At 41.9% G+C, this 144,179-nt stretch overlaps 4 protein-coding genes across 7 annotated transcripts; 3 read left to right on the top strand and 1 right to left on the bottom strand.

Moving 5' to 3' along the window:
* Positions 1-83,310: 83,310 nt before the first annotated feature.
* LOC137025113 (uncharacterized) lies at positions 83,311-84,495 on the bottom strand. The gene has a single exon (XM_067393145.1). The coding sequence runs from the start codon at positions 84,175-84,177 to the stop codon at positions 83,311-83,313; it is 867 nt and encodes a 288-aa protein (XP_067249246.1). The 5' UTR covers positions 84,178-84,495.
* Positions 84,496-85,927: 1,432 nt separating this feature from the next.
* LOC137024668 (mycocerosic acid synthase-like polyketide synthase) lies at positions 85,928-120,747 on the top strand. 4 transcript variants are annotated; one of them, XM_067392468.1, is made up of 8 exons: positions 85,928-86,349; positions 86,434-86,485; positions 86,612-86,710; positions 86,806-86,959; positions 113,384-113,544; positions 113,982-114,188; positions 114,276-114,457; positions 114,561-120,747. In XM_067392468.1, the coding sequence occupies exons 3-8, from the start codon at positions 86,653-86,655 to the stop codon at positions 120,117-120,119; spliced, it is 6,321 nt and encodes a 2,106-aa protein (XP_067248569.1). In that variant the 5' UTR covers positions 85,928-86,349; positions 86,434-86,485; positions 86,612-86,652; the 3' UTR covers positions 120,120-120,747. The 4 variants fall into 4 exon arrangements, with proteins under 4 accessions (XP_067248569.1, XP_067248568.1, XP_067248567.1 ...); XM_067392466.1 differs by having other exon boundaries at positions 85,930-86,349; positions 86,643-86,710; XM_067392467.1 differs by lacking the exon at positions 86,434-86,485 and having other exon boundaries at positions 86,643-86,710.
* An 18,504-nt stretch (positions 120,748-139,251) lies between these two features.
* LOC137025112 (uncharacterized protein F54H12.2-like) lies at positions 139,252-140,460 on the top strand. Its single transcript, XM_067393144.1, has one exon. The coding sequence runs from the start codon at positions 139,252-139,254 to the stop codon at positions 140,458-140,460; it is 1,209 nt and encodes a 402-aa protein (XP_067249245.1).
* A 1,567-nt stretch (positions 140,461-142,027) lies between these two features.
* On the top strand, positions 142,028-143,236 carry LOC137025111 (uncharacterized protein F54H12.2-like). The gene has a single exon (XM_067393143.1). It carries the CDS (start codon positions 142,028-142,030, stop codon positions 143,234-143,236), a length of 1,209 nt encoding a protein of 402 aa, XP_067249244.1.
* Positions 143,237-144,179: the final 943 nt, after the last annotated feature.

Genomic DNA, 144,179 nt, shown 5'->3' with positions numbered 1-144,179 from the left:
CTAGTAAACACTGCACATTCGGTTCCGGTTGTAGAAGCCACGCAGCAGGCTAACTGGGTGACTGTGAGGCGGCATAATGGCAAGAACAAACACCACTCTTCCGTTCCGATTAGAACATCAAACAGGTTCTCCCCACTCAGTGACGCACCCACTGAGAATCCTGTTGAAAGTGCCCTAGTTATTGACGATTACATTACTTTAAATGAATCTAGTCCTCAAGGTTATGACTATCGACACAATCCTCGACAGAAAGGCAAAGGGGGAGGTGTTGCTGTAATTTATAGTAATATATTCAGAATCATTCAAAAGAATTTCAAATATAATTCCTTTGAAGTGATGGTGCTTTATGTAACATTATGTAAGTTGGCATTTGTGCTGGCTACTGTATACAGGCCACCAGGGCACCATACTGACTTTATCAAAGAATTTGCTGATTTTCTATCAGAGTTAGTACTGGCTGCGGATAAAGTCCTTGTTGTTGGTGATTTTAATATCCATGTAGATAATAATAAAGACGCATTTGGATTGGCATTTGCAGACATTTTAAACACTATTGGAGTTAGACAACACGTGTCAGGACCCACTCATTGTCGTAATCATACCTTAGATCTAATACTGTCGCATGGAATTGATATTGATGCTGTTGAAATTCTACAGCAGAGCAATGATATATCAGATCATTATCTAGTCTCGTGTATAATACAATTAGCCAAGGCTACAAAACCACCACCCAGCCATAAATATTGTAAAACCATCACTTCTACCACTAAAGATTGCTTTATAAATAATCTCCCTGAGCAGTTTCATCGCCTTAGTATACCTGACAACTTAGAAGAACTTGATGCTGCAACAGAAACTATTGGCTCTCTCTTTTCCAGCACATTAGATGCAGTCGCTCCTTTACGTCTAAAGAAGATTAAGGAAACTAATCAAACGCCGTGGTATGATGAGCACACTCGGGCTCTAAAACGAGCTGTTAGAAAAGCTGAACGTAGTTGGAAGAAAACAAAACTAGAAGTTTTTCGCCTTTCGTGGAAAGAAAAAAAATGATTGAGTACAGAACGGCTATAAGAAATGCTAGATCTACTTATTTTTCAAATCTCTTAATAGAAAACAAACATAATCCTAGGTATTTATTTGACACAGTGGCTAAATTAACTAGAAACAGAGATTCAACTGCTGACGTTTCCATAGAGCACAGCAGTAATGACTTTATGAACTTCTTTACTTGCAAGATTGATAATATTAGAGAGAAAATTAAAAACATGCAACCGTCTACAGTTTCGCTTCAGACAGTGCACTGTAGTGTCCCTGAGGTAAAACTAGAATCATTTGCCAAGGAAGAATTATCTAAACTTATCAAATCATCAAAATCAACGACATGTATGTTAGACCCAATGCCGACTAAACTACTGAAAGAAATGCTTCCAGAGGTCGTAGGTCCACTTCTTGATATAATTAATTCATCTTTAACACTAGGATACGTGCCAAAAATCTTTAAGCAGGCTATTATTAAACCTCTTGGTTCAAATCGTACTTATCTGACCGTTATCAGTCTGTAGTAGTTAATGAAGAGATGTCGTATCGATCACAGGTTCAATATGGAGTACCACAAGGCTCAGTACTAGGACCGTTGCTTTTCACTCTGTACATGCTGCCCTTAGGACAGATAATTAGGAAGCATGGCGTTAGTTTTCACTGCTACGCTGACGATACTCAGCTCTATATTTCCCCGCGTCCTGACGAAACGTACAAATTCACAAAACTAACAGAATGCATAGCTGACATTAAAAACTGGATGACAAGAAATTTCTTATTATTAAATTCAGAAAAAAACTGATATCCTAATCTTTGGACCAAAAACTTCCTCGCGAAAAAACCTTGAATACTCTCTAACACTTGACGGGTGCTCCATTAACACTCTGAGGTCTAAAAACGCGCCGGCGCGTTTTGCAGTTTTTTTTTCACATTGCAGCAAAACAGACTTAAAATACTCCGTCATTTTTTGTCATAGAGACATAAGTAATATATCAATTGAAACTATAGAATGTCTTCTTTTTTGTGTGTACACTCACAATCAAAATAAAACTTTGTGCTTTTTAAAAATAAATAAAATATACAGGGTGTGCTGTCCTGCCGTCTCCGTCTCTGCAAACATTGTTCTAAAACGTCACTAAAAGTAACTAAAATAGATGGCTTATACATGCTACATGGACATGAGAGATATGTCTTTGGAAAGCTTTAAGTGTCTACTTTTAAACAAAACAAATAAATTCTAAAACAAATATTCTCCATTTATGTAATCAGTATAAAAGAGAGGTACTGTTTCTCCTGTCTGACCTAATTATCTTTAATGTGTGCCCGCCCACGCGCAGAGCGCTCTATTCATAAGATAATGTGCTGAGGCGATCTATGCGAACTGTAAACGCCCCTAACAGCGTCTTAAAAAGCATCAAGTTTCATCAGATTCATTCGCTTTCCTTCGCGTTTGGAAGATGGCACACTACACAGGTGAGCAGGCTCTTCAGATGGTCCTGGAGAGTGAGGAAGTTCACTCTTTCCTCGGAAGAAGAACACGACTCTGACGATGAACGTCTGCATTTTGAAGAGCGACTTGATCCAGCTGAAGATACAGTTTCTGATGAGTAAGTGATTTAGTTTTACTTAAATTATTTGACGTGTTTTTTTCTATATAAGCGTACATATATATTTGCCTTATATTTACATCTATCTATATAACTATATATATAACGTTATCTCATAAAAACGCTTATAAATAGAATGCTTTTCTGTTGATATAGGGCCTACTTAAATTATTTATATAAGCGTACATCTATATTTGCCTTATATTTACATCTATCTATCTATATCTATCTATCTATCATCTATCTATATATATATATATATATATATAACTTTATCTCATAAAAATGCTTATAAATAGAATGCTTTTCTGTTGATATACTTAAATTATTTGACGTGTTTTTTTTTTTTTTTTATATATAAGCGTACATCTATATTTGCCTTATATTTACATCTATCTATAAATATATATATAGCGTATCTAAGTACCGTATATGATAGGCGTGAATGTGCTAAAATATGCTTGGTTGTGAAATGCGCGAACATGTTGCTATTTGCTAAATGTGCTAACTGATATAGCAGACTGAAAACGTTTACACATTCGCACACTTTGTCCGGTAATGGCCAATTGACAGACATATACAGCATGCTTGTATACCTGTTACTTTCCTGTCAGTTATGCATAGCTAATGGTATGAGAGTATTATATTATATGCTAATAATAACAATTTTTTTTTTTTAGGAATGTGGATCCATCACTCTCACATTCACCTGCAATTCCCACTAGGAGGGCACGCAGCAACACAGGCGGAAATGAGAAAAAGTAAGTACACTTTTACCCACTATATGGTAGGCCTATATTGAAATCTGTAAGATTTTTCATGTTTTTAAAATAAGTTTCGTCTGCTCACCAAGGCTGCATTTATTCAATTAAAAATACAGTAAAAACAGTAATATTGTGAAATATTATTACAATTTAAAATAACTGTTTTCTATTTGAATATATTTCACAAAGTCGTTTATTCTTGTGATGTCCAGCATCATTACTCCAGTCTTCAGTGTCGCATGATCCTTCAGAAATCATTCTAATATGATGATTTGCAGCTCAAGAAACATTTATTGTTTACAATTGTTCAGAAATGTTTCATAAGTAGCAAATCATCATATTTGATGATAATATTTGATGATAATATTCATAAGATTCATATTTGATGATAATATATTTGCAGAGCTCTGTGGTGTGTCGTCACAGAAAGCAGCTCCAAAACAGACCAAAAGTGACCATGTACCGGTTCCAGGAGCAGAGCTGACATCAGATGCAAGGAATAATGCCACCGCTGGTCATCGGAACTGCATGCTTTGCAAAGTACAGCTTGGTAAAAAGCAAGACACACCTTGGAAATGCCAGGCATGTGACATTTACTTGTGTCTTCAGTTGAACTGTTTTCAAAAATGGCACACAGATGTGTGACTGTTCAGATTCTCTGTTCACCACCTCTCACTGACCATTGGGCTGCAAAGATTATCTATATGTGATCAAGCAGGTTATGTATAGGGTGTAAAAGTGGGCTTTTTTATAAACCTTACCTTTATTTGCCTGTACACAAAAAATGTGCCTTTGACCCTAGTTTATATGTGGATTATATTGTTAACTTTATTTTAAATAAAAAAGAAAAAAAACAATGATATGTCTTGTCTTTGCATTTTCTTAGTTGACTCAGTCACATTCCTGACTGAATGGCTCATTATGCGGCTCATTAGGGGCAGGGTCTTAATCTCCCCAGGTGTAAATCACTTCATTATTCATGAAGAGTCACACCTCTTCGCATATGGCCTACCTAAACAAAAAGTGTCTTAGAAATTTAAAATCAATACAATGTTTTATGTGTCAGAGTAGGGAGGATCATTTCCACATAATTTTGAAGCAAAAACTCTACACTAAAATATACAATTCTCAAAAGTCTTGTGAAAAAACATTTAGTATGCATTTTGAGGTATTGTTTCAGTTACTTTTTTTTTGTTTTTTTCAATAACCACGCATAAACATTATTCCTTTAAAAACACAAACATGTACATACATGTTCCTCACATATTATTGTAGCCTAGTTTGTGCTGAATACAGTGTAATGACACTTTTGTCATTAATATGTTTATAACCAACTGATAAAAGCACAAATGTCAGGGCATGTCAAAACTTCTCCAGGGCCCAAAATCAGCCTCAGACTCCAGAGGGTTAACACTCTGAGGTCTAAAAACGCGCCGGCGCGTTTTGCAGTTTTTTTTTCACATTGCAGCAAAACAGACTTAAAATACTCCGTCATTTTTTGTCATAGAGACATAAGTAATATATCAATTGAAACTATAGAATGTCTTCTTTTTTTTGTGTACACTCACAATCAAAATAAAACTTTGTGCTTTTTAAAAATAAATAAAATATACAGGGTGTGCTGTCCTGCCGTCTCCGTCTCTGCAAACATTGTTCTAAAACATCACTAAAAGTAACTAAAATAGATGGCTTATACATGCTACATGGACATGAGAGATATGTCTTTGGAAAGCTTTAAGTGTCTACTTTTAAACAAAACAAATAAATTCTAAAACAAATATTCTCCCTTTATGTAATCAGTATAAAAGTAAAGAGAGGTACTGTTTCTCCTGTCTGACCTAATTATCTTTAATGTGTGCCCGCCCACGCGCAGAGCGCTCTATTCATAAGATAATGTGCTGAGGCGATTTATGCAAACTGTAAACGCCCCTAACAGCGTCTTAAAAAGCATCAAGTTTCATCAGATTCATTCGCTTTCCTTCGCGTTTGGAAGATGGCACACTACACAGGTGAGCAGGCTCTTCAGATGGTCCTGGACAGTGAGGAAGTTCACTCTTTCCTCGGAAGAAGAACACGACTCTGACGATGAACGTCTGCATTTTGAAGAGCGACTTGATCCAGCTGAAGATACAGTTTCTGATGAGTAAGTGATTTAGTTTTACTTAAATTATTTGACATGTTTTTTTTTCTATATAAGCGTACATATATATTTGCCTTATATTTACATCTATCTATATAACTATATATATATAACGTTATCTCATAAAAACGCTTATAAATAGAATGCTTTTCTGTTGATATAGGGCCTACTTAAATTATTTATATAAGCGTACATCTATATTTGCCTTATATTTACATCTATCTATCTATCTATATATATATATATATATATATATATATATATATATATATATATATATATATAACTTTATCTCATAAAAATGCTTATAAATAGAATGCTTTTCTGTTGATATACTTAAATTATTTGACGTGTTTTTTTTTTAATATATAAGCGTACATCTATATTTGCCTTATATTTACATCTATCTATAAATATATATATAGCGTATCTAAGTACCGTATATGATAGGCGTGAATGTGCTAAAATATGCTTGGTTGTGAAATGCGCGAACATGTTGCTATTTGCTAAATGTGCTAACTGATATAGTAGACTGAAAACGTTTACACATTCGCACACTTTGTCCGGTAATGGCCAATTGACAGACATATACAGCATGCTTGTATACCTGTTACTTTCCTGTCAGTTATGCATAGCTAATGGTATGAGAGTATTATCTTATATGCTAATAATAACAGTTTTTTTTTTTTGACATTTTTTTTTAGGAATGTGGATCCATCACTCTCACATTCACCTGCAATTCCCACTAGGAGGGCACGCAGCAACACAGGCGGAAATGAGAAAGATCAGTACACGTTTACCCACTATATGTGCAAACTGATATAGCAGACTGTAAACGTTTACACATTTGCACACTTTGTCCGGTAATGGCCAATTGACAGACATATACAGCATGCTTGTATACCTGTTACTTTCCTGTCAGTTATGCATAGCTAATGGTATGAGAGTATTATATTATATGCTAATAATAACAATTTTTTTTTTTTAGGAATGTGGATCCATCACTCTCACATTCACCTGCAATTCCCACTAGGAGGGCACGCAGCAACACAGGCGGAAATGAGAAAAAGTAAGTACACTTTTACCCACTATATGGTAGGCCTATATTGAAATCTGTAAGATTTTTCATGTTTTTAAAATAAGTTTCGTCTGCTCACCAAGGCTGCATTTATTCAATTAAAAATACAGTAAAAACAGTAATATTGTGAAATATTATTACAATTTAAAATAACTGTTTTCTATTTGAATATATTTCACAAAGTCGTTTATTCTTGTGATGTCCAGCATCATTACTCCAGTCTTCAGTGTCGCATGATCCTTCAGAAATCATTCTAATATGATGATTTGCAGCTCAAGAAACATTTATTGTTTACAATTGTTCAGAAATGTTTCATAAGTAGCAAATCATCATATTTGATGATAATATTTGATGATAATATTCATAAGATTCATATTTGATGATAATATATTTGCAGAGCTCTGTGGTGTGTCGTCACAGAAAGCAGCTCCAAAACAGACCAAAAGTGACCATGTACCGGTTCCAGGAGCAGAGCTGACATCAGATGCAAGGAATAATGCCACCGCTGGTCATCGGAACTGCATGCTTTGCAAAGTACAGCTTGGTAAAAGGCAAGACACACCTTGGAAATGCCAGGCATGTGATGGCACACAGATGTGTGACTGTTCAGATTCTCTGTTCACCACCTCTCACTGACCATTGGGCTGCAAAGATTATCTATATGTGATCAAGCAGGTTATGTATAGGGTGTAAAAGTGGGCTTTTTTTTTATAAACCTTACCTTTATTTGCCTGTACACAAAAAATGTGCCTTTGACCCTAGTTTATATGTGGATTATATTGTTAACTTTATTTTAAATAAAAAAGAAAAAAAACAATATGTCTTGTCTTTGCATTTTCTTAGTTGACTCAGTCACATTCCTGACTGAATGGCTCATTATGCGGCTCATTAGGGGCAGGGTCTTAATCTCCCCAGGTGTAAATCACTTCATTATTCATGAAGAGTCACACCTCTTCGCATATGGCCTACCTAAACAAAAAGTGTCTTAGAAATTTAAAATCAATACAATGTTTTATGTGTCAGAGTAGGGAGGATCATTTCCACATAATTTTGAAGCAAAAACTCTACACTAAAATATACAATTCTCAAAAGTCTTGTGAAAAAACATTTAGTATGCATTTTGAGGTATTGTTTCAGTTACTTTTTTTTTTTGTTTTTTCAATAACCACGCATAAACATTATTCCTTTAAAAACACAAACATGTACATACATGTTCCTCACATATTATGGTAGCCTAGTTTGTGCTGAATACAGTGTAATGACACTTGTGTCATTAATATGTTTATAACCAACTGATAAAAGCACAAATGTCAGGGCATGTCAAAACTTCTCCATGGCCCAAAATCAGCCTCAGACTCCAGAGGGTTAAGATGACATTCTGCACTCATTTGAAATTGACTTATGACATTCTATGACATGAAAGTCATCTCAATTTAAACGATCTCATGGATGTGGCTGTTGTGGTTTGTGATCATAGAAGCATCAGCCGCTGCAGTAAATGTGGTGTGAATTTGACATAGTCCTTTTATGTTTAACCATTTTAAATGGCCATTGCCTGCGGTGCACAGTTGACCTGAATCCACCGGGGTGGCGGTGCCTCCGGGCTTTGGCCGGTCATCGCTGCTTGCAGCTATATTTATGAATTACATTTATTATGATAGTTACTGTGACGAGCAGGGCGGGCGAGAGCCGTGAGGGAACGGCGCGAGGCCGGTGACGCGAGTGATAATGAGCATCACCTGCGAGGCGTGCCGGCCTCGAGTCTCTCACGGAGGAGCTCCGGAGGCATAAAAGGAGGAGCGACTACAGTGAAGGACGAGAGAGGACCAGGCCTGGACTTTATTTTATGTTTTATTATGTTTGTGTGGCCGGCAGACGTCCGCGAGGGTCTGCCGGCATTACTTTCGCTTTGTTTGTTTATTTTGAGATTAAAGTTTTGTTGAACGTTCGCCGGTTCCCGCCTCCTCCTTCCCACATCTACTAACCTCGTTACAGTTACCTACAACATTTCTTCGCAATTATTAAAGCAAGCAAATAAATAACTACATAAATAAATAAATAAATATGTACACAAAATCCCTTTCAGAGTCCACCAACAGTAACTTGATGGTCCATGGGCACTTTGGGAAAAGCTGTACTATTGTATGACAGTCTACATAAACAGTTATGTAACAGTATAAAAAATATCTGTGAAAAACAGCAGTATATAGTGTAACAGTAAAACAATAACAGTATGTGTACTGTATACTAAGTAACAATATCCATTTTGTATAGACTTACAAACATGAACAACAAATCAGTTTGAGTATAGACTCACAAAAATGAACAATAGATCAGTTCAGATACTGTACTGATTAAAACTGATTAAACATATTGAAAGATACTATGCCCAAGGCCATTGGAGTGACTTACTGCAAACACTTCTGTATGTAGTGGTAAAAGAAAAAATGATCTGCTCTGTCTCTGATGGTGTGCATTACATCAAGATCTTTATAGATTTGCTCGACTAACATGTCTTCCTGAGCACAAACAACAAAATCACACCACTCTAGCCCTGTCAAGAGCATCTGACCTTGAACTTGCCAGTAGTACTTGTGCTGCCTCCTGAGTTTCAAAGCACCACCGGACATTTTTAGATAGAGGCAGTCCACATAGCTCTAGATATTGGGGCATTTGACCTCAAGGAGACCAAATGGTGGGTTCTCAGAGGGATCAAAGGTAAATCCATCAGGAGAGCTACCTAGCCATGGAGCATCAGGATGTACGATGAACTCGCAGGGTGAGCAGTTCACGTTTTTAAGAGTGCAATACTCTTTAACAGCGAGTGGCTCCATATCAATACCTCTCCTCATGTCCATCGTCTGTCAAGTCCCCCTGAGAATTCTCTCAGCCAGATTCTCTGCAGATGTGTGTCCAACATGGCATACCTCATGGAAGTGAGTAGATATCACTCTCATCTTTCTCAAACGATGCCACTCCTGGCATGAACTCTGTCCTTGTGTTGCAGCTTCTATCCTGTGGGCCATGTTGAATGACACCTGTGTGCTTTAACACCATCTAGGGAGAAATAGAAGCTTAGATGAGATATTGTTTGACAGATAAAGCATTCATAAAAAAAATAATGCTGTATTCTGAGGCTCACAGACAAAATTTGTAACAATTTCTAAACAATTTGCTTGGATAATGTTACTTTTATTAAGCTGACAGGCAATTTATTAGCTTGCCTAACCATTACCCTAACAATAACCTGAGCGTAAAAGAGAGCCATGTTTGCCGGTTGTCGGTCTGTCTGACGGTCAAGTGAGTTAGAATTTCGCGGTCAGTGTAACCAGAAGTGTGTCAGCCGGTATAAGCCAATCCGGAACTTTGACGTGCATTGAGCGCATTATGAGTTGATCAGTGATGATCAGTGCAGATAGAATGGCTGTCAGTAATCTAGATAAAGCTGAACTTCTAGTAAAAACATTTAAGAAAGTTCATAGTTCAGATAATCTTTCAGTAGAAGCCAGGCAGTGTTGGAGTAGCACATTAATGGATTACCCTAATTTATTAAAGAAAGATGAGATGTCAGATAGTTTACTTAACCTGCCTCTAAACATGTTTGATTTAAGAAGAGCAATCAGAAATGCTACTGCTGGAAGAGATGGAGTATGTTATAAAATGTTGGCATACAAGACAGATAACACACTGGAAATAGTTCTAAAATTATTTAATCTAATTTGGGATACTGGTCGACTCCCTGCAGTTTGGAAACAAGCAACAATAGTACTTATTCTTAAACCTGGGAAAAAACCAATCAGATCCTACTAGTTACAGGCCTATTGCCTTAACATCCCATCTATGTAAAGTAATGGAAAGAATAATCACAGAAAGAATAACATACTTCCTAGAGAGTAAATATATCTTGTCTCCTTATCAAAATGGTTTCTGTAGGGGTCGGAATACAATGGACTATATTATGTCTAGAGTCAGACATCAGAAAAGCACAGATCAACAAAAAACTAGTAGTAGCTGTCTTTTTTTGATGTGGAAAAAGCATATGATATGCTCTGGAAAGAAGGATTATTAATAGTTAAAGTTATTATCTTTGGGAATTGGTGGTAGAATATATAACTTGGTTCAAGACTTTTTATTAGACAGGAAAATACAAGTGTGTATACAGTGGAGAATGGAACACCACAAGGTAGTGAATGTAGTTATTATTTAATATATATTGATTAATGACATTTTCTCTCAAGTTGAACATAATATTGGAAAATCTTTATATGCAGATGATGGGGCTTTGTGGGTTAGAGGTCGTAATATATCATATATTAATAAAAAAATGCAAGGTGCAATAGTTGAAGTTGAAAAGTGGGCTAATAAATGATCTGTATCAAAACCACTGGTCATTTGTTTTTCAAGGCAGCATAAAGTCACACCCCTCTCTTTAAAAGTGTGTGGGAATCCTCTGGAACAAGTAAAATCCATAAGGATTAAACATCCAAGGTAAAAAAAAAATGCATATAAATGTTTGTGTGTGTGTGTGTGTGTGTGTGTGTGTGTATGTGTGCGTGTGTCTGAAAAGTCTTTAAAGTCCAGCGCGTAAAAAGTTTATTTAGGAGCAGTCTCACCGGGGAAATAACCAGTCCGAGAGCAGGATCCTACAGGTACAGTCCAACTGTTTAAAATCCTCTGGGGCGAGTAATCCGTGGGAAAAAAAATCAATATACTCCACAAGAGACGGCGAAAAATCAGCACAGCAAAAAACAGTCAGAAAAACAAAGCAGGAAAAAAGATTTGTATATATATATATATATATATATATATATATATATATATATATATATATGAATGAAAAAGATGCGCTGCCAAAGGCCGACATGCCGGGTCCTTATATGGGAAAAAAACACTGTAAACGTCCTGCTGAGATGATCTAACGTCACGTGACGATGGAGCGCAAGGAAAATCTCGCGGGAGCGGAATCTCGTGGGAATATAAATCAGGGTCAAACACAGACAAGACATAAGGGAGAAAACAGTATACAGGGGAAAGCTATTCACACATAATAGTCTTATATAGTCTGTATTATTATTGGCAATTGATACTATAATTAGGCTTCCCCTTATGTGGCAACGCTACATAAATCCCTCCCTCCAGCCTGCGGCGTCGGAGGAGAGCGTCCATAGCAGCGCTTCAGGTTAACCACATTTAAATTTTCAGTTTTAAGTGGGTCTCCCCAACGAACTGTGTAATTTATTGGCCCTATTTTTAGACATAAGTCTAATTTTTTTGTGATTAGTATTCACTAAGTTACAGTTCATTTTCTGAGAACTATCAGATTGGACTTCGGAGGGAGACGAGAGATCACGCATCATGTTAGTTTTCTTTATTTTACAAAAAGCACAACATTTTGTTGTTACTCTGAGTGTACACAAATAAACGATTAAAATGGTGTATAACTCTTAATTGTGTGTGCAACATTGACAGAGTATTTTAAGTCTCTTTCACACTGGTTAGACAAAAACCGTGGTGATCACGCCGGCGTGACCGCTGACCCGAGGGAGTTAACTGGGCATCTTTCCTTAGGGTATTATAGTATCTAGCTTGTCTGGCTTGTTGCACTTTCATTCTAGACTTTACCTCCTCTGCCATGATGTTCTGTCTCTCCAGCAGATGATATGAGGCTTGATCTGGTGCAGGTGGTCTGAAGATCAACCTCTCTAATGGCCCATGAAGCTGCCTGCCCAGCATTAACCCTGCTGGAGTTTTGCCAGTGGTCTCCTGGTATGCTGTATTAATGGCAAAATGAAATTCAGATAACCACTGGTCCCATGTTTGATGGTTCTGTCCGACATATTACGCAATCATAGTTTTTAATGTCCTGTTAATTCTTTCGGTCAGGTTTGTTTGAGGATGATAACTGGTAGTGAGTTTTTGGGTAGTGCCCCAGGTCTTGCAGAGCTTGGCCAGAACATTGGAGGTAAATTGTGCTTCACGGTAAGATATGATGTATTTTGGTACCCCCCAGCAGGTGAAGATCTCATCCTTGAGGATTCTGACAATTTTCAGTGTCTTGCCATCTCTAAGAGGGAACATTTCCAGCCATTTTGTGTAGTAATCAATTACCACAAGGAGGTAAGCATTTTGTTTTTTACTAAGAAGAAATGGACCCATCAAATCCTTTCCCAAAGTGTGCCCTGGTTCCGTCACCTGTGTATTTTGTAGATTTGTTTTCTAGGTTTTATGTTGTCATGCTTATATTTTTGACAGGTGTCGTAGCCCTTGACGTACTGCCAGACGTCTTTATGGACACTTGGCCACCATTTAACTTCCAAAAGCCTCAGCAGTGTTTTTAACCGGCCAAGATGTTCCCCCAGAGGGTTATCATGAAAGTAATGGAGGAAAGTTGGTATTAATGCCTGAGGTACGACCACTTGAAACTTGTCTCCATTATTTCTTACAGGTACTCGGCGATACAATACCCCCTGGTGGTCCTTGAAGGTAATGTGCTGGCCTTGAACTTTCCTGATTTTTTTATTTCATTGCAGGTGAGATATGGTAGTGTCATTCTTCTGGGCTTGAGATATTTCATCCAGTGTATTTGGAATGACACTCTTTTTCAGAAGTAGAGTAGTTTAGCTCAGCTCCACGTAAGGTTCTTGAACCATAGGCGATCACCCTTTCCCCCTCAGGTGTTTGCTGCGTCAGAATAACTCCCAACCCAACCTCACTAGCATCCGTATGCACCTGAAAACTTTGGCTGAGGTCAGGTTGCATCAACACAGGTGGGTTTTGTAATGCTTGTATGACGGTATCAAAGCTGACCTGGCACTCAGAGGTCCACTCCCATTTCACTCCCTTCTTTTTCAGGTGATTTAAGGGTGCTGTGAGGTTCTGCAAAATGGGGTATAAAATTATGGTACCATCCTGCCAATTGCGTTGGAGTGCTTTAAGGTCTTTGGGAGGTGGATACTGGGTAACAGCCTGAGTTTTCTCTGGGTCAACCTCAACTCCTCTTGCTGAGACGATGTGTCCAAGGAACTTCAGCTGCTGTTCAAAGAAGTGACACTTTTTCACATTTAGAGTAAGATTTGCCTGGGTGAGTCTTTGTAGTATGATGTTCAGATGTTGTATGTAGAGTTGGGGTACTCGAACTTGGACTCGGACTCGAGTCCGGACTCAAGTCCAATTTTGAATGAACTCGGACATTTTTTACGCACTCGGGTGAATTTGTACTCGGACTTGACACGGACTTGAACATTTTGGACATTTGGACAAATATTCTGAGTACAGTTGAGTCCGCGTCATGTGTAACAATAAAACCAGCATAAAATTGAGATGAGATATTAATTAATGTCTCCCCGTCTGTCATTTTACTGTACCACACCGGCAGGCAGCGGTAGCATATCATCTTATGCTTGCAGACGAAACACACATATCACTCACTGGATATCAATGTGTGGCTAGGACGATGTCTTCAAAGTCAGCAATAATTTGTTTTGCTTACGAAAATTATAAAGAATTTATTTGCAAGAAATTCGGTAAAAAGAAGCACTCTGCCGATTGCAAATATTGCAAAACAACTCTTACTGATGTTTCTGGCAATTTCTACCGACATGTTCAGAGAAAACATAAAGAAAGGTAAGCTGCTTATTATAACTTTTATACCAATTTAAATCCAAATAACATTGTTAGGGCTGGGCGATATGACGCTAAATATTGGGTCACACGCACAAACTTAAATCATGCAGACAGAAATGAGGCCGCCTCAATGTGCATCATCAGTGATGATATCTAATGGTTTTACACTTGCACGGTCAAATAAAACAGGTTCATTTGTATTTTCATGCACTTGTAATACAATAAAAGTTCTACATATACCCTTCTTTTCTTTGAAACCTTTTTTGATAGGAAACTAGTTCTGTTGACAAAATAAAAATGTTCAATGGCAATGACAAGATGTAATAGTGGTATTTTTTATTAGATTTTTACATTGCCATTGGTTTAATGGGTTGAAAGGTTAAAATATTAATAGAATGTAAAAATTTACAATACCAATTTATAATCTTTTTTAATTTAATTACTTTCTGGACTCGGGCGGACTCGACTCGGACTCGGCCTTTAAGAACTCGGACTTGAGTCCAACTCGGCCCCTTTTGGACTCAGTCTCGGACTTGGACTTGATGTTTAAGGACTTGGTCTTGACTCGTACTCGACAAAGGTGGACTCGGACCTAACTCTAGTTGTATGTGTTCATCTAATGATCGTGAATAGATGATGATATCGTCAATGTATACGAAGCAAAATTCTCCCCTTAACTCTGCCAGGACTTTTTCCATAAGCCTCTGGAATGTAGCAGTGGCATTCCTGAGTCCATACGGCATGGAGCAGAATTGGTATAGCCCTTTAGTAGTGGAGAAAGCAGTCTTCTCCTTGCTACCTTCCTCCATTTCCACCTGCCAATATCCTGACTGTAAGTCTAATGTGCTGAACCAGGTGGCGCCATCCATGGATTCCAAGATGTCAAGTCAAGTCAAGTCAAATTTATTTATATAGCGCTTTTACAATTGGTAATTGTTTCAAAGCAGCTTTACATATTAGAAGCACAGAAAAAAGGGAAGTGGTTAAAAATAAGCTGTACAAACAAGCGTGGTAATATGTAACATATACAAGATGGTGCTACATTAAGCCAATGTCGGCTGACTCCCAGGGGTGGAAAAAACCCCCTAGGAGAAAAACCCAGCGTGCTAACACTGGGAAAAAAGTCCTAGGAGGGAAAAAACCCCTTGGAAGATATATATAATATATGTAAATGGATATGGAGATCAAAATCTAAATTATACATTTTATTATAGAGATTAAAAATAGATTATATATAAATATATGTAAGCGGATACGGGGATTAAAAATCAGAATTATAGATGCAGCCAGAACTGGATCTGTAGGCCCATTGTCTCCTGGGCTACATTGTAGGCAGGTCCAGACACAGGTTCTCCATCTGATCTGGATACGGCCTGGATCCAGCACCCGGCAAACCTCAGGATAAGCAGAGAGACAGATATTAGCGTAGATGCCATTCTTATTCTGATGTACAGGTATATCTAGTGTTATAGGAAATGTTCTCAGTTCCGGCCGACCTAATTATTGCAGCGTAACAATCCTTTAACGGATTTGAAAAATGTTAATGTATTGATAATGTGTTATGTGTATGCAAGAGCAAAGAGATGTGTTTTTAGTCTAGATTTAAACTGACAGAGTGTGTCTGCTTCCCGAACAATGCTAGGAAGATTGTTCCAGAGTTTAGGTGCTAAATAGGAAAAGGATCTGCCGCCTTCAGTTGATTTTGATATTCTGGGTATTATCAACTGGCCTGAATTCTGAGATCGCAATAAACGTGAAGGACTATAATGCATTAAGAGCTCACTTAGGTACTGGGGAGCTAAACCATTTAGAGCTTTATAAGTAAGTAGCAAGATTTTAAAATCTATACGATGTTTAATAGGGAGCCAATGTAATGTTGACAGAACTGGGCTAATATGGTCATACTTTCTGGTTCTAGTAAGAACTCTAGCTGCCGCATTTTGGACCAACTGTAGTCTGTTTAAAAGCCGAGCAGAACAACCACCCAGTAGAGCGTTACAATAATCTAGTCTTGAGGTCATGAATGCATGAACCAACTGTTCCGCATTTGTCATTGAGAGCATATGTCGTAATTTAGATATATATTTTTAGATGGAAGAATGCGGTTTTACAGATACTAGAAACATGACTTTCAAATGAAAGATTGGTATCAAAGAGCACACCCAGGTTCCTAACTGAGGACGAAGGTTTAATGGAGCACCCGTCAAGTGTTAGAGAGTATTCAAGGTTTTTTCGTGAGGAAGTTTTTGGTCCAAAGATTAGGATATCAGTTTTTTCTGAATTTAATAATAAGAAATTTCTTGTCATCCAGTTTTTAATGTCAGCTATGCATTCTGTTAGTTTTGTGAATTTGTAGGTTTCGTCAGGGCGCGAGGAAATATAGAGCTGAGTATCGTCAGCGTAGCAGTGAAAACTAACACCATGCTTCCTAATTATCTGTCCTAAGGGTAGCATGTACAGAGTGAAAAGCAACGGTCCTAGTACTGAGCCTTGTGGTACTCCATATTGAACCTGTGATCGATACGACATCTCTTCATTTACTACTACAGACTGATAACGGTCAGATAAGTACGATTTGAACCATGCCAAAGCAGTTCCACTAATGCCAATATAGTTTTCAAGTCTTTTTAAAAGAATGTTGTGATCGATAGTGTCAAAAGCAGCACTGAGATCTAATAACACTAATAGAGAAATACAGCCACGATCGGATGATAGGAGTAGATCGTTTGTAACTCTAACGAGAGCAGTCTCAGTACTATGGTATGGTCTAAATCCTGACTGGAAATCCTCACAGATTCCATTTCTTTCTAAAAAGGAGCACAGTTGTGTTGAAACTGCCTTTTCTAGTATCTTTGACAGAAAAGGTAGATTCGAGATTGGCCTGTAATTTACTAAATCTCTCGGATCTAGTTGAGGTTTTTTAATAAGAGGTTTAATAATAGCCTGCTTAAAGGTTTTTGGCACGTATCCTAGTGTTAACAATGAATTAATTATATCAAGAAGTGGACCTACGACCTCTGGAAGCATTTCTTTCAGTAGTTTAGTCGGAATTGGGTCGAACATACATGTCGTTGATTTTGATGATTTGATAAGTTTAGATAATTCTTCCTCTCCTATAGCGGCGAATGATTCTAGTTTTACCTCAGGGACACTACAATGCACTGTCTGAAGCGAAACTGTAGACGGTTGCATGTTTATAATTTTCTCTCTAATATTATCAATCTTGCAAGTAAAGAAGTTCATAAAGTCATTACTGCTGTGCTCTATGGAAACGTCAGCAGTTGAATCTCTGTTTCTAGTTAATTTAGCCACTGTGTCAAATAAATACCTAGGATTATGTTTGTTTTCTATTAAGAGATTTGAAAAATAAGTAGATCTAGCATTTCTTATAGCCGTTCTGTACTCAATCATTTTTTCTTTCCACGAAAGGCGAAAAACTTCTAGTTTTGTTTTCTTCCAACTACGTTGGAAGAAATGTCATGTATTGGAAGATGTCATGTATTAACGGCATTGGGTAAGCGTCAGGTATGGTCTTACTATTCAGCCTTCTATAGTCCACACAAAACCTGTAACTGCCATCAGGTTTGGGGACTAGCACCACCGGAGATGACCAGGGAGAAAAGGAGGGTTCAATGAGGTGGTCTCGGAGCATTTGATCTACCTGGTCTTCAGTGATCTTCCTTTTGAAGGGTGAGACTCTGTATGCTCTGGACTTAATTGGTACCTCATCAGACAAAATGAATTTATGTTGTTCTATCGATGTCTTCCCCAGGACATCTGAGGTGGTGCGCGCCCAGGTAGCCATCAGCTTCCGCAACTCCTCCTGATTGTCAGAGTCCCAGCACGGAACAACCTCCAAGTTCAGGGTAGTGAGTGGTGGTTGCCAGGTTGGAGGTAAGGCAGTAGAGAGTCACAGCAACAGGGTGGAGAGTGTTTTCAACAGTCATTGACCAAGAAAGAGTAGTATGTATAGCCTTTCTCTGATTTTAGACCATATCTTCCTTTGCCCACATCCAGAAGGGCTTCAGCAGCTCTCAGGAAGTCCAAGCCAGCAATCAGGGGAAATGTGGGGTGGGCTCCCTTCATTATATAAGTGTCCACACTGCAGACTTTATCATGCCACTGGTAACTGATTAAGCTTTGGTTAATAGCCTGGGGAACCTTCCCATCAGCCATGATGGATCTTTGTGGGGATTTTGGATTGAGTGATGAAGTGGCGCCACCCAACTGTCTCCACAGGTTTTCCTGCATGAGGGTGTAGGTGCTTCCTGTGTCCACTATGGCCTTAACTTCTTTGCCTTTTACTATTACAGGAACCAAGAGGAGTGATGTCAGTGTGTGAGGTTGTGTGATAGATATTCCAGCCAGGTTTTTGGAGGTACTGCGTTCCATAGATTTTTTTTTTTTTTTTGGCCTTTTCTTTGCTCTTTTGACCACCAACGTTCTTCCAATAAATTTTTGCCCTCATACAGTCTTTTTCCACCATAGATCCAACTTTCACCAGCTGTTCCACCGTCTTCACTGTCCCCCTCAAACAGCCCGCGACCCTGGGGTTAATGTTGTTGAGGATGCGGCTCACCATCTTGTCCTCCACCATATCAGGCTTCCATTTGAGTCAGAGGGCCCGGTAATCATAGGCAAAATCTCTCAAGCGTTGACGCGGCTGCTTGACCAAGGACCTCAGCTTATCCTCCACCTCCGTGAGGTAGTCATCTGGAAGAAAAGCTGCCATAAATGCCTTTTTGAAAGACTGCCAATCTGTTACCTTATTCTTCTCTGCTTTCCACCAGCTGAGAGCAGGCCCTCTTAGAACCGTGCTCAGGGTTCCATAGAGCTCCCCACTGGGGAGGGGCCTGATGTCCAAGTAGTTCTCACATTGTTCGATGAAGCTGCGCACATCTGATGTCTCGCAGGAGTCACCAAAGTTGGGAACCTCCAACCGAATAGGCGGCTGAGTGCAGAAAGACGATGTACTTGGAACAGCTGGAGGATTAAGCACATTGGTTAGTGGTGTAGACACAGGGGTGACCTCATATGTTGTATTTGCAGATTTTGGTAGTGTTACTTTAACTCTAGGGGCTGGCACTGGGGTTATGGGAGCATGAACAGAGGAAATAGAATGAGCTGGAGTATAAGAGCATAATCTGGAGAGAGAAGGGGTACTAGTTAGTTGTAACTTCTTCATTTGACTTTCCCATTTTGCATCTCTCCTCAGCAAACAGTCCGTCACAGCCCTCTCCAACTTCTCCAAGCAGTTACGGAAGTAGTCCTATAAGTCTGCCAAGCTAGCGTCCACAGCATCCGTGAAACTGGACTCCTGATTAAGGGTGCTTTCTACAGACTGTTTAAATTCATGTTCAAATGTTTGTACTTTAGTATTAACCCTCTGGAGTCTGAGGCTGATTTGAGAAGTTTTGACATGCCCTGACATTTGTGCTTTTTTCAGTTGTTCATAAACATATTAATGGAAAAAGTTTCATTACACTGTATTCAGCACAAACTAGGCTACAGTAATATGTGAGGAACATGTATGTACATGTTTGTGTTTTTGAAGGAATAAAATTTATGCGTAGTTATTGAAAAAACAAAAAACTTAAGTCACTGAAATAAGGCCAAAAAAAGTACAGTAAATCTGTGTTTACAATACTTTAGGGTATTGGAGGTTGTAGACTAGAGTTTTTGCTTTAAAATTATGTAAAAATTATGCTGCCTATTCCTTCATATAAAACAATATATTGATTTAGTTTTTGTTAGACACTTTTTGCCAAGAAACACAGTATGCGAGGAGGCGTGAATCACCACTGAAAATGGGCCATTCTCACCTGAGAAGACAAAAGAATTGGATAGTAATGAGCTGAAATGACTTGCATATTAATGAGGCATTTCAGTCAGGTAGGCTGTGAAAAAAACCTTCTGTGATGTCTCAAGCTCATCATGATATATGAAACATACAGAAAAATATTATTACAATATAAAGTAATGGTTTTATATTATACTTTAAAATATAATGTATTTCTGTGATGCAAAGAGTCTGAATATAGGCTTTTAGTTTAAAAGCATGCACATTTGGAGAAATATTGGATTCTCATATGCTTATGTAAATTTTCTATACAGAGGAGTTATTTTTATTTAATATTCACTGTCATTACTATGAGCGCTGGTGTTTTCAATTCATCCTTGAAGTCGGAGGGCGCTCTCTGTGCATTTTTAGTCCACAAATTCATCTAAAAGAAGAAGAGGCTATTCCACGAATGGAGTTTCCAATTCATACTGCAGCCGGAGGGCGCTAAAGAAACAAAAACTCATCTAAACTTCATCTATAGAAGAAAAGAAAACAGGAACTAACCGCATGTCTTCTAGAGCTTGCTAACCATGACTTTTACATCCAGATAAACACTTTTCAAGACAATAAATACACGATTGAGATGATGTATGCATGTATTGCCTCTGAATTTGCCTCTGAATAGCGCTGGCTCCGTGGGTGTGGCCGCATTAGCGGGTAATGAGCTGAATCACGGACTTCTGACATGGCTCTCTTTTCATACAGATTACATAAACAGATTACATAAACAGAGAAGGTTTGTTTTCGATTTGACTTACATGATTTAAAACCTGACATCTTAACGTTTTTTTAGACATAAGTTTAATTTTTCTGTGATTAGTATTCATTAAGTTACAGTTAATTTTCTGAGAACTATCAGATTGGACTTCGTTCAGAGGGAGAGGAGAAATCAAGCATTATGTTAGTTTTCTTTATTTTACAAAAAGCACAACATTTTGTTTTTACTCTGAGTGTACACAAATTAAAGAAGATATTCTATAGTTTCAATTGATATATTACTTATGTCTCTATGACAAAAAAATGACGGAGTATTTTAAGTCTGTTTTGCTGCAATGTGAAAAAAAACCTGCAAAACGCGCCGGCGCGTTTTCAGACCTCAGAGTGTTAAGGGCCAATAAATCCACCTTGACTTGAGCTATGTCTGTTTGCATTGTTTGTACCACATTCACATTCAATACACAGCTTTCACCATTAGCATCATCATCTGAAATATACAGTGAGCTTAGCATAGATGTTATTTCAGCAGTTGGATTACGTCTGGTAACAAACGGGCCTGCAGTGAAATCTGCATTGGGTGTTTCAGGACTAATCCTAGCTTCAGTTACATTATCATTGTTATCAGTATCCCCAATTGCATGTTGTTCTTGGGCATTTACATTTGTGTTCTCCATATTTCTTAAAAATATGTAAAACAAAATTACACACAAAAAAGAACGTCCCTGTATGAGCCACCAATATGTAACACTCCAGTTAGTATGCCAGGAGGATACACTAAATAAGGGGAACGTTTGTGTCACTTAACACTCTGAGGTCTGAGGTATCGCCGGCGATACCACCGCGTTTTTTTTCTTACCAGTGTGAAAGAGACTCAAAATACTCTGTCAATGTTGCACATACAATTAAGAGTTATACACCATTTTAATCGATGGAATATCTTCTTTCATTTGTGTACACTCAGAGTAAAAACAAAATGTTGTACTTTTTGTAAAATAAAGAAAACTAACATGATGCGTGATCTCTTGTCTCCCTCTGAACGAAGTCCAATCTGGTAGTTCTCAGAAAATGAACTGTAACTTAGTGAATACTAATCACAAAAAAATTACACTTATGTCTAAAAAAATGTTGAAATGTCAGGTTTTAAATCGTGTAAGTCAAATCGAAAAAATCTGTATGAAAAGAGACACATGTCAGAAGTCTGTGATTCAGCTCATTATCTGCTAATGCGGCCACGCCCACGGAGTCAGCGCTATTCAGAGGCAAATTCTGAGGCAATACATGCATACATAATCTCAATTATGTATTTATTGTCTTGAAAACGGTTTTGAATAGCCATAGTTAGCGATCTCTGGCCTCTGTTAGTTCAGTTAGTTCCTGGATTGCCTATTCTTTAGCAGGCATTTGTGGACTAAATGTGCACAGAGCGCCCTCCGGCTGCAAGTATGAATTGAAAACACAGTATCCAGCACTCATAGTAATGACAATAAATTCTGAATAAATTGACAATCATATGAGAATCCATCAATATTTCTCCAAATGTGCATGCTTTTAAGCTAAAAGCCTATATTCAGACACTTTGCATCACACAAATACATTATATTTTAAAGAATATAATAGAATACCATTATTTTAAATTGAGCTGAGACATGATTACAGAGGGTTTTTTCACAGCCAACCTGACTGAAAGGCCTCATTAATTTGAAAGTAATTTCAGGTCATTATTATGTGATTCTTTTGTCTTCTCAGGTGTAAATGACCCATTATTCATGATGATTCACGCCTCCACGCATACTGTGTTTCTTGACAAAAAGTGTGTTACAAAAACTAAATCAATATATTGTTTTATATGAAGGAGTAGGCAGCATAATTTTTACATAATTCTGAAGCAAAAACTCTAGTCTACAACCTCCAATACCCAGAAGTCTTGTGAACACAGATTTAATATACTTTTTTTGGCCTTATTTCAGTGACTTAAGTTTTTTGTTTTTTCAATAACCACGCATAAACGTTATTCCTTCAAAAACACAAACATGTACATACATGTGTAACGAGGCAGACTCGGGGTGATCCATTTGCAGCTTTATTCAGGGTAAGTGGTTGTACAGGCAGGGGTCAGAGAACAGCAAGGACAGTGTCAGAGGCAGAGCAAACTCAGAGTCAATAACAGGCAAACGATCAGGGCAGACGGCAGGCAAGGCAGGGAAATCAGTAGACAGGCAGAGAAATCACATGGCAGGTAGCTGGCAGTAAACAGGGTACAAGGCAGTCCAAGGTCAAACACAGGAGATCAATACACAAGAAATAATGCTCAGAAATGTAGCCGTAGCAAACAAGACTTCGCAAAGCATGGTGGGGCATGAAGGTCTTTTATAGTCCGGGAAATGAGGATCAGGTGAGAGTGCAATCAGTCCAGATACGGGGTATGGGAAATGTAGTCCAGGAACAGTTAATACTCAGGTGAGGGTGCCCTCAGGTGGTGATCGGAGGGAGCCACTGAGGCCAAGTTTGTGACAGAGCCCCCTCCCTGCGAGCGGCTCCTGAAGCGAGGAGGCGGACGACGCCGGGGTCTTTCACGAGGACGAGGGGCCGGACGCTTCGGATGGGTCCTATGGAACTCGTTGATGAGACCTGGGTCCAGGATGTCATTGACCCACGACCGTTCCTCCAGGCCAAACCCCTCCCAGTCAACCAGATATTGCAGGAGTCTGCCCCGGCGTCGGGAGTCCAATAGCTCATGAACTTGATAGGCCTCCTCGCCTTCCACGATGATGGGAGGAGGTCTCTGGTCACCAGCCCCCTCTAGGTTCTCCTCTCCTCTCGGACTACCTGCGGGCTTAAGCAGAGAGACATGGAAAGTGGGTGAGATACGGTATTCTGGGGGTAATGCAAGTCGATAAGAGACAGGGGTTATTTGAGGGATGGTACTAAATGGACCCATATACCTGGGACTGAGCTTTTTGCTGGGAAGACGAAGACGGAGGTCCCTGGTTGATAACCAGACCCAATCACCCGGGCTGTATTCTGGAGGGGCCCGGTGTCTGCGATCAGCCTGTTCCTTCTGACTCCTTACCGCCCTCTGAAGGTGAACATGGGCACTGTTCCACACCTCTTCGCTTCTTCACAGCCAGTCGAGAAGATCAGTGGGTTCTCCGGACCAGGGGAATAGAGGTGGCTGATAACCCAGGATGCATTTTAAGGGCGTGAGTCCAGTGGATGGCTTAAGCAGCGAGTTCTGGGCGTATTCGGCCCAGAACAAATACTGACTCCAGTCGGACTGGTTCTGATGGCAGTAGGAGCGGAGGTGGTGTATGAGCTCTTGATTCATCCTCTCAGCCTGGCCATTGGCCTCTGGGTGGTATCCGGAAGTCAGACTGACGGTTATGTTGAGCCTCTGGAAGAAGGCAGACCACAAACGTGAGGTAAACTGGGGGCCTCTGTTGGAGACAATGTCTTCGGGTAGACCATAGAAGCGAAACACGTAGTTACAGAGGTGTTCCGCTGATAACATTTGATGTTGATCTGGTTAAATCTCTATGAGGAGTTAATCACAGTGTAAGACATGTCATTTCCTGTTGCCCCTAGGTGGCGCTATGACTGTAACTGAATATTTTCATGAAGATGTCTTCAGGCCAGGACTCTAATAAAACATGTGAAGTCTAGGGCAGATCGGACATTGTTTGTCTGAGTTACAACAACTTCCTGTTTCATGACGAAAACATCAAACTTTGTCAGGCCACCACGGACACACCCTTCAGCGAAAACTCTACATCGTCGCAATTTAACGTCTCAAAGGCCTTTAGATTAGACTGACCAAATATGACATTGATCTGATAAAAGCTCTAGGAGGAGTTCGTTAAAGATTCATTTTGGAGAAGAAGAATAATTGGCTGAGCAATTCCAATAGGGTCCTCACACCATCGGTGCTCGGGCCCTAATAATAATAATAAACAGAACAATTCCAATAGGGTCCTCACACCATCGGTGCTCGGGCCCTAATTAAAGCTGCAAGCAGCGATGTAGCGTATGTACACGTATCAGGATAATCAATAAACTTTGGAATGTTCAGAACGCTTTTAGCATGCTGGACTGGGTTGTAAAACCCCCCCAGAGACTGACCAGATCCACATTCCAACACCCCACACACACAGGGACACACAAAAACACACACACAGACAGACACAGAAACACACAATCATACATTTTGAACTGTATTTGTAAACTACCACTATGCTGAAATATATATTCCATATATTTTTAGGGCCTATGCATGTTTCCTAGTGTTTAAATGAGTGTATTTGTGCTAGTGTGCATTTTAACGATATAATTTTGTCTGTAAACCATAACTTCTCTCCTATGCCTTTCTGACCTATCGAGTTTGGTCTCTCCGTAAAGCTCCGGACACGAGCTATTCACTGAGATATGTCACACCGCTGATAAATGCATTTTTCTATGTGTTTAATGATACTGTGAAGAACGCACTCCATTTGGAGATCTGATCTGAGAGTCATAAATCATGCAGATTAAGTCGTGAGGCCAAACAAAGGAAAAGCTTTCCCGCCAACTTTGCACCCATGTTATTGGCTACCCCACCTCAAGGAGGTGTGTCGGCTTATCTGTCATAAAAGCAAAGACGCACAATTTCTGTGTTCTCTCCCGATTGTCTCACGAGCATCTCGTGCACGTTTTTCCCGGACCCCTCCGGTGACCACGCGCCGTCATCGCGCTCAGCTTCGGGATCGCCATCTTCCAGCGAAACTCACTCTCGTCCTCAGTTCAAACCTTCCCGCTGAACGGAGGAAGCCAACGAACTGCACCAGCGCTAACCTGAAATTCGACACACGCAACCAATGCAAGTATACTGCCGTTTCTCAATCTTAGATGATGAAACTGATTTCCGTGCTGGCTTAGGACTGGTTGTGAGTTTGCTACTTGCCTTCTCTCTCTTTCCTTCTCTACTTCTATTCTTGTACATAGGTGTGTATTTCCTTGTATATATATTTAGATGTATAACCTCTGTATTCGTAGTTTGCATATATTAAAACGTTATTCATGCTCGATTGTTCTGTTTGTTCTTTCAGCGGAAAACCCAAGTCACTTTAACGTTTTTTCGATCGCTTTATGCTTTAGTTATTTTCATGGCCAGAGAATAACTCCGTTTATAATATTCTGTGAGGGACTTAGTTTGCTGGACAAACGAGCAGTTTCTCTAAATAATTATTAAACCAGAACTAATCATATATGTAATTGATTATAATTCGTTGTAATTGATTCACAATATATGTTTAATTCCCCATTGGGTCGATATATGAATCATAATTTATTCATAACCTTATGAATTATTATATTCATATTTCATCCATAAATTGATTAATAACCGCTACATTTCGTTACATATATTATTTGGTGGAGAATGCGGGCAACGTTTTAAACTTGGTTTTCGGTAAAAGAGCAATGTAGAATAATTTTGTATGATTTAACTTACATGCGCGCTTTATTCAGTGAGAAGACGCACGAGTCCTCTCTACGCACCGTTAACAAGCTGCTGTTTGTGTCTAAAAACACTGCAGGCCTAGCCTTGGTTGACCGTGAAATACACTGCAGTCTATTGATATTTCAAGCTCGTATCTGTGAAGGACGACAATCTTTGCAGTAAGTTACAGTTTTGAATATTAATTTCCGCTTGAATTAACGAATTGAATCGTATTCAACGCGTTTTGAAAGGAGTATAGTGGCGAATATTCCCACTAAATCTCTTTTAAAGGCCTTTATATTTACCCGCTATTAAATCTGAATTTCTTGTGTCGTCCAAAAATTCACAATAGCCGGTTTGCTCCTGGGTTACGTCGTTTGGACTAGCTACCCAAAACCACGTGATCCCCGTTACAGATCTAATCGGAAAAGCAGTCCGTCTGGTTTATCGATTGATGTGTAATAATTTGGAGCTCGTATCAGCATTCTGATCCAATGTTGATTAGTAACAGCGGCGAAGCAATCCCGCAAAAGTTACATATTCGCGTGCATTAAAGTTTGCACCAAAGGGACTGATTCCCAGAGTTGTGTACCCGTGAGTAAAACGGTACACATATATTTATGAAAGAATCCGCTGAGGTTCTATAGTTGTAATCGTGACCGTGCAGTTAAAACAGCGTAAGGGTCAGAAACCCACAAGCGCGCTCGTTTTTGTATCACGAATTAAGGAAGGGGGATGCAGTAACTCTGACCAGACGCCAGAGGGCAGTCTACTCAGGTGTGGCACCCCTCCCTACTTATTGGTTGTGTGGACTCATTGACGCCACCGCGTGGACGTTATGAGTCAAAGCCGCTCCATGCTTTGAACTGAAATTATCTCCAAATTATCTTTTGCTTCTCTATACTGCGGGGAGTTGTAAAAGTAATTTGCTTTTGGTGGCTATGCTTTCCAATCGTTGTTGGAATGTGGTTTACTGATTTAAATTTAATTTAAACACGTTTAAATCTTTAATTTAGATTAAGTTTCCCTTCCAACAAGGGAATTCACTTTCTGAGAGTGCGCCCCCTGGTGGATACTGCCAGATAAGTCAATTCTCTTTTCCTTGTATCCTTTCCCTGTGTTCACCGGTCTACTCTTATTTTATGTTATTTTATTTTATTTTATTTTACTTTGTTTTATTTCATCCATTCCCTTTTTGTCTTTTCTCTCTCTCAAGTTATTTCTTTAGTTTTACTTTGGAAATTCATTCCCTTTTTTTTTTTTTTTTACTTAATGTTTTATTTTATTCACTCTTAGTTCTGGGTCCTGTGTGTTATTGGCTGGCAATAATATTCACGCACACCCAAGCCTCCCTTATTTCATACACTTATTTTGAATTTAATTAAATAACATTTAATTCAATTTTAAAATTAAGTAGTGGCAATCAGTTGGCATTTTGCTATCAACAAGCAATTCTCTTTAGGAAAAATCTGCAAATAGGGAAGGCTTTCTCTTTTCTTTCTCCCATTCTGTTATTCTATGCACTCATTTAAATTTAATTGAACAAGTTTAATTCAAATTTGAATCAAGTGCCTCTGAATTATCCTCTTCTCGCTTTTTCCCATCCTGTTATTCTATGCACTCATTTAAATTTAATTGAACAGAGTTTAATTCAAATTTGAATCAAGTGCATCTGATTTGTTTTTGTTTTATGTTATTTTTACTTTTGTTCTGCTTCTAGCTAGTTCCTTTTATACCCCTACTCTTTTATCCTACACACTTAATTTAGTTAAATTCTATTTAAACAAGATTTAAATTGAGTTTAAATTTACAATTAAGTCGTGTTTACCTGACTGTTTGTGCACTTGCAGATAAGGCCCTTTAGCGCCCTGGGGTGAGCTGACGGTTGCTCCAGTGAGTTCCAGTGAGTGGAGCTACCTGGCCTGGCGCTTCTTACACTAACCGTGTGTGAATCGTGGACATTCTGACCTCGTATCACGGGCAACACGCAAGGACATCAGCGAGTTGTGTATCAGGTATAGGGAGGCAACGAGACCCGGGGTGACAACAAGCGGCAATTTTGTTTAATTTCCCTGCTCAGGCTTCTGCATGACAGAACCGCCCGTTTGGAGTAACTGCCCGTAAAGGGGACAGACTCTGAGTTCAGGGAAAACTCAATCTTGACTGGTCACTCGGGCCGTTGGCGCAAATACCTTGCCAAAGTGCGCAATTGTGCTGGTGTTCCCTGTTTGAGTGGTTGCACCGTGGTACAAAGGGGACAGGTGGCCACGGACACCGCAGTAGAGTGTTTGATCGTCGAGGAAAGGTGGCCTGCCATTGAGTTCTTATCTGAGCACCCACGATTCACCCAGGCCTACGACATACAGTCACTTCACCTAATTGAAAGCCACAGAATATTACATATTCTTCAATTACTCAGGTGCGGGCCAACCCTTAGGCTCTCGATCCATACCATCCCTCTAGGTTTTATGATGCAACCGTGCACTCGCCTGACACCGTCATAAACCCAGCTGGAATAGGAAGTTTAAGTTTCACTTCTCCCCTCTAGCCCTTCTGTTTTAGTTTATTGCGATTCTATTTTGATTCCTTTCTATTTGTTTACTGCTCTATTTCTCATTTAATTGCATCCTCCCTGTTCTGTTTTGCTTCTCTACTGTGTTTGTTTCTTTCAGTTCATGTAAAAGCAGAGCCTGTGAGAGCCATCACGGAAAACTGAGTAATAGATAGACGACCGAGCAGCGAGAGTCATCAAAGGACTCTTAGGGCTACCGCCTGTCAAAATCTTTATTCAAATCCGGCACTCACCCACACAAATTGACCCGCGTGGTCCTTTTGGCTATCGACAATTAAGTGTCTAGCCTACATTCCACTAACTGTCTGCACCAGTTAACTGGAACCAAACCAAAGAATTATATAATCATGCATTATTATAAGTCGTTAGCCCTGCGCGTGCTTGCATTGGTTCTGTTTGTGCTGTCTTTCTCTCGCCAACAGCAAGCTAACGTGTTCAGAGCAGCCAGCCCCAGCACCCATGGGGACGGACTCAAGACCGGGTTGGGCTCCCTGACCAGCACAATCCTGCCCAACGACGCTGTGGATCCCCAGCACCTAAGCAACGAGCAGCTGGACGACAACCTGAATCGACTAATGGCCCACGATCCAATGCCGAGCTACAAAGAGTGGGCGAGAGTCATCCGAGCCATCGCCCACAACCTCAAGCTCCAGGCGGAGGACGCCCGGAGTAATCAGGCCCAGATTCATCGTCACCACGATCAGCGACTCGTCGAGACCCAGGACCAGCGTTGGACAGCGGACGAATCCAAACCCGAGCTGCAGGAGGAGCTGCAAAGACTTCAAAAAGCCCTTGCAGAGCTCCACCTGGAGGTGGAGCGTAGAAAACTGACCGGAAAACTCCAACACAGCGAAGCTCCCCTAGCCAAAGCAGAGACTACACTGAAAGACAGACACACTAAAGCCCTGACCTGTGAAAATCATCTCAAACAGGCCCAGAAAGGAGTTATGGCTCCGAAACAACAAAGAGACTATGTGAATGAACTTGACACTGGTTACAGAGTACTGAAAAGTGGCATGGGAGGGGAAACACACATCACCGAGTTTCCCCTAACCAGTCAAGAAGCCCTAATTCCAAATGGGGTTAAAAGTCCACTGCCCAAAACGTCCAACGGCCAAGAACCTTCGCCAGCAGCTGTCACATCCAACTGCCAGCACCTGCGACAGGTTCTGATCCAAAAGCTTTCTGACCCTGCATCAGATCAAGGGCTCCCTGCTGCCATGGACCTAAAACGGGGCAGACTGAATAACCCATACACTTTCTACAGCCGAATGCAAAGAGGGTACTACGGAGCACGTAACCAGCCAGCAACGGAGGAAGATTTCATCTTCAACCCTCTGCTTCTCCGAGAGCTGCACCCTGCGGTGAGTGATCATCTGGCAGCCTTGGCCTGCTCAAGCAGCATGTCTATTCAGCAGCCGCGAGACTTGGTTGACGAAGCTCAAGCCAAGCAGAGAACTGCGTCTAAAAAGACTGTAGAAATTCCAACCAGTTACCCAGATTCCGATCACTGTCCAGAAACCTGTCCTTACCTTTTTGAAAGACTGAGAAATGAAGCTGAAAGACAAACTCAGACTCTCAAGTCACAAAGATGTGAGCTGAATGTGCAGTCGCACAGTCCAAATGAGGTCCACCTTGAACACACAGCTCCCACACACCACACCACTGGTCGAGTGAGCCTGGTACCTCCTGTGTGCGTAGCGCAAATGGACACGTTTCTCTGTTCCACTCACAAAGACCTGCTAGACTGTTTTGAGCCCTTATTGAACGCCAGACCACTGAAAATCTGGGCTCAAGTGTGTGAACTTCTGCCTTCCCAGTCACCCAGGCCACCTGAGCCAGACGGTCAGGTCACAGAGGTCTAACCGCGGGAACCCGGTCTTAGAGCACAGTTCAAGTTCGCTACCCGGCACACTTCAACCCACCATAGACTGTAGCTCCCTCTGCTCCAAGGTCATGACAGACTCACAGCTGAATGATGTAACTACAACAGACATTATTCTCACACTGTGGGCAGACAACTCAGCCTTCAGCCACACGCTGTTAAGTGCCCTCATTGAAGGAACACCGGACCTCCCATTTGTCAACATGCAAATACGCTTCCCATTGGACTTTCGTCTGTCAACCATGATGACCGTCAAGGACATCTGCGTTGTGAACTTCAAATGGAACAACCGGCATTTAACCCATCACTTCCTGGTCCTTCCAGACATCCTGATGCACTCTAGTGCTCATACGGACAGTGCAAATGAGTTGTTGTGGGCCCCAATGACTGTACAGCTTCCTGTTGTTCCTGTCAACACTGCCAACTTCCTGTCAGGCCAGACTATCCAACAGGTCTGCATCCTGATCAACATACAGGAACCTGTAGTACCACCTTACACCAAAGGGGGTGCTGTTTGGATCAACATACAGGAAATTGTAGTACCACCTTACACCAAAGGGGGTGCTGTTTGGCTCAACAGGCAATGTGGTCAAACCCTAAGCCACATGCTGGGCTCCTTCACACTGTCACCTGAAGGCGTGGAACTTGGACTTGCTCTAAAAGCCACACCGCTAACTGAAGTGTCACCCTACGTAGTTCACAGCTGGCTCAACGAATGCATGGTCACAGACATCAGCATTCCCAAAGCCCACCATCTAGAATGGATAATGGACCACGGCCCCTATGACTTTGAACGCAAGTTAACAGTCATTAACTTAATACCAGCTGCCATGGTCCCAGAAGGAAGCTTAAGCAACACAAGTTTCACAGCATCCTTCAAGAGCATCTCCATCACTTCCATCAAACTGGTACCCACAGAACAGGTGCACAGAACGGAGCTGATGGAGGACAAACACCTTGCAGTACCCACAGTCGCTAACCAGCCTGCCTGTGAAACTCAGGAAAGCGCTGCACCTCGGACAGCCAACCTGACAGCTTACACTACAACAGAGGAGCCCTTCCCAAGGTTTGAGCCTAAAGGCCAACAGATCCAGAAAGATGCAAGTGCGCTAAAGAATGATGCAGACTGTCGAAGACTCAGAAACGTCTTGCACAAATTCAAAGTGACATTTGACAAAGACCTTTTATGCTGTGGTCTCACTAAACTTCACACAGTGCATAGTGCAACACACCCAAATGCTCCTCCCACCTTAATCAGGCAGTACGAAGGTCACATCGCCCCACATGAACCAGTACAGGAGGTTGTTCATTCAACAGAAGGAAAAGGTGTTATCTGCCCATGCAACAGCACCTATTCAGTCCCTACCTGGTCCATTGTCAAACCAGACAGCAAGTGGCGACCCACCAGCGACTTCAGGAGGCTGAACCAGCAGGTGCCACTGCCACAACGTGCCAGAAAGCACAAGTCTGCACGGAGCGGAGATTCAGCTGCCTATCAAAACTGCTATAACAGCACACCAGCGTTGACACTTGAGATACTGGTACCCCAACAACAGCGACCAGCCTGTCACAGATACCTCAAAGAGAATGCGTGCCAAGGAATGCCCACGGCCTACGTCGATGCACGTTCCTACAACCATGAGGGCATCCCACAGGCAAATGCAGGGGTACGATGGTTAAGAAACCAACCCTGCCAACCACAGAACAGCAGGTGGGGTCCCCAGTCATGTCAGTATGGTGAAGCAGCAGCTACCCTCAAAACCCTTCACGTCTCCTCAGCTCATAACATCAGGGAACTCATGTGCACAGACTCACACTTTGCCAGACCTTGTTTCACATGCCATCTTCTGGGCTGGAAACAAACTGGTTTCAAGACTGAATGCAACAAGCAGGTGAAACATCAACACATGTTCCAGACACGTGATCACCTCACCCAAGCACACGACATGATCGTTTACTGGGAAAAGGTGAAAAGATGCTTGAAGCAACCAGGGCGTGACAAAGGTGTGAACGACCAAACTAATGCCCTTGCCAAGACTGGCACACTGCATAACAAGCTATGGTCACACCCACCCCATTCACCCACCCTTAGTGTGGCAACAACAACCCGCAGCCAGCGGACTGTTCCTGCAACATTTCCCACCTTACTGCCACTGCCACTGACAACCAAACTTTCCAACATTTCCATTCAACATGTTTTGTACCACCACTCAGACCCCTCCAACCTCCCGTTCCCGGCATCTGGTCCCACGGCGGCCCCTAGCAACAAACGACTGCACGAGACCGACCACATGCTGCGTGTGGGAATAAACTTTCTAAAGTATGTCCCTGATGTCCTCACAGCGCCAAAGCTTGTACTGCCACAGGGCCAAAAGGGGGTGAACTGATATACACCCACGACACACCATGTGCCAAACACCATGGCACCAGAACTACGGACGAGACATTAAAACAAGTGGCGCACTGGCCCAGCATGCAGCAAGATGTGGCAGAGCACGCCAGAGGATGTCAAGTTTACCGTCATGTCCAGACTGCAAACGCAAAGCACCGAGCTTCACTGCAAAACCGAGGAATCACATTTCCACGGTCAGTCGACCAGAAAGACTGGACGGTAAAACCTCCTCTGATGCTCATGGCCATCACAGACACCGTACAGGAGTCAACTCAGGTGTTCCCCACAGAACTACTGATGGCACGGCAGGTGCCACTGCCGTTGCATCTGTACCAACCAGGAGACTTGAGTCTCATCACAGCCTGCTCCCCTCATCAGCAGCACAACAAGCTCCGCCTACAACTGAGAAAGCAACTCGCAACACAGAGCCAAACCCTGCAAACCACCTGCAAATCCTGGAAAGGTATTGCGGTGGTTCTCCGCACTCACAGTTTCCTGCTGATCCAAACTGCGAACTCAAGGAAGCAACTGTTTACAGTCCTCCAGAATGACTTTGCCCAAAATCAGCTGGTTATAGCTCTGTTGACAGACCTGCTGCGAGAAATTAGCTTCTCTATGGACAGAGTGGCTATGAATAGGAGTCCTCAGTATCCTACACAAACTGTGCTGGACTTTGCTACTGGCAGACCCAAAGACATGGTCAATGTCAGGTGGCGGCAACGTAACACCCATGCCAAGAAACACACCTCAGTTGCGGTAGCCTACCACAACAGCAACCCATGGCTGTGCCCGGCTCCCCACTTTAGCAGGTGTAGTTTCACCAAAGACTTTCAGTACTTCTGCCCAAACCAGCTCTTCCTCAGAAACCACACTGAGGGAATGGGCCGGTTGCAGCCCATGACCCGCGACACACGATGCCCGGCCAAGCCTCGCACCCCAGTCATCGGAACACAAGCCGAGATTGTGGGTGATCAACTGCTCATCCACACCTCCACTCATGCTGCCACCCTAACCTACAATCAGCACAGCACCGCCACTCATGTCAACCTGCCCAATCCAAGTAAGTGGATCCAGGTACCCCTGGGTTCCACCCTTCATCGTCTCTCAAGCAAAGAGGACCAGTCAGAACTGGAAATCCCATCCTCCTCCAGGAATCACCATCACACCTTAGATCCAGGACTGGAACTGAGGATTGACAAAGGGAGGTCCCAGCTAAGTGACAGTACTCCCATCGATGCAGCCCTCCAAGCACTGCCTGTCCTGACCAGCTCACCTAAAGCCCAAGCTTGGACTGCTGCCAACACAGTCCGTCGCTTCTCCATGGCAATCAAGTACACACTCGCCCTGGGCCTGGCCTTCATCCTATCCCAAGGGATCAAAGGGATGCAAGAGTCCATGAACAAGGACTTATCTGCCCTCCCTCAAGGACCAGTAGGAACCACCTGCTGCGTGGCCATCCGGATCCATGTGCCATCGAACTTGGTTACCGTCCAACGAAGTCCGCACAGGAACTTCGTTGGCCGAAAGGGGGAATCTGTAGCGTATGTACACGTATCAGGATAATCAATAAACTTTGGAATGTTCAGAACGCTTTTAGCATGCTGGACTGGGTTGTAAAACCCCCCCAGAGACTGACCAGATCCACATTCCAACACCCCACACACACAGGGACACACAAAAACACACACACAGACAGACACAGAAACACACAATCATACATTTTGAACTGTATTTGTAAACTACCACTATGCTGAAATATATATTCCATATATTTTTAGGGCCTATGCATGTTTCCTAGTGTTTAAATGAGTGTATTTGTGCTAGTGTGCATTTTAACGATATAATTTTGTCTGTAAACCATAACTTCTCTCCTATGCCTTTCTGACCTATCGAGTTTGGTCTCTCCGTAAAGCTCCGGACACGAGCTATTCACTGAGATATGTCACACCGCTGATAAATGCATTTTTCTATGTGTTTAATGATACTGTGAAGAACGCACTCCATTTGGAGATCTGATCTGAGAGTCATAAATCATGCAGATTAAGTCGTGAGGCCAAACAAAGGAAAAGCTTTCCCGCCAACTTTGCACCCATGTTATTGGCTACCCCACCTCAAGGAGGTGTGTCGGCTTATCTGTCATAAAAGCAAAGACGCACAATTTCTGTGTTCTCTCCCGATTGTCTCACGAGCATCTCGTGCACGTTTTTCCCGGACCCCTCCGGTGACCACGCGCCGTCATCGCGCTCAGCTTCGGGATCGCCATCTTCCAGCGAAACTCACTCTCGTCCTCAGTTCAAACCTTCCCGCTGAACGGAGGAAGCCAACGAACTGCACCAGCGCTAACCTGAAATTCGACACACGCAACCAATGCAAGTATACTGCCGTTTCTCAATCTTAGATGATGAAACTGATTTCCGTGCTGGCTTAGGACTGGTTGTGAGTTTGCTACTTGCCTTCTCTCTCTTTCCTTCTCTACTTCTATTCTTGTACATAGGTGTGTATTTCCTTGTATATATATTTAGATGTATAACCTCTGTATTCGTAGTTTGCATATATTAAAACGTTATTCATGCTCGATTGTTCTGTTTGTTCTTTCAGCGGAAAACCCAAGTCACTTTAACGTTTTTTCGATCGCTTTATGCTTTAGTTATTTTCATGGCCAGAGAATAACTCCGTTTATAATATTCTGTGAGGGACTTAGTTTGCTGGACAAACGAGCAGTTTCTCTAAATAATTATTAAACCAGAACTAATCATATATGTAATTGATTATAATTCGTTGTAATTGATTCACAATATATGTTTAATTCCCCATTGGGTCGATATATGAATCATAATTTATTCATAACCTTATGAATTATTATATTCATATTTCATCCATAAATTGATTAATAACCGCTACATTTCGTTACACGATGAAAGGGCCCTCGCACCCGGGCTCACCACCACCCGTTGGCCTCGGGAAAACAGCGAACAGTGGGCGACAAGCATGTAAGCGAGTTAATAGAGGAGAATTATGCCAAAGTCATTTTGAAATGCCACACTTCCTGTGGCCAACAGATGGCGTTTTGATCATCACTGAATATCGCCATATTGATGTCTTCAGGCAAGGACTATCATCGAACGTGAAGTTTGAAGCAGATCGGACATTGTATGCCTGAGTTAGAACAACTTCCTGTTTCTTTCGTGGCGTTATGCGCATACATTAGAACTCAGCCAAGTGTTGCATGATTTAACGTGTTTCTAGTATGTTTGGTACATCGTGGCATAATGAAATGTGAATCTGGTAGTGAATTACAGTGTAAAGCATGCCATTTCCTGTTACCAGCAGTTGGCGCTATGGCTAACTGAATATTGTCATATAGATGTCTTTGATTTAATTTGCCTTACTGAAACATGGCTTAAACCAAATGATTATTTCGGTCTTAATGAGTCTTGTCCACCTGGCTACTGTTATAAAAATAAATGCTGTCTGATTGGCCGCGGTGGTGGTGTAGCAACACTCTATAGAGATAATCTTAATGTTACTCAGAGAACAAACTATAGGTTTAAATTATTTGAAATTCTTATGCTAAATATTACACTCTCAGATATAAGTAAAAAGTCGCTACTATCTCTTGCTTTGGCTACCATTTATAGACCTCCAGGGCCTTATGCTGATTTCCTAAAAGAGTTTGCAGACCTATTAACCTATTGGTCAGCGTCGATAAAGCGCTGATTGTTGGAGATTTTAACATTCATGTTGACAATACAAATGATGCGTTAGGGGCTGCGTTTACTGATTTACTAAACTCATTTGTGGTCAATCAAAATGTCACTGGACCCACTCACTGTTTTAATCATACACTAGATTTAATTATATCACATGGAATCAATCCAACCGATATAGAAATTCTACCGCAAAGTGATGATGTCTCTGATCACTACCTTGTAACATACATACTGCATACTGATGATATTTGTCAAATTGCTCCGCGATATCGACTAGGCAGAACAATTTTCCTGACAACTATAGATAAATTCACAAATAACCTGCCTGATCTGTCTCAGCTGCTCATCGTACCTAAACACACAAATGATCTCGAGAAAATGACTAGCAGCATGTGCACCATTTTCACTAGTACATTAGATACTGTTGCACCGATGAGATTAAAAAAGGTTAGAGAGAAAAATACTGTACCTTGGTACAACAGTTTTACTCGCGCTATCAAAAAAGAAACTCGCAATCTAGAACGTAAATGGAGACAAACTCGTTTAGAGGTCTTCAGAATCGCGTGAAAAGAAAGTTTGTCCCGTTATAGAAAGACTCTAAAAGCAGCCAGAGCTGAGCATCTCCGCAAACTCATAGAGAATAACCAAAACAATCCACGGTTCTTGTTTAATACAGTGGCTAGATTAACAAATAAACAGACATCACCAGAACAAAACATTTTATTACAATTTAGTAGTGATGACTTGATGAATTTCTTTACTGAGAAAATTGAAAGTATCAGAAATACAATTGTAAATGTACAACCTTTAACAGAGTTTTGTGATTCAGCCTCAATTATCGCCCCTCAAGAACAGCTGCAGTGCTTTACAACTATAGGACAGGAAGAGCTAAATAAACTTATCACTGGGTCTAAAACAACAACATGTTTATTAGATCCAATACCCACTAAACTACTGAAAGAATTGTTACCTGTAGCAGAAGAGCCTCTTCTTAATATTATCAACTCGTCTTTATCTCTAGGTCAGGTCCCCCGACCGTTCAAGCTAGCAGTTATTAAGCCTCTCATTAAGAAACCACAATTAGATCCAAATGTATTAGCAAATTACAGACCCATCTCAAATCTTCCATTTATGTCTAAAATACTAGAAAAAGTAGTGTCGGCCCAATTGTGCTCCTTCTTGCAAAAAAACGCTATCTATGATAAATTTCAGTCAGGATTCAGATCTCATCATAGCACAGAAACTGCGCTGGTTAAAATTACAAACGACTTACTTCTAGCTTCTGACCAGGGCTGTGTCTCAATACTAGTGTTACTTGATCTCAGTGCTGCGTTTGACACTATAGATCATAAAATACTCCTAGATCGACTACAAAATTACACTGGTATTCAGGGACAGGCATTACGGTGGTTTAGGTCGTACCTATCAGATCGTCACAATTTTGTTTATATAAACAGGGAAAAATCTAAGATCACGATAGTAAACTATGGAGTGCCGCAAGGATCAGTGTTAGGCCCTCTGCTATTTTCAATCTACATGCTGCCACTCGGCAATATTATAAGAAAACATGGAATTAGTTTCCACTGCTATGCCGATGATACTCAGTTATATATTTCAACACAACCAGATGAAATCTTTAAATTATCCAATCTGACAGAATGTATTAAAGAAGTAAAACATTGGATGACTAGTAATTTTCTTCTATTAAATTCAGATAAGACTGAAATATTACTTATTGGGCCAAAAACCTGTACACAGAATCTCTCAGACTACAATCTGCATTTAGAAGGATGTACTGTTAGTCCATCCTCGACAGTTAAAGACCTGGGTGTTATATTAGACAGCAACTTGTCCTTTGAAAATCATATTTCATATGTTACAAAAACAGCCTTCTTCCACCTCAGAAACACTGCTAAGATACGGAATATGTTATCTGTTTCTGATGCAGAAAAGTTAGTTCATGCTTTCATGACATCTCGACTAGATTACTGTAATGCATTATTAGCTGATTGTCCTGCTTCCTCAATAAATAAGCTACAATTAGTACAAAATGCAGCTGCTAGAGTTCTTACCAGGTCAAGAAAATATGATCATATAACACCAATTTTATCATCTCTACACTGGTTACCCATTAAGTTCTGTATTGATTCTAAAGTATTGCTAATGACCTATAAGGCTCTAAATGGTTTAGCTCCTGTGTACTTAACCAATCTTCTATCACCCTACAATCCTTCACGCTCTTTAAGATCACAAAACTCTGGACTTCTGGTTGTACCTAGGATAGCTAAGTCCGCTAAAGGAGGGAGAGCGTTTGCACATTTGTCTCCTAAACTCTGGAATAGCCTTCCTGATAATGTTCGGGGCTCAGACTCGCTCACCCAGTTTAAATCTAGATTAAAGGCGCATCTCTTTAGCCAAGCATTCACATAATGCATCTCATACCAGATCAACTGCACATGACTATCTTTGCTTAAAGTTATGAACAGCAGCTACGCTAATTATTATCATTTGCTTTTCTGTTTTGCCTCGGGACACCCGTCCCGAGGTGACTAGAGAGGACTTCAGCTTCAGTTTGGATCCAGCCTCTTAAGAAGACCTCAGATGACCAACACCTGTGAAGAGACGGCGCCAACTCCTGCGAGGACTTCAGAAGACGCAATCATCTGGATCAACATGCACATTGCACAATTTCTATATCCTAATTATTGTTAATGTAATTCATTTTTCAGGAGCTCATTGCTTCTACGTTCAGTTAAACTGCTAACAGTGATTGTAAATTAATTGCCTAAATTATTACATTATTTGCTAACTGCATTCTTTAAATTGTAATGTTGACATGCATTCTCTGTAAAGCTGCTTTGAAATGATATGTATTGTGAAAAGCGCTATACAAATAAATGTGAATTGAAATGTGAATTGAATGTCTTCAGGCCAGGACTCTTATCACACATGTGAAGTTTGGAGCAGATCAGACATAGTATGCCTGAGTTACAACAGCTTCCTCTTTTATGGCGAAACGTCAGACTTTGTCAGTCCGCCACAGACACGCCCTTCAATGAAAACTCAAGATCTTTGACATTTATCATCGCTAAGGTCTTAAGATTAGACTGACATGTTTTCGGACCCCATTCAAGGGGGTGCTGTCGAGCCCCCCTGCCACGCCCGGGTACCAGCTTCTGCCCGGCCCTGATGGCCGCGGATTCCAATGTGTGTGCAAATTTTCAAGAGTTTTCGAGCATGGTAAGGGCCCCAAAAATGCCAGAATAGTCGGAAAAAAAATAAAATAAAATATAGCTGCGAGCAGCGATGACGGGCCAAAGCCCGGTGGCACCGCCACCCCTGTGGCTTCAGGGCAACTGTGCATAGCGGGCAATGGGCATTTAAAACAGTTAAGCATAAAAGGACTGTCAAATTCACTCCACATTTACTGCACTACAAGGTAGCGCTATAGAGCCCCTCCTCCCTGCCCGTTTCTAAGGCTTTGCCCATGTCTACTGGCTAACAATCCTGATGTGTGTGTGGAGTTTTAAACAATTTGAAGCATGCTAAGAGTCTCAAAAGCATTCAAAACCAATATAAAAGTTTGATGCGTTGCCAAGGCAACTGTGTTTGAGATATCACAATTCTTTTCAAAGGCCTACATCTGACATGTTTTGACATTATTTAAATGAAGTTTGAAGCAAATAGGGTAAACATAAGATGGTGATCTCAAAGCATGCTGAAAGTAACACATTTCCTGCTGCCAGTTGGTGGCGCTATAACTTTGACTCACAATAGTCACATCTATGTGATCAGCCTTGTAGAACGAAGACACAGCCGAAGATTCATCAAAATTAATTAATGTATGCAGAAGTTATAACACTTTGTTTCCCTTTTCTTGCTATTAATTCGTTGCCTCGCCACGGCCAAACCATTTGAGATATCCAAAATCTGTTTGCAATTAAACAACTTCAATGTGTTAGCAACAAGTTAAAAAAAGCTTGGTGTAAATTGGATAAACCCTGTAGGAGTAGTAGTATAAAATTCATAGCCTGTTTTTTCAAAAAATTAACATTCAAACAAAAATAGCCGACTTCCTGTTGGTTGGAGCTAATGAATGTAAATTAGAAAATTGTCCGGCTTGATGAGAACAATATGTGTACCGAGTTTGGTGACTGTAGGAAAAACTAACCCCCCCACTTTTGTCAAAAGGTGGCGCTACTGAGCCCCTCCACCACGCCCATTTCTATGGCTTTGTCCATGTCTACTGGTTGACAATATTGATGTGTGTGTCGAGTTTCATGTAATTTGAAGCATGTTAAGAGCCTCAAAAACACTCAAGAATATTATTACAGTTTGACCTGTTGTCATGGCAACAATATTTCAAATATCAAAAATCCTGTCATAGGTCTACATCTGCTGTGTATTGACTTTACACTGATGAAGTTTGAAGCAAATCAGGTAAAAATAAGAGGGTGATCTCAAAGCATTTCAAAAAGTGATACACTTCCTGCTGCCAGTTGGTGGCGCTATAACTTTGACTCAAAATAGTCACATCCATGTGATCAGACTACTACAACCAACACACTCGTGAAGTTTCATAAAGATCAATATATGTATGCAGACGTTATAACACATTTCCTGTTTCCTTTTCTCGCCATAAATTCGTTGCCTCGCCACGGCCAAACCGTTCGAGATATCAAAAATCCGCTGGCAATTTTTAATCATCAATGTCTTGTCTTCATGCTGACTGAGTTTGGTGGCGATCGGATTAATCGTCTAGGAGGAGTATATCAAATTCCAGAGCATGCGTTTTTCAAACAACCCGTAATAACTGACTTCCTGTTGGCGTGGCGTTTAACTTAGAGTACGAAAGTTGTTCAGCCCGATGAGGTCTATATGTGTACCAAGTTTTATACTTGTATGTGCAAGCGTGTTTGATATATAGACCAAAATTTCGGACCCCATTCAAGGGGGCGCTGTCGAGCCCCCCTGCCACGCCCGGGTACCAGCTTCTGTCCGGCTGTAATGGCCGCGGGTTCTGACTCGTGTGCAAAATTTCAAGAGTTTTTGAGCATGTCAAGGGCCCCAAAAACCCCAAAAACATAGAAAAAAAATAATAATAATGATAATAATTCTAAAGAAAACAAAAGGGCCTTCAGCCCCTTACAGGGCTTTGGCCCTAATAATAATAATAATAATCCTAAAGAAAACAATAGGGCCTTCAGCCGTTAGCTTTGGCCCTAAATAAATATAGCTGCGAGCAGCAATTACGGGGCCAAGCACAAAAACGGCACAAGAAGCAAGCCAAAACGACTGGGAGCATCAGGCTAACTGCAGCAGTGAGCAATTAAAGACCTATTAAGATCATTTTAGGTAAAAGAGCTGAAAAATGATCAAAAATGAGGATTTACTGGTTCATCACTTTCGACCAATAGGTGGCGCTGGGTCCAAATTGTTGTGGTATGGTCAGAATGAGGTGACAATGACACTTGCAAAAGTTTGGTGTCAATATGTCAAAGCACTGAAGAGATACAGCTTCAAGAGTCGTTTTTGCATCATTCCTCAAATTCTTTGCTCTGGTATACGAAAACGGTTTGACATATCGACTTGAAGTCCATAACTTTTTGTCGGCATGGTCTGAAGATGACACGGTTCAATTTTGGTGAAAATCGGAGCAACGGTCTAGGAGGAGTTCGAAAAAGTAGGTTTTTAAAGAAAAACAATATGGCGGACAGGAAGTTTAGCTGACTATGGCAAATTTGATATCTATGTTCTCAGCATGACCCAAGGAATCTACTGAGATACAATTGGTGAATACAGTCAAAAGTTATTAACATTTTTGTACATTCTGTTATATTTTTTGACCACAAGGTGGCGGTGGTCCGAAACTTCTCAGGCTCCTTCAGGGCATTGTGCTGATGACCCATACCGAGTTTCGTAATGATATGCTAATGAGTTCGTAAAATACAGCATTTTAGCACAAAATTCAAAATGGCCGAAGTGGGAAAATGTATGATTTTTGGACAAACCCATCAGAAGTTATAAGCAAAAATAGCCATTTTTCATATCTCCGCACCAGTAGGTGGCGCTGCGCCGAAACACTGCATGGTGCCTCAGGTCATGCTTGTGATGACATGTACCAAGTTTGATCTGAATATGATAAAGTGTTGCAGAGATACAGCCTCACTTCTATTTTTGCAAGTGCTACGTACAATTCGTTCGTGTGTTTTTTGAAAATGATTTGAGCAATTGACTTGAATTCCATAACTTTTTGTCAGCATGGTCTGAAGATGATGTAACGAAATGTAGCGGTTATTAACCAATTTATGGATGAAATATGAATATAATAATTCATAAGATTATGAATAAATTATGATTCATATATCGACCCAACGGGGAATTAAACATATATTGTGAATCAATTACAACGAATTATAATCAATTACATATATGATTAGTTCTGGTATAATAATTATTTAGAGAAACTGTTCGTTTGTCCAGCAAACTAAGTCCCTCACAGAATATTATAAACAGAGTTATTATCTGGCCATGAAAATAACTTGCTATTATAACATCAAAGCATAAAGTGATCGAAAAACGTTAAAGTGACTTGGTTTTCAGCTGAAAGAACAAACAGAACGATCGAGCGTGAATAACGTTTTAATATATGCAAACTACGAATACAGAGGTTATACATCTAAATATATATACAAGAAAATACACACCTATGTACAAGAGTGGAAGTAAAGAAGGAAAGAGAGAAGGCAAGTAGCAAACTCACAACCAGTCCTAAGCCAGCACGGAAATCAGTTTCATCATCTAAGATTGAGAAACGGCAGTATACTTGCATTGGTTGCGTGTGTCGAATTTCAGGTTAGTGCTGGTGCAGTTCGTTGGCTTCCTCCGTTCAGCGGGAAGGTTTAAACTGAGGATTTGAGAGTGAGTTTCGCTGGAAGATGGCGGTCCCGGAGCTGAGCGCGATGGCAGCGCGTGGTCACCGGAGATGTCCGGGAAAAACATGCACGAGATGCTCGTGAGACAATAGGGGAAGAACACACAAGAAATTGTGCGTCTTTGCTTTTATGACAGATAAGCCGACACACCTCCTTGAGGTGGGGTAGCCAATAACATGGGTGCAAAATTGGCGGGAAAGCTTTCCCTTTGTTTGGCCTCACGACTTAATCCAATGATTTATGACTATCAGATCAGATCTCCAAACGGAGTGTGTTCTTCACAGTATCATTAAACACATAGAAAAATGCATTTGTCTGCTGTGTGACATATCTCAGTGAATAGCTTGTGTCCGGAGCTTTACGGAGAGACCAAACTCGATAGGTCAGAAAGGCATAGGAGAGAAGTTATGGTTTACAGACAAAATTATATCGTTAAAATGCACACTAGCACAAATACACTCATTTAAACACTAGGAAACATGCATAGGCCCTAAAATATATGAAATATATATTTCAGCATAGTGGTAGTTTATATATATACAGTTAAAAATGTATGTTTGTGTGTTTCTGTATGTGTGTCTGTGTGTGTGTTTTTGTGTGTGCCAGTGTGTGTGGGTGCTGGAATGTGGATCTGGCCCGTAGTCCACAAGAGGGGCCCCTTTGATGTCCTAAGAGCAAGGAAATTGGGCCTCCTGTGTTACCTCGGAGGGCAACAAAGGTGTCAAGTGGGCTCATCTTTAGTAGACTGTTCGGAGCCGATTTAGTGATTAAGAAACAAAGTTCATCAGGTTAAAAGCGTTCTGAAAACTCCAAAGTTTATTGACTCTGAACGGATCCATCCAGACGTTACAGTCCCCCTTTCGGCCAACGAAGTTCCTGTGCGGACTTCGTTGGACGTTAACCAAGTTTGATGGCACATGGATCCGGATGGTCACGGAGCAGGTGGTTCCTACTGGTCCTTGAGGAAGGGCAGGTAGGCACTTGTCCGTGGATTCTTGCATCCCTTTGGTCCCTTTGGATAGGATGAAGGCCAGGCCCAGGGCGAGTGCGTACTTGATTGCCATGGAGAGGCAACGGATTGTGTTGGCAGCAGTCCAAGCTCGGGCTCTAGGTGAGCTGGTCGGGACGGGCAGTCGTGAGAGTGCTTGGAGGGCTGCATCGGTGGGGGTACTGTCACTTAGCTGGGACCCCCTTTTGTCAATCCTCAGTTCCAGTCCTGGATCTAAGGCGTGATGGTGATTCCTGGAGGAGGATGGGATTTCCAGTTCTGACTGGTCCTCTTTGCTTGAGAGACAGTGCACTGCCAGATGGCTGTGATAAAGGATGGAACTCAGGGGTACCTGGATCCTCTTACTTGGATTGGGCAGGCTGACACGAGTGGCGGTGTTGTGCTGATTGTAGATTAGGATGGCAGCATGAGTGGGGGTGTGGATGAGCAGTCGATCACCCACAGTCTCGGCTTGTGTTCCGATAACTGGGGTGCGAGGCTTGGCCGGGCAGCGTGTGTCGCTGGTCATGGGCTGCAACCGGCCCATTCCTTCAGTGTGGTTTCTGAGGAAGAGCTGGTTTGGGCAGAAGTACTGAAAGTCTTTGGTGAAACTACACCTGCGAAAGTGGGGAGCCGGGCACAGCCGTGGGTTGCTGTTGTGGTAGGCTACCGCAACTGAGGTGTGTTTCTTGGCATGGGTGTTACGTTGCCGCCACCTGACATTGACCGTGTCTTTGGGTCTGCCAGTAGCAAAGTCCAGCACAGTTTGTGTAGGATACTGAGGAATCCTATTCATAGCCACTCTGTCCATAGAGAAGCCAATTTCTCGCAGCAGGTCTGTCAACAGAGCTATAACCAGCTGATTTTGGGCAAAGTCATTCTGGAGGACTGTAAACAGTTGCTTCCTTGAGTTCGCCGTTTGGATCAGCAGGAAACTGTGAGTGCGGAGAACCACCGCAATACCTTTCCAGGATTTGCAGGTGGTTTGCAGGGTTTGGCTCTGTGTTGCGAGTTGCTTTCTCAGTTGTAGGCGGAGCTTGTTGTGATGCTGATGAGGGGAGCAGGCTGTGATGAGACTCAAGTCTCCTGGTTGGTACAGGTGCAACGGCAGTGGCACCTGCCGTGCCATCAGTAGTTCCGTGGGGAACACCTGAGTTGACTCCTGTATGGTGTCTGTGATGGCCATGAGCATCAGAGGAGGTTTTGCAGTCCAGTCTTTCTGGTCGACTGACCGTGGAAATGTGACTTCTCTGTTTTGCAGTGGAGCTCGATGATTTGCGTTTGCAGTCTGGACGTGATGGCAAACTTGACATCCTCTGGCATCCTCTGCCGCATCTTGCTGCAAGCTGGCCCAGTGCACCACTTGTTTTAATGTCTCATGCGTGATTCTGGTGCCATGGTGTTTGGCACATGGTGTGTTGTGGGTGTATATCCGTTCACCCCCCTTTTGGCCCTGTGGCAGTTCAAGCTTTGGCGCTGTGAGGACATCAGGGACATATTGTAGAAAGTTCACTCCCACACGCAGCATGTGGTAGGTCTCATGTAGTTGTTTGTGGCCAGGGACCGTCATGGGACCAGATGCCATGAACGGGAGGTTGGAGGGGTCTGAGTGGTGGTACAAAACATTTCGCATGGAAGTGTTGGCAAGTTTGGTTGTCAGTGGCAGTGGCAGTAAGGCGGGAAATGTTGCAGGAACAGTCCGCTGGCTGCGGGTTGTTGTTGTCACACTAAGGGTGGGTGAATGGGGTGGGTGAATGGGGTGGGCGTGACCATTGCTTGTTATGCAGGGTGCCAGTCTTGGCAAGGGCATTAGTTTGGTCGTTCACGCCTTTGTCACGCCCTGGTTGCTTTAAGCGTCTTTTCACCTTTTCCGCATAAGTGATCGTGTTGTGTGCTTGGGTGAGGTGATCACGTGTCTGGAACAGGTGTTGATGTTTCACCTGCTTGTTGCATGAAGTCTTGAAACCAGTTTGTTTCCAGCCCAGAAGATGGCATGTGAAACAAGGTCTGGCATAGTGTGAGTCTGTGCACCTGAGTTCTCTGATGTTATGAGCTGAGGAGACGTGAAGGGTTTTAAGGGTAGCTGCTGCTTCACCATACTGACATGACTGGGGACCCCACCTGTTGTTCTGTGGTTGGCAGGGTTGGTTTCTTAACCGTCGTACCCCTGCATTTGCCTGTGGGATGCCCTTATGGATGTAGAAACGTCCATCACCGTAGGCCGTGGGCATTCCTTGGCACGCATTCTCTTTGAGGTACCTGTGACAGGTTGGTTGCTGTTGTTGGGGTACCTTTACCTTAAGTGTCAATGCTGGTGTGCTGTTATAGCAGTTTTGACAGGCAGCTGAATCTCCACTCCGTGCAGACTTGTGCTTTCTGGCACGTTGTGGCAGTGGCACCTGCTGGTTCAGCCTCCTGAAGTCGCTGGTGGGTCGCCACTTGCTGTCTGGTTTGACAACGGACCAGATAGGGACTGAATAGGTGCTGTTGCATGGGCAGATAGCACCTTTTTCTTCTGTTGAATGAACAAACTCCTGCACTGGTTCATGTGGGGCGATGTGACCTTCGTACTGCCTGATGGAGGTGGGAGGAGCATTTGGGTGTGTTGCACTATGCACTGTGTGAAGTTTAGTGAGACCACAGCATAAAAAGTCTTTGTCAAATGTCACTTTGAATTTGTGCAAGACGTTTCTGAGTCTTTGACAGTCTGCGTCATTCTTTAGGGCACTTGCATCTTTCTGGATCTGTTGGACTTTAGGCTCAAACCTTGGGAACGGCTCCTCTGTTGTGGTGTTAGCTGTCAGGTTGGCTGTCAGAGGTGCAGCGCTTTCCTGAGTTTCACAGGCAGGCTGGTTAGCGACTGTGGGTACAGCGAGGTGTTGGTCCTCCATCAGCTCCATTCTGCTAACCTGTTTGGTGGGTACCAGTTTGATGGGAGTGATGGAGATGCTCTTGAAGGATGCCGTGAAACTTGTGTTGCTTAAGCTTCCTTCTGGGACCATGGCAGCTGGTATTAAGTTAATGACTGTTAACCTGAGTTTAAAGTCATAGGGGCCGTGGTCCACTATCCATTCTAGATGGTAGGCTTTGGGAATGCTGATGTCTGCGACCATGCATTCGTTGAGCCAACTGTGAACGGCATAGGGTGGCACTTCAGTTAGGGGTGTGGCTTTTAGAGTGAGTCCAAGTTCCACGCCTTCAGGTGAAAGTGTGAAGGGGCCCAGCATGTGGCTTAGGGTTTGACCACATTGCTTGTTGAGCCAAACAGCACCCCCTTTGGTGTAAGGTGGTACTACCGTTTCCTGTGTGTTGATCCAAACAGCACCCCCTTTGGTGTAAGGTGGTACTACAGGTTCCTGTATGTTGATCAGGATGCAGACCTGTTGGATAGTCTGGCCTGACAGGAAGTTGGCAGTGTTGACAGGAACAACAGGAAGCTGTACAGTCATAGGGGCCCACAACAACTCACTTGCACTGTCCGTATGAGCATTAGAGTGCATCAGGAGGTCTGGAAGGACCAGGAAGTGATGGGTTAAATGCCGGTTGTTCCATTTGAAGTTCAAAACGCAGATGTCCTTGACAGTCATCATGGTTGACAGACGAAAGTCTAGTGCAGAGGTCACTAAATGGCGGACCGCGGTCCGGGTCCGGACCCAAAAGCCGCCCCGTACGGACCCGAACCTACAGCCAGAACAGAAGGTTATGATTTAAAACCTGACGGGACGCTTCTATTTTGACCGACGCAGCTTTTGTAGTCTTTACGGTAGTGGTAGAAACGCACGGACCAATTGCATGCGAGTTAAACTATTCCACGTGATACCACTCAGCCAATCAAGTCCGCGCATCTCAGGCGGTAATCTTTGACTCTATAGTGCAGACAGATGCGAGAGTTACAGGCAAGTTACACATTGAAAAGACGGTAGAAAGAAAAAGAAAGATAGCGATACATGTAGAAAACAAATGGGGAGAATCAGACGAGTGACAGAGACGGAGAAAAGGAGAGAAACAGGCGAGTGAGACGGAGAAAGGGAGAGAAACGAGAAACAGGCGAGTGAGACGGAGAAAGGGAGAGTAAAGTTGGCCGCATTTTCACAGATTCAAATTTTCCGGATAAATAACTCGTGAGATAAACGTAGATAAACTCGTGAGATTAACTTTTTAACGTAGGCAAGCAGCTACAACTTAATTTTCCTTAAAACAAGCTTTCCTCCGCAGTGGACAAAATGCACGTCTATGTGCGCGGACGGCTGAGAGACTGATCCGAAGGGACCGACTGCAAAGTGCAAAACCTGAAAAGCGTTACTACAAAAACAGTCAATATCTTCAATGTTACACACTGCATTGTCATCAAATTCAGTTCACCCATCACTGCTGGTTATACTACAACTCTTTTAGGAAAAATATATTTTTTAATAATTTATAATTTTTCTTATAATGAAAAATATTCAATAACTTCACTAAGAAATTATGAACTTCATTTTGAAAAATACATGTAATAACTTCACTGTAACACACTGTACTGTCACCAAATTCAGTTCACACATCACTGATGTCTTGATAGTAGATACTACTACACTTATTATGGAAAAATGTCAATAGTGCAGTGTATTACGTTATAAGTTATTCATTATTTTTTTTATAATAAAAAATACAAAAAAGTGAATGCAAAAATACATTTTTCCAAAATAAGTGTTATAGTAGAACCAGCAGTGGAGTGTGAAATAATTCAAAAGAGGTGTTATGTAATTTGGCTCACGAGTTATTGATTCGAACCTGTGAATATGTGGCCAACTTTACTTAAGTCAGAACATGCACAATTTTTTTTGTTTATTTTCTCTTATTTTGAAATGTAGCTCTATTTTATTTAGCCAATGAGAGAACATTATATCTACAGTCATACATATTTGTTCAGTTCTATTTTACATGTCAATAAATATTGTCAAAACATTTTTGAATTATACTGAATTAGTTTGATTTGACAGTCAGGAATCAATTACCTGCAGATAGTGATACAACTACTAGGCTACTTAAAATGTATATAATATATATCACACTAACTAGTTAGACATTATGATCTTCCGGACCTTTGCTTTAAGAAATTTTCTCTAACTGGACCTCTTAAAATTTTAGTTGAATACCCCTGGTCTAGTGGAAAGTGTGTTTGCTTGTTGACAAATGGGAGGTCCGGTGTTCCTTCACTGAGAGCATTTAACAGCGTGTGGCTGAAGGCTGAGTTGTCTGCCCACAGTGTGAGAATAATGTCTGTTGTAGTTACATCATTCAGCTGTGAGTCTGTCGTGACCTTGGAGCAGAGAGAGTTACAGTCTACGGTGAGTTGAAGTACGCCGGGTGGCGACCTTGAACTGTGCTCTGAGCCGGGGTTCCCGCGGTTAGCTGGGAGATTTCCCGCAACCTCTGTGACCTGACCGTCTGGCTCAGTTGGTCTGGGTGACTGGGACGGCAGAAGTTCACACACTTGAGCCCAGATTTTCAGCGGTCTGGCATTAAATAAGGGCTCAAAACAGTCTAGCAGGTCTTTGTGGATGAAACAGGGAAACGTGTCCATTTGCGCTACACACACCGGAGGTGCCAGGCTCACTCGACCAATGGTGTGGTGCAGGGGAGCTGTGTGTTCAAGGTGGACCTCATTTGGACTGTGCGACTGCACATTCAGCTCACATCTTTGTGACTTGAGAGTCTGATTTTGTCTTTCAGCTTCATTTCTCAATCTTTCAAAAAGGTAAGGACAGGTTTCTGGGCAGTGGTCGGAGACTGTGTAACTGGTTTGATTTTCTACAGTCTTTTCAGGAGCAGTGTTCTGCTTGGAGTGAGCTTCGTCAACCAAGTTTTGCAGCTGCTGAGTAGACATACTGCGTGAGCAGGCCAAGGCTGCCAGGTGATCACTCACCGCAGGGTGCAGCTCTCGGAGAAGCAGAGTGTTGAAGATGAAATCTTCCTCCATCGCTGGCTGACCACATGCTCTGAAGTAGGCCATTTGCAGTCGGCTGTAGCAAGTGTATGGGTTTTTCAGTCTGCCCCGTTTTAGGTCCATGGCAGCAGGGAGCCCTTGATCTGATGCAGGGTCAGAAAGCTTTTGGATCAGAACCTGTCGCAGGTGCTGGCAGTTGGATGTGACAGCTGCTGGCAAAGGTTCTTGGCCGCTGGACATTTTGGGCAGTGGACTTTTAACCCCATTTGGAATTAGGGCTTCTTGACTGGTTAGGGGAAACTCGGTGATGTGTGTTTCCCCTCTCATGCCACTTTTCAGTACTCTGTAACCAGTGTCAAGTTCATTCACATAGTCTCTTTGTTGTTTCGGAGCCATAACTCCTTTCTGGGCCTGTTTGAGATGATTTTCACAGGTCAGAGCTTTAGTGTGTCTGTCTTTCAGCTTAGTCTCTGCTTTGGCTAGGGGAGCTTCGCTGTGTTGGAGTTTTCCGGTCAGTTTTCTACGCTCCACCTCCAGGTGGAGCTCTGCAAGGGCTTTTTGAAGTCTTTGCAGCTCCTCCTGCAGCTCGGGTTTGGATTCGTCCGCTGTCCAACGCTGGTCCTGGGTCTCGACGAGTCGCTGATCGTGGTGACGATGAATCTGGGCCTGATTCCTCCGGGCATCCTCCGCCTGGAGCTTGAGGTTGTGGGCGATGGTTCGGATGACTTTCGCCCATTCTTTGTAGCTCGGCGTTGGATCGTGGGCCATTAGTCGATTCAGGTTGTCGTCCAGCTGCTCGTTGCTTTGGTGCTGGGGATCCACAGCGTCGTTGGGCAGGATCGTGCTGGTCAGGGAGCCCAACCCGGTCTTGAGTCCGTCCCCATGGGTGCTGGGGCTGGCTGCTCTGAACACGTTAGCTTGCTGTTGGCGAGAGAAAGACAGCACAAACAGAACCAATGCAAGCACGCGCAGGGCTAACGACTTATAATAATGCATGATTATATAATTCTTTGGTTTGGTTCCAGTTAACTGGTGCAGACAGTTGGTGGAATGTAGGCTAGACACTTAATTGTCGATAGCCAAAACGACCACGTGGGTCAATTTGTGTGGGTGAGTGCCGGATTTGAATAAAGATTTTGACAGGCGGTAGCCCTAAGAGTCCTTTGATGACTCTCGCTGCTCGGTCGTCTATCTATTACTCAGTTTTCCGTGATGGCTCTCACAGGCTCTGCTTTTACATGAACTGAAAGAAACAAACACAGTAGAGAAGCAAAACAGAACAGGGTGGATGCAATTAAATGAGAAATAGAGCAGTAAACAAATAGAAAGGAATAAAAATAGAATAGCAATAAACTAAAACAGAAGGGCTAGAGGGGAGAAGTGAAACTTAAACTTCCTATTCCAGCTGGGTTTATGACGGTGTCAGGCGAGTGCACTGTTGTGTCATAAAACCTAGAGGGATGGTATGGATCGAGAGCCTAAGGGTTGGCCCGCACCTGAATAATTGAAGAATATGTAATATTCTGTGGCTTTCAATTAGGTGAAATGACTGTATGTCACTAATTTAGGCCTGGGTGAATCGTGGGTGCTCAGATAAGAACTCAGTGGCAGGCCACCTTTCCTCGACGTTCAAACACTCTACTGTGGTGTCCGTGGCCACCTGTCCCCTTTGTACCACGGTGCAACCTCTCAAACAGGGAACACCAGCACAATTGCACACTTTGGCAAGGTATTTGCGCCAACGGCCCGAGTGACCGGTCAAAATTGAGTTTTCCCTAAACTCAGAGTCTGTCCCCTTTACGGGTAGTTACTCCAAACGGGCGGTTCTGTCGTGCAGAAGCCTGAGCAGGGAAATTAAACAAAATTGCCGTTTGTTGTCAATCTGGCTCGTTGCCTCCCTGTACCTGATACACAACTCGCTGATGTCCTTGCGTGTTGCCCGTGATACAAGGTCAGAGTGTCTCCGATTCACACACGGTTAGTGTAAGAAGCGCCAGGCCAGGTAGCTCCACTCACTGGAACTCACTGGAGCAACCGTCAGCTCACCCCAGGGCGCTAAAGGGCCTTATCTGCAAGTGCACAAACAGTCAGGTAAACACAACTTAATTGTAAATTTAAATCTCAATTTAAATCTTGTTTAAATAGAATTTAAATAATTAAGTGAGTAGGATAAAAGAGTAGGGGTCTAAAATGAACTAGCTAGAAGCAGAACAAAAGTAAAAATAAAATAAAACAAAAACAAATCAGATGCACTTGATTCAAATTTGAATTAAACTCTGTTCAATTAAATTTAAATGAGTGCATAGAATAACAGAATGGGAGAAAGAAAAGAGAAAGCCTTCCCTATTTGCAGATTTTTCCTAAAGAGAATTGCTTGTTGATAGCAAAATGCCAACTGATTGACACTACTTAATTTTAAAGTTGAATTAAATGTTATTTAATTAAATTCAAAATAAGTGTATGAAATAAGGGAGGCTTGGGTGTGCGTGAATATTATTGTCAGCCAATAACCAACAGGACCCAGAACTAAGAGTGAATAAAATAAAACATTAAGTAATAAAAGGGAATGAATTTCCAAAGTAAAACTAAAGAAATAACTTGAGAGAAAGAGAGAGAAAAGACAAAAAGGGAATGGATGAAATAACACAAAGTAGAATAAAAATAAAATAAATAAACTGAAATAAAATAAAATAGAGTAGATCTGTGAATACAGGAAAAAGAATACAAGGGAAAAGAGAATTGACTTATCTGGCAGTGTCCACCAGGGGGTGCACTCTCAGAAAGTGAATTCTCTTGTTGGAAAGGAAACTTAATTTAAATTAAAAATTTAAACGTGTTTAAATTAAATTTAAATCAGTAAAACACATTCCAACACGATTGGAAAGCATAACCACCAAAAGCAAATTATTTTTACAACTCCCCGCAGTATAGAGAAGCAAAAGATAATTTCAGTTCAAAGTATGGAGCGGCTTTAACTCAGAACGTCCACGCGGTGGCATCCATGAGTCCACACAACCAATAAGTAGGGAGGGGTGGCACACCTGAGCAGACTGCCCTCTGGCGTCGGGTCAGAGTTACTGCATCCCCTTTCTTTAATTCGTGATATAAAAACCAACGCGCTTGTGGGGTTCTGGCCCTTACGCTGTTTTAACTGCACGGTCACGATTACAACTATAGAACCTCAGCGGATTCTTTCATAAATATATGTGTACCGTTTTACTCACGGGTACACAACTCTGGGAATCAGTCCCTTTGGTGCAAACTTTAATGCACGCGAATATGTAACGCTTGCGGGATTGCTTCGCCGCGGGTTACAAATCAACATTGGATCAGGATGCTGATATGAGCTCCAAATTATTACACACCAATCGATAAATCAGACGGACTGCTTTTCCGATTAGATCTGTAACGGGGATCACGTGGTTTAGGTAGCTAGGCCAGACGACGTAACCCAGGAGCAAACCAGCTATGGTGAATTTTTTTTTGGACGACACAAATAATTCACATAGCGGTAAAATTTAGGCCTTTCGAGAGATTTAGTGGGAATATCGCCACTATACTCGTTTCAAAACGCGTTGAATACGATTCAATTCGTTAATTCAAGCGGAAATTAATATTAAACTGTATTTGCAAAAGACTGTCGCCCTTTTGCATACAAGTCTGAATATTAATGAACTGCAGTTATTTCACGGTCAACCAAGACTAGGCCTGCAGTGTTTTTAGACACAAACAGCAGCTTGTTAACGGTGCGTAGAGTGAGGACCCGTGCGTCTTCTCACTGAATAAAGCGCGCATGTACATTAAATCACACACAAATTATTCTACATTGCTCTTTTACCAAAAACCAAGTTTAAAACGTTGCTCGCGAATCCTCCACCAAATATTATGTAACGAAATGTAGCGGTTATTAACCAATTTATGGATGAAATATGAATATAATAATTCATAATATTATGAATAAATTATGATTCATATATCGACCCAACAGGGAATTAAACATATATTGTGAATCAATTACAACGAATTATAATCAATTACATATATGATTAGTTCTGGTATAATAATTATTTAGAGAAACTGTTCGTTTGTCCAGCAAACTAAGTCCCTCACAGAATATTATAAACAGAGTTATTATCTGGCCATGAAAATAACTTGCTATTATAACATCAAAGCATAAAGCGATCGAAAAACGTTAAAGTGACTTGGTTTTCAGCTGAAAGAACAAACAGAACGATCGAGCGTGAATAACGTTTTAATATATGCAAACTACGAATACAGAGGTTATACATCTAAATATATATACAAGAAAATACACACCTATGTACAAGAGTGGAAGTAGAGAAGGAAAGAGAGAAGGCAAGTAGCAAACTCACAACCAGTCCTAAGCCAGCACGGAAATCAGTTTCATCATCTAAGATTGAGAAACGGCAGTATACTTGCATTGGTTGTGTGTGTCGAATTTCAGGTTAGCGCTGGTGCAGTTCGTTGGCTTCCTCCGCTCAGCGGGAAGGTTTGAACTGAGGACGAGAGTGAGTTTCGCTGGAAGATGGCGATCCCGAAGCTGAGCGCGATGGCAGCGCGTGGTCACCGGAGATGTCCGGGAAAAACGTGCACGAGATGCTCGTGAGACAATAGGGGAAGAACACACAAGAAATTGTGCGTCTTTGCTTTTATGACAGATAAGCCGACACACCTCCTTGAGGTGGGGTAGCCAATAACATGGGTGCAAAGTTGGCGGGAAAGCTTTCCCTTTGTTTGGCCTCACGACTTAATCCAATGATTTATGACTATCAGATCAGATCTCCAAATGGAGTGTGTTCTTCACAGTATCATTAAACACATAGAAAAATGCATTTGTCAGCTGTGTGACATATCTCAGTGAATAGCTCGTGTCCGGAGCTTTACGGAGAGACCAAACTCGATAGGTCAGAAAGGCATAGGAGAGAAGTTATGGTTTACAGACAAAATTATATTGTTAAAATGCACACTAGCACAAATACACTCATTTAAACACTAGGAAACATGCATAGGCCCTAAAATATATGAAATATATATTTCAGCATAGTGGTAGTTTATATATATATATACAGTTAAAAATGTATGTTTATGTGTGTCTGTGTGTGTGTTTTTGTGTGTGCCAGTGTGTGTGGGTGCTGGAATATGGATCTGGCCTGTAGTCCACAAGAGGGGCCCCTTTGATGTCCTAAGAGCAAGGAAATTGGGCCTCCTGTGTTACCTCGGAGGGCAACAAAGGTGTCAAGTGGGCTCATCTTTAGTAGACTGTTCGGAGCCGATTTAGTGATTAAGAAACAAAGTTCATCAGGTTAAAAGCGTTCTGAAAACTCCAAAGTTTATTGACTCTGAACGGATCCATCCAGACGTTACAATGATCTGGTTCAATTTTCGTGAAAATCAGAGTAACGGCCTAGGAGGAGTTCGAAAAAGTAGGTTTTTCAGAAAATTCAAAATGGCGGAAAAATTTGCATGACCGAAAATGACGTCATAGGGTGCAATCGATCTGACTTGAGCCAATGAATCAGAGGAAAAAAGAATTTTGATTCTAGCCCTAATAATCCTTAGAAGAACAAGAGGGCCCTTCACCATTTTATTGGCTTGGGCCCCAACAAAAGCCACAGCAGAACTACAACACGTCTGTTTCGTGAACAATTCTGCAGCTTTCAAGCAAATAGAGAAACGCGCTGCAAATAGGCCTGCTCATAATGCACATATCAGGATGTTAAGATAAACAAAACTCACCTTTCTGATGCACACCACTGAAGAGTAAACACTGAACAATAAGCGGCCCCAGACAGGTTCGTCACTTGTTGGTGTTCCCTGTGCCAGTCCCGGCGCCAGGATGAACGATTTGGGGGGTATTATTTTGCGTAAAAAAAAATATTATTAATAAATTATTAATAATAAATCATGTATTTTTTTAATAATTTACTTGATTGTTTGTCTCAAATCCCAGTCAATTATTCACTACAGAAAGTAAAAAACTCACCAATGAGAGCTCTACTTCACCATGTTCTGATAACACTATTTAACCTTAATTTATCACTTAATATTTCTCTTGTGACCCAAACGTAGTGAAAAAAAAATGAGAAGTAATGTGTTAAACAAGCTGTTTTTGTTTTTTTTTTAAACGAGGAGTAAGCTAATCTTATTACAGCACGTTGATTATGCGTGATGCACTATAAAATAATTTAAAATATTAATTTAATTCTAAAAGTAGCCTAATAGTTTTTAACTTTTTAGAAGCAGATCTCCTAGAAGTGGTAAATGCCTCACTTCTCTCTGGGACTTTTCCAAAATCCCTGAAAACTGCAGTTGTTAAGCCTCTCCTGAAAAAGAGCAATGTGGATAACACCATATTAAAGCGGAACTCAGTAAGATTTGCAAAGCTCCCCCTACAGTTTCCTTCAGTGAATCACACCAAGCGCAGCTCTGGACTACAACGACTACAACACTCACCAGCGCAGTAGTTTTGCAAATACAGTACAAGAAAGAGGAGGTGGGTAATTTGCAAATACAGTACACTCGATGGAGGTGGTTAATTTTCGAAATTGTCTTTTAAATTCATAATATATACATTGTTTTTAAATTACCGTAAAGCATTTTGTCACTCTCTCGTGAACGTGAACATGAGGCGAGATTGTTTCGGGTCGGTGCAGCTCAAATTGCAAGTGCTGTTTTCTGGTGTAGACGTGCCAAAGGGGGTTAGTGCACGCCTAAAACACACCACTACAAGTCAATTAACCATCGTAAGAACTTAGAAAACTTTTAATGAAGGTAAAAAAAGTTAATTAGTTCTGCTTTAAGCAACTACAGACTAATCTCAAATCTTCCTTTCATAGGCAAGATCATTGAAAAAGTTGTTTTCAATCAGCTGAACAAGTTCTTAAGCTTTAACCCTCTGGAGTCTGAGGCTGATTTGGGGCCTGGAGAAGTTTTGACATGCCCTGACATTTGTGCTTTTTTCAGTTGTTCATAAACATATTAATGGAAAAAGTGTCATTACACTGTATTCAGCACAAACTAGGCTACCATAATATGTGAGGAACATGTATGTACATGTTTGTGTTTTTGAAGGAATAATGTTTATGCGTGGTTATTGAAAAAACAAAAAACTTAAGTCACTGAAATAAGGCCAACAAAATAATATTATATATGTGTTCATAAGACTTCTGGGTATTGGAGATTGTAGACTAGAGTTTTTGCTTCAAAATTATGTACAAATTATCATTCCTACTCCTTCATATAAAACAATAGAGAGATTTAAATTTTCTAAAACATCTTTGGTCAAGAAACACAATATGCGTGGAGGCGTGAATCATCATGAATAATGAAGACAAAAGAATCGCATAAAGAGCTCTAATGACCTGCATAAATAATGAGCTCTTTCAGACAGGTAGGCTGTGAAAAAACCCTCTGTGATCATATCTCAAAGCTTATCATGGTGTAAATCAAACATACAGAAAAAACAGCAATACTGTGAAATATTATTACAATTTAAAATAATGGTATTCTATTATATACTTTAAAATATATTGTATTTCTGTGACGCAAAGTGTCTGAAAGTTATGTTACCTCTATGGCATTTCATATAGGCTTTTAGCTTAAAAGCATGCACATTTGGAGAAATATTGATTCTCATATGTTTGTCAATTTTCTATACAGAGGAGTAATATTTATTCAGGATTTATTGTCATTACTATGAGCGCTGGATACCGTGTTTTCAATTCATACTTGCAGCCAGAGGGCGCTCTGTACACCTTTAGTCCACAAATGCCTGCTAAAGAAGAATAGGCAATCCAAGTCAAAGTCAAGTCAAATTTATTTATATAGCGCTTTTTACAATTGGTAATTGTTTCAAAGCAGCTTTACATATTAGAAGCACAGAAAAAAAAGAAGTGGTTAAAAATAAGCTGTACAAGCAAGCGTGGTAATATGTAACATATACAAGATGGTGCTACATTAAGCCAATGTCGGCTGACTTCCAGGGGTGGAAAAAACCCCCTAGGAGAAAAACCCAGCGTGCTAACACTGGGAAAAAAGTCCTAGGAGGGAAAAAACCTCTTGGAAGATATATATAATATATGTCAATGGATATGGAGATCAAAATCTGAATTATACATTTTTATTATAGAGATTAAAAATAGATTATATATAAATATATGTAAGCGGATACGGAGATTAAAAATCTGAATTATAGATGCAGCCAGAACTGGGTCTGTAGGCCCATTGTCTCCTGGGCTACGTTGTAGTCAGGTCCAGACACAGGTTCTCCATCTGATCTGGATACGGCCTGGATCCAGCACCCGGCAAACCTCAGGATAAGCAGAGAGACAGATATTAGCGTAGATGCCATTCTTATTCTGATGTACAGGTATATCTAGTGTTATATGAAATGTTCTCGGTTCCGGCCGACCTAATTATTGCAGCGTAACAATCCTTTAACGGATTTGAAAAATGTCAATGTATTGATAATGTGTTATGTGTATGCAAGAGCAAAGAGATGTGTTTTTAGTCTAGATTTAAACTGACAGAGTGTGTCTGCTTCCCGAACAATGCTAGGAAGATTGTTCCAGAGTTTAGGTGCTAAATAGGAAAAGGATCTGCCACCTTCAGTTGATTTTGATATTCTGGGTATTATCAACTGGCCTGAATTCTGAGATCGCAATAGACGTGAAGGACTATAATGCACCAAGAGCTCGCTTAGATATTAGGGAGCTAAACCATTTAGAGCTTTATAAGTAAGTAACAAGATTTTAAAATCTATACGATGTTTAATAGGGAGCCAATGTAATGTTGACAGAACTGGGCTAATATGGTCATACTTTCTGGTTCTAGTAAGAACTCTAGCTGCCGCATTTTGGACCAACTGTAGTCTGTTTAAAAGCCGAGCAGAACAACCACCCAGTAGAGCGTTACAATAATCTAGTCTTGAGGTCATGAATGCATGAACCAACTGTTCCGCATTTGTCATTGAGAGCATATGTCGTAATTTAGATATATTTTTTAGATGGAAGAAGGCGGTTTTACAGATACTAGAAACATGAATTTCAAATGAAAGATTGGTATCAAAGAGCACACCCAGGTTCCTAACTGAGGATGACACAAGTCTAATTTTTTTGTGATTAGTATTCACTAAGTTACAGTTCATTTTCTGAGAACTATCAGATTGGACTTAGTTCAGAGGGAGACAAGAGATCACGCATCATGTTAGTTTTCTTTATTTTACAAAAAGCACAACATTTTGTTTTTACTCTGAGTGTACACAATAAAAGAAGATATTCCACAGATTAAAATGGTGTATAACTCTTAATTGTATGTGCAAAATTGACGGAGTATTTTGAGTCTCTTTCACACTGGTAAGAAAAAAACTGCGGTGGTATCGCCGGCGATACCTCAGACTTCAGAGTGTTAATGGATATTTTGACAAATTTCAGTCTGGTTTCCGACCGCATCACAGCACAGAGACAGCGCTCATAAAGATAATAAATGATATTCGCCTAAACACAGATTCAGGTAAATTATTAGTGCTGGTTCTACTCGACCTCAGTGCTGCGTTTGACACTGTCGATCACAACATCCTTCTTGACATGCTCGAAAACTGGGTTGGGCTTTCTGGGATGGTCCTTAAATGGTTCAGGTCATACTTAGAAGGGAGAGGTTATTATGTGAGTATCGGTGACCATAAGTCAGAGTGGACATCCATGACATGCAGAGTCCCTCAAGGTTCAATACTTGCACCCCTCCTGTTCAACCTATATATGCTGCCACTGAGCCAAATAATGAGAAAGAACCAAATTCCATTCCATTTTTATTCTTATGTATTTGTTTTCTTTTCACATAAAGCACTTTGAATTACCATTGTGTATGAAATGTGCTATATAAATAAACTTGCCTTGCCTCTGTAGTATAACCAATAAATCACCAAGACCATTAAAACTTTTTCATGACATTTAATTCATAAAGAGACTTTGATTCCCGAACGTCTCGGTTACAAAGGTAACCCTTGTTCCCTGAAGGAGGGAATGGAGACGTACGTCAGACAGACCGACGAATAGGAATCTCGCTAGAGAGGCCAATCTACTTCGAGTTTAACTACAACGAGCCAATGCACATTGGCATGCAATCATATGCATCAGCTGCTTGCCTTGCAGCGCAGGTATATAATGAGCAGCAGGTGCATTGCATCTTCAGGTTTTCGCTGAGGAGCCGAACCAGAAAGGCGGCAGCATCAGCGGGGTACAGTGACTGTTGTACATGGCACCCCAGCCGGTGGCAGAGGCATCTGTGAATATCACAGCTTGCCGGGACACTTGCTCTAGGGGCACTCCTGCCCGAAGAAACAAAAGGTCCGACCACAGGCTGAAGGCTTGGCGGCACTCCTGAGTGATTGGCACCCGGAACGTGCCGTGTTGCCATGCCCATCTCGGGACTCGGCTGTGAAGCCAGTTTTGAAGCAGCCTCATATGAAGCAGACACAGCGGGGTTACTGCCGCTGCGGCCGCCATACGCCCCAGGAGCCTCTGAAAGAATTTCAGTAGAACCGCTGTCCTGCCGTTGAACGTATTCAGGCAGTTCAACACGGACTGAGCACGTTCCTCTGTGAGGCGTGCTATCTGTTCGACCGAATCCAACTCCATACCGAGAAAAGAGATTCTCTGCACAGGGGAGAGTTTGCTCTTTTCCCAGCTGACCTGAAGACCCAACTGGCTGAGGTGTCTGAGCACCAGATCCCTGTGTTCGCACAACTGATCCCGGGACTGTGCTAGAATGAGCCAGTCGTCAAGATAATTGAGGTAATCGAGATAATTCTCTCATGGGAACAAGGGCTCCCTCCACGATTTTCGTGAAGACGCGGGGAGTAAGGGCCAGCCGGAAGGTTAGGACTCTGTACTGATATGCGCGACCTTCAAACGCAAAACACAGGAATGGCCTGTGTCGTGGAAGAATCGAGACATGAAAGTACGCGTCCTTCAGGTTGATCGCTGCAAACCAATCCTGGGGACGGATGCACTCGAAAATGCATTTCTGCGTGAGCATCTTGAACGGTAGCTTGTGAAGGCTCCGATTCAAAACTCGCAGGTCCAGGATAGGCCGTAACCCACCGCTCTTCTTGGATACAATGAAGTAGGGGCTGTAGAACCCTGACCTCATATCTGCTGGAGGGACCGGCTCTATCGCGTCCTTCGCCAGTAGGAACGTGATATCCGCACGCAAGACAGGGGCATTGACATCTTTCACTACAGTGAAGTGGACGTCCCTGAACTTGGGGGGACACCGGGCGAACTGAATCGCATAGCCGAGCCTGATGGTCCGAATGAGCCAGCGAGATGGACTGGGAAGCGCTAATCAGGCTCTCAGAGACCGTACAAGTGGGACAAAAGGGACTTCAGGCGTACCCGCAGTGGGGCAGCGAGGTGGAACACAGGGACGCGGCCCGGGGGGCTCTCTTTGCGAGGCGGCCCGAAGCGGCGTTACAGTGTGCTGTGCAACACTTACCTGGTTCCACGGATGGACAGAGGGAGCAGTCGAGGCTTTGGTTGCCAGCTGCTCGCTGCTGTCTGCTGGCGACAGAAGAGGGGGATGAGAGTGGTAAGGTTCTTGCCCTCCCACTGAAGGAAACTGCACTGTTATTGAAAATTTGGGTACCGCTGGCTGCTGGGCGGAACAGAAACAAAAGGGAACAAAAGATTCTCCACCTGACCCTCCTCCGGGGTAAGGAGTGGTGTGGTCACCATCTCCCGAAAAGCAGTCCCATCCATCTTCGGGTCGCCCGTCCTAGGGCCTCTTGGATTTGGCCTTGCCACCCTTTTCCTTGGGGGGGGGCTGGACGGGCTGGGCACCCTGACCGCGACCGGCTCCACGGCGCCATTTGGATGAAGGCTGCTGCTGCTCAGCGACAAGCAGACTGAGGTGCTGCGGGCGGTGGAGGTGCAGCAGCTGACCGCCTCGGCAGGATGTGGCTGATGGCCTCAGACTGCTTCTGTACAGCCGAGAACTGCCGCGTCGCCGAAGAGGCCGGTCTGAGACATGGGCGGATTAAGGAACCTGACTTTGTCGGTATCTCTCATGTCTAAGAGTCACAGCCAGAGGTGGCGTTCCTGGACCACTAATGTGGATATCGCACCCCCCACTGACTGCGCCGTGACCTTCGTCGCACGAAGCGCGAGGTCCGTCGCGGCACAAAGTTCCTGGAGAACTTGCGGATCATGACCACCCTCGTGCAGGTCCTTCAGTGCCTTGGCCTGATGGACCTGCAACAACACCATAGCGTGCAGAGCAGAGGCGCTTTCCCCACAGGCCTGATAAGCCTTGCCGGTAAGATCCGACGAGTACTTACAGGCCCGGGAAGGGAGAGACGGCTCCCCCCACCAGGTGGAGTTAGGGCACAGTTGCATAGCAACGGCCCGTTCCACAGGGGGTATGCGCGTATAACCCTTAGCCACCCCGCCATCAAGTGTGGTGAGGGAGGAGGACCCACCGACACGGTTTCGGGCAGTAAAAGGTGCCGTCCACGTGCCAGTGAGCTCTTCATGCACCTCTGGGAAGAAAGGAACCGGGGTGGGGGGCTGAGAACCAACCCTGGCCACCCCGAGAAACTAATCATCCAACCTCGAGGGTTCGGGTTTTTTTTCCCTCTCTCTGGATTCCACACGAGCCCAACCCTGTTGGCGGCCCGGGAAAGCATATCCATCATTTCCGGGTCCAAATCGGGCACAGTTGTCCCCCTCAAAGGAGGCAGCTGCGCCGAATCATCATCCCCTGAAGTGTCAGGCTCACCCTCCGATGCAGCGATTGACATCCTATCATCTTGGCGAGCTCCGAAGGATGGTACACCATGTTTCCCCGGCAGCTCTACTGGCTGCAGAGTGCAGGAAGGATGAGGGTTCCTAGGGGGTTGGTTCCCCGGAGGAAGAGCGCTCACTGTAATCCTCAGATCACCAGCACCGCTGCCCGAAGCAACCCTCCGAGGAGGATTGGAACGCGGCAGCGGCACCGGGACTCTGCCCCTTTGCAGGAACTGGAGTCTAGATCGCAACTCAGAGATGGTCATCTTCCCACAATGGGTACATGACTTGTCCACAAACGCCGCCTCAGCGTGCTTTAAGCCCAGGCACGCGATACAGCGTTGGTGACCATCCCGCGGTGACAGGTAACGACCGCATCCAGAAACACACAAGTAGAACGACATCTTTAAAAAGACGTGAATCTACTTGCAAGCTCTTTTAGGGACTGAACTCTTTTAAGTGCAGAAGCACGCAGGGGAATGGCCGCTGCAGCACAGACAGGGAAAAGTGCAGCCTGTCGTGTGCACTCTCTCTTTGAAGCCGCTCTCTTACCAGCTGTCAAAACAGCTTTTCAGCGCTCAACAGCGCACCATTTGCTGGAAGCACCAGCTGGAAGCTCTCACATGTTTGCTCAATGAAAAGGCAAAACAAAGAAAAACAGAAAATAAAAGAGAGAAATCGACCACGCTGCAGTGCTCTCCAGTTTCCAAAAAAGCTGACTCGTTGTTGCCACACACTCGCTCGTAGACACCATGTAGGTTCGGCTCCGAAGCGAAAAGCTGAAGATGCAACGCACCTTCTGCTCATTATATACCCGCACTGAGAGGCGAGCAGCTGATGTATATGATTGCATGCCAATGTGCATTGGCATGTTGTAGTTACACTCAAAGTAGATTGGTATCTCTAGCGAGATTCCTATTCGTCGGTCTGTCCGACGTACGACGAACGTGACCGACTGAATGGAAACCATTTTGGCTATCTATCACTGTTACCCAGAAAAAACGTTTACCCGGCGTGGGCCATTCCAGAAGCCAAAAACCCGGAAGTGTGAAACTGGCTAATTATTAAACACTGCCATCATATGTGGCTTTTTACATTCTGGCTACATTGGATGTGAGTGACACAACGCATCAATATCTATTATAATTATTGATTATGTCTACACTGAATGAATTTATTTCTGTTGTTTTCCATATTAGCTTAATAAAAACATTTAATTGAAAAGAGGGTTTCATTTTTTCGGTAACGCTTTAGATTACAGCCTGGAAAGTACTGCATAATTTACAACGAATTTACAGTGTAACTTTCGATAATTATAGCGTACCTATAAAGTTAGTATGTGTAAGTGTAGGGTAAAAATATGTAAAGTCTTGGGAATAAAGGGGTAACAACCACAAAAATAACAACTTAATTATACTGTAAGTATTTTAGAACTAAGGGGTACTTATACTGTTATGATAGACAACAATCTTACATTTGGGAGCAATTTAGTGAGAAAGTGCACTGATTAAGTTGTTTCAAAGGCAAGTAGAAAGAACTATTGCAATCTTTTTTAATACATATGGAAATATGCTTTTGTTTCATGTAGTTACAGGGTAAATATGACATTGCGGGCCGTAAATTAAGGGTAAGTAATAAAAAAAACCGCAAACAATCTGATATCACTTACTCTGAAACCTTGATTTGAAAAACAACTTTATTAAAAACAGGTCTACAACACTTATTATTCTTTTTTTTCTTTTCTTTTTTTTATCAACTTTTCATTTCAAATTCTAAAGTCCTGACAGAAAGTAACAAGTTCTGTCCATTTTTTGGTTGTTGTTGTTTCTCGCTTGGCTTCCTCCTCCTCTTGTTTCTCAGCTGATGAATCTTAAGAAGGAATCCCATTAATATTCTGTATTATAAGAAAATACAGTACAACCCAAAATTTTCTCATGGTTTAGGCTATTAATTTTTTTGCTTCTGACCAACTGTCATCAGCGCCTAAATGAGAGTCGACTTTTCATTTGACGAAGCATATTGTAATGAGCAACCTGAAGCTTTCATGACGTTCTCGCGGGAGATTCATGTGAAACTCGCGCGAGAACTTCCGTCTCTGTTATTCTGTCTTGTTTGTTTCTCATTATCATTATCTGTTATTCTGTGTATTTTGTTGTGAGCATTAATAGAAAAATAATTTAAAAAAAAAACTGACGGCATCCGACATCGTGACTTTTCGCGTGAGTCTCTCGGCACGCTTACGTCACGCTTCAAGTTATATCAAGCATGAACTCTCAACCCTCGCATGCACGCGCAGGAGACGGTCGAAAGTTTAAAAATTTTTAATATTTGGTATTTTTCTTATAAATACGTATTGTTTCACTTCAGAAGACATCGATTCATCCATTAGGGTCGTATGGATTACTATAGTTATTGATGTATGTGCTGTTGATGCTTTGACTTTTAGGAACACGTGAGCTTGCATTATAAAGCGTTCCCAGATGATTTATTTTTTTCCTAAAAACCTTTTTGTGTTCATCTTAAGAAGGAAAGTCGTATACATCTCAGATGGCATGAGGGTAAAAGATGAGTAAACGGTGAGCACATTTACAGGTGTACTGTATTTTCTTTTAATACAGAATAGCAAAGGGGATTCCCTCTTAAGATTCATCAGTGGAAAGAAAGAAAAAGAGGAACAAGAGGAGGAGGAAGCCAAGAATAAGAAACGAAAGAAACAATAAGAAGAAATGAATAAGAAGTGTTGTAACTTTAAATCTGTTTTGAAATAAGTTGTTTTTCAAATAAAGGTTTCCAAGTGATAACAGATTGTTTGCGTGTTTTTACTTTTTTTTATTACTTACCCTGTAACTACATGAAACAAGAGTGTAACAAGCACCACTTTAATTTACGGCCCGTAATGTCATGCTTACCCTGTAACTACATGAAACAAAAGCATATTTCCCCATGTATTAAAAAAGATTGCAATAGTTCTTTCTACTTGCCTTTGAAACAACTTAATCAGTGCACTTTCTCATTAAATTGCTCCCAAATGTAAGATTGTTGTCTATCATAACAGTATAAGTACCCCTTAGTTCTAAAATGCTAGTATAATAGTATAATTAAGTTGTTATTTTCCTGGTTGTTACGCCTTTATTACCAAGACTTTTCATATTTTGTTTCCCTATACTTACACATACTACCTTTATAGGTACGCTATAATTATCGAAAGTTACGCTGTAAATTCGTAATTACGCAGTACTTTCCAGGCTGTAATCTAAAGCATTACCCATTTTTCTGTCCAAAATAATAATTTGGGAACTGCATACTTCACAGGCAAGTTAAGGAGCAATTGTAGATTGTTTGTTTGATTCATTAATTATTGTATTACATTAACAATAAAGCTGACTGAACTAAATGGGCAGAGAGGCTGAGACCCTTTCACAAAGTAGACAAAAAGTGGTACTCAGTGGACGGGTGCAGTTTTTTTCTTCTTTGTTGGAAAGTAACACCCTTTTTTAGGACAGTACAGTCTTGTATTCCAGATTACATTTTGTCTAACCCACATTTAAATTTCCATTAATGTTTGGCATATTGCAGATCAAATTGTAAAAAACAACTATCTGTCTGTGTCTGTCCATTGATTCCATCTCCCAGGTGGTTCACATAATGATGGAAAGGCTTCAATTTCATATTACGCACATTATCAGCTGGCAATCTCTGGAGATAGATTATTTACAGTTCATATGAACACAGCAGACGGTGTTGTTTAGTGCAGTGGTTCCCATATATATTGCATTTTACAACTCGCAGCCCACACAACCAAACAGAATCCAAACAGATACACAAATAATCGGATTTGGACTGGCAGTGTGAATGTAGTCAGTCTGTCTGTCTGTCTGTCCGTCTGTCTAAAACTTTTCAATGTAAGTGTTTTTGTTGTATAAAAGAAATGCTGAATTCTACAATGAGAGTTGTCTATTGAATATCTAGGTACAATATAGTCGTCTTTGGTGGCATTGATGGATTTTCCAGAAAGGTAATATAATAATAATAATATCTTGTAAAACATAAGTCAACACAAAGTCAGCTTGAACAAGCTTTCTTCACTTATATTATCCTGTTTAGTTAAATCTTTAGAAAAAATAAGTGCAGCAAACACCAATCTGTCATTGGCATTGGCTTCTTCCAGCAGTCCACTGAACATTACTGATTTCCACTGAGGTAGTTTAATAAACAACTAAAACAATATTTGCAGCAGCAGCTGAATATGGAAAATACACATTTGGAGTGTAATGTTTAAATGCAGAGGAATACACGTGTGCACTATATGAGTGTGTGTGTCTAGTTCTTCCGTTAACCTACTGATTCTAGCGTTAAACAGTATTGAGCTGAAATTGCACGTTTTCAGAGTTTTAGTTGGGTGTCTAAATAAAATCTCTATGCATGAAGTAAAAGGGTTAGTTCACCCACAAATGATCACTTGGTCATCATTTACTCATCCTTGTGTGTTTCTAAACCCATATAACTTCCTTTAAACAATATTTTGATAACAAAACAGTTTCAGTTCCCATTGACTTCCAATCTATTGACCAAGAGGAACCTTAAAGATTTTCCTTGAAAGAAGGGAAGTGAAATGTGACACATTGTAACGTGATGAACATATGACAGCTAAAAATGTTATCTGATTTAATTTAAAAAAAAAAAAAAACATGACAAACTAAAATATTTTGTCAATAAAAGATGATTATTATTTTTTCATATAAAATTAATAATATATAATTAATAATATTAAATTATAATAATTGTGTAGTTTGACAAAGAACACAGCTGTACAGCACTGGTCAAAACAATACAGACAGAGAGATGAAGAGACATATTCAGACGTTCAGAAACACAGAGCTGATCAAACACTCTCATCCCTCACTCACAGCTCTCACAGAACTCCAGAGAAATAGACGAGCCAGAACAAATGCTCTTGAAATAATCTTTTCTAAATGTTCAGGTTCTTCCTCTCTGTGTTTTTTCACCTTTTTCCCTCATGGTTTCTCAACAGAAATTCATACAAATTAATTATGCCCATTACACCAGTAACTGTATAGAATAGCAGCGGGGCACATTGTAACACAGTGTTACAACAAATTACTTTTGCTATTGTTAAATAAATGTTCAGCGATATCTCCCAGAGATTTCTGAATATTTGCAGAAATATTTTTCTCAATATATTGTCGATATGGCAACTAGTAAATGCACAGAGATTCATCATGCTAGCATATGTGGAAGTGTTTAAACCATGTGTATTAAAACCAACCCTGCGTTAGGCTGTGCCCCGCACTCCCCTTCACAAGTCTGAAACTTAGAGTCAGAAATCACTCTTTACTTAGAAACAATGTTAGGCTTCTATAAAAAAATATCATGTTCCAGCAAGTCTGCCTGATCAATTATCAAAGAAGCATGTCAAATTTATTCAGGAAAAAAAGATTTTCTTATCAAAGTGATAAAATGTTGTGTTGCAACAAATAAGTACACCCATTTACTAAATAGAGCTAAAAAAAATGGTGTAAGTTTAAGGCAATTTTGATTAAAAGGCCTTCATTTTAAGCTTTCATTTAGTGATGAGGGATTTCTTTGCTAGACAAAGAGCAGGAGAAATACCAGGTGAGTATTTCAGAGGCAGCAAAGGCGATGAAAAGTGTGGCAGGGTAATATGCAGCCTGCTGAAGTGACATGGTTGTTTTCCACACCAGAACTACCTACTAAAGTCAGCTAGCCTTTTCCAAGGCCCATATTTACTAAAATATAGACCTCTGGGAATCTATATTCTAGTCTCTCTCTTTCTCTCTCTCTCTCTCTCTGTGCGCATGTGCGAGTGTGGTGGGTAGAGTAGAGCGTGTTGGTTTGAATGAGCGTGAAAAACTTTTTTCAGTTCTTTTTTTCTATTTCCAGCTGACAGAGAGCGGAATCTGGATTAATGAAATTTTTGTGCCCGTGACTCCTTTAGCGGCTCCGGCTACTAAAGTGACAATTTCAAATGTGCCACCTTTCATCTCAAATGAGGCAATTACTAAAGTATTGACACGATATGGAAAAATTGCAAGTCCAGTTAGAATGATCCCATTAGGATGTAAAAACACGGCACTGAAACACGTTCTGTCTTTTAGACGTCAAATTTTGATGTTTTTAACTTCCCCTGAGCGTACGTTAGAAATCTTGTTCCGTGTGAATAATGGAGAAAATTCATATATGCTGTATGCAAGTACCGACAATCTTAAGTGCTTTGAATATGGAAACTTGGGCCACAAACGTTTCTCTTGCCCGAATAAGAAAGTGGATAATGAACAGCGTTTGCCTGTCGATTCAACGGAGAGCGAAACATCTAAAAACAACGATAGTACTGATGCAGTGGAAATTACAACGACACCACAAATGCCAGTGACAGAGAAAAAAAGGCCGTCTGAGAGAGTCATTGGGCACAATGAGGTGAGTGAAAGCGATGATGATGCTGAAGACGAGCAAGCTGGATGTAGTTATGCTGTTGTTAGGCTTTTAAGTGAAGTTGAAGATGTGGTTAGTGAGAGTGTGACTGATGCACAAGCAGTAGAGGAAGGCTCAGTAGATGAGTTGGATGGGGTGTCTCAATGTACTGATGATAACATGAATGAACAATGGTTTGAAGGAGAAGAGATGTCAAAAGTGATGAAAGAAGATTTGTATACTGTGGCTCAAATTAGTGGGTTTCTTGATGAAACAAAGGGTAAAAAAGTTGAAGTGAGTGATTTTTTTCCGGATTTGGATACATTTATAGCATCTGTTATGTGGGCAAGGAGACATAGTAATTATGAGGAGCTTTCACAGCAGAAGCATTTTAGGCTAAAGAAACATATTACTGCATATCGACAAAAAAGTGAAACCGGTAAAGGTAGACCAAAGAGGGGGAAAAAAACTAACTAAACACTATGGTTAATATGCTTTTCTTGTCTGCTTTCTTTTTTATTTCTCTTCTACTGGAGACTTTACGGGTGGGATCTTTGAATGTTAATGGGATGAGGGATATGAGGAAGGCAGAAATTATCATAGAATTCATTAAGTTGAAAAATTTAAATGTGACTTTCTTGCAAGAAACTCATAGTGATGTTAATAATGAGGTTGACTGGCAACTGTGGTGGGGTAATGAGTGTGTTTTCACTCATGGTACTAACTTGAGTGCAGGAGCGGCAATTCTTTTTTCTCCAAACACTACATTTAAAGTACTGTCCAAAAAAGAAATTGAACCAGGACGGTTAATAGCAGTTAGAGAGTTGATATTAATGATCTGTTTTTTGTCTTTGTTAATATCTGTAAGGCCCGCCCAATCGGCCCAATGGCGGTTTCCCACCGGGCGGGGAAGGTTTCTTGCGCGTTCCGTCTTTTCAACGTGGCAAAGTAGATTAATTCCAAATAATCTCTTATCTGACTCCATGTTATCATGATCTCAAATTTAGTTTAGAATGTCAATTGATTATTGGTCATTTGTATAATAATTTAGCTTTACATTTGAATATTCTATTTAACTCTTTACTCTTATTGTTCTCGTTCATTCGGTTCTCAGTGTCGCACAGGGTCCTCGCACTGGCCATTCATTAATATGCGGGCCCACGATCACAAACTCGCCAGTCTTGGTCACTAGACAGAGGTAATTGACTATACTATTTAGAAGGCCGCTTTCATGCTTGCTCTATCTATAAGTATTTGTGTAGTCCCCTTAGATCTGTATACACTTGAATTAAAGTAACACTAACTCTAGTCAGAGGTCATAACCACTACTACAGGTAAGCCGACCAATATTACTTCTCTTATAGCAGCTTTGGTTTGGTTATGCCATGGTTTTACCATGTACACTTAGCTAGAGTAACGTTACAATAAACAGAGGTAAGGCTCACCCTATTTAGGTTGGTCGATCAACATTTTTTGCCTAAACGGAAATTCCCTTTTTAGCCTTTACAGTCTTAAGTACACTTGAACTAATGCCAAGCGTTAGTCGGAGCTCTAAAATCACAGTTAGTGTGCCCTATGCTCCACTCAACTGGACTTTAGTCCGTTACTAACCTGACGCAGATTTGCGGTAACAATGGATACATCAGAATCTACTAAAGTCAATAATTTCAGAGTAAGTCAGAATAAATCAAATGTGACAATTTATTAGTCAGGTAAATGTATCATGCCAATTACATAATCAATTCAAAGGTGATCAATACCAAACATCAAATGCTCAGAAATAGAGTAAGATGCATACCTGACATTAGGAAAATACACACTGCTGGGTGTCCTGGACACCCAACAATGAGGGCTCGTCTGAATACAGAAGCGCGCCGAGCCTTTTGCAACATTTCTTTAAATACTCAGACCAAGACAAAACATCCCCCAATGTGGGGCATGAATTTACAATCAGAATTTGCATTGACTAGGGTCACAGACCTCAGGGGTTCGCACCTTGCTGTGGAACAGGAGGTAATTTGGATCAAAATCTTGGGAAAGGGACACACCCATGGTTGCAACCAAAGTATCTCTAAAACTCTTAAAACCTTTAATACCTTTGGTTTACGTTTATGTAGATGAGACCGTTGTACCAGTTGCACTGAGACATTTCAAACGATACCAAACATTGTATAGCACTCTTTGATGATTGTTCACATTAAACCAGATAGATTTTGGGTGAATTCTAGGTCATCTCTGTATGTAGAGAGAAGAGATGGGGGGAGAGGGTGAAGGGAGTGAAATGTAGATTAAGGCAGATGCTGAGGTGTGATTGACTCAGTGTGATTGCGTCTTGGGTGGGGATGCTATTTTGCAAGAGAGAGTTAAAATGGTAATTTTCTTTGTTTTCTCAAAGAGTAGCCCTTTTGGTCCAGGCACCCTGGCATCAGTCTTACATATCTATGCGCCTAATAGTGGTTCTGATAGGACAAACACTTTTAAAAAATTGGAAGTTTTTTTAAAACAACAGCAGGCTAATGATACAATATTTCTAGGAGGGGATTGGAATTGTACACTTGACCCTTCTTTGGATAGAAATGGAGAAGAACCTAATTTTCATTCACCTACTGTTTTAGCTAATATTATTGAAACTTTTAATCTGATGGATATTTGGAGAGAAAATAATCCCTTGGTAAAACAATATACTTGGGTAAAGGTGAATGGGGGGAGAATTTCAGCTGCATGATTAGACCGATTGTATTTATCAAAGAATAGTAAAAACAGAGTTGTACATACAGCTATTGTTCCCACACATTTTACTGATCATAAGCTTATCACTGTTGACTGCACATTGATGTCTACACGAAATAAGAGTTCCTATTGGCATTTTAATGTAAAGTTATTACAAGACAAAAGTTTTTGTGAATCTTTTAAGCATTTTTGGGAAACCAAAAATTGGTAAAGCACATATAAGGGATTTTTGTCAACAATATACATCTTATTCAACTTTGTCTTTGAAACGGACTTTGGAGTGGATTGAGAAAGAAATTTTAGTAATTGAAGAGAAAATGATGACAGATAGTTCTGCTAATTTACAAGAGTGGACTGACAAGAAATTAAAGTTGAGTTCTATTATAAACGAGAGAGTCAAAGGTGCTCTTGTGAGGAGCAGGTTTTTATCAATGAATGATATGGATGGGCCTACTTCTTTTTTTTTTTACTTGGAACATAAACATGTACAAGAAAAAAAAAAAAAGTATAATTTGAAAAACAGTCATGGTCATAATACAAGTGACCCTGTGGAAATGCGAAGAATGGCAGTAGACTTTTATTCTAAGTTATATTCTGCTGAGAAAACTGACGAGAAGAGGCAAAACGAACTTTTACAGGATCTTCCCCATTTAACCTCTGAAAACAAACAAACTTTGGAGTCGGAAATTACTTTTGAGGAATTAAGTGCTGCAGTAGTAGGACTTGCTTCAGGCCATACCCCAGGTATAGATGGACTTCCTGGTGAATTTTACAAGCACTTCTGGACATTAATTGGAGCTGATTTCTATTACGTTTTTACGTGTGGGTTTGATGTCTAAAAGTTGCCAGCGAGCAGTTTTAACATTACTTCCAAAGAAAGGTGATCTTACTTTAATTAAGAATTGGTGACCAGTGGCAGTTTTATGTTCTGAATACAAACTAATATCAAAATGTCTGGCTAATAGGTTAAACAAAGTATTACATAGTATTGTACACAAAGACCAATCCTATTGTATAAAAGAGAGATGTATCACTGACAATTTGCATTTAGTACGTGATGTTATTGATTATGCCTTGAAAAATAATGTTGATATAGGAATTGTATCACTAGATCAGGAAAAGGCATTTGATCGAGTTGATCATCAGTTTCTTTTCAGAGTTTTAAAGGCTTTTGGTTTTGGAGAAAAATTTGTTGCAATGATTCAACTGTTGTATAATAATGCTACGTGTATGATAAAGGTGGCGGGGGGACTGAGTGTTCCTGTTAAAGTAGAGAGGGGCATAAGACAGGGATGCCCACTCTCAGGTCAATTGTATAGTTTGGTCATTGAACCTCTCCTATGTAAACTAAGGAAAAATCTAACGGGTTTACAGACAAATGTTCCAGTTTTTAATGAGTATGTAAAAATCTCAGCGTATGCTGATGATATCACTGTGGTTTTAAGAAATGAATATGATGTTCAGGTTTTAACTGATACTTTGGAAAGTTATGGTAAAGCTTCCTCTGCCAAAGTGAATTGGGATAAAAGTGATGCACTTTGGTGTGGTTTAGATTATAATAGTCCTAGTCTTCCTGGTAGTTTACAGTGGGGCAGGTCTGGATTAAAGTATTTTGGGAGTTTTTTTAGGAAGAGAGGATTATAAGAGGCAGAATTGGGAGGGCCTGTTGGAAAAGGTGTCTGCTTGGTTGTCTCACTGGCATTGGCTGCCAGAGGTGGGTAGTAACGAAGTACATTTACTTCGTTACATTTACTTGAGTAGTTTTTTGGAAAATTTGTACTTTTTAGAGTAGATTAAAATGTGGGTACTTTTACTTTAACTTGAGTAAATTTGTAATGAAAAATCTGTACTTTTACTTCGCTACAATGGGCAACGTTCATCTCGTTACTTTATTTTAATTCAATACTGTAAATGTTAAGAAATGCGTAGTTTATTCCATGCGCGCTGTCTCTTTTTTCATGAACGATGCCCCATTCACAAATGAATCACTCTTTTGAGTCGATTCTGTTCAAAGACTTGATCAAACAAGGTGGTAAAGCTGTCTAAATTGATTCGCGAATCAGTTTGAATGATTTGTTCAGTTCCTGCACGCGCTGAATCGTTTGAAGCGGTTTCTCACTCGGAGCGGATGAAGTGGCAGTGGACCTACAGTCAATTAAAAGCAAATCTGCAAATGCATCCAATTGTTTGTTAGCGATGAAGATCTTTATTAGTTGAGCTGCGTATGCTGTCTGTGAACAATTCCACAGGTAGGCCTATCGATTTCATTTGATTTTACTTCATGATACAGCCAATAGCCGACATTTTACAACCAAACAGATTATTACGTCACTATAACAAAAGTATGTAGTATTTCTTTACCGTTTTTATGGGCATATATCTTAATTTATACATTAATTTATACATATACTATTGTGCAATGGCGGCGCCAGCGACCTGTTCGTCTTGAAAATGAACGCTTTGCGTTGACACAGTTAAGCAGTTTACACGCGCCTGCTGAAATATACATTTGATTACATTTTGGAGAACAGACCGAAGAAGATCCGTCAATGTGTATTTGATCATTGTTTGTGTCAAGTTCAGATATGAGCGCGAGCACATGTAAAGAGTTTTCTCTCGTAACGTTAGCTGTATACGTTATTAATATAGTAACGATATATTCGGGTTACAGATGCTAGAATGCTTGTCTCTTCTATGTTTGTTTGTTGCAAAGATATCTAATTATGATAATAAATTAAATATCTATTTAAATAATAAACATTAAATAATAACATGCTATTGTGTGTGTGTATATATATATATATATATATATATATATATATATATATATATATATATATATATAATAAAAGTAACTAGTAACGAGCTACTTGAGTAAGATTTTTATTGGATACTTTTTTACTCTTACTCAAGTAACTATTAGGATTATTACTTTCACTTTTACTTTGAGTAAATATTTCTATAAGTACTTGTACTTTTACTTGAGTACAGTTTTTGGATACTCTACCCACCTCTGTTGGCTGCTCCCCCAGCTATCGTACAGGGGAAGAGTTTTGGTCTGCAACAACCTTGTAGCCTCATCCTTATGGCATAAATTGACTGTCTTAGAACCCCCTGAGGAACTGGTGGTAAATGTTCAAAGACGTCTAGTGAATTTTTTTTGGTCTGGCAAGCACTGGCTAAGAGCTCCTGTATTATATCTACCTAGACAAGAAGGAGGCCAAGGATTGGTGGACATTAAAAGCACGATAAAGACTTTTAGACTCCAAACAATAAAAAGACTACTTTATGGAAAGGATGTAAGCTGGGCTGGAGTAGCTTGTTCCCTTCTAAGAGAAGCGGGCAATATGGGACTGGACCAACATCTTTTTCTGATGGACACTGAAGGAGTTGATTTGTCTGGATTGACACCTTTTTATCGGTCTATGCTGAAAGCTTGGAAAAGTTGCGGGGTTGGAAATGTGTATCAAGGCGTCTCAAGGATGTGAACAGCCTTTGGATCAGAGAAGAACCCCTGTTGCACAATCCGGTTGTGGATGCTGAATGCTGGAATTACAAAGATTGGACATTTAATAACAACAAATGAATGGATGTCTGCTGAATTGCTGCCTGCTAAGCTGGGTGTGAGGTCAATTCGTTTGATACAGAGACTGTTTGATGATCTTCTTGATTGTTTACCTATGGATTTTAAACATGGTCTGGAAACATCAAATGAAGACACAGAGGTCTCTTTTCCAGAGTTAAAAATTGCACCTGCTTATGATGCTTTTCAAGAAAGGGAAGGGGCTTTGCTTACCTTCAGGACTCCTGAACTAGATTTTTTCAGTACAACTGGGAAAAAAGCACTGTATGTCACATGTGTCAAAGTCTCACATATGAACTCTTTAGAAGGACTAAAAGAATCTAAGTGGCAGGAGAGTTTTGGATCAGAAACTTCCCCTAAAGGTAGCTGGAGGACCTTGTACAAGGCTCCCATTGAGAAAAGGTCCGGGGACCTTCAGTGGAGAATTGTGCATGGTTTAATAGCTACAAAAAGACACAGAGCGCACCTTGATCCACAGGTAGAGGAGGGGTGTCCTTTTTGTGGGCAAACTGAAACTGTTTTTCATTTATTTTTTCACTGTGGTAGACTGGAAGCTTTGCTATCTCAATTAGAAGAATGGTGTAGAATTTTGGGAGAAGTGTTCTCTCCTGTACTTTTTATTTATGGGCCCAAGTATAATAAAAATAGAAAGCAGATTCATGTGATGTTAAATTTTTTGTTTGGGCAGGCTAAAATGGCAGTGTGGCTATCACGTAAAAGCAAACTAAATGGAACGGTGTTAACTGATGCAATGTCTATTTTAAAATGTCTAATAAAAACAAGGATAAAGGTGGAATATGCTTATTTTCAATTGGTTAAAGACATGGAGACCTTTAAGTATACTTGGGGAGTGGAAAACTGTTTATGTGAAATTGACATTGATGGTTCTCTACAAATGTATGTCTAATTGGTGAATTTTTTGTAAACAAAGTTTGAGTAGTCTTTTTTGGTCTTATTTTAATTTTATTTTTTAATTTATTTATTTTATATTTAATGTAGGATTTATGGAATTATGTAATTTATAAGGAAAATTTTAATTAAAGGATTGTTAAAAGTCAAAAAGTCTCTCTCTCTCTTTCTCTCTCTCTCTCTCTCTCTATATATATATATATATATATATATATATATGTGTGTGTGTGTGTGTGTAACCTACATGTTTTCTTTTTTTACTGGCTAAATGTTGTGCCCAAGATTTAATTAGATTACTTTAAAATATATGAGTATAATTTTATATTTCTCTCTGGTTTTGTTTGCCAGCTGTAGTACCTTTTATGGTTAAAAACATTAGAACATTACAATCCAAAAAAATTCTTTTTAAAGCAGAAGTTAAAGTCACAAAATTAAACATTAAAATAAATACTAAATGTAGCCCTCTCACCAATAAATATGGCTTAAATGTGAGAATTATGTCTAGGGGAACTTCCAAATTAACAATGACCGGGTGATTCTAAATTCACTTCATTTCTATTAATCACAAAACCCGGATCTCAGATATACACTTGATAGTGTCAGATTTATTTTTTCTATTTAGAAATAAAATAAAAATTAAAAACACTGTTTACCTTTAAATTTGAAATTACAAATCCCTCACAGGGAAAAACTAACTAACAATAAACTCTTTTTCTCACAATTATTGATCTGCCATAATTTTATGTGATTTCCTGTATTTATTCTTTTAAGAACTCTTTTGGCTTTGTGTATTTTTTCTTTGAATTGGATAGATATAAGCTATTCTGTTGTGTGGAGCTGATTCTGAAGCTAAGAACTGATGGCGCGGCTTGATCTTTGGTTGGCCAATCAGCGGAAAGGGGCGTTTTATTCCCGCCCGTGTAGAGACAGAATATTTAAGCTGTTTATCCATTTTGGTTTTATTGTTTTTCCATTTGGCGGATTAGAACAAAGTGTGATTAAAACAAAAATATGAAAAAATGACTTGAGATTTGTTTATTTATATGCTCATGAGGAGGGTCGAATATGTGATAAATGCTTTCTTCTTTTTTTCGTTCAGAAGACAAAAAGGAGAAAACAAATTATCTCAAGGTACACGGACCATTCTTCTGGGCGATTTATAAATCTGAATCTAATAAAACAAATAAATGTAATGACTTCAAATAGAAAGATTCTCTCACATGCAGATCCTCATGCTAGCTCTCTTCCATAGATCTGACTCACGAGCTGAAGCGTGCGGCCTCTCGCAGAATTCGCAGAAGTATTTTTTCCCCATGCTGAAAGCTGCAAACTGATGCGTGGCACGTTTACACAAAACAACGCACAGCAAACTTTCTCAGCCGAGCTGCCACTCAGAATGTCCATGAGCATTGACTAATATCAGCTTTTCTCCAAGCCGATCAACTTTCTCTGTGGCGAACTCTTTCCACCTGAACTCTTCTCACTGCCCGGAAACTGCATTCGCCATTTTTCTTTCAAGGTGGTTTGAAGTCCAGTTTGCAGGATTTTTTTCACATTGCAGCAAAACAGACTTAAAATACTCCGTCATTTCTTGTCATAGAGACATAAGTAATATATCAAGTCAAGTCAAGTCACCCTTATTTATATAACGCTTTTTACAATGCAGATTGTGTCAAAGCAGCTTTACATTAAAAGGAAAAATTATATACCAATTATCAAAGAATAGTGTCAATGCAGGCAGATCAAAAGCACTGTTGAATAAATGTCAAGGATACTGTTGAATATCAAATGTCAAGTCAAATTAAATTAAATTTATCCCAAGAAATTTTTTTTCTCTCTTTTTCCTCTCTCCCCTTGGTTGACTACGGTAAACCTCGGGATAAACAGAAAGACTAATTTTAGTGTAGATGCCATTCTTTTTCTGATGTAACAAGTATATCTGGTGTTATAGGAAGTGTTCCCGGTTCCGGCTGAACTAATTTATGCAGCCTAATAATCCTTTAACGGATTTGAAAATATAAATATATAATGTGTTATGTGTATGCCAGGTTAAAGAGATGTGTTTTTAGTCTAGATTTAAACTGACAGAGTGTGTCTGCATCCCGAAGGTTGTTCCACAGTTTAGGTGCCAAATAGGAGAAGGATCTACCGCCTGCGGTTGATTTCGATATTATCAGCTGGCCTGAATTCTGAGATCGCAATAAACGTGAAGGACAATAATGCATTAAGAGCTCGCTTAGGTACTGGGGAGCTAAACCATTTAGTGCTTTGTAAGTAAGTAGCAAGATTTTAAAATCTATACGATGTTTAACAGGAAGCCAATGCAGTGATGACAGAACTGGGCTAATATGGTCATACTTCCTGGTTCTAGTAAGAACTCTAGCTGCTGCATTTTGTACGAGCTGTAGTTTATTTATCAAGCGGGAGGAACAACCACCCAGTAGAGCGTTACAGTAATCTAGTCTTGAGGTCATGAATGCATGAACTAACTGTTCTGCATTCTTCATTGAGAGCATATGTCGTAGTTTAGATATATTTTTAAGACGGAAGAAAGCGGTTTTACAGATGCTAGTAACATGGCCTTCAAATGAAAGATTGGTATCAAAGAGCACATCCAGGTTCCTAACTGACGACGAAGACTTAACAGAGCAGCCATCAAGTGTTAGACAATATTCTAGGTTATTACGTGAAGAAGTCTTTGGTCCAAAACTTAGAATCTCTGTTTTTTCTGAATTTAGTAGTAGGAAATTACTGGTCATCCAGTTTTTTATATCAGCTATGCATTCTGTTAATTTTGTGAATTGGTAAGTTTCGTCAGGGCGTGAAGAAATATAGAGCTGAGTATCATCAGCGTAACAATGAAAACTAACGCCATGCTTCCTAATGATATCTCCCAAGGGTAGCATGTACAGAGTGAAAAGCAACGGTCGATCTGATGATAAGAGCAAATCATTAGAAACTCTAACGAGAGCAGTCTCAGTGCTATGGTACGGTCTAAATCCTGACTGGAAATCCTCACAGATATTATTTCTTTCTAAAAAGGAACATAGTGGCGATGAAACTGCCTTTTCTAGTATTTTTGACAGAAAAGTAAGATTTGAGATCAGCCTGTAATTGACTAATTCTTTAGGATCTAGTTGTGTTTTTTTTAATAAGAGGTTAAATAATAGCCAGCTTAAAGGTTTTGGTACGTATCCTAATGACAAAGATGAATTAACAATATTAAGAAAAGGATCTATCGCTTCTGGAAGCATCTCTTTCAATAGCTTAGTTGGTATAGGGTCTAACATACATGTTGTTGATTTTGATGATTTAACAAGTTTAGACAATTCTTCCTCTCCTAAAGCAGTAAATGAAATTAATTTTTCCTCAGGGACACTACAATGCAATTGTGGCGACCAGGGCGGGCGAGAGCCGTGAGGGAACGGCGCAAGGCCGGTGACGCAATTGATAACAAGCATCACCTGGGAGGCGCACCGGCCTTGATTCCCTCACGGAGGAGCTCCGGGAGCATAAAAGGAGGAGCGACTACAGTGAAGGACGAGAGAGGACCAGGCCTGGACTTTACATTGTGTTTTATTAACATTACTTTCGTTTTGTTCTTTGTTTATTTTACATTAAAGTTTGGTTCAACGTTCGCTGGTTCCCGCCTCCTTCTTCCCACATCTACTAACCTCGTTACATTGGTGCCGAAACCCGGGAGGAAGGAGGGACATGCTGTCGGAGAGCCCTCGCTGCTGAGGGGGATCGCGGTGCTGCGGAGTTCGGGCAGCGCAGGAGTGTGTGTAGACCACGAGAGGCTGCCCGAGGCGGTGGTGCTGGAGCCTAGTGACAGGTGGGACGGAGACCCGGATGCCGTGCTCCTGGGACGAGGTGGGGTGGCTGCCGTCCTGGACCTGGAGGGAGCGGAGGAGTCGCTGCCGTCCGCCGTGGGCCGGAGCCTGCTGCCGTCCGCCATGAAGGGGAGGAGCAGGGGACGGGGGACTCGCTGCCGGCTGCCCTCAGTCGGAGGAGCCATCGCCGGCCGCCAGGAGGCGGTCGAGGATCGGGCCATCCACCGAGCGTCCAGTGCCAGCGCATGGCACCGCGAGGAAGAGCCTCTTGGCAGGCTGAGGACCGAGCGGCAGTGTGTCGGGGAACCGGACCAAGAATTTTTTTTTTCTCTCTTTTTCCTCTCTCCCCTCTCTCGTCCTGTCGCTCCCCTTGCTTCCGTCTCCTTTCTCTCGTCTCATCTGTCCTTACCCCCAGGTGCTGCGGCCGCCGAGACAGGCCCCGGGGGGGGAGTAGAGCGCAGTCTCGGGAGTACCCCCCGGCCTGCGAGGGGCGATGGGGGTATGTGGCGACCAGGGCGGGCGAGAGCCGTGAGGGAACGACGCGAGGCCGGTGACGCAAGTGATAACGAGCATCACCTGGGAGGCGCACCGGCCTTGATTCCCTCACGGAGGAGCTCCAGGAGCATAAAAGGAGGAGCGACTACAGTGAAGGACGAGAGAGGACCAGGCCTGGACTTTACGTTGTGTTTTATTATGTTTGTGTGGCCGGCAGACGTCCGCGAGGGTCTGCCGGCATTACTTTTGTTTTGTTCTTTGTTTATTTTATATTAAAGTTTGGTTCAACGTTCGCTGGTTCCCGCCTCCTTCTTCCCACATCTACTAACCTCGTTACAGCAATGTCTGACATGGTACTGTAGTAGAATGTTGCATGGTTATAATTTTCTCTCTAATATTATCAATCTTGCAAGTAAAGAAGTTCATAAAGTCGTTACTGCTGTGCTCTTTGGGAACATCAGAAGTTGAAGCTTTATTTCTTGTTAATTTAGCCACTGTGTCAAATAAATACCTAGGGTTGTGTTTATTTTCTTCTAAGAGTTTTGAAAAATAGGCAGATCTGGCAGTTTTTAAGGCTTTTCTGTACTCAATCATTTTCTCTCTCCACGAAATGCGAAATACTTCTAGTTTTGTTTTCTTCCAGCTACGCTCCATTTTTCTGGCTGCTGTTTTTAGGGCCCGAGTGTGCTCATTGTACCATGGCATTGGATTAAATTCCTTAATCTTTTTTAAATGCAAAGGAGCGACTGAATCTAATGTGCTGGAAAAGACAGAGGCAATAGTTTCTGTTGCAACATCAAGGTTTTCTAAGCTGTCTGGTATGCTAAGGCGATGAAACTGATCAGGAAGGTTATTTATAAAGCGATCTTTAGTGGTAGAAGTGATGGTTCTACCATATTTATGGCAGGGAGGCAGTTTAGCCTCTTTCACTAAATGTAGTATACACAAGACTAGATAATGATCTGATATATCATCGCTCTGCTGCAGAATTTCAACAGCATCAATATCAATTCCATGCGACAGTATTAGATCTAGGGTATGATTACGACAATGAGTGGGTCCCGACACATGTTGTCTAACACCAATAGAGTTTAGAATGTCTGTAAATGCCAATCCAAATGAGTCTTTTTTATTATCTACATGGATATTAAAATCACCAACAACAAGGACTTTATCTGCAGCTAGTACTAACTCTGATAGAAAATCAGCAAATTCTTTAATAAAATCTGTATGGTGCCCTGGTGGCCTGTATACAGTAGCCAACACAAATGTCAACTTACATAATGTTACGTAAAGCACCATCACTTCGAAGGAATTATATTTGAAAGACTTTTGACTAATACTGTAAATATTACTATAAATGATAACAACACCTCCCTCTTTTGCCTTTCTGACGAGGATTGTGTCGATAATCATAACCTTGAGGACTAGATTCATTTAAAGTAATGTAATCGTCTGGTTTTAGCCAGGTTTCCGTCAAACACAGCACATCTAGATTATTGTCTGTGATAATTTCATTTACAATAAGTGCTTTTGAAGAAAGTGATCTAATATTTAACAATCCAAGCTTTATCATTTGTTTATCATTATTATCTCGATTTTTTTATTTGTTGAACATCAATTAAATTTTTTCCATTAAATGGGTTTGGAAGTTTTTTGTTTTTATTAATTCGGGGTACAGACACAGTCTCTATGTGATAATATCTAGGTGTAAGAGTTTCTATGTGTTGGGATTTATCTGACTTCTGTAACGTGAGGCAGCCAGCAGACGGTTGGTTTAGCCAGTCTGTCTGCTTCCTGTCCTGGGCCCCAGTTTGTCATGTTTCAGCTCTAAGACTATGTGCCATATTACTAGAGAGAAGAGCAGCACCATCCCGGGACGGATGAATACCATCTCTTTTCAACAGGTCAGGTCTGCCCCAAAAACTTTTCCAATTGTCTATGAAACCTATATTATTCTGTGGACACCACTTAGACAGCCAGCCATTGAGTGATGATAACCTGCTAACTATCTCATCACTCCGACGAACAGGAAGAGGGCCAGAGCAAATTACTTCTCCTGACATTGTACTTGCGAGTTCACACACCTCTTTAATGTTAATTTTAGTGATCTCCGACTGGCGAAGTCGAACATCATTTGTGCCGAGGTGAATAATAATTTTAGAGTATTTACGATTAGCATTAGCCAGCACTTTTAAATTTGCTTTGATGTCAGGTGCTCTGGCTCCCGGCAAACATGTGACTATGGTGGCTGGTGTCTCTATTTTCACGTTCCGTGTAATAGAATCGCATATAACTAGGGCACTTTCAACAGGATTCTCAGTGGGTGCGTCACTGAGTGGGGAGAACCTGTTTGATGTTCTTAATGGAACGGAAGAGTGGTGTTTTCCGCGGCTAGGCCGCCTCACCGTTACCCAAGTGCCCTGCTGCACGGGCTCTACAGACGGAACCGAACAATGTACAGAGTTCACTAAGCTAGTCGCATCCAAAACAGTATCTGAAGCCCCTGCATTCTTACTATCCTCGATTAAAGTTTGGATGCGTGTCTCTAATTCTGAGATTCTCTCTGTCAGCCTGACTATTTCCCTACATTTATGACATGTAAATCCCTCATCGCTGACAGAGAGGGCTATGCTAAACATGTGACAGATGGAACACGATATAACACTGGGAAAGGATGACATAACTCACCGTGTTTGTAGACTGATCCGAGTTGCCACAGCTGTTTGATGAACACATTGGAAGAGGAGTGCGCGAGACTGATGACAAGTTAAACAAGCTAGCGAGATGCAAACGCGTTGTAACAGCGATTTAGATTCAAAGATTACAAGCTGGCGACGTCAGATTAATGTGGTGGGCAATAGTATAAATATAAAGTAATGATAATATAAGCAACAAAAAGTACGAGCAGCGAGGCAGAGAGGCAGACAGGAGAAACTATAGAATGAAACTATAGAATGCCTTCAAATGAAACTATAGAATGCCTTCTTTCATTTGTGTACACTCAGAGTAAAAACAGAATGTTGTGCTTTTTGTAAAATAAAGAAAACTAACATGATGCGTGATCTCTCGTCTCCCTCTGAACGAAGTCCAATCTGATAGTTCTCAGAAAATGAACTGTAACTTATGAATACTAATGACCAAAGAAATGACATTTATGTCTAAAAAAACATTGAAATGTCAGGTTTTAAATCATGCAAGTCAAATCGAAAAACAAACATTCTGTCTTTATTTAATCTGTATGAAAAGAGAGCCATGTCAGAAGTCCGTGATTCAGCTCATTATCCGCTAATGCGCCCACGCCCACGGAGCCAGCGCTATTCAGAGGCAAATTCAGAGGCAATACTTGTATGCATTGTCTCAATCGTGTATTTATTGTCCTGAAAAGTGTTTATCTGGATGTTAAAGCCATGGTTAGTGATCTCTAGAAGACATGACGTTAGTTCCTGGTTCCTGTTCTTCTTTAGATGAATTTGTGGCCTAAAGGTGTACAGAGCGCCCTCCGGCTGCAAGTATGAACTGAAAACACAGTATCCAGCACTCATAGTGATGATAATAAATATTGAATAAATATTACTCCTCAGTATAGAATATTGACAGAAGTCTTATGAACACAGATTTAATATACTTTTTTTGGCCTTATTTCAGTGACTTAAGTTTTTTGTTTTTTCAATAACCACGCATAAACGTTATTCCTTCAAAAATACAGACATGTACATACATGTTCCTTACATATTATGGTAGCCTAGTTTGTGCTGAATACAGTGTAATGACACTTTTGTCATTTATATGTTTATGAACAACTGAAAAAAGCACAAATGTCAGGGCATGTCAAAACTTCTCCAAGCCCCAAATCAGCCTCAGACTCCAGAGGGTTAATATAGAGAATATTGTACATTTTCATTCACTTAGAGCTATGTTACACACTACATGAAAGGTCATTTTTAAAAAAAACGTAATAGGGGCAATTTAATAAAGATTAATAAATACAGTAACAAAGGTATTGCACATTGTTAGTTCATGTTAGTTAATACATTACCATGTAAAGCATTACCATAAACATTACTAACTTAATTATGCTAAAGGTCTATACATTTACAGTAGGTACTATCAAAATGCCTATTACCGCAATGTGTAATGCCGCCGCGTTAAATACAACCCAGTTGCATGTGACACTTGTCGCGAAATCACCACCAGGTGGCGCAAAGCAACGGTTTGCAACATTGCGTAAGGCTGCTGTGACATTTGTACTTTTAACCTTACAGACACAAGCTGTCATTACAGCAGCAATGATTTAATCTTCCTGATTAAAGCTTTAACCCAAACTCACAGTGGGTTACCCAGAGTAAACCCTCATGGGGGCCTAAACAGGCAAAACTGCTATGGGCCCCGCATGGGCTAACCCATTGGGGACCCGTGTGGGTTTTCTGTTGGAAAGCCCACATAGGGCCCCAAGGGGTTTACCCTTGCCCACACTGTCCCACAGAAAACCCACACTTACCCACAGTGGGCCCACACTGCGGTGTTTGCTGGGACTGAAGACAGAAGTATCATTATTCAGCTCTGTTCAGTGTTTGTTCTCATTCAATGGTGTCAATTAATTGAGAGGTTTTGTCGCATCTGGGGGAAATATGAAGCTACATTGGGTTAGGCTATAGATGCAAATATGTGAAAAAGAGTCGAGTCAACTTGATCTGTTCTGGGGATTTTCTTACGAAACTGTTTCATAAGCTAACAGGAAGACATATGAAAAAGCCTGAACTTTCACTTCTCCTTTAACTTAAACAAATATTGGGTAGTATTGGCCTCATGTAAGCATTTTCAACAAGACAACAAGATTCAACATGAGTATCCAGGTAAGTCAAATTAGATTCCATATTTTATCAGATTTTCACATTGTCTCTACATTATACAGAACATTTTTTTTTCTGTTTTACTAGTAATAATTGTCCATTCTGTGTCAACTGAACCAGAGGTCCTTGGCTAAAAATGGTGATTTTTTTCCACTTTATTTTTAATTGTTCTGCTGAAAGAAATGCATAAAGAAGAAAACCAAAATATTAAATGCCATGGATAAATAGTTAACTGTCTCAATTATAATTTTTTTGCTATCTATAGATTGTAAAATCAAATGTATTTGCACACACAGCATATGAAACATGATGGATGATGACGTAGAATTAGCTGTTGTTGGCATTGGATGCCATTTTCCTGGAGGTAATTGTTAACAATTTATGGTGCTTCATTATTTGTTCATGTTATGATTTTGGCCTAAATTGTATTTACAAATTGTATTTTCTCATCCATTTTAGGTGAGGGACTTGAAAACTTCTGGCGAGTCCTCCTTCATGGAGAGAACTGTACAGTTCAGATACCAAATGACAGGATTAATCTCTCTCAATGGTACGATCCGGATGAGAGAAAGGCAGGAAAGACGTATACAGCAAAGGCAGCACTCATCAATGGGTAAGACTTCAATTCATTTGCCCTCATTAAAAGAACTTGTGATGTTCACTTATGTTTGTTAAGTTCAAAAATGGTCAAAATAATAATGCATGAGCATTTATAAATCTGTCTCTGACCCTCTGAAATGTGACATTAAAAAGCATATAAATCATTTAATTTTCTAAAGTGACACTGTCCAACAATGACACCAGCTGTTAGAAACAAAGTTACAGCGGGACGCAGCATCTCTGCCTCCCTTGAGCCCATTGAGTTTTAATAAAACCCCCTAAAGCAGGGTTCCTCAAAGCCGTCCCTGCAGAGTCGAGCTCCAGCTCAGATCAAACTCACTTACCTGTGATTTTCAGGTAACTCTGAAGACTTTGGGCCTATTTACACCTGGTCACTTCATGCGTTTTCTCTGATCGGATAGTTATCCGATCGTGAAAAGACTGGGTGTAAATGCCCTCTGAAACGCATTCACTGGTCAAGTCTGAATACATCTGGTTGCTGAAACCACATATGTAAATTTTACTCCTCCCAAAAATGCTAAAAAATACACGTGTGAGAGCGTGTTATAGGCTAAATAACATGTTATAGACAGATATGACAGTGCTACTGCAACATGCATCGCCACAGATGAGCAGCTGAGGATGTCTTCAGCAAGCTGCCACAAACGCTCAAAACACAATCATCTTCATTTACAGTAATGAAACTAAATGTTCTTACCAGTGCTGTTGCCACTCTCTTGCCTATTGTGGTCTTTGATTTTTAAATTAAAGGGGTGGTTCAGTGTTTTTTTTTTTCTAGGCTTGATTGTGTTTTTGGGGCACAGTTTAACATGTCTTAATGCTTAGTTTTTTTGAAAACGCTGTATTTTTCATATATTTTACCTTTATTCTACACCTCTGTTTCCAGTGTCATATGAGCGGCTCGTTTGACTTCCTGAAGCCACTCCCACCGAAATATGCAATGGGCTCAGATTGGTTAGCAGGTTGGTAGCTGGCCCAGTGTATCGTGATTCGCTGAAGCGTTCGAAAACGCCACGCCCCTTTACCATCCGTTGCTTCAGTGAAAATGTAAATAATGGCGTCTATATTGCTGTATGAAATTGAGCCCGAATTAGACCCAGATGAAGAGGGTCAAGCAGAACATCTGCAATTGCAGCTTTTAAAGGACTTTTATGAATGGTATTTCATTTTTTTTACTTGTGTCAAAGTGTTTAGATGCTGTCACTGCTGTTTGTTAGCTTTCAATATACAGTTTTATCCTGATTAAAGCTTTACTGTAGCCGAATACATGACTGAGTAGTGGCATTTTTGTAAAGGTGGCGTTTAATTTATAGCATGAACAACTGTTTGTCTATGAACATAGAAGTTTGTTGGTGTTTGTAGAATTTAGCTAACTGGCTAGCGAAGCCAAAACGCATTGGTCTTTGTTTACATCCTTGATGCAACCAAAAATAGCAACAGAACTATACGTTTAAAAGACATGTAAAAAAATAAATAAAACGTACTTACAGTTTGAAGCCCATAAATGATGTTTCATTAACAAAATTCGGGAGGAGCACTTTCAAATGATCCTTTCAATCATCATGTCATTCCAACCAGCTGCCAGCAATCAGTAATCAACAAGTCTACCCAATCAGCATAAGTGGAGACCATTATAAATACGCAGTCGACTCACCCATGTTCCTTGACAGTTTTTCAGCATCCCTCCACCACCCCATCTCCTCACACTCGCATTGTTATCTTCCTAACCAAATCTCACACTCGCCTGGTTATCTTCCTTAACCAGAATACGGGGGGAGTACTCTGGGTTCGGGCCAAATACCGAGCTTGGAGCCCTCTCCTCGGACAGCACGTCAAATATGCATACTATTTATTTATCTGACTTATTTGCAAGTGTGAACTCGTGAAACAGCAGCTTCTGCTTTTAAAGTGGTAACTGCTTCATCTTTCAGTAAAAGCCTTTGTGCAAATACAGCATTCTGGAAGCTGTCTTCAGCGGCGTATCCAGTGTAGAAAATATCACAGATTATAATGGGTTCTAATATTTTTTGACAAGGGGCTTTTGAAGCTCGTTGTAGTCCAAACCGGTCGTTTTTGTAGGCATTAAACTGCCATGATTTTAAAAGACAATATCTCGGTTTGCATTGAACTTTCAGCGCTGTAACTTTGCAGATACTGTTTATGCTCAAGCAGCAACATTACACACTAACTAAAGTTAAAAAAGTGAAATCGCATTGAACCGCCCCTTTAACTGATGATCAATAAAATGCAGCTCATATTTGTTGCTTTCAGTGACGTGAACATGACATCTGCACATAGCGCTGGAATTGAACATCAGATTTATATATGTTTTTTTGCGGCGGCACATTTATGTGGCCAAGTGTAAATGAAATCATTTTGATAAATCAGATAAAAACGCATAAAATCAACTACCAAAAAAAAAACAAAAAAAAAAACACAACAACATACATCTCCCATTACACAGCAGTAAATAGTACGTTGCCCATCACCTTACCCTCACCCACACACAATTCATCACTTATTGTTCAATAACTCAATTGATAATGGAATTAGAGAAAATTTGAACCTATTTCTCCTGCCCAAGGGCATCAACTCATACTCCTTATGGAGAACATAACTTGGGTCACCAATAACTTTAAGGCTCTGCTTCTTTACAGACCTATCAAAAATCTCCTGAAGAGAAGATGGGGGCAACATACCAATTATTTTTCCAGCTCTTCTAACCACATTTTGAAGCTGTGACCTCAGTTTAACAGACAGATTACCAAACCATATTGTAAAATCATAACATACTATAGATTCAATAGCTGATCTGTAAAACAATAACATGATTGTTTTATCCACCCCATAAACCCTAAGCGCTGACTAGCTTGTGTACAAACATACTCCACTTGATGAGCCCACTGTAGCCGAGAATCAAAGTAGATGCCTAAATACTTATATGTTGTTTCCTGTTCAACTTCCTCCTCATAAACTGAAATTGGGCTATAATCACCCACAAGCCTCGGGTCAAAGATCATTTCTTTAGTTTTTTTAACATTTAACATCAAGTTGTGCTCCTTACACCACTGCACAACCCCTTCCATCTCTGACTTATACATGTCAACATCTGATTTTTTTGTCAACAGACTGAATATGGCTGTATCGTCTGAAAATGTAATAATGTAGTTATTTGTGTACTGATTCCTACAGTCATTTGTACACATTCTAAAAAGAAGGAAGGAACTTACGCAGCCTTGAGGAGCTCCAGCATTCATGACCTCTGTGTCAGAGAGAGTTAAATGAACTTTCACCTGCTGTTGTCGTCCAATTAGAAATGCATAACACCATTTAATTATATAACCTCCATCTGTTTTAACTTATTTAACAAAATATCTGGAAGTATGGTATTAAATGCCGAACTTAAATCCATAAACGTCAATCTAACATAAGCTGCCAGATTTTCAAGGTGTTTTAAAATAAAATGTGTCATAATGTGTAAAGCATCCTCTGTACTCCTATTTTCTTTGTAAGCAAATTGGTAAGGATCTTATGCAATACATTCTCTCTCAATTTCCCCATCACATTATGTTCCAGTGATTTCATCACTGTAGATGTTAATGCCACTGGTCTTTATTTTTCTGTGATGGATGTTTTTTTGGGACAGGAATAATGACAGCTTTTTTCCATAATGTGGGAATATTGCCCGTATCAACTGATAATTGAAATAAGGGCCTCCATGCTGGGGTTAATTCATCAGCAAATGTTTTAAGTAAAAGAGCTGTAATACCATCTGGCCCACTAGTCTTTTTGGTATCAAGTCTTTTGAAAATTTTAGTGACAATACTTTGGGTCCACTTCAGTCCTGTCCTGTGTTGAATCACGTTACTGAACTAAGCAGGGGCCCGTTCTTCATACGACGCTTATTACATCCGAGATCAAATGACACATCCAAGATGATATCATCGTGCTAATCATGATCCGGCTAATTGGGTTCTTCGAACACACCTATTGAGTTATCGGAGATAATTGCGCGTTCATGTGTTGGTTTACTGATTTTAACTTAGCTGAACTGATTCATGGCTTTAGAACGCCATGTCATGCGCGAGATGCTGCAAGACGCGAGCGCGACGGTTCTGCACGTCCTTCTACATAGAAAAACAAAGAAAAAGTAGCGCATTGGAATGGAAAAGCGCGTTCTGTGTGAACAGCCCAAAGAAAACAATGTGTTCGAATTTTAAAGACGTGGTTGTCACGACCGTAGTGTGAGTGCCCTATCAGCCACTAGAGGGCACTCCATCCCGGACTCTCATTTCCACCCATGCATTCACTACATTACCCATAAGACACTTCCCTGGACTCATTAACCTCGTTCATTGCACTCAGCTGTTCTGTATTATGTTATTAGTGTCTGTCTATTTATACTGAGTTGTGTCTGTCCTTGGTTGTGGTTCGTTGTATTTTTGTTACGTGCACTTTTTGTTTCTCTGGCTTTTTGTATTGGACTGTTTTTGTGGAGTTTAACCTTTGCCTGTGTTTCTGGATTACATGCTTGGAGTTTCCTGTAATAAACCTCGCTGCACTTGGATCTTACCATCTTGTTCTTGTGTGCACCGTGACAGAACGAACCACCCTATTAAGATCCAGCAGCATGAGGACCATTCTGGCAGGCACTTGCAGGGAGCGTATGGCACTGCTTGGGGCAGTGATGGCTCTACGCCAGGAGGGAGAAGAGGTAGGATGCTTCGCCACGGTCTTTTGGACGATGGCGGTGGGGCTGAGGTACAACGATGCAGCGCTGAAGGAGATTTTTAATGGCTGCATTGATGATCCTCTTCCTCAGTGTGAGATGGAAGGGCTACAGGACTTGGATTTTTGGAGGTTCGCCACCTATCTCCGCCATCGGGTAGATTGGGCCTCACCAAGTCAACCAGGCAGTGTGCATGTTCCAGATCATGAATCCGTCTCTGAAGTCACAGGGGAGGTGGGCACTGAGCCTCAGCTTCACCCCGGTAGAGGGAGGAGGAGGAGAAGGAAGAAGGCTTCCTTCGGACGTCAAGGCCCGGAGGCCGCTCCAGTCAGTGAGCCCGCTCCAGCCAGTGAGTCCGCTCCAGAGCCCGCTCCAGTCAGTGAGTCCACTCCAGAGCCCGCTCCAGTCAGTGAGTCCACTCCAGAGCCCGTTCCAGTCAGTGAGTCCACTCCAGAGCCCGCTCCAGTCAGTGAGTCCGCTCCAGCCAGTGGGTCTACTACAGAGCCCGCTCCAGCCAGTGAGTCCGCTCCAGCCAGTGAGTCCACTCCAGAGCCCGCTCCAGTCAGTGAGTCCACTCCAGAGCCCGCTCCAGTCAGTGAGTCCACTCCAGAGCCCATTCCAGTCAGTGAGTCCACTCTAGTCAGTGAGTCCACTCCAGAGCCCGCTCCAGTCAGTGAGTCCACTCCAGAGCCCATTCCAGTCAGTGAGTACACTCCAGTCAGTGAGTCCACTCCAGAGCCCGCTCCAGTCAGTGAGTCCACTCCAGAGCCCGCTCCAGTCAGTGAGTCCACTCCAGAGCCCGTTCTAGTCAGTGAGTCCACTCCAGAGCCCATTCCAGTCAGTGAGTCCACTCTAGTCAGTGAGTCCACTCCAGAGCCCATTCCAGTCAGTGAGTCCACTCTAGTCAGTGAGTCCACTCCAGAGCCCGCTCCAGTCAGTGAGTCCACTCCAGAGCCCGTTCCAGTCAGTGAGTACACTCCAGTCAGTGAGTCCACTCCAGAGCCCGCTCCAGTCAGTGAGTCCACTCCAGAGCCCGCTCCAGTCAGTGAGTCCACTCCAGAGCCCGTTCCAGTCAGTGAGTACACTCCAGTCAGTGAGTCCACTCCAGAGCCTGCTCCAGTCAGTGAGTCCACTCCAGAGCCCGCTCCAGTCAGTGAATCCACTCCAGAGCCCGCTTCAGTTAGTGAGTCCACTTCAGAGCCTGCTCCAGTCAGTGAGTCCGCTCCAGTCAGTGAGTCCGCTCCAGTCAGTGAGTCCGCTCCAGCCAGTGGGTCTACTACAGAGCCCGCTCCAGCCAGTGAGTCCGCTCCAGCCAGTGAGTCCGCTCCAGCCAGTGAGTCCGCTCCAGCCAGTGAGTCTACTACAGAGCCTGCTCCAGCACGGCATGCTCTCCCTATCAGTCCGGTGATGGCCAAGAGGGCTGTCCTCACGTTCTATGTTTTGGCGGTCTTGCGTGCCTGGAGGATGCTCTCAGAGCAGCCCCAGCCTGAGCACGCTGCCGTCCCAGAGCAGCCCCAGCCTGAGCACGCTGCCGTCCCAGAGCAGCCCCAGCCTGAGCACGCTGCCGTCCCAGAGCAGCCCCAGCCTGAGCACGCTGCCGTCCCAGAGCAGCCCCAGCCTGAGCACGCTGCCGTCCCAGAGCAGCCCCAGCCTGAGCACGCTGCCGTCCCAGAGCAGCCCCAGCCTGAGCACGCTGCCGTCCCAGAGCAGCCCCAGCCTGAGCACGCTGCCGTCCCAGAGCAGCCCCAGCCTGAGCACGCTGCCGTCCCAGAGCAGCCCCAGCCTGAGCACGCTGCCGTCCCAGAGCAGCCCCAGCCTGAGCACGCTGCCGTCCCAGAGCAGCCCCAGCCTGAGCACGCTGCCGTCCCAGAGCAGCCCCAGCCTGAGCACGCTGCCGTCCCAGAGCAGCTCCAGCCCGAGCACGCGGCCGTTCCTGAGCAGCTCCAGTCTGAGCCCGCTGCCGTCCCTGGGTCCTCCGCTCTCCCTGATACGGCCACGGAGGCCGTCACCGAGCTGTCCGCTCTCCCTGATACGGCCACGGAGGCCGTCACCGAGCTGTCCGCTCTCCCTGATACGGCCACGGAGGCCGTCACCGAGCTGCTCGTTCTCCCTGATACGGCCATGAAGCACCCTTGGCCAGTCCTGTCGCCGCCGTCCAAGCCTACTGCCCTGCCGCCGTCCAAGCCTTCTGCCCTGCCGCCACCGCCCAGGCCGTCTGAACCGTTGGAACCAGCCTGGTCAGTTCCTCCGGCACCACCCTGGCAATCAGCCAGGATTACAGACCCGCTGGAACCAGCCTGGTCAGTTCCTCCAGCGCCACCCTGGCAATCAGCCAGGATTCCAGACCCTCTGGAACCAGCCTGGTCAGTTCCTCCAGCGCCACCCTGGCACTCAGCCAGGACTCCAGAACCACTGGAACCAGCCTGGTCGGTTCCCCCAGCGCCACCCTGGCTGTCGGCCAGGACCCCAGGTCTGTTGACACCCGCTTGGTCAGTTCCTCCAGCACCGCCTTGGCAACTTGCCAGAACCCTGACTCCACTAGAGTCTCCATGGACTGTTCCCCCGGCTCCCCCCTGGCCTTCTGTTGGAGACTCTGGTTCTGGCCCACCATCCCTCCCCCTGATCCTCCTCCTGTCCACCTCCCTCCTGAGTTTTTGTGTTTTTCATTTTTTTTGTCTGGTGGAGCGTCTGGTAGCCGCTCCTTTGAGGGGGGGTAATGTCACGACCGTAGTGTGAGTGCCCTATCAGCCACTAGAGGGCACTCCATCCCGGACTCTCATTTCCACCCATGCATTCACTACATTACCCATAAGACACTTCCCTGGACTCATTAACCTCGTTCATTGCACTCAGCTGTTCTGTATTATGTTATTAGTGTCTGTCTATTTATACTGAGTTGTGTCTGTCCTTGGTTGTGGTTCGTTGTATTTTTGTTACGTGCACTTTTTGTTTCTCTGGCTTTTTGTATTGGACTGTTTTTGTGGAGTTTAACCTTTGCCTGTGTTTCTGGATTACATGCTTGGAGTTTCCTGTAATAAACCTCGCTGCACTTGGATCTTACCATCTTGTTCTTGTGTGCACCGTGACAGTGGTGTGGCGCTATGCTTCTCGACCGATGTGCGACCCTTCACTCACTGAACCCTGCAGTCGTCAATAGTCCAATAAAAACACAAATCATACAAAAATAGTTTCTGAAAACGTTCAATGAGGTACTGTACTTAAAATGTTGAAATGTTGAAATTAACAATACTTTTATTAACCTTACAGATGGAATCTTATTATAAAGTGTTACCATTTGTGTTACCATATAAATCCAAACAGTCATGCTTAAAGATGACCATCTTTAAATATCTACACAAAGGCCATAGCATTGACATTAGACACATATTGTATGTATGTATGTATACATTAATTGCTTCCATTTTAGAATACTGATTATTATTTAAATAATATTTGTACTGTATTACAGTGATGATAAAAGAGAACTGAAATCAAATGCATTTCTGATTTGTTTATATATGTCTGCTGGATAACGATACAGTTTGCTTTCTCATGACACTAGTTTTAATTATGCAACTTTGCTGCATAACGAATCGATAAAAGCGACCAACTGGATATAATCTAATGCAAAAAGATGGTAACAATCATAACATTAAACAGTTGTTTTTCTTAAATGAGCCGGCCTCAATGACGTATACAGTCTTCAAATGCGACCTCCGGAGGATGCATCCTTCTAAATGAGTAGCCTGTACAAATAGTTTAGAATATGTGCCAATATGTAGTTCATGCAGTGATATTTTTAAATTTTATAACAGACCTATAGGTTCGGATGTTTTGGTAATGGTATTTATCCATGCAAAATAAAAGGCTGATAACTTGCACTTTGTGATTAAGAAGATTGAGTGAATGTAGGAAATAGTTCTGGTGGATGAAGGGCCCCCTCAAGAGGTAAAGCCCAGGGGCCCCTTGTAGTCTTAATGCGGCCCTGGAGACTTGATCCACACATTTGTTGCAACAAAGGAAGCTGAGATTAAATGTGGTCATGTGGTGTTGACTACCTATTGATGATGACAAAAGATCATCATGAAAGTAGCTTGATTCACCAATCTCATCTAAATTCTAATCAGTGATATTAAATGTGTTGTGTCATTAAAGGATTAGTTCACTTTTAAATAAACTTTTGCTGATAATTTACTCACTCCCATGTCATCCAAGATGTCCATTTCTTTCTTTCTTTAGTTGAAAAGAAATTAAGGTTTTTGATAAAAAACATTCCAGGATTTTTCTCCATATAATGGACTTCAAGGTCCAAATTTCAGTGCAGCTTCAAAGGGCTTTAAACGATACCAGACGAGGAATAAGGGTCTTATTTAGCGAAACAATCGGTCATTTAAAAAATATAATAAAATAGTTTTAGTTTTATAAGCACAAATGCTTGCTCTGTTCTGCGATGCGCATTCGTGACGTCACGTAATACGCAATTACATTGAAAAGGTCACGCTTGACGTAGGCGGAAGTACCAAGTCAGTGTTTACAAGTTGAACGTGCAAATACTAAGTCAAACGCCATTTACAAAAAAAAGGTAAAACAACGAATGGTTCTTCCATCCTGTGTTGTCAGTGGCATCAGACTGTCATACCCTTCTCCATCAGAACAAAAACACCTCTAAAACGCTGTTGCTCAGTAACGATGGAAAAACGTCTCAGGTTACAGATGTAACCCTGGTTCCCTGAGTAGGGAACTAGACGCTGCGTGACAACGCATTGGGAACCTTCTGCGTGATGTCATCACTGAAGCACTCATGTATCTAGCCAATCGCGTAGCGAGACAGGTGACGTCACGGACCAGGAAACTATAAAGCACACCCGGATGCAGAGCACGCTAGCTTCTGAATAAGTCTGAAGCAAGCACTCGCAAGTGTGCAGGGGTACGGCAAGAGACGCAGCGTCTCGTTCCCTACTCAGGGAACCAGGGTTACATCTGTAACCTGAGACGTTCCCTTTCGTGGGAACTATCGACGCTGCGTGACAACGCATTGGGTACGCAATCCCAACTGAGCCGTAGCTCAAACACTTGTCAAAGTTATCTTGACAAAACAGAGGACCCCGGAGTGGAGCCGATATCAAGGTTATAATACTTAATAAATGTGTGCTGGCATGACCATCCAGCTGCATCACATATATCACCCATGGAAACTCCTGACACCAAAGCTTTTGATGCTGCCATACCCCTAGTCGAATGGGCGTGAACATTCAAAGGAGAAGGCTCTCCGGCCGCTTCATAGGCATGTGAGATGGCCTCGACCACCCAATTGCTCATTCTCTGCTTCGATGCTGGGCCCCCTTTTTTAGGGGACCCATAACAGACAAACAATTGATCTGACTTACGCCACAGGGTAGCTCTGTGGACATAAGCATCCAAAGCCCTTACTGGGCACAGCAGATTCAATTTTTCCTGATCCACAGATTCAAATGGAGGAGGATAGAAGGCCTGAAGCACAATGGGGCCTGGGACATTGGTAGGGACCTTTGAGACATAACCCGGTCTAGGATACAGGAATGCTTTCACCATTCCTGGAGCAAATTCAAGAAAAGGAGGAGCAACAGAAAGTGCTTGTAAGTGTCCTTTCCGCTTCAGAGAAGTGATAGCCAATAAAAGAATCGTTTTAAGAGTGAGGAACCTCTCAGGAACCTCCTCTAGTGGTTCAAAGGGAGCCTCAGCTAACCCCTGTAAGACCACGGCCAAGTCCCAGGCCGGAACCTTTGTGCGCACTGGAGGCCTCAACCTCAGTGTGCCACGGAGGAAGCGTGTGACGAGGGGGTCTCGACCTACCGAGATATTCCCCTCAAGAGGAGCATGATATGCTGAAATTGCTGCAACGTAAACCTTCAAGGTTGAGTGAGATAGGCCCTCCGAGAATTTTTCCTGGAGGAATTTTAGCACACAGCTAATAGAAGAAAGGACAGGGTCCATATTATTGTGTCTACACCAGGTAGAAAACAAATTCCATTTGTAGGCATACAACTTCCTCGTGGCGGGAGATCTGGAATTAAGGATGGTCTCCACAACCTCGGTTGGGAGACCAGCATCTACGAGCCTGGCCCCCTCAGAGGCCAAGCCCATAGTTTCAGTCGTTCTGGGCGGGGATGTATAATCATGCCGCCCGCTTGAGACAGGAGGTCCTGTCTGAGAGGAAGCTCCATTGGGGAGCCGTTGAGTAATGACACTAGGTCTGAAAACCATATCCTGGTTGGCCAGAATGGGGCTACCAGTATTAGGTTGGCCCCTTCTTGGCATACTTTTTCCAGAACTCCCGGGAGCAGGGCGATCAGGGGAAATGCGTACAGGCGCAGCCTCGGCCACGTCTGTACCATAGTATCCAGACCCAGAGGTGCTGGATGTCTTAGGGAGTACCAGAGCGGACACTGGGTTGACTCTCCCGAAGCAAACAGATCGACTTCCGCTCGACCGAAATTTTTCCATAGGAGATCCACCACTTCTGGGTGGAGTCTCCACTCCCCGGGCCTTGGCCCCTGCCTCGACAGGGCATCTGCTCCCACATTTTGATGTCCCGGGATGTAAGCTGCCCTCAGCGAGAGCAGCTTCCCTTGAGACCACAGGAGGATCTGACGGGCCAAGTATTATAGTCGGCGAGACAGCAGAACCCCCTGATGATTTATATATGCAACCACTGCAGTGTTGTCCATACGAACCAACACATAGTAACCTCTCAGATCTGGGAGAAAGTGTTTTAAAGCTAGGAACAGTGGCATCATCTCTAGCCGATTTATGTGCCAAGAGAGCTGATGGTCTTCCCATAGACCCTGAGCTGAGCGACCACTCATGATCGCTCCCCAGCCCGTGAGGGAGGCGTCAGTCGTAAGCATTATGCGACGAACAGTGGCCCCCAACACGGATCCCTGGGACAGGAACCGGGGGTCTTTCCACATGGTCAGAAAACGAAGACATCATTTTGAAACTTTGATCATGCGTAAGGGATTTCCTCTCGGGGAGAACCCCCTGGTCCTGTGCAACCACTGTAGGGGTCTCATGTGCAGAAGGCCAAAAGGTATTACGTTGGACGCAGCTGCCATCAGACCCAGCAGTTTCTGGAACTGTTTTACAGTGAGTGACTGGCCTAACTTCACCCCTTTCATAGCCATAAGCGAGCGGGAGACAGATGTGCCCGCATCGTGGTGGAGTCCCACACTACACCCAGATAATTGGTAGATTGAACTGGAACTAGCACACTATTTTTGGCATTGAGCCACAGCCCAAGCCTCTTCATATGGGACAGAACAACATCTCGATGTTGAACTGCTAGTTGCTCTGACTGAGCTAGAATCAACCAATCGTCGATATAATTCAGTATGCGAATGCCCTGGATCCTCAGCGGAGCCAGAGCTGCATCCACGCATTTCGTGAATGTGCGGGGTGATAATGATAGGCCAAACGGAAGAACCCTGTACTGGTAAGCTTGGATGGATTGATGGATGGACACATGAAAGTACGCATCTTTCAGGTCTATTGCCACAAACCAGTCCTCGGATCTGATCTGTGGTATAATCTGTTTGAGTTTCAGCATCTTGAACTTGAGCTTTTGTATTGAGCGATTTAGCACACGTAAATCTATGACAGGTTGTAGACCTCCATCCTTCTTTGGAACAATGAAATATCGGCTGTAAAACCCTTACTGATTGCTGGGAAGAGGAACCCTTTCTATAGCTCCTTTTCGCAAAAGTGTCGTAACTTCCTGTTCCATAACCAGAGACTGCTCAGGGGTTACCACTGTGGGAATAACCCCGTTGAATCTGGGCGGGCGAGACCCGAATTGAATTTTGTAACCCTGTTAGATATATTTTTCGCTGGCTCTCTTCGGAGGGGGCCACCCTCATCGGTTCCTGACCCACAGACATCAGGACCGCTTCGAAGCGCAGGTCCGTTCTGCCCCTAGAAGGCTTCGGCTGAGCGGGCCGACCCGATCCCCAAGCTCTCTGCGGGGGAGCACGGGCGGCCATGCTGATTTTTTGTTGCGCTCTGTGGTGCACTGAGGAGCTTGTTGACGGCCGAGGCTGCTCCCGCTCAACAGCCTCGGGGGGATTTCTAGGTCTGCGGGGGATGAACCTCTGGAACTCGATTGTTTCTTAGCCTCCTGGAACCTCTCGACTGTTGTAACAGCGTCGCCGAAGAGGCCCGCAGGAGACACTGTAGCCACCAATGCTGCCATAGAGCGGCCGATTTCTTTTGCCGTCTCTTTGGTGGCACGGAGAGCCAGGTCAGTTGCCAACCTGATTTCCTGGATGCACTCATACGTGGCTTCCCCGATGTTTCAACTTTCCCCAGCAGGTCAGCTTGATATGCTTGTAAAAGCGACATGGTGTGCAAACATGCCGCAGCCTGACCTGCTGCCGTGTAATCTTTGGATGAGCGCTTTCTGCCCGCTTGGTCACTACCCCAGCGTCAGGGTTTGCCTTTCTTTCCCGACCTCCACTCCAAGGTGTCGAGGTTGTGGAAAAGGCCTGCTTCATATCGAGTGTTCAGCCCCCAGACCTCAGTGTACAGTAATATCGTGGGGCTGAAACAACAAGGCTATGCGGCGATGCCTCGGGTGGAAGAGACGCTTGCGGGCTATCTCTCCCCTGAGTCTGCATCGTCGCTGAAAACCCCGACATTGCCCACCAAGCCACTAAAGACCACATCAAGCTTGGTGGGCAATGTCGGGGTTTTCAGCGATGATGCAGACTCAGGGGAGAGATAGCCCGCAAGCGTCTCTTCCACCCGAGGCATCGCCGCATAGCCTTGTTGTTTCACCTCGGAGTGGAGGTCGGGAAAGAAAGGCAAACCCCGACGCTGGGGTAGTGACCAAGGGGGCAGAAAGCGCTCATCCAGTTTACTCTTAGGTCTTGTGTCTGCCCGCTCTGCTGGCCAGTCAATTTTTAATTTGGCCACAGCCCTGGTCACTACCTCCAGGAGCTCCTCATATGCTGGGGAAGTGGATGGCGGTTCCTCTTCCCCAACGCTCACCACATCAACCTCCTCGGAGGAAGAGAGGCGAAGCGCTGGTGCCTCTCTCTGGGGGGAAGAAACCGCTACGCGTGCTTCCGCTGCCTGAGAAGAGGCACTGGGGCTGGCAGGTAAAGGGTGAGATAAGGCTGGGCCCGTCTCAACCCCCTCTGCCAGCTCCATTTGCGAACCCCACGAATGAAGCCGCCGCTGTGCCTCGGTGACAGCGGGACCCGATCTGCGGAGAATGCCAACCGAAGCACCCTCTTTATTATTAAAGAGTTTTATTATTATTATTAAAACTCTGAGGGTGAGCTTTTCACAGTGGACACAGACAGCCCCCTCGAGAGCTGACTGTGCATGCTCAACCCCCAGGCAGACAAAACACATCTCATGGGTGTCCCCATCAGGAATGTAGCGTGTGCATGGGTGAACACACTGCCTGAAATGTCTGCCTTCCGCCATTTTAACTCGTGTCTTATTCACAATATATATGAAAACTGCAAAACTGCAAAACTCTTGTCCTCAGACGAAGAGATAACGTTTGTGGCAATAATAGCGAGACAAACAACACCAAATAAGACACACAAGATAACATAGAGCGCTTGCTGAAGACACAGAAGCTAGCGTGCTCTGCATCCGGGTGTGCTTTATAGTTTCCTGGTCCGTGATTGGCTAGATACATGAGTGCTTCAGTGACGACATCACGCAGAAGGTTCTCAATGCGTTGTCACGCAGCGTCAATAGTTCCCACGAAAGGGAACCATTTTGTCCGGTAATGCAGTGAGATGGAAACAGGGTCTCACTAGCTGACTCACTGACTGATTCTAATGGCGGGATTGAAATGGTCCAGTCATGGCAGCATTGAGATTCTTCCTTTGTTGGCAATGGTTGGCATTTGCCACATGTGCACCACCACGTCTTGTTAGTCTGCCCGATGCTTGAGAGGTGTGTGTCACCACAGCAGTCTCTTACATCTGCCTAATTTCTTCCTATGTGTATTCCGGTTCAAAAAGGTCGGGCAGGGCGAAAAACTCCATCTCATCTTCTCCTCGAATCTCAAAATTGTCCGACATCGTTGTTTTACCTTTTTTTGTAAACGCCGTTTGACTTACTCTGCATCCCAATGTACATACTATCCACCCTATTTGCCCTAAATAGTATTGAATATTACTAATGTCACATACTATTTAGGATGTATAGTATGCACATTGAGACGCAGGCTTAGTATTTGCACGTTCAACTTGTAAACACTGACTCAGTACTTCTGCCTACGTCAAGCGTGACCTTTTCAATGTAATTGTGTATTACTTGACGTCACGAACACGCATCGCAGATCAGAGCAAGGCGAGCATTTGTGCTAATAAAACTATAAAGCCCTTTGAAGCTGCAATGAAACTGTCATTTGGACCTTGAACCATTTGTTGCCCATTGAAGTCCATTATATGGAGAAAAATCATGGAATGTTTTCATTAAAAAAATTTCTTTTCGACTGAAGAAAGAAAGACATGAAAATCTTGGATAACATGGGGGTGAGTAATTTATCAGCAAAAGTTTATTTAATAGTGAACTAATCCTTTAATATTTTGCATTACCAACCTTGTGATATTACACCATGAGATCCAGCAATTGCAGCGAGGTTAGCATGTCGGTCTTGACTAGCTTATTGGAAGACCACAGAGCTGCGCTCTCTGCCGTTTTCAAAACCGCTTTGACATCGTTATATGCAAAACTTGACCTTGTCCAGGCGGCGGTGTCGGACCATGGACCACGAATAGCATCACTAGAATCCAACGCAGATCTCCTTAGCAAGCGAATTCACTCATTGGAAGCGGTATGTACCGAACTAACTGAGAACTACACTAAGCTCAAGGCCAAAACAGCAGACTTGGAGGGACGCAGTTGGCGCAATAATATAAGGATAATTGGCTTACCGGAGTCTGTTGAGGGTCCTCGACCCACATTGTTCTTTTCCGAGATGCTGTCCGAAATAATGGGTGAGCAGATTTTGCCGTCACCCCCAGAACTTGACAGGGCGCAAACCGATCGCCATCTACGATGACTATAGTTCAGAAGTTCTGGAGCAGCACGCTCAATATCGTGGTGTAATGGCAGAGCTTTACAATCTGGGATTCAGGCCATCTCTTCTTTTCCCTGCAAGGCTGAGGATCTTGACCAAGGAAGGTGAGCAAAAGCTGCTTGCATCGGTCGATGATGCCAAGAAATATTTGACGGCTCACCGTAGCGCCTCTTGGAGTCTAGCGATCATTGACTGTACTGTGTTATACGGAACTGCTGGACAACATTGACTTAAAAATACCAGATGTTTTTTTTCTGGGTTTTCTGACATTACATGAATAGTTTACTATTCATTTACAGTGCTTTACATCGTGCGGACTTTTCCTGCGTTTCTAATGACTGGCTCATGCTGTTCACTTGCTCAATTATATTTGCTATACATTTTTTTCATTTATTTTTTGATGTTTTCATAATTACTGTTAGCATGGTTTAGATTACAAATTTCATTCACTTTAGAGGAGATTCTTATTTCTCTTTTCAGTTTTACTTATTTATTTTGATTTGCCATGTTACTATTTTATTGGTAATATGTTTGTTTGAGCTAAGGATCGTTATGCCATGGTTCTGCTCATACGTTAAGCCTACTACTTGATGTAATGTTATCTATATGTTATATCATGAGGATATTTTGCTTGAAGGGATTGAGGATTATATAAGGTAAGGTGAAATAAGGAAGTGTGCAAAATACTTAGTTATTGTTCTAGGGGGTTCGGCTTTTACTGTAATGTTTTTTGAGGGTTGGGTTGATTTAGTGGGAGGGTTGGGTTGATTTAGTGGGAGGGTTGGGGTTTTTTATGGGGTGGTGTCAGGCTGGCTTTGCACTTACATTTCTTGTTCCCTTGTTTTTATGTTGTTTTACTTTTTGTATTTTTGTATTTTTTTTTTTCATTATCCGATCACATTCCTCTGATTTGTACTTTAATGCAGTGGTTCTCAACTCCAGTCCTCGGGACCCACTGCTCTGCACATTTTGTATGTCTCTCTTATCTGACACACTCAATTCAGTTCATGAAGTCTCTCCTAACGAGCTGATGATCTAAATCAGGTGTGTTAAATAAGGGATACATACAAAATGTGCAGAGCAGTGGGTCCCGAGGACTGGAGTTGAGAAACACTGCTTTAATGGGTAGAGAGTTGAGATTTTTGAGTTGGAATGTCAAGGGCTTAAACTATGCTGTGAAGAGAAAAAGAGTTTCTTGCAAGAAACTCATTTACGTAGTATGGATCAAAATCATCTAAATCGTGGATGGGAGGGGCAAATCTTTCATTCTTCTTTTCAGGCAAGGGCAAGAGGTGTGGCTATTTTGATGAATAAAAATATACCCTTTGTACCAAATGATATTATATCAGATAAGAATGGGCTCTATGTAATTGTTGTAGGCACATTATGCGATAAGAGTTTAACTTAAGCTAATTTTTATGCCCCAAATTTCGATGATGTCAGTTTTTTCAAACATACTCTTTCTCTTATTCCTGATCTAAATTCCCATTCTCTTATTATTGGGGGAGACTTTAATTGTTGTCTTGATCCGGTGATGAACCGTTCATCATCTAAGCCATGCAATGCAGGCAAATTCTCCATTTATCTAAATAGTTCCCTTTCGATACTTTACTCGTACTGCGTATGGGGAAAGGTCTCCCTTTTTCCCCGCTGCTGAAGCCTTTTTCAATAACGCAGTGTAACTGCACCGTCATTGGTTCACTCATAGACAAGTTGTTGAACCAATGGCGGCGCGGCATAGCTGCGCGGCCTATGGCGACAAAGCGCGCGAATGTTCCCGCCGAAATGGGCGGGGTTAAGGGCTATATAAGCGGGCGTTTCGCCATAGGACTTCAATGTTTTCTCCTTCAGCGACGACCTCTACTTCTCTTCGCTGATCTCCGCCTGAAGCCGAAGAAGCTCGCCGCCTTCCTGCTCTCGCTGCCGTCTGAAGTGGCTCCCGCAGCGGACTCGCCTGGACTCGCCGGTTGAGGACAGCGCCGGCGCCCTCGCAGACTGCAGCTTCCAGCGCCGTCGCAGAGTCGCCGCCTCCCGCTTCCCGCTCCCGGCCGCTTCCTGTGCGTCCCCTGTCGCCATCCGGCGCGCCGCCTGAGAGCTTCACCCGCGGCTTAACGCCGCTCTAAAAGAGCGATTCAGCGGTTTTAACCGCTTCCAGAGCTTCCGCGGCCCTCGCCGCTCTAAAAGAGCCACCCAATTGCCGTTTTCATGGCAGCGGCGTCTTACGATGCCCCGCCACTCATGTGGTACGTGCAGGGCCCCCCTGCACGACGACGATGGACACAGCGAGTGTGTCGCCTGCCTGGGCAAGCCCCATGCGGACGGCGCGCTCGCTGGAGACTCATGCCCGCACTGCGAGTGCATGAGTCTCGCTTCCCTGCACTCGCGGGTCGCCTTCTTCACGGAGGGCGATCTCGCCGCTCGCGCCCTCCCGTCTCCTTCCTCCCGCGAGCCGGCTAGGAAGAGACAGCGGGGTAGAGCGACTCAGCGCCCGGAGTTGAGCGAGCTCACGCCGGCCCAGCCCCCGCGTGCCTCGCCCTCTCCTCCTAGGGAACTCTCTCCCGTTCTGTTCTCCCGCCCTGAGCAGCGTCCCTCCGCGGAAGCAAGTGACCTCGTCTCATTCGGGGGAACGGACGACGAACAAGATGACTCCATGTCGCTTGCGGCTTCCGAAGGGGAAGGATGGGCTGGCGAGCCGGAAGACCCCGCTCCACCACCTCCCTTGGAACCCATTGAGCATGGCCAGGGCATGGATGCCGAGCTCTTCCGCATCCTGTCTCGAGCCGTAGAGGAGCTGGACCTCGAGTGGGCCCCTCCAGAGGAGCCGTCTCGCAGCCGCCTGGACGAATGGTTCCTGCCAGGCCGCCGCCAAGCACCTTGCCAGCGTTCAGCGCCCTTCTTTCCTGAGGTCCACGAAGAGCTGACGAAGTCGTGGCGCGCTCCTTACTCCGCCCGCCTCCACACTACGCACCGCTCCACCCTCACCGCCGTCGACGGCGCCGAGCAGAAGGGATACGAGCATCTGCCACCCCAAGACGAAGCGGTGGCTGCTCACCTCTGTCCTCCCGCGGCTGTGGGTTGGAAAACGAAGAGGGCCCTTCCTTCCAAGCCCTGTCGCACCACTTCTACACTGGCTGGACGGGCTTACACCTCGGCGGGCCAGGCTGCCTCCGCACTCCATACCATGGCCATATTTCAGGTCTTCCAGGCCAAACTCCTCCGCTCATTGGACGAGTCTGGAATCGACGCGCCGGCTTTCAAGGATCTACGCAGCGCCACTGATCTTGCCCTGCGAGCCACGAAAGCTACGGCCCAGGCCATTGGTCGTTCCATGGCCAGCCTGGTCGTGTTGGAGCGCCACCTGTGGCTCAACCTTACAGAGATCAAGACGGCAAGACGGCCTTCTTAGACGCCCCGGTCTCTCCTTCTGGTCTCTTCGGGCCTGCAGTGGAAGGCTTCACTGAGCGCTTTACTGCCGCGCAGAAATCGTCTCAGGCTATGAGGCATTTCTTGCCAAAGCGCTCCAGCTCCGCTTCTGCGTCTAGCCGCCCCAGGACTGCGCCGGCTCAGCAGAACAAGCCAGCCCCACCTGCAACACAGGCAGCGCCACCCCAGGAGCATCGCCAGCGCTCGCGCCCTGCGAAGCGCCCTCCCTTCCCGAGACGCCAGGGACCCCGGCCCAAGATTGTGCTGGACCCGGTGCCTCCGAAGTCGTCCTGATTCGTCAGGAAGGAAGAGGATGGGGGATCGTCCCGTTACGACCGGACTGCCCCAAAAGCTCCCATGAGTAATTTCCCCTCCGCCTCGTTTATTTCCGGGCGTGGGAAACATGCTCCAAGTGACAGCTGGGCCCACACCTGTTGCGCCCACTCCAAACGCCGTTTTCACGGTGAACTATATTTTACCTCATCACAAAAAGAGCAAATTTCCTCTTCCACCCCTCTCGGTGTACGACCCCCTCAACGGCGGTCTGTCACCAAACATCATTCAACCCCTTGCCACTCGGGCCGAGGCCTGGCAGGCCATCCCCGATGTGTCAGAATGGGTTATGGGGATCGTAAACCAGGGCTACTCGCTCCAGTTTGCACGACGGCCCCCTCGCTTCGCCGGGGTGCTTCAAACATCGGTCAATCTGGGCGACGCTCATGTCCTCCGGGCCGAAGTTATGTCATTGCTGGAAAAGGGAGCTGTGGAAACAGTTCCCCCATCAGAGAGCGAGACAGGCTTTTACAGCCGCTACTTTCTGGTCCCCAAAAAGGATGGCGGTCTCAGACCCATCCTAGACCTCAGACTTTTGAATCACTCCCTCATGAGACGGAAGTTCAAAATGCTGACGCTGAAGCAGATCCTCGCGCACATCTGCCCCGAGGACTGGTTCTGCTCGCTGGACCTGAAGGATGCGTATTTTCACATCCAGATAGCCCCCCGTCACAGACGATTCTTGAGATTCGCATACGAGGGGGTGGCGTACCAATATACGGTCCTGCCCTTCGGGCTGTCTCTGGCTCCTCGCACTTTCACCAAGTGCATGGACGCGGCTCTTTCCCCTCTGAGGCAGATGGGAATCCGGGTTCTGAATTATCTCGACGACTGGCTCATCTTAGCCCGTTTGCAAGACGAGCTGGAACACCACAGATCCGTGCTCCTCAGCCATCTACAATGTCTGGGTCTCAGGGTCAACTTAGCCAAGAGCTCGCTATGCCCCACTCAACGAATCTCGTTTCTGGGAGCAGTTTTCGACTCGGTCCGTATGACGGCAGTAGTCTCGCCAGAGCGCGGCAATTCAGCAGCTCACAGCATCTGTCACGAACAAAGCCTATCTCCCTCTGAAGTTTTTCCAGAGGCTGCTAGGGCTGATGGCTTCCGCCTCCCCGGTGCTGCAGCTCGGCCTTCTTCGGATGCGGCCTCTTCAGTACTGGTTGAAGTTCCGGGTTCCTCCCAGCGCCTGGCGGCACGGCCGCTTATGTCTCAAGGTCAATCAGGCCTGTCTTCTAGCCCTGAAACCTTGGATGGATCCAGTATGGTTCGAGCGCGGAGTCCCTTTACAGGCGGTCTCACGAAGGACGGTGCTCTCAACAGACGCCTCCAACTTGGGCTGGGGCGCTGTGTGCGAGGGCAGACCGGCCTTCGGCTCGTGGAGCCACGACGAAAGCCGTCTACACATCAACTGTCTAGAGATGCTAGCAGTGATGAAGGCCCTTCAGTTCTTTCAGGCTTACTTGACGGGACGTCATGTCCTAGTTCGGTCAGACAGTATGACTGTGGTGTCATACTTGAACCACCAAGGCGGTCTCTCGTCCAGCCGCTTATGCGCTCTGGCGAAACGTCTTCTGGAATGGGCTCTTCCGAGGCTTCAGTCGCTCAGAGCGACTCATGTTCCTGGCAGGAACAATCTGGGTGCGGACATGTTGTCACGGAGCAACATCCCCTCCGACGAGTGGATGCTCCACCCCCAAGTGGTCCTCAAGATCTGGGAGTTCTTCGGGAAGGCAGAGATAGACCTCTTCGCCTCAGAAGACAACTCTCATTGCCCAATATTTTTCTCGAAGGAAGTAGATGCTCTGGCCCACACATGGCCCAGCACGCTCCTTTACGCTTTCCCTCCGATCACACTGATCCCCCAGGTCATCAGGCGCATCAGAGAAGACCAGCACAGAGTCCTTCTGGTCGCCCCGCTTTGGAGGAACCAGGTTTGGTCCTCAGAGCTATTCAGGCTCTCCCTGGGAGCCCCGTGGCCGATTCCCCTGAGACGGGACCTCCTCTCTCAGGCAAACAGAACAATCTGGCACCCACAGCCGGAGCTCTGGGCTCTGCACCTCTGGTCCCTCGATGGGAGCCGACTAGCCTCCCCGGGGACGTCCTAAATACCATTTCTCAGGCTAGAGCCCCGTCCACGAGACGCCTCTACGACCAGAAGTGGTCAGTCTTTGTTGATTGGTGTTCGGCACGCAACATAGACCCTGTGGAGAGTGACGTATCTTCCATACTGTCTTTCCTCCAAGAGCGCTTGGGAATGGGGCGCACCCCTTCCACGCTTAAGGTTTACGTAGCAGCCATTGCGGCATTCCACGCTTCTATTGCTGGCCAGCCAGTGGGACGAAACGGGCTTGTGATCCGTTTTTTGAGGGGTGCTAGGCGATTGAATCCTCCCCGCCCTCTCACTGTTCCCCCCTGGGACCTCTCGTTGGTCCTCAGGGCCTTAAAGGGAGCCCCATTTGAACCAATGGGTTCAGCCGACCTCAGGCCCCTAACGCTAAAAACCGCTCTGCTACTAGCACTAGCATCGGTTAAGCGTGTCGGCGATTTGCAGGCTCTCTCTGTGAACCCTGCATGCCTCGAATTCGGGCCTGGTGACTCTAAGGTCGTTCTGAAACCTAGGCATGGCTACGTTCCTAAGGTGCTCTCAACTCCGTTTAGAGCTCAGGTCATTTCGCTCTCTGCTCTTCTTCCCTCGGCGGACGAACTGGAGCTGGAGCTACTCTGCCCAGTCAGGGCATTGAGGACCTACATAGAGCGATCGCGGTCCTTTAGGCAGTCGGATCAGCTCTTTGTTTGTTTTGGCGGCCGCACCAAAGGGTCTCCGGTCTCGAAACAGCGCATCTCCCGTTGGATAGTGGATGCTATTAACCTGTGCTACTCCTCACTGGGTACTAACTGCCCCATAGGAGTCAGGGCCCACTCCACTAGAGGAATGGCTTCCTCGTGGGCTTGGTCCAATGGAGTTTCCATCCAAGACATCTGTGAGGCGGCCGGTTGGTCTTCGCCGCCCACCTTTGTCAGGTTCTATCATCTCGATGTGATTAGCGGCCTCCGACGAGTTCCGCTTCACTCCATCCCAGGAAGTATCTTCCTTAAGTGTAACCATGGGTTCGGTTAGGCTTTGCCTTCTTGCTTGTCTTCTTGGCCCCCTCTTGGTTGACCAAATGCAAGCTATATCGTTCCCAGCCGTGGCACAGCGTGGTTGAATTCGTTCCCCATACGCAGTACGAGTGAAGTATCGAAAGGGAACGTACTCGGTTACTAACGTAACCTCGGTTCCCTGAGATACGGAACGAGTACTGCGTCACTTGCCGTGCCACGAGGCTGCGGCTCAGGGTCGTCGCTTCAGTCGATTGACACTGAAGTCCTATGGCGAAACGCCCGCTTATATAGCCCTTAACCCCGCCCATTTCGGCGGGAACATTCGCGCGCTTTGTCGCCATAGGCCGCGCAGCTATGCCGCGCCTCCATTGGTTCAACAACTTGTCTATGAGTGAACCAATGACGGTGCAGTTACACTGCGTTATTGAAAAAGGCTTCAGCAGCGGGGAAAAAGGGAGACCTTTCCCCATACGCAGTACTCGTTCCGTATCTCAGGGAACCGAGGTTACGTTAGTAACCGAGTACGTTTTTTTTCCTGAATATGATCTGTCTGAGCTTTGGCAGCTTTTGTACCCCAAAAAGAGAGAATATTCTTTATTTTTCAAATGTCCATCACTCTTACTCTCTGATTGATTATTTTATTCTGGACAACGGTTTAATTCCTAGAGTTCGGTCTTGCACATATCAACGTCTTATTATATCGGACCATGCTCCTCTTATTCTTGACATGACCTTTCTGAATTTGCCTTCCCCTAGGAGGAACTGGTGTTTTAATTCTTCCCTCTTGGCAGATAAGAATTTTGTTTCCTTTGTTGCTGACCAAATTTCTTTTTTTCTAAGTGTCAAAAAACTGGCCGAAGTTTCAGATTCAATAGTATGGGAGGCCCTCAAGGCATATATAAGAGGCCAAATTATTTCTTATGATGCTAATAAAAGAAGGCTCTCTAAAGAAAAGCAAAAATTCTCTCTAAAGAAAAGGCCTCATTAATATGCAAGTCATTTCAGGTCATTATTATGTGATTCTTTTGTCTTCTCATGTGTAAATGACCCATTATTCATGATGATTCACGCCTCCACACATACTGTGTTTCTTGACAAAAAGTGTGTTACAAAAACTAAATCAATATATTGTTTTATATGAAGGAGTAGGCAGCATAATTTTTACATAATTCTGAAGCAAAAACTCTAGTCTACAATCTCCAATACCCAGAAGTCTTATGAACACAGATTTAATATACTTTTTTTGGCCTAATTCAGTGACTTAAGTTTTTTGTTTTTTCAATAACCACGCATAAACGTTATTCCTTCAAAAACACAAACATGTACATACATGTTCCTCACATATTATGGTAGCCTAGTTTGTGCTGAATACAGTGTAATGACACTTTTGCCATTAATATGTTTATGAACTAGCCCTAACTGAAAAAAGCACAAATGTCAGGGCATGTCAAAACTTCTCCAAGCCCCAAATCAGCCTCAGACTCCAGAGGGTTAAGGTGGTGGTGCTCCCTAAATTTCTTTATCTTTTTTGTTGTTTACCTCTATTTATTCCCCTGTCATTTTTTAAATCCTTGGACTGTTATTTCTGCATTTATTTGGAATGGTAAGCACCACCGCCTGCATTAAGCATACCTTCAGAGGTCTAGAAGCAATGGTGGTATGTCCTTACCCAACTTTAAGTTTTACTACTGGGCAGGGAACATACGAAACATACTGTATTGGTGGCATTATCACCTATTGCCCAATAGACCATCCTGGGTGGACATGGACATAAATGCCCACAAGCAAATTTCCCTTCCAGCACTTCTTGCAATTAAATTACAATCCATCTCTTGTACTCCGGTTGATTGCCCAGTGGTAAAACACTCGTTGAGGATCTGGACTCAATTCAGGAAATCATTTGGTTTTCAGGATCCTTCTCTTCTTAGCCCTGTTGCCCGTTATCACTTTTTTTCACCTTCAATGCAAGACGGATCATTTAAAAATTGGCTTCCTATGAACAGTTATCATTATGTTTTGGTCTTACTTAGTCAGATTTCTTTAGAGTCTTGCAAATAAGGCATTATGTTAAGTCACTTGTATCAGACTTCCCAGCGATGCCCTCTGAAAATCCTTTGGATAATTTCCTCTCATGTAACATAGTAGCCAAGGGCTTAATTTCCATTATTTATAATTTAATGACCAATTTGGCATCTTCTTCTCTAAATAACATAAAGAGAGCTTGGGAGGAAGACCTTGACAGACCACTTTCTGAAGACACATGGAACTGTATTCTCAAACAGGTCCACTCATCATCAATGTGTGCTCGCCATTCACTTATACAGTTCAAAGTAGTACACAGAGCTCATATATCCAAAGTTAAACTAGCTAAAATGTTTCCTGGTACTCGCCCCATATGCAATAGATGTAAATGTGATGAGGGATCATTAATTCACATGTTCTGGACATGCCCCAAATTAGAGCATTCCTGGCGATCAATATTTCACACCCTTTCGGTGGTTCTTAAACACAGTTTTGAGCCAGAACATCTGGTGGCATTATGTGGAGTAGCTCCAGAGGAGTCGTGGCTGTCAGCGTCTATGTGTAAAGTCCTTGCTTTCTCTTCCTTGTTAGCACGTAGAGCGATACTATTAAAGTGGAAAGATCCCTTCCCACCCACACATACTCAATGGATTAGTGATATGATGTCTTGTCTCTCCCTTGAAAAAAAGTTTTTCCGACCCTTTTAATGAATACCTATTTTTCAAGTTGTGGCACCCTTTTATTGACTATGTTGATAAGTCTGTTTAAATAATGCCCTGTTATTGCCCTTTTTTTTCTTCTCCACCAACCCCCCCCCCATCTCTTTTTATATATGGCTGGAGGTTGATGTATGTTAACATATACATGCTTCAGCATAGAGATCAATGCATTAACCAAAGCTGATGCCAGTCATTGGGGTCTACAGTACCCCTAAACATTGAAAGGATATTACGAAAACATTACTCTTTGGACATGGCAAACTATTTTTTTTTCATGAATGACAACCTGATGGAGGACACACTCGCAACCCCAGTGTTTTTAAATTCATTCCTATGGAAGTTGGGCGTCACGCTTGACTTAAGTGCGAGCATGAGGCTCAACCTCCATAGGAATGAACCGAAAATGCTCGCTCTTCTCCACTTGCTCTGCGCCACTGTACATGCACCATCAGTCAGTCAGTCTCTATCGCGCACACTCTCTTGCTGTTTAGTGCCAGTGACTATCCTCATCCTTGTCATCCTCAATAAATAAAGTTCTTAACGTGATGGTGCTAGCAGTGAGTCCGGCGGAGAGAAATCCCCCACAACTGACTGCAAACAGATTCAGATCTGCCTCCATTTTGTTAGCAACACCCAACTTCCAACGATCCAATAATTTCCCGAAGGACGAAATAAAGTCCCGCCCTCTCATTTCAGATGCTGTTTCACTTGGATAGACGTCACAGTAGAGAATAAAAGACAATCGCATCTTTCTCTTCATGACGACTTTAATGTGGGTTTTTTTCACCTTACAGTGAAAGTCAATGAGGTTCAGTGTTGTTTGGAGCCCACTGACTTTCAAAGTATCATCTTTCGTGTTCCACTGAAGAAAATAAGTCATACAGGTTTGGAATTACGTCACATGAGGATGAGTGATGATGATATTGTCCCTTTTGGGTGAACTAACCCTGTAGTATATGAACTCCAAAAGCAATAACCCCATCATTTACTTTATATTCTCTGTAGCTTGAACGAGTTTGACCACAAGTTCTTCGGCATCACTAATGCTGAAACAATCACCATGGACCCTCAGCACAAACTTCTGTTGCAGTGCACCTACAGGGCCCTAGAGGATGCTGGGATACCAATGGAAAAGGCCAGTGGAACACGAACAGGAGTATTTTTGGGTAACATATAAGCTAAATATAAGATAAATAAAGTAACATTTAGTGTCTTAAATCCCAGTGCAGCTGGTCCTGGTCCCAGTATATGCACTAACTGCATGGGAAGTACCTTCGGAACAACCTCTGGTTAAGATGCATTGCTAAATAGCACATAGATTTTCTCAGTAATTCCCCAGTTCACAAGAGGGAACTAACTTGTCCTGACCTCAGCATGTGCACTTGTGCTTTAATTCCTTTGTGTCACGGCACAAATAACATACAGGTTGGCTACAAGGGCTGGTAACTGAAATGTCGCTCGTCAGAGCCCTGCAACTATTGTTGTCTTACGCAAGGCACTTAACCTCAGGTTGGACTGTAATAGATGTACAGTAAGTGGCTATGGATAAAAGCATATCGCCAGCTAACATATCTAACATGTTTTTTGTTTGCTTGTTTTTCAGGCCTAATGAACAGAGACTTTGAGATGAAAAATATGAGGACTAATCCAAAATACATAGACCACACTTGTGCCACTGGTTCTGCTGTGAGCATAGCTGCCAACCGCATCTCATACATTTTCAATTTCACTGGCCCCTCGCTGTCCATTGATTCTGCCTGCTCCTCATCCCTTGTTGCCCTTCACTTAGCTTGTCAAGCCATAAAACAAGGTAGTCTTCAAAAATATGTATGTAAACCCTGTGGATCAACTTTTTTTGCACATTAAGGTGTATAATTATCTGTATTCCACTCAACAGGAGATTGTGAAATGGCCTTGTGTGGTGGTGTGACCTGTATTTTGGAGCCGACCATTTTTGTGACTCTCTCAAAGGCAAAATTAATCTCTGCTGATGGAATGTGTAAACCTTTCAGCAGCAAAGCAGATGGATATGGCAGAGGTGAAGGATGCGGGGTTGTTCTATTAAAGCCCCTGAAAAAAGTAAATAAAAAGATTGTCTCATCTAAACACAGCACTATGACAGCAATGTATCTAATGATAAACTACTGCAAGAAACATCCATATGTTTTCTGTATTTTGACAGGCTTTAGAAGATCATGATCATATTTGGGGTATCATCAGCAAAACTGCTGTAAATCAAGATGGCCACACTGTTAGTCCAATCACCAAACCATCCATGGTACAGCAGGAGGAGCTGCTTAGAAAAATCTACTCAACAGAGACTGACCTGACTAGTGTCCAGTACATTGAAGCTCATGGGACTGGGACTCCAATTGGAGATCCAATAGAGGCAGGCAGCATCTCAAAAGTCATTGCCAAAGCAAGACCTCAAAAGTCAGGGCCACTCATCATTGGTTCTGTTAAAGGCAATATTGGACACACAGAATCTGCCGCAGGTGTTGCAGGGCTCATAAAGGTTCTTTTGATGATGCAGCATGAAACCATTGTTCCAACAATGTTCTACTCCATGGAAAACTCCAGCATAGACATAGAATCTCTCAATGTGAAAATCCCCACCACAGCAGAAAAATGGGTCAGTGACTGCAGAGCAGGGAGGTCAGGAGGAATCAGTAGCTTTGGGTTTGGTGGAACAAATGCACATGTAATTGTCAGACAATGTGTGCAGTCACAAAAGCCAAAAGCTCAGCTGATAAGCAAATCCCATCAGTATTTTGTGGTCTCTGCAGCCTCCGAAAAATCCATGAAAAATATCATTGAAGATACTGCAAAACAGATCAGTGCAGGGAAAATATCAGATCTACAGTCTTTACTGTACACATCCGCATGTAGAAGAAGTCACTTGAAACACAAATACAGGAAAGTATTTCAAACATCATCATTGGCAGATCTGCAAGATAAACTTTCTGCTGCTGTAGAAAAAAAGCTTGTACCATCAAGAACAGACTCCAAGCTAGTTTTTGTGTTTTGTGGAAATGGTGTTACATATCAGGGTATGTGCAAGCAGCTCCTAAAACAAGAGCCAGTTTTCAGAGAGGAAATTGTGAAGATTGAAACTCTGTTGCAAAGCTATAGAAGTTTCAATCTGCTGGAGATGCTGGAAAGTGAATCTGAGAAAAGTACAGTGCTGTCTGATCCAAAGATTGTCCAGCCTCTTCTGTTTGCCTTTCAGGTTGCTGTTTTTAAACTTCTGAAACACTGGGGCATCAATCCTAATTCTGTTTTGGGCGCCTCTGTTGGAGAAGTCGCTGCAGCTCATTGTTCTGGTTTGCTGTCACTTGAAGATGCAGTGAAAGTCATCTACTATCGCAGTTCTTTGCAAAGCACTGTGACAGGAGGCAAGATGCTGGTAGTCACTAATATGGCTGTTTCTGAAGTCTTGAAAATTCTTCCATCTTATTCAGGAAGGGTTTGTCTGGCTGCTTATTACAGCCCTCAGTCATGCATCCTCTCAGGAGATGCAGATGACATTGACAGGTTGCAACAGAATTTGAGCAATTCAGCCAGTGGAAAAGATTTGTTCCATTGTTACATTTTAGGTGTACCTGTAGCATACCACAGTCATAAGATGGATCCCATTTTATCCAAAGTGAAAGAAAGTATAGGCTCATTGCAGGGACATACTTTGGAGACAGAATTGTTCTCAACAGTGACAGGTGCTAGTTTGTGTTCCTCAGATTTTATTACTGGTGAATATTGGTCAAGAAATATCAGAGAGCCAGTTGAATTTGAACAAGCTGTGAAGTCTGCAGCTAAGAACAAAAGGAGTGTGGTATTTGTTGAAATTGGTCCAAGAAGGTCTTTGCAGAGGTACATCACTGAGACTCTGGGAAATGACTTCACTGTGATTCCCTCAGTGCAGCCTGATAAAGATCACGAGACAATGCTTTCTGTTGTTTCCAAACTGTTTGAGCTTGGGATCAAAGTGGACTGGGAAATATTCTATAAAGGTTTTGAGACTGAACCAATTCCCTACCCACAATATCAGTTTGATGATGTGAAGAGAGATGTCTTTGCTTTAAATTTGCAGTTGATTACTCCCACTGGCAACCATCCAGTAGTTACACAAATGGATACAGACAGTTCAGTGTTCAGCTGTGATTTATCCTCTGAATCAGTGGCCTTCCTGAAGGACCACAAGCACAGTGGGGTTGCCATCATTCCTGGGGCACTTTATGCAGAGTTGGGTTTAGCAACTTACATGGCATATGCAAAACCTAAGGTTCCACTAAGTTCTCTGCAGCTCAGCATAACATTCCAGAGTCCATTCGTTTTCACCCAGAATGCCCCAGATTTAAATGTACAGCTGGATCAATCAGATCATTTGGCTGATAACACATGCAACTTCAAAATACAGTCTACTTCTGCAGTCTATGCATTTGGCACAGTAAAAGCAAAACCAGGTAGAAGTCCTGAAGAACAGTTCATTTCATTAGACTGCATTTTCAAAAGATGCACAATCCACATGACTACTGAAGAACACTACAAACTACTAAGTCAAGCAGGATTTGAGTATGGGTCAGTCCTCAGAAATAATGCAGATATTTATTGTGGGGAAGAATTTAGAGAGGCTATATCTGTTGTGAAGGTCCCAAAGAAAATATTGCCTCAATTACATGACTTTCACCTTCACCCTGTGGTCTTGGATTACATCATGCAACTTATTCCTAGAGCTGTAGAGGGTGTATCAATAAGACCCCAATATCCTGTGGAAATAGGAAGCCTGGCTGTATTTGAACCATTGCAAGAGGAGATGGTTGTATATGTGAGATTAGTACATGTGGGAGAAGATGATTTTGACATTTGTGGCTGCTTAGCCAACAAACAGGGTAGGGTGTTAGTTGAACTCAAGCATGGGAAGATCAGAATGCTAGGAAGTCGTTCCCAAGTGGTCAAGGAGTACTTCTTCCACAACAATTTTAGTATAATCTCTGATGTTGCCACATTTGATACACCGATTACGGCACTGGTCTTTTCTGACCAGGTGGGAATTTATAATGCTTTGCAACAGTACTTGGACCCAATATCTAGATACGTGTCTTCTTCAAACAGTAACATGCTGTTAAAAGATGGAATTGAACTTCTTTTGTCAAAACTGAACATTTCAAGTGTAAAGAAAAACTTTCAGGAAATTTTGTTCATGTGGGGTGATGCAGACCTAACCTCTCTCAAATCAGAGAAGGTCTTGGACAGCATGGTCGGGTGTTGTGAGATTTTCCGAAAGCTTGTCAGATATCTCAAGGCACTTAATTTCCCAGGTGATATCAGAGTAATAACCTTTAGGTGCTCTGAGAGGTTAGTGGACCACATAAACCCTGGGTTTGTTCTGTCAGGCATGGTAAGAGCATGTGCAGCTGAATTGCCAGAACTTTCCTTCCAGCTGATTGACATGGGCTCTGCCACTTTTGAAGCCGTCAAAGCTTTGGTTCAGGTCCTCAGATCATACCCCTCTAACAAATATCCAGAGCTGGTAGTGAAGGAGGGCGAAATTCTCAAACCCGAAATCACCCACACACCTTTGCCAACCATGGCAATCTCTTTAAGAAACCTCCACATGTTGGATGAAGAAGTCCTCATTTTGCAAACATCTGACCCATATATAATGACAAATGTGTCAGCGACTCAAATGGATAATTCCATTGAACTGATTCAAGGAAAAAATATTGAGGTTCATCTAAATAAAATATGTGTTCATTCATCAGATTACTTCCCAGTCAGCATTTCTGACCTGAATTATGGTAAGACACTGTACTGGAACAAGCACACAAATGAAAACCATAAGCTCTTAGCCCTTGACTTCAGTGGCACTGTCACATCTGTGGGTAAAGATGTCAGCAAATTTAAAGTTGGTGATCATGTTGTGTCATGTTACCCTGTGGCTGCCACCACTAAAGTAGTTCTTCCAGCAGCTGTTTGCTGCAAAGCAAAAACGCTTTCATTCCTGAATGAAATCCCTTGTGTCTCTTATATGGTATTGGCTTGGGAGATCTTGCATGAGGCTTTACCCAAAGCTAAACAGAAACGGAAATTGGGCATTTTCTCCACTGTTCCTGACTCAGCTTTGATGAATATGTTAATTGCTATTGCAAACAGATCAGGTTGGAATGTCAGAGTGAGCATGAAGGATGATCAGCTGTCTTGTGATTTCAGTGATGTTGTGAGAGCTGTTCTTCTACCTCCTTATAATGTAAAAACAGCTGAAATAGCTAGCAGTGTCAGAGGCATCAAAGACATTGTTCTTGTCTTTGACAACCAGACAGAATTTCCATTCAATACTACAACATTCCGAGGTACAAATAAGGAAGTCTACTTCCATGCCCTCTTCATGTCCCAGATAATGCAAAACGGGTACCTGCAAACGCAAATGCCACACATCTACCGTTGGCTGAAATCCATGCATTTGGACAGAAAGTCCTTGTCTTTGGACGCAACACCTGTTCAAAGAGTGAAATCTCAAGTCACTGATCTTCCATATGAATCGTACTTTAGATGCCAGATCCTACCCATTATCATCCTGAACAGCGAAGACAAGAACCAGCTGTCTGACATTCCAGTGATGCCCAAACACAGTCTATTCAAGAAAAATTCTGTCTATATTGTCACAGGTGGTCTAACAGGGTTGGGCTTCGAGACAGTAAAGTTTATTGCGCAGAAAGGAGGAGGAAACATTGTCATTCTGTCTAGAAGAAATCCAGACCCTCAGATGCAACAAGAGATAGGTCAGGTCAGTAGCCGTTGGGGTTCTGTCATTAAGTCTCTGCCATGTGATGTTTCTGTATCTGAGCAAGTGGAACAGACGATTGTTAATATTGGAAAACTATTTCCATCCAGTCCCATCAAAGGGGTATTTCACAGTGCGGTTGTCCTGCATGATGCACTGATTGAACATCTTGACAAATCTCTTTATGAGAAAGTTATGAGGCCAAAAGTAAATGGAGTGATTAACATTCACCATGCTACCATCCAGTGCAATCTGGATTACTTTGTGTGCTATTCCTCCATGTCTGCCTTCATTGGCAATGCCTCACAAACTAATTATGCTGCGGCTAATACATTCATGGACACTTTCTGTCAGTACCGCAGAAACATTGGGCTTTCTGGACAGTCCATTAATTGGGGGGCTTTGAATCTTGGTCTTTTGTTGAACAAAGTCCATGTCCAAAGATTTCTGGAGTCAAAGGGAATCATGCTTTTGGAGATTCCAGAAATCCATGAAAGTCTTGAGCAGTGCCTCTTGATTAACAAACCTCAACAGGCTGTGTGCAAATTCAACTTTAAAAAGAACTGGTTTAAAATTCTCAGTCAGAACAAATCACTAATGTTGCGGTTGTACAACATAGGTGAGGAAGCCATGATTGAAACTGGAGTGAACATGTCTAGACCTAGACCTGAGGATCCCACAACACCATCCTCACCATGTGATTATCTGAGGTTCGTGATTAGCGAAACGGCTGGTATTGAGGTGGACGAGGTGAATGATGATACTCATCTTTTCAGTTTAGGCATTGACTCAATGTTAGCCATGACTCTGCAGAATCTCATCTTCAATGATAGAGGTGTGAATGTCCCTCTAGTGACTCTGCTGGATCCAAATACCACACTGGCAACTCTCATTAAAATGCTGGAGGAGAACTGTTTAGACAGAAATCAGAGTGAAGATGAAAGCAATTCCACATACTTTTGAGTTGTAATTTGTATTTCTCTAAAGTAATGTTGTAAAATTGTATTCTCAAAACAAGGACACAGCAAATTGAGGTTCTGCAGACATTGTTTATCATTGTTTTAATTTAGGTTTTGATCTTGAGGTCACACTAGGTTTAAACACATTCACTTCAGTTTGCAATACTGTAATTCATACTGAGATGCTGATGATGATTAAGATGATGACTATTTTGTCAGAGGTAACAGCAAATGTTAAATTAAATCCTTAAAGTATGAAATTAAATTTAATTAATGAATAGATCCAAACAATAATATCAGTGAGATTTACAGTCATTTAAAAATACATCATGTTTTGTATGCTGAATGATGTTTAAAATACTGTCTACAATGACAATTGTAAAGATGTGTTAATGGATTATTCACTTTGTAAAGTATCATGATATTTTGAGAAGTCAATATGATATGATCATTTATTAGTAAAACTACAATGAAAGGAGTAACTGAGTAATAAACAGTAAAGTATGTTACGTATGTTAGTACTGTTATGATTAGGAATCAGATGTGATTGTAATAGTATATGATGTGTGGGTATATATATACAGCAACCTTATTACCCAAGGCAAATATCTAAGAAATAAAGAAATGTAATGTAGAAAGTCATCTCTTTTTGTTTACATTTTCATTATATTCAAGATTTTTATTTATTACATAGATCTCTGTATACCTAGTTCTGATTAGCCATTGCATTCTGATTTCAGATATTTTTATACAATGATGCTAAACTATATAATTGTCTGCTGTTGTAGGCAAATGATTTCTGTCATGTTTCCCATCACAATTTTCCTTTGTGATCTGTTGTCATGGTTACACTGTAAAAAAAAAAAAAAAAAAAAAAAAAAAAAAGGTCTAAAAAAATAGAAAAACAATGACATTTTGTTCAATTTACAGCAATATTTTGAAAATACTAAAAATACTGTTGTAAAATTCTAAACCAAACAAAACTTAATTATACAGTAATAATGTTAAAATAATCATAATTATTTGCAGAATTTATAAAATACAGAGAAAACAGTAATACAGATAGCAATACAATGCAGTTAAAATTACAACACGACAGTGTTTCATGCAGATTTTCAATAGTACAGCAAAATCTTCAGAGTTAAAATCCTGGTGTTAAGGACTCTTACAGTAAAGAGTTAAAGTTCTGGGGCCGTATTCACAAAACATTTTATCTTACCACTAAGAGTTCTCCTAAATAGCAGTAAAAGTTCTTAGCTAAGAGTTTTGGTAACACTTTACAATACGGTTCATTTGTTAAACATTAGTTAATGGATTAACTAACATGAACTAACAAAGAGCAATACATTTGTTACTGTATTTACTAATCTTCGTTAGTGTTAGTTAATGATAATACAGTTGTTCATTCTTTGTTCATGTTAGTTCACAGTGCATTAACTAATGTTAACAAGCTTTTAATAATGTATTAGTAAATGTTGAAATTAACATTAACAAAGATTAATAAATGCTGTATAAGTGCAGTTCATTATTAGTTCATGTTAACTAATGTAGTTAACTAATGTTAACTAATGAACTGTATTGTAAAGTGTTACCAGAGTTTTCTTTTAAAACCTATTCACAAAGCTGCTGAGACAAACTTTTACTAAGGAATAGACTGAAGTCTTAAGCTAAGAGTAAGGGCGGGGTTGACCTTGTTGCTATGGACTATACACACAGTGATTGGCTGATGGGGGAGGAGTCAGCGATATTGTAGAATGAGGTGTCATGTTTCCATATTAAAATAAAGGTTTAAAAATACAAATGTTGCCCTATTCAAAATAAAATGTTACCATATTGTTGCCATAAAGGTTTTAAAATATAGGCTAAGTGTCACTAATTAAACTAGTATATACAGTTAATATATATATATATATATATATATATATAATGTGTGTGTGTGTTTTTTTTTTTTTACTCTATTCGATCATTTGTAAGTGTGAACTAATGAAAACCACTGGCACAGGTAATCAGACAAGATTTTTTTTGGTGTCTCATTGTAGATTCAAATCTATAAATCAAAATGTATTGCATTTAGGAAGAAAAGGTTCAGCACCTAAGGCTCTGTCGCTATTGCCTCAATGGTGTTCAGTGTGTTTGGGTGGATTAGGACTGTTTGTGATTTGGTCTTACCCACGTAGAAGGCAACGTTCTCAGGACCTTACGCAATGTTCCCTAAAAGTTCTCAAAAGGTGATGAAATTTCTGAACCTTTACAGAACATTCGGGACGTTCCTAAAACGTCCTCTTTTGGTAATGAAAGTGCTGCAGTTCAAGGTTCCTTATGTGACTTTAGGGGGACGTTCCATTTTGGTTATTTTATGGTCAAAAAAAGAACGTTACAAAGAGGATATTTGGGACATTAACAGAACGTTCCCACACAGTCCTCTGTTGATCATTTAATAACGTTCCCAATATGAGTTTAGGGGAACGTTCCATTTTGGTTATTTTATGGTCATGCATGAATGTTACAAAGAGGACATTTGGGAAGTTATCAGAACGTCCTATAGTAATAGTCCCCTCAACATTCCCAGAACGTCCTGAATGTTCCCTGAAGGTCCACCAAATAACGTTCCCCAAACCTTAAAAGAACTCCACATCGTGACTGTCTCTGAATGTTCTGGGAACGTTACTAGCTGACAGCCTCGCTAGAAATTTTAAGTTCCCAGAACATTCTCAGAACATGATTCACGGTCAAGATGTGGAGTTCTTTAACCCTCTGGAGTCTGAGGCTGATTTGGGGCCTGGAGAAGTTTTGACATGCCCTGACATTTGTGCTTTTTTCAGTTGTTCATAAACATATTAATGACAAACGTGTCATTACACTGTATTCAGCACAAACTAGGCTACAATAATATGTGAGGAACATGTATGTACATGTTTGTGTTTTTGAAGGAATAACATTTATGCGTGGTTATTGAAAAAAACAAAAAACTTAAGTCACTGAAATAAGGCCAAAAAAAGTATAGTAAATCTGTGTTTACAATACTTTAGGGTATTGGAGGTTGTAGACTAGAGTTTTTGCTTCAAAATTATGTAAAAATTATGCTGCCTACTCCTTCATATAAAACAATATATTGATTTAGTTTTTGTAAGACACTTTTTGCCAAGAAACACAGTATGCGTGGAGGCGTGAATCACCACTGAAAATGGGCCATTCTCACCTGAGAAGACAAAAGAATTGGATAGTAATGAGCTGAAATGACTTGCATATTAATGAGGCATTTCAGTCAGGCAGGCTGTGAAAAAAACCTTCTGTGATGTCTCAAGCTCATTATGATATATGAAACATACAGAAAAATATTATTACAATATAAAGTAATGGTTTTATATTATACTTTAAAATATAATGTATTTCTGTGATGCAAAGAGTCTGAATATAGCCTTTTAGTCTAAAAGCATGCACATTTGGAGAAATATTGGATTCTCATATGTTTATGTAAATTTTCTATACAGAGGAGTTATTTTTATTTAATATTCACTGTCATTACTATGAGCGCTGGTGTTTTCAATTCATCCTTGAAGTCGGAGGGCGCTCTGTGCATTTTTAGTCCACAAATTCATCTAAAAGAAGAAGAGGCTATTCCATGAATGGAGTTTCCAATTTATACTGCAGCAGGAGGGCGCTAAAGAAACAAAAACTCATATAAACTTCATCTATAGAAGAAAATAAAACAGGAACTAACTGCATGTCTTCTAGAGCTCACTAACCATGACTTTTACATCCAGATAAACACTTTTCAAGACAATAAATACACGATTGAGATGATGAATGCATGTATTGCCTCTGAATTTGCGTCTGAATAGCGCTCCCTCCGTGGGCGTGGCCGCATTAGCGGATAATGAGCTGAATTACGGACTTCTGACATGGCTCTCTTTTCATACAGATTACATAAACACAGAAGGTTTGTTTTCGATTTGACTTACATGATTTAAAACCTGACATATTAACGTTTTTTTAGACATAAGTGTAATTTTTCTGTGATTAGTATTCATAAGTTACAGTTAATTTTCTGAGAACTATCAGATTGGACTTCGTTCAGAGGGAGAGGAGAAATCACGCATCATGTTAGTTTTCTTTATTTTACAAAAAGCACAACATTTTGTTTTTACTCTGAGTGTATACAAATAAAAGAAGATATTCTATAGTTTCAATTGATATATTACTTATGTCTCTATGACAAAAAATGGAGTATTTTAAGTCTGTTTTGCTGCAATGTGAAAAAAAACCTGCAAAACGCGCCGGCGTTTTCAGACCTCAGAGTGTTAAAGGTTTGGGGGACGTTATTTGGCGGACCTTCAGGGAACATTCAAGACATTCTCTGAACATTTAGGGAACCATACTTTATTTGGAAATGTTCTCAGAATGCCCTTGTCAAAAAAATGAATTGAAAATTAGAGCTAAATTGACTAATAAAAGTGGCTGTTCAAACGAAAACTATTTTTTCTTAAAGGTCTTTACAGGTTATTCCTTGATTAATATTATGAAACCGTTTCTTTAAATTTCAAAGTCATTAGCTGCAGCACATGCATGAGCTAATGTAACTACTGTATCACTGCATCAGTAACTACACAGTTACTGTCTTTAAATAAATCAACATGCAGGTCAACGCTCAACGCTGCTGTCTGCCTGCTGTCTGACCTACACTCGGAGCTTCGTGGAGTTTATCCTAAATCCTTCTCTTTATTCCTATTCACATAATATAACTTTCTTATTTTTCACTAGATTACTTAACCTATTGCATAGTATTACTAAACGGAACGATTTATTACTAGCAATCCACCAGCGTAATCACCTAGTGTTAGCCATAGCCCGCTAGCCTGCTAGCTACCGTCTACTTTCTTTTTTCCTCTAAACCAACCTTCCTTGTCGATTAAATGGCGGATTTATCCGATGTATGTTATTCTGATCTGTCCTCGCCAGATCGGGAAGCTGTGGAGACGTTGCTGCCCGGCATTCATCGATCCACCGCGAGGTACAGCGTCCCGCACATCACCCTCGCCCCAGGCACCGGCAAGCGACCGAGACATCCAGCAAGCGAGTCCCGTGTGCGTTGCAGTTTTTCGGACGGCGTTCATCAAACACATGGTCAGTCATGTCCGACGATTATCATGTGTATTAAATGCAACATGTACAACTTAGCTCTTTCTGTCAGCAGTGAGACTTACACATGTGATAAATGCAGGGATATTGTCAGGCTGACAGAGAGAATCTCAGAATTAGAGACACGCATCCAAACTTTAATTGAGGATAGTGAGAATGAAAGGGCCTTAGATACTGCTTTGGATGCGACTAGCCTAGTAAACACTGCACATTCGGTTCCGGTTGTAGAAGCCACGCAGCAGGCTAACTGGGTGACTGTGAGGCGGCATAATGGCAAGAACAAACACCACTCTTCCGTTCCGATTAGAACATCAAACAGGTTCTCCCCACTCAGTGACGCACCCACTGAGAATCCTGTTGAAAGTGCCCTAGTTATTGGCAATTCTATTACACGGAACCTGAAAATAGAGACACCAGCCACCATAGTCACATGTTTGCCGGGGGCCAGAGCACCTGACATCAAAGCAAATTTAAAAGTGCTGGCTAATGCTAAACGTAAATATTCTAAAATCATTATCCACGTCGGCACAAATGATGTTCGACTTCGCCAGTCGGAGATCACTAAAATTAACATTAAAGAGGTGTGTGAACTCGCAAATTCAATGTCAGCAGAAGTAATTTGTTCTGGCCCTCTTCCTGTTCGTCGGAGTGATGAGATAGTTAGCAGGTTATCATCACTCAATGGCTGGCTGTCTAAGTGGTGTCCGCAGAATAATATAGGTTTCATAGACAATTGGAAAAGCTTTTGGGGCAGACCTGATCTGTTGAAAAGAGATGGTATTCATCCCTCCCGGGATGGGGCTACTCTTCTATCTAGAAATTTGGCAAATAGTCTTAGAGCTGAAACATGACAAACCAGGGCCCAGATCAGGACGCAAACAGACTGGCTAAACCGACCGTCTGCTAGCCGCCTCACGTCACAGAACTCAGATAATTCACAGCACATAGAAACTCTTTCACCTAGATATTATCACATAGAGACTGTGTCTGTACCTCGAACTAGTAAATACAAAAAATTTCCGAAACCTTTTAAGGGTAAAAATTTAATTGATGTTCAAAAAATGAAAATCACAGATAAATCAGATAAACAAATGATAAAGCTTGGGTTACTGAATATTAGATCTATTTCTTCAAAAGCACTTATTGTAAATGAAATTATCACAGACAATAAACTAGACTTGCTGTGTTTGACAGAAACCTGGCTAAAACCAGACGATTACATTACTTTAAATGAATGTAGTCCTCAAGGTTATGATTATCGACACAATCCTCGACAGAAAGGCAAAGGGGGAGGTGTTGCTGTAATTTATAGTAATATATTCAGAATCATTCAAAAGAATTTCAAATATAATTCCTTTGAAGTGATGGTGCTTTATGTAACATTATGTAAGTTGACATTTGTGCTGGCTACTGTATACAGGCCACCAGGGCACCATACTGACTTTATCAAAGAATTTGCTGATTTTCTATCAGAGTTAGTACTAGCTGCGGATAAAGTCCTTGTTGTTGGTGATTTTAATATCCATGTAGATAATAACAAAGACGCATTTGGATTGGCATTTGCAGACATTTTAAACTCTATTGGAGTTAGACAACACGTGTCAGGACCCACTCATTGTCGTAATCATACCCTAGATCTAATACTGTCGCATGGAATTGATATTGATGCTGTTGAAATTCTACAGCAGAGCGATGATATATCAGATCATTATTTAGTCTCGTGTATAATACAATTAGCCAAGGCTACAAAACCACCACCCAGCCATAAATATTGTAGAACCATCACGTCTACCACTAAAGATTACTTTATAAATAATCTCCCCGAGCAGTTTCATCGCCTTAGTATACCTGACAACTTAGAAGAACTCGATGCTGCAACAGAAACTATTGGCTCTCTCTTTTCCAGCACATTAGATGCAGTCGCTCCTTTACGTCTAAAGAAGATTAAGGAAACTAATCAAACGCCGTGGTATGATGAGCACACTCGGGCTCTAAAACGAGCTGTTAGAAAAGCTGAACGTAGTTGGAAGAAAACAAAACTAGAAGTTTTTCGCCTTTCGTGGAAAGAAAAAATGATTGAGTACAGAACGGCTATAAGAAATGCTAGATCTACTTATTTTTCAAATCTCTTAATAGAAAACAAACATAATCCTAGGTATTTATTTGACACAGTGGCTAAATTAACTAGAAACAGAGATTCAACTGCTGACGTTTCCATAGAGCACAGCAGTAATGACTTTATGAACTTCTTTACTTGCAAGATTGATAATATTAGAGAGAAAATTATAAACATGCAACAGTCTACAGTTTCGCTTCAGACAGTGCATTGTAGTGTCCCTGAGGTAAAACTAGAATCATTCGCCGCTATAGGAGAGGAAGAATTATCTAAACTTATCAAATCATCAAAATCAACGACATGTATGTTAGACCCAATTCCGACTAAACTACTGAAAGAAATGCTTCCAGAGGTCGTAGGTCCACTTCTTGATATAATTAATTCATCGTTAACACTAGGATACGTGCCAAAAACCTTTAAGCAGGCTATTATTAAACCTCTTATTAAAAAACCTCAACTAGATCCGAGAGATTTAGTAAATTACAGGCCAATCTTGAATCTACCTTTTCTGTCAAAGATACTAGAAAAGGCAGTTTCAACACAACTGTGCTCCTTTTTAGAAAGAAATGGAATCTGTGAGGATTTCCAGTCAGGATTTAGACCATACCATAGTACTGAGACTGCTCTCGTTAGAGTTACAAACGATCTACTCCTATCATCCGATCGTGGCTGTATTTCTCTATTAGTGTTATTAGATCTCAGTGCTGCTTTTGACACTATCAATCACAACATTCTTTTAAAAAGACTTGAAAACTATATTGGCATTAGTGGAACTGCTTTGGCATGGTTCAAATCGTACTTATCTGACCGTTATCAGTCTGTAGTAGTAAATGAAGAGATGTCGTATCGATCACAGGTTCAATATGGAGTACCACAAGGCTCAGTACTAGGACCGTTGCTTTTCACTCTGTACATGCTACCCTTAGGACAGATAATTAGGAAGCATGGTGTTAGTTTTCACTGCTACGCTGACGATACTCAGCTCTATATTTCCTCGCGCCCTGACGAAACCTACAAATTCACAAAACTAACATTAAAAACTGGATGACAAGAAATTTCTTATTATTAAATTCAGAAAAAACTGATATCCTAATCTTTGGACCAAAAACTTCCTCACGAAAAAACCTTGAATACTCTCTAACACTTGAGGGGTGCTCCATTAAACCTTCGTCCTCAGTTAGGAACCTGGGTGTGCTCTTTGATACCAATCTTTCATTTGAAAGTCATGTTTCTAGTATCTGTAAAACCGCATTCTTCCATCTAAAAAATATATCTAAATTACGACATATGCTCTCAATGACAAATGCGGAACAGTTGGTTCATGCATTCATGACCTCAAGACTAGATTATTGTAACGCTCTACTGGGTGGTTGTTCTGCTCGGCATTTAAACAGACTACAGTTGGTCCAAAATGCGGCAGCTAGAGTTCTTACTAGAACCAGAAAGTATGACCATATTAGCCCAGTTCTGTCAACATTACATTGGCTCCCTATTAAACATCGTATAGATTTTAAAATCTTGCTACTTACTTATAAAGCTCTAAATGGTTTAGCTCCCCAGTACCTAAGTGAGCTCTTAATGCATTATAGTCCTTCACGTCTATTGCGATCTCAGAATTCAGGCCAGTTGATAATACCCAGAATATCAAAATCAACTGAAGGCGGCAGATCCTTTTCCTATTTAGCACCTAAACTCTGGAACAATCTTCCTAGCATTGTTCGGGAAGCAGACACACTCTGTCAGTTTAAATCTAGACTAAAAACACATCTCTTTGCTCTTGCATACACATAACACATTATCAATACATTAACATTTTTCAAATCCGTTAAAGGATTGTTACGCTGCAATAATTAGGTCGGCCGGAACTGAGAACATTTCCTATAACACTAGATATACCTGTACATCAGAATAAGAATGGCATCTACGCTAATATCAGTCTCTCTGCTTATCCTGAGGTTTGCCGGGTGCTGGATCCAGGCCGTATCCAGATCAGATGGAGAACCTGTGTCTGGACCTGCCTACAATGTAGCCCAGGAGACAATGGGCCTACAGACCCAGTTCTGGCTGCATCTATAATTCTGATTTTTAATCCCCGTATCCGCTTACATATATTTATATATAATCTATTTTTAATCTCTATAATAAAATGTATAATTTAGATTTTGATCTCCATATCCATTTACATATATTATATATATCTTCCAAGGGGTTTTTTCCCTCCTAGGACTTTTTTCCCAGTGTTAGCACGCTGGGTTTTTCTCCTAGGGGTTTTTTTCCACCCCTGGGAATCAGCCGACATTGGCTTAATGTAGCACCATCTTGTATATGTTACATATTACCACGCTTGTTTGTACAGCTTATTTTTAACCACTTCCCTTTTTTCTGTGCTTCTAATATGTAAAGCTGCTTTGAAACAATTACCAATTGTAAAAGCGCTATATAAATAAATTTGACTTGACTTGACTGACAGAGCATCAGTGTTTCTGGATCATCACTGACTGAAGCACAGGCTCTACTCTCCAGCACAATGGTGACACACAAAACTCAGATAACAGAAACAACATTAAACACTAACAGATCTCTCTAGATATCTGCATCTTCACTTATTACAAACCACTCTGACTTTGTTTCTTTCATACACATCTTCTTAATGAGGTGTAGATGTTTTATCAAAATTTATAAATGTCACCGTTATGGAGGTAAGCGTTTGCTTTAGTTGGGCTCCTGACCCTTGACAATTTGACTTTAGAAAAACACAGTTACAACAACTGGAGAAAAACTAAAGCATTTGGTACAATAAAAAATTGTGAGAAAATTAAAATCTGATCAAATGGGTTTGGATGCTTGATCGTTGATGATATAAAGTCATACAGTGGTCTTATTCACAGATCTTTGAATATTGTGTTTTCATCCACCTAGACATCATAATGCAGGAGAACCTGTCCTACTTTGAAATTATGAAAGTTTTTATCCTTATGCAGAAATTATTCAGACAGTATCATGTAGATTCACACAGACATCAAGATTCTGCGTATGATCCTCAACAATGGTGACAAAATTTCACAAAATCACAAAACAAGCTACTAAAGTCACAAAAAAAGATATTTTAGTGTCACCATCGCTGAAGATCATACGCTGATTCATGATGTCTGTGTGAGTCTAAAAGACACTGCTCAAAACTCTGCATAATGTATATAAAAAAAAAAACTAATAAAGGGGGTAAAAAAAACCTTCAATTAATGCAAAAGTAACATTTAACACACTCAGTTTAGATTTTGGTGATGATCAATGAATCAAGACACTCCATGATGATTGAATCACCAGCACAAAACAACCAAATTCATCTGATCAGACTTTCTCCTGCTTTTTTTTGTTATAACTAATACATTTGAAAACACAGTTAAAGCAGCCAGAAAAAATCAAATGTTAAAAATGGCAAGAATCAAGAGCCCATTTAAAGCAAACGCTCTCCTCTATAACGGTGACTTCAAACTTTATTATTTTGTATAAAATACCCACACAGGAGGCGACATTCTCGTGACCTTGTGCAACTTTGTCTAAAAGTGACAAAAATTCTAAAACTTTACAGAACATTTGGGACATAAAACGTCCTCTTTTGGTAATGAAAGAGCTGCAGTTTAAGGTTCATTATATGATTTTAGGGGGACATTCCAATTTGGTTAATTTTATGCTCACACAAGAACGTTACAATGAGGATATTTAGGACATTAACTGAACGTTGCTACATGGTCTTCTGTTGGTCATTTAATAACGTTCCCGATATGAGTTTAGGGGAGTGTTTTATTTTGGTTATTTTATGGTCGCACGAGAACGTTACAAAGAGGACATTTGGGAAGTTAACAGAACGTCCTATAGTGATAGTCCCCTAAAAATTCCCAGAACGTCCTGAATGTTCCCTAAAGGTCCACCAAATAACGTTCCCCAAACCTTAAAAGAATTCCACATCGTTCTTGCATGACCATAAAATAACCAAAATAGAACGTCCCCCTGAAGTCATATCGGGAACGTTATTAAATGACCAACAGAGGACCATGTGGGAACGTTCTGTTAATGTCCCAAATTTCCTATTTGTAACGTTCTTTTTTTGACCATAGAATAACCAAAAGAGAACGTCCCCCTAAAGTCATATAAGGAACCTTAAACTGCAGCACTTTCATTACCAAAAGAAGACGTTTAAGGAACGTCCCGAATGTTCTGTAAAGGTTCAGAAATTTCACCTTTTGAGAACTTTTATGGAACGTTGCGCAAGGTCCTGAGAACGTTGCCTTCTATGTGGGAGGTTGTCCTGCTAAAAATTTTACGTTCCCAGAACATTCTCAGAACGTCCACTGGTATTAGGAACGTTGTCTAGTAACGTTCCCAGAATGTTTAGAGATGGTCACGATGTGGAGTTCTTTTAAGGTTTGGGGAACGTTATTTGGTGGATCTTCAGGGAACATTCAGGACGTTCTGGGAATGTTTAGGGGACTATCACTATAGGACGTTCTGTTAACTTCCCAAATGTCCTCTTTGTAACGTTCTTGCGCGACCATAAAATAACCAAAATAGAACGTTCCCCTAAACTCATATCGGGAACGTTATTAGATGACCATGTAGCAACGTTCAGTTTAATGTCCTAAATATCTTCATTGTAACTTTCTTATGTGACCATAAAATAACCAAATTGGAACGTCCCCCTAAAATCATGTAATGAACCTTAAACTGCAGCACTTTCATTACCAAAAGAGGACGTTTTATGTCCCAAATGTTCTGTAAAATTTTAGAATTTTCGTCACTTTTAGACAAAGTTGCACAAGAACTTCGCCTTCTGTGTGTGTGTTTTATAGAAAATAATAAAGTTTGAAGTCACCGTTATAGAGCATCATTATTTTGTGACTTTAGTAGCTTGTTTTGTGATGTTCAGAGTTAATCTGTTTATCTGAAAATTTTGTCACCATTGTTGAGGATCATACGCAGAATCTTGATGTCTGTGTGAAGCTACATGACGCCGTCTGAAAAATTTCTGCATAAGAATAAAAACTTTCAAAGAAGGACAGGATCTTATGCATTATCAGATGTCTACATAAAAGAAAACACAATATTCAAAGATCAGTGAATAAGGTCACTGTATGATGATCAAATCAACAACAATGATTAAGCATCCAAACCCAATTTTTTTCTCAAAATTTTATATTGTAACAAATGCTTTAGAAAAACAAAGTTACAAAAAATTGGAGAAGAAATAAAGTCAAATTGTCAAGGGTCAGGAGCCCAACTAAAGCAAGCGCTTACCTCCGTAACGGTGATATCTATAAATTTTGATAAAACAACACCTCATTAAGAAGATGTGTATGAAAGAAACAAAGCCAGAGTGGTTTGTAAAAAGTTAAGATGCAGATATCTAGAGAGATCTGGGGCCATATTCACAAAACATTTTAAGGCTAAAAGTAGCTCCTAAATTGCCGATTTAGGAGAAACTCTTAAAAATAATGGGCGTGTCAGTCCTAATTTTAGGACTCCTAAATTTTTGCTCTAAGAGTATTTCACAAGCATTTTAGTGTTAAAACTAGCTCCTAAATCTGTGAAACGTTAGGAGTAGTCAAGAGGACTCCTAAGTCACTAAGACCAAATCACAAACAATCCTAATCTACCCAAAGACACTGTACACCATTGAGACAATAGCGACAGAGCCTTAGGTGCTGAACCATTTCTTCATAAATGCAATAAAATGCAATGCAATAAAAAAATTTGATTTATAGATTTGAATCTATGATGAGATGCCAAAAATTAATCTTTAACAAATAAATAAATATTGTCTGATTACCTGTGGCAGTGGTTTTCATGGGTTCACACTTACAAATAATTTAATAGAGTAAAAAAAAAAAAAAAAAAAAAAATATATATATCTATATATATATATATATAGATATATATATATATATATCTTCTGTGTATTTATTCCTCTTCTCGTGCTGATTAGAAAGACCGTTTGAATGTATTTCTTCCAAACTTTGTTTATAAAACATAATTTGTCGGTTGAATTCTGCATTCTCTTGAGATGGAGACATCCAAGAGGTGGACAATTAACTGTATAGTTTAATTAGTGACACTTAGCCTACATTTTAAAACCTTTATGGCAAAAATATGTCAACATTTTATTTTGACTGTGGGAACATTTTTATTAAAAAACTATAGTCCAAATTTTGTCTTGGTCATCATAGCTTTAAAATTCTTGCCTGTTACAAATAGCAGGTATATTTTAAGATGTCAGTGCAAGTTTCTTTTAGTTAAAACAACTGACACATTTAACATTTCATTTAACATAAAAACAAGCAAGGTTAACTAGTTGCTAACGATATAAAACTAACATTACATAGTTTAACCATATATTTTGATCCAGTGTCCCGTCGTCGCCGGCAGTGAAGCATGTCAAAACCCAATAGAAAGTCATAAAACTTTAAAATGCACACACAAACATCAACTGTCAGCAGTCTGTCACACAGCCTCTAGCCACGTAATGAGCTTGGCTCGTTGTTTCCACATCTGGGATTGGGATACTTTTACACTTGTGCTGTGATTACGCTACGTTTGGGATGGTTTTGTTGCGCAGACCTGGCAACCCTCCACTCCAAAACCCCACCCCTTTCATGCACTCCGAAGTGCGCGGCCCCTGAATTGGGACACAGCTGTTGTTACATTTTTGAAGAGGTTACATGTCAGACTTACGTCGTATGCTACGCGTGCTATGCACAGCCTACGTCGTAGCTACGGTGTACACTCGACGCAGGAGTATAAATCAGCCATAATCTATTACTGAAGCGCAGAGCAGAATCTGTTCAAGGGTCAAGTCAAGTCATCTTCATTTATATAGTGCTTTTTACAATACAGATTGTGTCAAAGCAGCTTCACAGTGGTAATAAGAAAATTAATGAACAGAGTTTGTTTTGGCTTTACATCAGTGCTTAGATAAGGTTTATTGAGCTAAGGTTTTTGATTAAATCACTTTCGTTGTAAAAATCATTAATTATTAACTTAAATGATGCTTAAAGCTGCAGTAGGTAACTTTTGTAAAAATGTATTTTTTACATATTTGTTAAACCTGTCATTATGTCCTGACATTAGAATATGAGACAGATAATCTGTGAAAAAATCAAGCTCCTCTGGCTCCTCCCAGTGGTCCTATTGCCATTTGCAGAAATACACCGCTCCCAGTAAGAAACAACCAATCAGAGCCAGGAGGAGTGTCTTAGCAGTGTCAATCAAGCTTGTGTGCGTGCTGATCACACCCCTCTCATGCACAGCGCGTACAGGCGTTCAAATTCAAGATTACCGGTGTGCCGCAGCTTTGCTTATGAAAGCTTAGTATTTTGCAGTAAGGGTTTATGCAAAATACATTAAAAAAAAACCTATGCTCCAATTACTAAGTAGCTACACTGTGATTAACCATGCTGGATGACTCGAAAGATGTCTAAGCAAGTCTACAGGTAAGTGAACTACTTGATGCATCAAATTTCACGAACGTCCGCTACACATTATTTAACTACACATAACTATACATCAATTATACATAGTTTATGACAACAAAAAATAATTAAATAAATAAATAAAAAATAAGACAACTTGGTTACAGCTTGGATATTGTAGGGTCTGTAGTAGTAGTAGCACTTGCATTCTAAACAACTTTTAGGCCTGTCGTGTTATTAAAATTTTGGGGGAAAAAAAACTTTATTTGGCTATAATGTGTAAGAAAGAAAATTTATTGAAGCCTTAATAAGTCTCTTTATGGAAACTGTACATAGGTTCTGATGTACAGACATGACTTTCACATTTTGTAGCCCAAAGTTTTCTCCCCACGACATTAATTCCAAATATCAAATATCACTCAGTCACCCAAAATAAATAATTAAGCAACAACTATAAGAAAGAAAGAAAGAAAGGATATAACTTAATGTTAACTCTGAGGATAGATAACTATCTAAAATTAGTTGTAATTTCATGTCCTGTAGGATTACTGTTGAATTACGCCATATTTCATTTATTCATACGTTTTTTTCTGTTACTCATATTCATAGTTGTTACTCATATTCATTATTCATAATTTCAAATATTTCTGCACCTGTTGTCCTTGCAGGTTCAAAGTGTTTGGAAAGGTATGTGATAACATCACTCAATAGATGTTGAAAGTTATTTGTCTTGGTAATAATATTTTGTAATTCTGTCATCTTAACCGTAAGTAGTAATATGATGCAGCTTGTGTCAAAATGATTGATGATGACCTTTGACCTCTGTGACCCCTGTGACCTCTGGGGGTCACCCACGTCGTTCCCCTCCCCCACAGGCCACCCACACAGTTTTCCCATCCCCCAACCATGTTTGACCGTAATATCACCCCAATGACCTCTGACATGGTTGGTGATTCTCCGGGGATCGATATACTTTGTCCGCATATTTTGAATAGCGATGTTGACCTGTGAACCTCTGGACATCTTCTGGGTGATCAAATGGCAGACGGAGGGTTTTAAAGGGTCGAGTGTCACATGTGCTTTGCACATGTGTGTCAGAACGCATCTATATAAATAGGCACTGCGGCATTCTGTGTAAAAAGGAAAAAGAGGAGTGAAACATGGCTGGTTTATACTCACCTAAAACGCCTGATTTTGAATGGAGAGTGAGCAAGACCCCACCGCCACCATGGGTGCTGTATGTAGCCAAACGAACATCATAGGTAATCTGTTAAAAGGACATTACAGAAGACAAATGATTGCGTTATTGAAAAATTTGATCGATGAAGCCCTCGATACGTATGATGACCCTACTTATGAAGATGATGAGGATGATTCCTCCCATGAAGCAAAATTCAGGAAATATTGTGAACAAATAAGGTGGTTATCTCTTTCATGGGAGGATTTGAAAAACATATGTGTTAAAGGGGCTGTACCATATTGCGATACGATACGAAATGTTCTGGAAGTGATGACTCAAAGTACCGAATGCTTTCGCATCAGTGACATCCTCTGTATCTACACGTATGTAACAGATGTTTGTGTGGAACTCGTTAGATTCCATAATGTTGATTCTGTCACCATCAGTGACATTGTTGAAACAACGGGAAACTATGTCCTAGACCATGATTGGAAGTCATGCCGTGAATTTCTTTTCTGGCTAGACTATCACTAATCTTTTGTACTTACTTACTTAGAGCATGCGGTCATCTTATATCATTATAGCGGTTTACTTACTGTGTAGAGCATTTCGATGTATTCTTATTTAGAGTGTGCTGTCATTATGTATTCCTATTTTCAATTTATTCTTTTATTACCTATGGTATGTTGACATTATGTAATCCTATTTTATGTTGTCATCATGTAATCCTATTTTAATTTATTACCTATGGCATGTTGTTATTATGTTTCCTGTTTTTTAATATTTTTCATTTTTAATAAAAGTTTGATTCTCCCCTTTTGTATGTCTTATTCTTGTGTGAGGGTTGAAACGGCAACATGTCGGAGCTCATGAGGAAAGCTTATTACACACCGTCCAACCCCGGCTCTTTAGGTGGTAAAAAGTGATTAAAAGAGTCTTAAAGGATAGTGAAGTACGTCTAACCGAAAAAAGAGGTTTCGAATTGGTTGGCCGGGAAGGATGCTTACACATTACACAGAACAGCCCCTATAAATTACAAACGCAATAGATTCATTGTGTACGGAGCGGATACCCAATTCCAAGCGGATCTCGTTGACATGTCAGCCTATTCCAAAGACAATGATAATAATAAATATCTGCTAACATGCATCGATGTATTTAGCAAGTATGCATGGGCTCGTGTGTTAAAGAATAAGAGTGGACCCGAGGTGACTAAAGCGTTCGAGTCTATACTCCAAGATGGCTGCATACCTCAGAAATTGCAGACGGACCAGGGGACCGAGTTTTTTAACAAACGTTTTCAAGATGTGATGAAAAAGCATGACATTAATCATTTTGCTACGGCTACTGATTTGAAAGCCAGTGTCGTTGAACGATTTATTAGAACGCTAAAAAGTCGAATGTGGCGATATTTAACAGCTACAAATTCCCGGCATTACATAGACATTTTACAAGATATTTTGCAGGGCTACAACACCAGTTATCATCATAGTATTAGGATGAGACCGGTGGAGGTCAACAAAGAAAATGAGGGCCTGCTGTTTCAAAATCTGTACGGAGATATAAAGAAGAATGAAAAAGCGGTATTTAAATATAAAGTCGGAGACGTTGTTCGAATTTCTAAAGTGAGATGACCATTCACCAAAGAATACGAACAGAACTACACAGAAGAATTTTTCACAATATCCTCATGTATTCCACGCCATCCTTCTGTTTACAGACTGTCTGATTATGACGGTGAGATCATCAACTGAGTTTTTTATGAAAAAGAGTTACAAAAAATAATCGTGAGCAAAAACAAAGCGTTTAAGATAGAAAAGATTTTAGGGGAGAAAAAACAGGGGAGATCTACACTTGTCTTAGTGAAATGGTTAGGATGGCCATCGAAATTTAATAGTTATGTAGACAAAAACACTTGCACTTGCACTTGCAATCGCCTTAAAACACTTGAACGCATACAGGAATTGATCATTTGAGTAAACGGGGGTACCATGGGCGACAACGGATTCTACGTTACGCTGCCGCGCAACGCTTCTTTGTCGGTTTATCCGGAAAATAGTATCTCTAGTTACAGAACAAGGTTAGCGAGTCCTATCAACTTGAAAGGTAAATGGGAGGTTGCGCTCGTTGAAATTGAATATCCTAAAAGTTGGTACTCCTTTAATGATGCAGACGGAATTTTTACCCTACACACCACCCCTGCGCCAGTCCCAAAACATACCCAACCTACCCCAAACCAAGACCCGTTTAAAGATTCATCAAAGTTTTTTGTATCAAGGAAGGTACAAATAGACAGCGGGTACTACGCGAACATTCGTGAAGTGATCCGGGCGATAGGTAACGCTCTCGTACCGACGGCTGTATTCGGTCATGATTCTTTAAAAAACAAAATGTATATGGTTGCGAAACCTAACGTTTCAGTATCCTAGTTCGACCTACCATAAAGATGCTGATTTTACAAAGAGCCAAACTACATTTGCTCCTCATCAAACCGATATCCACGGCGGTTTCTATACTATGTACGTTTACACCGACATTATCCAACATCAATCGGTCGGTGATTCGTATGCCCCCCTTTTGAGATGCGTACATATAACGGGCGAGATCAATGATATTGTCAGTGTTAGATACGACAAACCACATTATGCATCGGTCAACAAGGAGCTCATCACAGATATTACCATCAAACTGAAGGACGACCAAACCCGCGAAATACCATTTTCTTACGGCAAAGTCATCGTGAAACTACACTTTAAACCGTCGAAACAATCCATTTTTTAAAAAATGGCATATTACAACCCCTGCGGGATGGATGCTACGGATTATGTTAACTATAACCAAAATCAGCGGTGGTCTGCCGGGATATTCAGGGGGTGGCGTCATGTGCGGGGCGGGGTTAGGGGGTTGTTTAGAGGTTTGTTTAGGATGGCCATACCGCTGTTGAAAAGGGGGTTCAGTATTGCTAAACCCCACCTAAAATCGGCTGCTAAAAATATAGTATCCAACGTCGTCTCAAACACGTTGTCGAGAACGTATAACGATACCGCTAAATCTCAAGACGGGTCGGGTTTGATGGTCATGGCGCATAAGAGAATGTCTAAACCACCGGGTATAAGGAGGCGTAGTCATTCGATAAAGAAGAAAACAAAGCGTGGTCCCAAGAAACATTCAGTCGTACGCAGAAAGCGTAAGAAAGCTGTAAAGCGAAACTTATCAGTTAAAAGAACCATATTCCTACATGGCATTACTCCACCGCATGTCAGGAGAGTGCATCAAGTCTGAGCTGGACTTATTTACGCTTCCTCTGACGCAGACAGTTATTGAGAAAAGTAGTTATTTAGAAGTACCTCCTTTATCGGCTATATCGGACTCTTCACCTTTGGAGTTTTTTATAGCGGGGAATGGCGATGATTATGTCGACCTAAATAACACGCTGTTGTATTTGCGTCTTAAAATCACGAAGCCTAATGGCGAAGATTTACCAGCAGATGCCAAGGTTGGCCTGATAAATTACCCCGGGGCTACTATATTTTCACAAGTCGACGTGAGCCTGGCCGATCGTTTGATATCTCAGAGTTCGAGCATGTATCCTTACCGATGTATCATCAAGAGTCTGATCAACTACAGTAAAGATGCGCTGGAATCGCTTTTCTCCGCAGGCTTGTTTTACAAAGACACAGCCGGGGATATGGACGCGACTGACCCCAGCGGACGCAATCAGGGGCTGGCAAAGAGGGCCGCCTACACAGCGGGTAGCAGAGTGGTGGAACTGTTGGCCCCTATTCACAGTGATATTTTCTTTCAAGAAAAATTGATGCTGAATAACGTCGACATTAAACTGAGAATGATCAGAGCCAAAGACGAATTCTGTCTGATGAAGGACGGCGATGTGGCATACAAATTAAATATTATATCAGCGAGCCTATTTGTCAAGAAAGTCTCTGTATCACCCCCTGTAAGACTGGGTCATGCCCAGGCCTTGCTATCAACTACGTTGACCGTGTCAACTAAGTATCCCATTGACCGTGTTTGTCTAAAAAATTTCTCCATACCAGCAGGGTCCCGTGTTTCGAATCAAGAAAATTTGTTTATAGGAACGCTACCAAAATCTATCGTCCTGGCTATGGTCGATAACGATGCATTCACAGGTGCCTACAATAAAAACCCTTTCGCTTTCAAACATTACAATTTGGAGTTCCTAGCAGTCTACGTCGGCGGTCAGCAATTTCCTGCCAAACTGCTACAGCCGAATTTTGAATCTAGGGCCGCTGTACGAGAATTTTATCAGCTGGCTATGGCCTCTGGAAGACATCTTAAAAACCAAGCGCTCTCTATCGACAGGGATGACTTTCTGAAAGGATACACACTTTACGCTTTCAACCTCACACCTGACGAAGAGTGCGGTCAGCACATATTGCTCATCAAGACTGGCCTACGCTGTGTTTGATAGTATCATTGAACTCTCTAACCGCAGACAGGTACTGGTCGATTACCATTCACCAAAGAATACGAACAGAACTACACAGAAGAATTTTTCAAAAAAAAAGAGTTACAAAAAATAATCGTGAGCAAAAACAAAGCGTTTAAGATAGAAAAGATTTTAGGGGAGAAAAAACAGGGGAGATCTACACTTGTCTTAGTGAAATGGTTAGGATGGCCATCGAAATTTAATAGTTATGTAGACAAAAACACTTGCACTTGCACTTGCAATCGCCTTAAAACACTTGAACGCATACAGGAATTGATCATTTGAGTAAACGGGGGTACCATGGGCGACAACGGATTCTACGTTACGCTGCCGCGCAACGCTTCTTTGTCGGTTTATCCGGAAAATAGTATCTCTAGTTACAGAACAAGGTTAGCGAGTCCTATCAACTTGAAAGGTAAATGGGAGGTTGCGCTCGTTGAAATTGAATATCCTAAAAGTTGGTACTCCTTTAATGATGCAGACGGAATTTTTACCCTACACACCACCCCTGCGCCAGTCCCAAAACATACCCAACCTACCCCAAACCAAGACCCGTTTAAAGATTCATCAAAGTTTTTTGTATCAAGGAAGGTACAAATAGACAGCGGGTACTACGCGAACATTCGTGAAGTGATCCGGGCGATAGGTAACGCTCTCGTACCGACGGCTGTATTCGGTCATGATTCTTTAAAAAACAAAATGTATATGGTTGCGAAACCTAACGTTTCAGTATCCTAGTTCGACCTACCATAAAGATGCTGATTTTACAAAGAGCCAAACTACATTTGCTCCTCATCAAACCGATATCCACGGCGGTTTCTATACTATGTACGTTTACACCGACATTATCCAACATCAATCGGTCGGTGATTCGTATGCCCCCTTTTGAGATGCGTACATATAACGGGCGAGATCAATGATATTGTCAGTGTTAGATACGACAAACCACATTATGCATCGGTCAACAAGGAGCTCATCACAGATATTACCATCAAACTGAAGGACGACCAAACCCGCGAAATACCATTTTCTTACGGCAAAGTCATCGTGAAACTACACTTTAAACCGTCGAAACAATCCATTTTTTAAAAAATGGCATATTACAACCCCTGCGGGATGGATGCTACGGATTATGTTAACTATAACCAAAATCAGCGGTGGTCTGCCGGGATATTCAGGGGGTGGCGTCATGTGCGGGGCGGGGTTAGGGGGTTGTTTAGAGGTTTGTTTAGGATGGCCATACCGCTGTTGAAAAGGGGGTTCAGTATTGCTAAACCCCACCTAAAATCGGCTGCTAAAAATATAGTATCCAACGTCGTCTCAAACACGTTGTCGAGAACGTATAACGATACCGCTAAATCTCAAGACGGGTCGGGTTTGATGGTCATGGCGCATAAGAGAATGTCTAAACCACCGGGTATAAGGAGGCGTAGTCATTCGATAAAGAAGAAAACAAAGCGTGGTCCCAAGAAACATTCAGTCGTACGCAGAAAGCGTAAGAAAGCTGTAAAGCAAAACTTATCAGTTAAAAGAACCATATTCCTACATGGCATTACTCCACCGCATGTCAGGAGAGTGCATCAAGTCTGAGCTGGACTTATTTACGCTTCCTCTGACGCAGACAGTTATTGAGAAAAGTAGTTATTTAGAAGTACCTCCTTTATCGGCTATATCGGACTCTTCACCTTTGGAGTTTTTTATAGCGGGGAATGGCGATGATTATGTCGACCTAAATAACACGCTGTTGTATTTGCGTCTTAAAATCACGAAGCCTAATGGCGAAGATTTACCAGCAGATGCCAAGGTTGGCCTGATAAATTACCCCGGGGCTACTATATTTTCACAAGTCGACGTGAGCCTGGCCGATCGTTTGATATCTCAGAGTTCGAGCATGTATCCTTACCGATGTATCATCAAGAGTCTGATCAACTACAGTAAAGATGCGCTGGAATCGCTTTTCTCCGCAGGCTTGTTTTACAAAGACACAGCCGGGGATATGGACGCGACTGACCCCAGCGGACGCAATCAGGGGCTGGCAAAGAGGGCCGCCTACACAGCGGGTAGCAGAGTGGTGGAACTGTTGGCCCCTATTCACAGTGATATTTTCTTTCAAGAAAAATTGATGCTGAATAACGTCGACATTAAACTGAGAATGATCAGAGCCAAAGACGAATTCTGTCTGATGAAGGACGGCGATGTGGCATACAAATTAAATATTATATCAGCGAGCCTATTTGTCAAGAAAGTCTCTGTATCACCCCCTGTAAGACTGGGTCATGCCCAGGCCTTGCTATCAACTACGTTGACCGTGTCAACTAAGTATCCCATTGACCGTGTTTGTCTAAAAAATTTCTCCATACCAGCAGGGTCCCGTGTTTCGAATCAAGAAAATTTGTTTATAGGAACGCTACCAAAATCTATCGTCCTGGCTATGGTCGATAACGATGCATTCACAGGTGCCTACAATAAAAACCCTTTCGCTTTCAAACATTACAATTTGGAGTTCCTAGCAGTCTACGTCGGCGGTCAGCAATTTCCTGCCAAACCGCTACAGCCGAATTTTGAATCTAGGGCCGCTGTACGAGAATTTTATCAGCTGGCTATGGCCTCTGGAAGACATCTTAAAAACCAAGTGCTCTCTATCGACAGGGATGACTTTCTGAAAGGATACACACTTTACGCCTTCAACCTCACACCTGACGAAGAGTGCGGTCAGCACATATTGCTCATCAAGACTGGCCTACGCTGTGTTTGATAGTATCATTGAACTCTCTAACCGCAGACAGGTACTGGTCGATTACTATTGAAATGAACACAGTACAGCTCACCGGTATCATGGACAAAATATCATGCAGCATTCATTTTCTTGGGGTACTCCAGAGCGATCAACTACCTGAAATGCCATTAAGGAACTCACCATCCGCATCAATAATAAACACTCACCTCGCGCTGCTACCACACGAACATTGGCTGGCTGTTTATTTACATGGCGACGGTACCGGCTATTTTTTCGACAGTTTTGGAAATCCCCCCGGCAGCGACTGCTTTCCAAGAGCCATCAAAAACTTTCTGCTAACCAATGCATCTGAAGTAGTATATTCATCCAGACGGGTGCAGGATTTCGCATTGAATACTTGCGGGCAACACTGTGTGTTTTTTTCTGTATCATTTGATCAACAGACGTAGCTATAACGATGTTATGAAGTTGTATAATGACGACTATTAAAAATGATAAAATGGTAGCATACTTTGTGAAAAGATTAAAACCGAATAAGTGTAACAAAAAAAAATCTCATGTATTCAGTGTGCGCAAACCTGTAATACTCATATGAATCATGTTTGAGTTTTCAATTTACTTTGATTAAAAAATAAAGACTTAAAACTGAAATCTTTTTATTGTGTTTTTATTTCAAATTTAATCAATACATATACACATAATTTCATGAAACAAAAATATTCACAATCATGTACTTTTTTTCTTTTTGGTTTTTTAGAAGACGATTTACGCTGTACTGTAACAATATCAGAACTTTTTACTTTTTTTAAAGGACTTTCATATTCCGGTGTAGCAGTATCAGGTCTTTTTAAATAATTAATTGCCGGTCTAAGATTATGATTCGGCACAGTAGAAAACGGAATGTTTAACTCGGCAAATGATTGTAGAAACTCCGACCATCCTGGCGGTCTTCTGTCATCCC

The sequence above is a fragment of the Chanodichthys erythropterus genome, chromosome 8, assembly GCF_024489055.1.
Source record: "Chanodichthys erythropterus isolate Z2021 chromosome 8, ASM2448905v1, whole genome shotgun sequence".
In the NCBI taxonomy this organism is placed as follows: Eukaryota; Metazoa; Chordata; class Actinopteri; order Cypriniformes; family Xenocyprididae; genus Chanodichthys; species Chanodichthys erythropterus.
This window is presented reverse-complemented; position numbering and strand designations above follow the sequence as displayed.

What these genes read in the sequence shown, in the direction of transcription:
- LOC137025113 (XM_067393145.1), bottom strand. Translation starts at nt 84,177, where the DNA reads ATGTCATCCTTTCCCAGTGTTATATCGTGTTCCATCTGTCACATGTTT.
- LOC137024668 (XM_067392467.1), top strand. Translation starts at nt 86,653, where the DNA reads ATGATGGATGATGACGTAGAATTAGCTGTTGTTGGCATTGGATGCCAT. An exon ending in TTGTCAAGCCATAAAACAAG is followed by an intron (nt 114,189 to 114,275) that starts GTAGTCTTCAAA and finishes TCCACTCAACAG; the next exon opens with GAGATTGTGAAATGGCCTTG. An exon ending in TATTAAAGCCCCTGAAAAAA is followed by an intron (nt 114,458 to 114,560) that starts GTAAATAAAAAG and finishes GTATTTTGACAG; the next exon opens with GCTTTAGAAGATCATGATCA.
- LOC137025111 (XM_067393143.1), top strand. Translation starts at nt 142,028, where the DNA reads ATGGCATTACTCCACCGCATGTCAGGAGAGTGCATCAAGTCTGAGCTG.
- LOC137025112 (XM_067393144.1), top strand. Translation starts at nt 139,252, where the DNA reads ATGGCATTACTCCACCGCATGTCAGGAGAGTGCATCAAGTCTGAGCTG.